The following is a 144179-nucleotide window of genomic DNA, read 5'->3' on the forward strand; positions in this document are numbered from 1 at the left end:
ATAATAGCAAATGAAGAAACAGACAAAGGATTAATCTCAAAAATATACAAGCAACTCCTGAAGCTCAATTCCAGAAAAATAAATGACCCAATCAAAAAATGGGCCAAAGAACTAAACAGACATTTCTCCAAAGAAGACATACAGATGGCTAACAAACACATGAAAAGGTGCTCAACATCACTCATTATTAGAGAAATGCAAATCAAAACCACAATGAGGTACCATTACACGCCAGTCAGGATGGCTGCTATCCAAAAGACTACAAGCAATAAATGCTGGAGAGGGTGTGGAGAAAAGGGAACCCTCTTACACTGTTGGTGGGAATGCAAACTAGTACAGCCACTATGGAAAACAATGTGGAGATTCCTTAAAAAACTGGAAATAGAACTGCCATATGACCCAGCAATCCCACTTTTGGGCATACACACTGAGGAAACCAGATCTGAAAGAGACACGTGCACCCCAATGTTCATTGCAGCACTGTTTATAATAGCCAGGACATGGAAGCAACCTAGATGCCCATCAGCAGATGAATGGATAAGGAAGCTGTGGTACATATACACCATGGAATATTACTCAGCTGTCAAAAAGAATTCATTTGAATCAGTCCTAATGAGATGGATGAAACTGGAGCCCATTATACAGAGTGAAGTAAGCCAGAAAGATAAAGAACATTACAGCATACTAACACATATATATGGAATTTAGAAAGATGGTAATGATAACCCTATATGCAAAACAGAAAAAGAGACACAGAAATACAGAACAGACTTTTGAACTCTGTGGGAGAATGTGAGGGTGGGATGTTTCAAAAGAACAGCATGTATACTATCTATGGTGAAACAGATCACCAGCCCAGGTGGGATGCATGAGACAAGTGCTCGGGCCTGGTGCACTGGGAAGACCCAGAGGAGTCGGGTGAAGAGGGAGGTGGGAGGGGGGATCGGGATGGGGAATAAGTGTAAATCTATGGCTGATTCATATCAATGTATGACAAAACCCACTGAAATGTTGTGAAGTAATTAGCCTCCAACTAAAAAAAAATTAAAAAAAAAAAAAAAAAAAAAAAAAAGAATAAAAACCAAACAAACCATTTTCAGTCTACGCAAACTGAGATATATAGAATTTGACTAGAATGGATTTGAAGCAGTGGTCAATGGTTTAATGTGTGAATGTATGACCAATTTCAAAATTTTAATAAAAACTCTTATGCTAGAAGAAGTCTACTGGAAACCCTCTGTATATTAGCTATGTTAAGCCTGTTTAGTTTTTGAGATAAAAGGGGTTACCTTAGGTTCTAAGTAGGAACTATGGAACATTGTGACATGCCTTATAAGAAACAAACCAAAACAAAAAGTCAAATTTTGAATATGGCATCAGTCTCAAATGAAGACTTTTTTTTCCCCTAATACATTTCCTTAGACAATAGGAATTGGACTTAGGAGTAACTAGACTAGGAATGGGCTTTAAGGGGATACTGCCCTCAAATAAATAATCCACCCTTAAGATATCCCTAGAGTCTACCACACTGAAGGCTTTAGCTATTTTAATGCAATTATTCCATCAGAGGGCTCATGACTTAACTTGCTTCCAATAAAATCCTAGCTAAATCGATAGAAACATCATCTAACATAGGGACTTGGAATGTATAGAAGGAGAGAGGATGCAATGAATACTGGTAATGGGGAAATGAGAGGGTGCCAGGCTGGCCCTGTCACACTTTTCTAGAATTAACTACACATGTGCATGAATAACTCGGTGTACCTAGGATGGAGAGCTTTGTGGCCTCCTTAGATACGGAAGTCCTCTTGAGGATCTAAGGGATCATCTCCATGTCACCTCAACTTGCAGTATAATAAAAAAAGAAAGTATCCTGCTAAAATTTTTATTTAACTAGCTTCAATTCACAATAGTGTTAAGTTTAGCAGATCCTTGTGACACCTGCTCTGCCTTTGCCAAATTTTAATTACATGCAGCTCTGCTCAGTGAAAGACAAGTATTTTTCTGCATTTGGTGGTGGGAGAAACACTGACTGCCTGGGGACTAGAGTGAGCTCAGCAAACATATATCTTTGCTTCTTAAAAAATGCTAGCGGAAAGTCACCAATAAAAAGCAGCATACAAAACAGAAACAAAACAGAGATATAATCTCTTAAAGAAGTGTGGCATGAAATATTTGCTGAAATTCAAATACTTCTCTTCTTCATCTGTACTAGGTTAATTTCCTTTGAGCAGAAAAAGATGCTACTCTGTTAGTGAAATTTATTTAATGTGACATATTACATCTTTTGGGGAACAGTAGAAAAGGAACTTAAAGCATTCTTAGGTCATTACCACTGGCTGTGCAATCCTGAAGCCCTGGCAGAATGAGAGTGAATCTCCAAAAGAAAATAGAAATAAAGGATTGTAGGTCAAAGTTTTAATGGAACAAATCCTGAATCTGAGTACTTAAAAATTGAATGACATGCAGTTTCATTTAGTTTTAGTTCAAAAGGAAACAAAAATTTTATAGTCATTTTAGCAGTTACCTTTATTATGTAGTTTTCTTTTTTGTGTATAAGGATAATAAACTAGAAGATGGTAGGTTGTTTCTCTAACAAAAATGCCATTTAAAATAAATCTTGTATCAGAAGAAGTAGACAAGTTTAAACAGCACTTCTCCTCTCCCTAGGAAGGCAGTAAATAATAAAGCTTCAGAAGATTTGAGAAGAGAATGTGCTTTGGAGGAGGAACTGGTTAATCTATGTCTTTTAATTTGTTACTCCTTATTTTCCTATTGTAAACAGTAGTGAAAATAATTTTAACAGGGGGCTCTGAACATGCATTTCTGATTATGGAAACTGCATTGTACTCCACAGTTAGACTGGGGGGTTAAAGATCCAAGAAATACTGTGGCTGGTGGCAGCCTTAAAAAATAAAATAAAATGGGATACTGGCAGAGCATGTATATGAGAAGCATAGTGCAAGACCATTGTTGAGTGATGGGGCCGATGACAACCTGGGGAGTGAAATGTATGTTTGAAGGCAGTCAAATTCAGATCCTTAAGAAAATAATGTATTGGCCAAACAAGTGAATCTGTGGGCTAATGACCACCAACAGTTGCTGTTTCACCTGTGCCCTGGGACCTGACAAATAAATAAATGAATAAATGTTTCATTTATAAAAAGGACTTTGAAAATCCTATGCAGGGCAGGAATGTGACCCTGAATTTTAACTTTAGGAGGCTCCTGAGTAGTTCTCTATTATGAGTTGGCAAAGGTTTCATAAAGGAGTTGACATTTAACTTAGAAATTGAGGGATGTCTTTTTACAGATAATGAATTGGATTTTGAATCAGGGCTTGAGTAAAGGCAAAGAGGCAAGGAATATGTTTCAGTTCAGTTCAGTTCAGTTGCTCAGTCGTGTCTGACTCTTTGTGACCCCATGAATCACAGCACGCCAGGCCTCCCTGTCCATCACCAACTCCTGGAGTCCACCCAAACCCATGTCCATTGAGTCAGTGATGCCATCCAACCATCCCATCCTCTGTTGTCCCCTTCTCCTCCTGCCCTCAATCTTTCCCAGCATCAGGGTCTTTTCCAATGAGTCAGCTCTTCGCATCAGGTGGCCGAAGTATTGGAGTTTCAGCTTCAACATCAATCCTTCAAATGAATATCCAGGACTGATTTCCATTAGGATGGACTGGTTGGATCTCCTTGCAGTCCAAGGGACTCTCAAGAGTCTTCTCCAACACCACAGTTCAAAAGCATCAATTCTTCGGCGCTAAGCTTAAATTATAGTCTAACTCTCACGTTCATACATGACTACTGGAAAAAACGTAGTCTATATGTTTAGGAAACAGCAAATAGTTTGGTGCAACAATGGCGATAAAAGAGGCTGTGAATATAGGTTGGGGCATTGTGAAAAAATTGAACGCCATGTTAAGATGTTAAGATGATATGTAGCCAAGTGGGAAGATTTATCAGATGGATTCTCAACCACCCATCCATCAGAATGAGTATCTGTGGGGGAAAAAAATTTCTGGAACATTTGACGGGCAGTGGATTCTAAGGTCTACTGTCCTTCCAAACATTGTTAATCAATTATACTCCAATATAAAACAAAACATTAAAAAATCAAGATAGGAAATAAAGTAACTGTAACATAAGGATCATAAAAAAAAAAAAAGTATCAGAGTGAAGAGAACACTTTTATATTATCTACTTCAGCTTCCTTTTATTTCACTGATGGGGAAACCAGGATTAGGGAAGTGATATAGTATGATTAAGGTTACACAGATATAAGAGCTAGAATATTCTTTCTACTATCCCAAACTATCTCATTAAGTTTCAGGTCAATTTCTCTTTGTATGGTTCTTACATTTTGCTTTTATTTTTGCTGATCTGCGAATTGTTGGAGTTAGGCAAGGCTGCATATCACTTCCAAAGAGCTATGAGATTTTCTGCCAGTGAAATCAATAGTACTTGATACTCTGCAGGCTCCAGATGTGAAGAAAGATTCTTTCATGGGATTCTGGCTAGCCTCTGCTATTTTAGGTGAGCTGTGCAAATAATTTGAAATGCATTGTAAATTAACTGTGGCATGTCTGTTACCACAGTCTTGGGCATGTTGATTTACAAGTAGTCATTCTCTTCTCAGTGCTGATTCATTTTCTAATCATGAGTTGTCTCCCCAATTTGCATCTAGGCAAGACTGACCTTATTCAAATGTAGAAGAGATAGATGTTTATGTGATGTGATTTGAAGTCTAATCCCTATGTAAAGTTTCTAATTCACATGCTTAGGCTCATTCTTTAGGGATTTGCTTTAGGCATATACATTTTAATAATGTCATATCTTCATTATTGATTATAGCTCATATCACTAGAAAATGACCCTCCTTATCTCCTTTAATACATTTTGCTCTAAATTTTACTTTTATTATATTCATAATGCCATTCCTAACACTTTACTTTTGAGTTTGATTAATGTATCTTTGCAACATATGAATTTTAAGTGTTTTTAGACATTCTGTTTCTTAGAGAGATCACACATTAACCAGGTAGCATATTTAGTGAAGATGCATTTATCTAATTTACCCATTGTATTAGTGTTGTATTGCTACATTAAAAATATCATAAATATTATAGTTGAAGTAAGTAAGTGAAGTCGCTCAGTCGTGTCCGACTCTTTGCGACCCCGTAAACTGTAGCCCACCAGGCTTCTCCATCCATGGGATTCTCCAGGCAAGAATACTGGGGTGGGTTGCCATTTCCTTCTCCATTATAATTGAAAGCAGCACACAAATTTATTAGCTCATAGTTCTATAGGTCAGAAGTTCAGCAAAGCTCAACCTATTCTCTGCTGAGGGCCTCACAAGACTAAAATCCAAGTGTCTGCTGGGTTGAGTTCTTATCTGGATGTTCTGGGGAAAAGTCTACTTCCAGGGTTTTTCCAAGTTGTTGGTCACATTCATTTTCCTTCAGTTGTAGGACTGAGGTCCCCATTCTCTTTCCAGTTGTCAATTGGGATCCTCTGTTAGTGCCTGAAAGTTCACGTTTCTTCTCCATAACCCCTTCGATCTTGAACCCAACAATGGCCAAGTCCTTCTCCTGGTTCAAAGTCCACATACTTTTCTCTTACTCTCCTGCTGTCAGCTGGAGAAAGTTCTCAGCTTTTTTTTTTTTAATTTTTATTTTTTAAATTTTTTTCATTTATTTTTATTAGTTGGAGGCTAATTACTTTACAGTATTGTAGTGGCTTTTGTCATACATTGACATGAATCAGCCATGGATTTACATGTATTCCCCATCCCGATCCCCCCTCCCACCTCCCTCTCCACCCGATTCCTCTGGGTCTTCCCAGTGCACCAGGCCCGAGCACTTGTCTCATGCATCCAGCCTGGACTGGTGATCTGTTTCACCTTAGATAATATACATGTTTTGATGCTGTTCTCTCGAAATATCCCACCCTCGCCTTCTCCCACAGAGTCCAAAATTCTGTTCTGTACATCTGTGTCTCTTTTTCTCTTTTGCATATAGGGTTATCATTACCATCTTTCTAAATTCCATATATATGCGTTAGTATACTGTATTGGTCTTTATCTTTCTGGCTTACTTCACTCTGTATAATGGGCTCCAGTTTCATCCATCTCACCCTAGTTAAACTTAAAAGCTTTTGCACAACAAAGGAAACTATAAGCAAGGTGAAAAGTTCTCAGCTTTTAAGAGTGCCTATGATTAGGATAGGCCCATTCAGATAGTATCAACTTTTTAAGAAGTAAGGCTCCTGCTAAAAGAATGTGGAATTCTCTATATATTGTAGGGGATAGGAATTATGAATATTCCTGGGATGAAACAGGACAACAAGCAGGGATGGTGGTGAGGGAGAGAGAGCAACATGAGGACACAGTGTGGTTGTCAGGCAGAGAGAATGAAGGGTGAAGGGAAGCAAGTTGGAAAGTATGTAGGGGAAGAGCTTCTACTTTCCACTTTTGTTTTCTGCCCTGGTCCAGAGGACAATGTAAACTTGCCTCAAAACCCCAGAGCACCTCATATGGGTGATCCTTTCTTCAGACATGCATTCAAATTGCTATGGAAAGACTGGTACTATTTTTCCCTATAGAATCTTACAGTGCCTTTTAACCACTGCTAGGAAGAAGTAGAAGAGATGGTCATTCTTCCAGCTTCATGTAATAATAGAGGTAGATCTTCAAAGTAATACTAGCATCATTTATTGTCATGGCAAGTTCCATTAGGCAAAATACATGTAATTAGATGGCAGCAAAGATCCCAAAGCAGTTTAGCTATTGTGAGCATGTTGTTGTTCAGTAGCTAAGTTGTGTCTGACTCTTTGCAACCCCATGGACTGCAGCACACCAGGTTTCCTGTCCTTCACTATCTCCTGGAGTTTGCTCATACTCATGTCCATTGAGTCAGTGATGCCAAATAGGGTAATTGCAAAAGTACCCTCAAACTTCTTGACAATAACTTCAAACTATTAGGGTGATGTGTAGACATTAGAGAAGCAGCAGCAGACTGATGGACTTGGTGTCCAGCAATTGAGGATGGGGCAGTCATCTTTAAAACAGTATCAGAATTCCCCCAAACAGAGTCTTCAACTAAAAGTGAAATGGAAGATTTATATTCATCTTCCAAATTGGATTGGACATCCTTCATTTGTCTCCTCAGCTCTATAATTTATAAGCAGTAATGACATCATCTTTGAATCATAACAGTTAATAGGAAAAAATTGTCAAAGAAAAAAGAGGGTTTATTTTTTTAGTGGAAATGGGTTATATAATCCAAGATTAAATTGGACTGTGTCCTATGACTTTGGTATCTTCAATCCTGTCATTTACTAAATACCTTCAGAGTTGAATCAATTGATGTAGCTTCCAGTATGCCATGAATAAAGTGATTTAGTCATATCCCATAGATATGACTTCTTTTTCTGTTTTCGGTTTTTACTTGCCTCCAAGTAACATCATTCCAGTAAATGCTGAGGTGTTTGTTTTTACCAACATTATTTTCTGTGGAGTTTCATTGTTTATGGATATGAAAAATCAGAGTGTGCAGTAACTATAAATAGGAAGGTGTCTTTCTGTGAATAAAGACAGCAATATAAATTTGAACTCTGACCTTCAGATTTTAAAACTTTTCTCTGATGCCTTGCTAAATTATTTTTTGTTCTTAAAAAGAGAAAAAGGGGGTTAAGTTATTATAAAATGCTTTACTATTTAGGCCATATTGAAGTGACATTTTATGACTTTTAGGAGTGGCAGTAAACCACATTTCACTGATCTTATTTTATAAGTCACAATGCATTTTTAAAGATGGGATACCAATTCATTCTACTGAGTGTAGTTGGTTCTGTAGATGATAAATATCACACAGGAGAGAGCAGGTTTTATAACTATAAAACCGTTCTCACCTTGTTTCAGGAGAATTAAAGAATAAATAACTCATGAAAAAGTAAAACCAGGAGGGTGTATGTTTGTATTCTGTGTGAGATTAAAAGCACCTAGCTTTAACTATAATATCGTAGTAGCAATCAAGTAACTTATTACCTATTTTTCCATGCAATCAAAGTAAATTCTCCAAAATATGCTTCCCTTTCTATATTCTTCATTTTTTATTACTTCCTCTTTGACTAGGACTTATTTGCTATAAGTGCATAGTGGTTAAGTGGTATGTGGACTACTTTCATGGACTAGAAATGTGCTATATATGCTCCCTAAAGGAGGTTCACATATCACTTAACCACTTTCAAGAAAAGCTTCAAAATATTATCTAGACAACCATCCTGTTATCAGGGTAATCTTCTGTACTTTCTCAGATACTTGTCTGTCACCTTGACTTTAGAATTATCCCCAATAAATCCTTGTGTTCTAAATTCCACACACAAAATTTCATTGGGGCAAAATGAAACATACAATCATTTGCCCATTTTACATATACTGGGCTTGATCCTTTATTATGCCTGAATTAAGGAGAGGGAGGGTGCCTTTTAAGGCACTCATGATAACCCAAACTCAGGCAGCACAACTTTCAGGACAAACAAGCACAGGTCACTAAGAATACTATTTTTGCCCCTGACTAGGCATACAATGTTGGCTTCCCTGGTGGCTCAGACAGTAAAGAATCCACCTGCAATGCAGGAGACCTGGGTTTGATCCCTGGGTTGGAAAGATCCCCTGGAGGAGGGCATGGCAACCCACTCTAGTATTCTTCCCTGGAGAATCCCCATGGACAAAGGAGGCTGGTGGGCTACAGCCCATGGAGTCACAAAGAATTTGACACAACTAAGCAATTAAACACAGCACAGCACAGGCATAAGATGTATCATTTCTTTTTGTAGTTAATTCCATTAAACCCCTGGTGTTATTGTTAGGCCTGGTCCATATAGGTCAGGTGTGTATAATTGTACTTATTGGGAGTATAGGCCCTTGTTATCTTTTCCCTTAGTCATACAGTGGAGATCTGAATGCACTTTTATAAAAAATTGTGTCCCTGTTATTGGGGATAGGGCAGAGATTTATCCCCATAAGGGAATATTTCAAATGCAGATACCCTTTTTGATATAATGGATATGTGACTCACTCATGTAAAAATTTGTATTCATTTGGAACTGAGATGCAGTTTCTACCTGTATCAGAGCATAGGAAAGCCCTCAAATCTATTTCACAAGATGCAAGAATGGTAAATATTAACTAATATGGAAAGAAACACATCTTCATGACAATAATTCCAATGTGCAAAAAACCCTGAGAAGTAATGTTAAATCACCTAATGGAATATAGCTGAAGTAAGGCATAGAGTTTTTGTTTCACCACCATTGTATCAAGTTTTCATGGATGGTTTTCAAAAAAATGAATGAAAATGAACCATTCACATTTTAAGGCTTATACATGATGTATTTGTAAATGACATCAAATCATTACATTATACAGACTAGGACTACAAATTAAGCTTTGGGAGAAATAAACAGAACATTTCTGCAGGAACTGATATTAGTTTTCACCCCCTATAAACTGATAAAGTAAGTAAAAAGAAGTAGTAATTGGAAGAATGGCAAGACTTTTATTAAACATAAGAAAAAAAGTAAAATACATATTTCTCAAGGGCTATCCCATGTTTATCCATGGAGAATTTGTGTGATAGATACTTGTAATTCACAAACCTTAGGCCTTGGTTAAAGTATCACTCCTCTTCTCCGATAGTAATTGCCATGAATTCATCTCCAAGAAAGTGCAAAGAAAGTTGGATTCAGACCAGGGCAAGGAAGGTGTCTGACCTCCAGCAAGTAGTCATGCTGTTGAAAACATTGCTAGGAAGTGGACACATTAGTCCAAGTATAGGAGACCAGACTAAGATAAAAAGCTAAAGAAAATTTCCTATCTTCCAAAGCCAAATTTCCATCAGAGTAAGGAGTTTGCTTAGGTGAATTGTCTTCAAGCAAAGATTAGGATCAAATTGTTAGAAAACAGTGGTAGGTGTGATTGAGACTTTAGCAACAGCGAAATGTAATAAAATGATTGGGAACTTGAAGAAGATCTATGCACATAGTAGAATACAAACTGAACCATTTAACTGAATGCTGGTTTCTTCTTGGTCTAATGCAATGAACTGCTGCAGATTGAGGGCAAAAATGGGGGAAATTATATATATATATACAAAAATGAATCCTATTATTTACAAGTAAAACCTTTAGGAAAAAGAAAGGTGAGATAAACCAGGTATAGCTTAATTTAAAAGGAAACCATCATCAAAGAACATGTGAAAGTTTACATTCTTGTGGATTTTATTAAAGACGTAGGATCTTATCCTTGATTTGGGAGCCTGATCTCAAGCAACTCCAAAGCTAAGAAGGCAATGTCAAAGGCATACTAACAAATGAACATATTGATAAATTTCATATACCTGTTTAATTTGTTTACTTCCCACAGTAGAAGTACATCTTATTTTCCACTCACATAACTCTGTAGCTCATTCCTAACAGATTACCTAGGTTGAATCCACCCAGCTTACCCCTTATGAATATGACTGCCCCTACCTACCCCCACACCACCCTCCCCCCATTAAAAGCACCTTGGGCAAACACTGCATGAAGTAAAATCTTTAATAATTTAGATGTCCTTATAACAGGAAATGGATGGGAAATGTTAAGAGGAAGAACTATGTATTTGAAGAGAATAAAATTAGTATGGTGTATAAATGGGGTACAGAGGGAGACTTAAGAAGACAGAAAAGATGTAAGAGGAGCAATAAGGATAGAGTCAAAGGAATATAACAGCAATTCTAGCTTGTCTTCTCTGTTCTATTTTCCCGAGGGTACTTTCTCTATATCAGTCTATATCCTGAGGGCTTAGTTTTCCTTTTTCTCTTTAGCACAAACTCTTAGGTGAAAGAGAAGTCGATCTACCTGATATTTATGTAAACATTGCCTAGATTCATTATGATCAAAGGGCTCCAATACACCTATTAAAGCAGTAATTTTCAACTGTGGCTCCTCAAAGAAGCACATGTTAGGAGATTTTACATCTGCCTATGCCTATTCCCAATAAGAGTGTATATGTGTTTGTGTCTGTGACTGTGTCTGTGTCTGTGTGTGTGCTCAGTTGCTCTTTGCAACCCCATGGACTATATAGCCTGCCAGGCTCCTCTATCCATGAACTCTTCTAGGCAAGAATACTGGAGTGGGTTGCCATTTCCTACTCCAAGGGATCTTCCTGACCCAGGGATTCATCTCACATCTCTTGCATCTCCTGGACTGGCAGGTGGATTCTTTACCACATCACTTTGCCAACAAAGGTCTGTCTAGACAAAGCTATGCTTTTTCCAGTGGTCATTTACAGATGTGAAGGCTGGACCATAAAGAAGGCGGAGCATTGAAGAACTGATGCTTTTGAACTGTGGTGCTGGAGAAAATTCTTGAGCGTCTCTTGGATAACAATATCAAACCAGTCAATTCTAAAGGAAATCAACTTCGAATATTCATTGGAAGAAATGAAACTAAAGTTGAAGCTCCAGTACTTTGGCCACCTGATAGGAAGAGCCAACTCATTGGAAAAGACCCTGATGCTGGGAAAGATTGAGGGCATGAGGAGAAGGAGGCAACAGAGAATGAGATGGTTGGATGGCATCATCAATTCAATGGACATGAGTTTGAGCGAACTCCAGGAAACAGTGAAGGACAGGGAAGCCTGGAGTGTTGCAGTCCATGGGGTCACAAGGAGTTGGACATGACTGAGCTACTGAACAAAAACAACAGCACCTGGGAGCCCCCAGTACAACAGAGTCTCTATTAATTGAGTGGAGCTTAGGGACTGGTATTTTTTTAAAGTTCTTTAGGTATAACTAATGGAGAGCTAGTGTTATAAACCATTGCTAACTCATTCGTTCTAAAAATTTTATGCAGAAATAATTCTCTGGGGAGCTAGTTAAAAAGGTAGATGTCTAAGCCCCAGAATTTTACATTTAATTGGTATGAGAAAGGGCCTAGGACTTCACATTTTAAAAAGGACACTACATAATGATCAAGCGATCAATCCAAGAGGAAGACATAACAATTGTATATTGCTATGTTCCCAACATAGGGCACCTCAATACATAAGACAAACACTAACAGACACAAAAGGGGAAATTGACAGTAACACAATAATAGTAGGAAACTTTAATATCCCACTCACGCCAATGGACAGATCATCAAAACAGAAAATTAAAAAGGAAGCACAAGTCTTAAATGATACATTAGGTGAAATGGATCTCATTGATACTTTCAAGACATTCCATCTAAATGCAGAAAAATACACCTTCTTCTCAAGTGCACATGGAACATTCTCCAGGATAGACCACAACCTGGGTCACAAATCAAACCTCAGTAAATTTAATAAAATTGAAACCATATCAAGCATTTTCTCTGACCACAACACTATGAGACTAGATATCAATTAACAAGGAACACACTGTAAGAAACACAAACACATTGAGATTAACCAACACCTTTCTAAATAACCAACAGGTTACTGAAGAAATCAAAAGGGAAATCAATAAATTTCTAGAAATAAATGACAATGGAAACATGACAACTTTAAACCTATGAGATGCAGCAAAAGCAGTTCTAAGAGGGAAGTTTATACTAATACAATCCTACCTCAAGAAACAAGAAAACAATCGAGCAGACAACCTAACTTTACACCTAAAACAACTGGAAAAAGAGGAATAAAACACCCCAAAATTAGTAGAGGGAAAGAAATCCTAAAGATCTGAGCAGAAATATAGGAGGAAAAAAAGAAAGAAACAATAGTAAAGATTAATAAAACTAAAAGCTGGTCCTTTGAGGAGACAAACTAAATTGACAAACCCTAAGCCAGACTCATTAAGAAAAAAGAGAGGAATCAAATAAACAAAATTAGAAATGAAAAAGGAGAGGTTACAACAGACAATGCAGAAATACAAAGGATTATAAGAGACGATTATGAACAACTATACGGCAATAAAATGGATAACTTGGAAAAAATGGGCAGATTCTTAGAAAAGTTCAATCTTCCAAGACTGAACCAGGAAGAAGTAGAAATTATGAACAACCCAATTACATGCACTGAAATTGAAGCTGTGATCAGAAATCTCCCATAAAAAAGCCCAGGACCAGGTGGCTTCACAGGAGAATTCTATCAAACATTTAGACAAGAGCTAATGCCTATCCTTCTAAAACTCTTTCAAAATATTGCAGAAGAAGGAACACTTCCAAATTTATTCTATGAGGCTACCATCACCTTGATACCAAAACCAGACAAAGAAAACGCACACACAAAAGAAAATTACAGGCCAATATCACTGATGAACATAGATGCAAAAATCCTCAGCAAAATTTTAGCACACAGAATTCAGCAACACATCAAAAAGCTCATACACCGTGACCAAGTTGGGTTTATTCTAGGGATGTAAGGGTTCTTCAATATACAGAAATCAATCAATGTGAAACACCATATTACAAAATTGAAAGATATAAATCATATGATCATCTCAATAGATGCAGAGAAAGCCTTTGATAAAATTTAGCACCCATTTATGATTAAAACTCTCCAAAAAAATGGGTATAGAAGGAACCTACCTCAACATAGTAAAGGCCATATATGATAAGCCCACAGCAAACATTATCAATGGTGAAAAGCTGAGAACATTCCCCCTAAGGTCAGGAACAAGACAAGGGTGTTCACTTTCACCACCATTATTCAACATAGTTCTGGAAGTCCTAGCTATAGCAATTAGGGAAGAAAAAGACATAAAATGAATCCAGATTGGAAAAGAAGTAAATCTCTCACTGCTTGCAGATAACATGACACTGGACTTAGAAAACCCTAAAGATAGTATCAGAAAATTACTAGAGATAATCAGTGAATTTAGCAAAGTTGCAGGATACAAAATCAATGCACAGAAATCACTTGCATTTCTAAATACTAATAATGAAAACTCAGAAAGAGAAATTAAGGTATCAATCCCATTCACCATTGCAACAAAAAGAATTAAATATCTAGGAATAAACTTACCTAAGGAGACAAAAGAACTGTACACAGAAAATTATAAGACACTAATGAAAGAAATCAAAGATAACATAAACAGGTGGAGAGATATTCCATGTTCCTGGGTAGGAAGAATCAATATTTTGAAAATGACTCTACTACAAATGCAATCTATAGATTCAATGCAATCCTTATCAAATTACCAATATTTTCACAGAACTAGAGCAAAAATATTTCACAATTCATATGGAAACATAAAAGACCCCAAATAGCCAAAGCAGTCTTGATAAAGAAGAATGGAGCTGGAGGAATCAACCTTCCTGACTTCAGGTTATACTATAAAACTACAGTCACCAAAACAGTATGGTACTGGCACAAAAACAGAAATATAGACCAACGGAACAAGATAGAAAGCCCAGAAATAACCCGTGCACCTACAAGTCCCTTATTTTTGACAAAGGAGGCAAGAATATACAATGGGACAAAGACAGCCTCTTCAATAAATGCTGCTGGGAAAACTGGACAGCTCCATGAAAAGAATGAAATTAGAACACTTCCTAACACTATACACCTAGATAAGCTCAAAATGGGTTAAATACATAATTGTAAGACCAGAAACTAAAACTGTTAGAGGAAACATCAGCTGAACACTCGATGACATAAATCAAAGCAAGATCCTCTATGACCCACCTCCTAGAGTAACGGAAATAAAAACAAACATAAACAAATGGGACCTAATGAAAGTTCAAAGCTTTTGCACAGCAAAGGAAACTATAAGCAAGGTGAAAGTCAACCCTCAGAATCGGAGAAAATGATAACAAATGAAACAACTGACAAAGGATTAATTTACAAAATATACAATCAGCTCATATAACTTAATACCAGGAAAACAAACAACCCAATCAAAAAGTGGGGAAAAGACCTAAACAGGCATTTCTCCAAAGAAGACATACAGATGGCTAACAAGCACATGAAAAGATGCTCAACTTTGCTCACTATTAGAAAAATGCAAATCAAAACTACAATGAGTTATCACCTCACACTGGTCAGAATGGCCCTCATCAAAATGTCTACAAACAATAAATGCTGGAGAGGGTGTGGAGAAAAGGGAAAACTCTTACACTGTTGGTGGGAATGTAAATTGATACAGCCACTATGGAAGCTGGTGTGGAGATTCCTTGGAAACTAGAAATGAAAGCACCATATGACCCAGCAATCCCACTCCTAGGCATATACCTTGAGGAAACCAAAATTGAAAGAGACACATGTATCTGTTTGTTTGTTGCAGCACTATTTACAGTATGTAAATCTCATGTAAACAACCTAGATGTCCATTGACAGATGAATGGATAAAGAAGTTGTGATACATATATAATGGAATATTACTCAGCCATAAAAAGGAACGCCTTTGAGTCAGTTTTAATGAGGTGGATGAACCTAGAACATTAGGTTCATTATAGAGAGTGAAGTGAGTCAGAAAGAGAAAGTTAAATACCATATTCTAACACATATATACAGAATCTAGAAAAATGGTACTAAAGAATTTATTTACAGGGCAACAGTGGAGAAACAGACATAGAGAATAGACTTATGAACATGGGAAGAGGGGAGGAGAGGGTGAGATGTATGGAAAGAGTAACATGGAATCTTACATTACCATATGTAAAATAGATAGCCAATGGGAATGTGCTGTATGGCTCAGGAAACTCAAACAGGGGCTCTGTATCAACCTAGAGGGGTGGGATGGGGAGAGGGATGGGAGGGAGGTTCAAAAGGGAGGGGATATATGTATACCTATGGCTGATTCATGTTGAGGTTTGACAGAAAACAGAAAAATTCTATAAAGCAATTTCCATTCAATAAAAAAATCAATTAAAAATAATATAAAAAAACTCTCAAGAACAGGAGGCTAAAAATTCCTCAAAATGAATTTCAAAAAGCATTATTCAAAGGCCAGCTGAATCATAGCTGGATGAAAAATGTTAAACATGTATATAATTCTCTAATGTGGCATTATTACCTTTGGGAATTTTTTTTTTTTTGACTGTATATAACATGTTACTATATTCTTTAAATTTTGTAATGTTGGAAGATGACCTGTTGTGTGAAAACTGAGAAAATTCCCTTTGATGATTTGTATTACTGATGCTTTTCATTTCATAAGTACTTAAATTTGGGGAAGATGTAATTTTCTTTATATAAAAATATATGTTAACAATTTAAAGCAGTAGGAGTTAAAAACTGCACTTCATTTCCGAGGAAGGTTTTTCTGCTTCACTGATTATCAAAGGGTAGGTCCCTAATAATAACTACTGGTCATAGAATAGACCCAACCTTGAGTCTTTTCCCATTCAGCAACACCAATGCATTTCATATATGATCTCCAGATTTTATGGGCTGAGATGATTGAACCAGTGACACTCGCTACTATTATCTAGATACTGTATCTACTGGAAAGACAATATTAAGCTTGAAAAGTATGTTATCTAAACTTGAATTCGCATGCTCTGATGTGAAATACAGAATGTCAATCACCCAGGTCGTATTGTTTAGGTGATTGACACCTTTGCAGTTGATTAAGCTCTCAGTTCAGTTCAGTCACTCAGTCGTGTCCGACTCTTTGCGACCCCACCGAATCTCAGCACGCCAGGCCTCCCTGTCCATCACCAACTCCCAGAGTTTACTAAACTCATGTCCATCGAGTCGGTGATGCCATCCAGCCATCTCATCCTCTATCGTCCCCTTCTCCTCCTGCCCCCAAACCCTCCCAGCATCAGGGCCTTTTCCAATGAGTCAACACTTCGCATGAGGCGGCCAAAGTATAGGAGTTTCAGCTTCAGCATCAGCCCTTCCAATGAACACCCAGGACTGATCTCCTATAACCTAAGGTTAGTCATATAATCATATAATTAGCGTTTCTAATATTTTCCACTGGCATCCCTTAGGCTGTCCGTTATATGGTTTGTCTATCCTCTTAACCCAAAGCACCTTCTATAAAGTAACTATAAGAGAAAAAAATAAACTTTTTGCATATATAAATGACATGTGATATATATTATAATGAATTTAAGCGGTTAGTCTGTTGGCTTCCACACCTTTTCTACCTGTAAATGTCTCACAGATGTCTTAAAGGGTTATGGACATTCAAGGATTCCTAAGCATCAGATGTATTGTGATTTTAATGGGATGCTGTTAGAGAATTTATATTCCATATAACATGATTAAAACCCCCTTCCTTTGTTTGGGCTTAGGGAAAGTAAAAATCAAAGTTAGATTCCTTTTGATGACTCTTGTATTGAATATATTGAAACCAACTGCTAGATGCACTTTGCAATATGACCCTGAATGTGCAGCCACTAGTTTCTTCTTGTACAATCTGGTTTGATTTCAGAGCAGAGTTACACATGGAAAGAGTTGGCTACTGTCTCACTCTGGCACAATTACAAATTCAGTAACTTTAACATAATGAGTGTTTTGTTTTTGTTTGATTTTTTACACTTAATTAATTTAATTCTGTGAAAAGATTCACATGGCTCAACAATGAACAACTATAAACAGAGTGAAAAGTCTCCTGTTAACTCCTGTACCTAGGTCCTACCTCACATTTTACATTTAACTGTTCCTCATTTGTTTATTCTGTATTTTTCCATGCCACTATTCATTGGCTCAGTTTCTGCACTTCTTTTCTGTTGCCTTGATCTGTATATCAATTCATGCAACTACAAGACTGTGTTTTACTTTAGGGCTTTATATTAAATTTTAATACTTAGAAGGGTTGATTTCTCCTGCTTGCCCTTCTGTTTTCAATTTTTCATGATTATTTTTTGCTTATTTTTCCATATGAACTCAAGAATCAGCATGTCTAGTTAAAAAACCTGTTGGTATTTTAAGTGGTTTACATATTTATAAGTTGATTTAGGGAACACTGACATTTTGATGATATTGTCGTTGTCTAGAGAAGCATGCTAAAGTCTCTGGATGATAGATTTGCTAATAATACTAAAGGGCAAGTGAAATAAAATTTCCAAATTTCTGGCTTAGGTTTCTGGGTGGATGTGGACTTGCAACCAAACAAGTTACAGAGTATAAAATAAGTTGAAATCAACACTTTGTATGTATGTTACATGTGTATGTTGGAGAGGGGAAAAAGTGAAGTACTAAATTCTCTCAGTTTTTACTTTTATTTGAAAATAATTTCAAACACTGAGACAAGTTATAAGAATATCCCTATCAAGCTACCAACGGTATTTTTCACAGAACTAGACCAAAGAATTTCACAATTTGTATGGAAATACAAAAAACCTCGAATAGCCAAAGTAATCTTGAGAAAGAAGAACGGAACTGGAGGAATCAACCTGCCTGACTTCAGACTCTACTACAAAGCCACAGTCATCAAGACAGTGTGGTACTGGCACAAAGACAGAAATATAGACCAATGGAACAGAATAGAAAGCCCAGAGATAAATCCACGAACCTATGGACACCTTATCTTTGACAAAGGAGGCAAGGATATACAATGGAAAAAAGACAACCTCTTTAACAAGTGGTGCTGGGAAAACTGGTCAACCACTTGTAAAAGAATGAAACTAGAACACTTTCTAACACCATACACAAAAATAAACTCAAAATGGATTAAAGATCTAAATGTAAGACCAGAAACTATAAAACTCCTAGAGGAGAACATAGCCAAAACACTCTCTGACATAAATCACAGCAAGATCCTCTATGACCCACCTCCCAGAATATTGGAAATAAAAGCAAAACTAAACAAATGGGATCTAATGAAACTTAAAAGCTTTTGCACTACAAAGGAAACTATAAGTAAGGTGAAAAGACAGCCCTCAGATTGGGAGAAAATAATAGCAAATGAAGAAACAGACAAAGGATTAATCTCAAAAATATACAAGCAACTCCTGCAGCTCAATTCCAGAAAAATAAATGACCCAATCAAAAAATGGGCCAGAGAACTAAACAGACATTTCTCCAAAGAAGACATACAGATGGCTAACAAACACATGAAAAGGTGCTCAACATCACTCATTATTAGAGAAATGCAAATCAAAACCACAATGAGGTACCATTACACACCAGTCAGGATGGCTGCTATCCAAAAGTCTACAAGCAATAAATGCTGGAGAGGCTGTGGAGAAAAGGGAACCCTCTTACACTGTTGGTGGCAATGCAAACTAGTACAGCCACTGTGGAAAACAGTGTGGAGATTCCTTAAAAAACTGGAAATAGAACTGCCATATGACCCAGCAATACCCCTTCTGGGCATACACACTGAGGAAACCAGATCTGAAAGAGACACGTGCACCCCAATGTTCATTGCAGCACTGTTTATAATAGCCAGGACATGAAAGCAACCTAGATGCCCATCAGCAGATGAATGGATAAGGAAGCTGTGGTACATATACACCATGGAATATTACTCAGCCGTCAAAGAGAATTCATTTGAACCAGTCCTAATGAGATGGATGAAACTGGAGCCCCTTATACAGAGTGAAGTAAGCCAGAAAGATAAAGAACATTACAGCATACTAACACATATATATGGAATTTAGAAAGATGGTAATGATAACCCTATATGCAAAACAGAAAAAGAGACACAGAAATACAGAACAGACTTTTGAACTCTGTGGGAGAAGGTGAGGGTGGGATGTTTCAAAAGAACAGCATGTATACTATCTATGGTGAAACAGATCACCAGCCCAGGTGGGATGCATGAGACAAGTGCTCGGGCCTGGTACACTGGGAAGACCCAGAGGAATCGGGTGGAGAGGGAGGTGGGAGGGGGGATCGGGATGGGGAATAAGTGTAAATCTATGGCTGATTCATATCAATGTATGACAAAACCCACTGAAATGTTGTGAAGTAATTAGCCTCCAACTAATAAAAAAAATTAAAAAAAATTAAAAAAAAAAAGAATAGTATAATGAATACCTGCATCTCCTTTACTGAATTTGACTATTAACAGTTTGACTCATTTGCTTTGCCTCATTTGCTTCCCCTACTCTCTCTCTCTCATGCACATGCACACACACACACACACACACACACACACATACACACACACTTTTTCTGAACCACTGAAAGTAAATACTTCAGTCTGCATTGTAAGAACCACTGTAAGAATGAGGATGTCCATCTGTGTTCTGAATTTTTTCAGTTTACCCAATCATGCATTTTTAGTTGAGAATAATTCCTCAGCTTTTCTTTGTCTTTTAAGATGTTTACAGCTTTGAAGAAGACAGGGCTTTAAAAATAGCAATAGTCACTTTGAGTTTACATCTTGTTTCCTGATGATTAGATTCAGATTATACAACCTGGGGTTAAATGCTACATAAGTGATGTGTCCTTCTTAGAGTGTGACATCCCTAGACATACAATGTACCTCTGCGCATTAATGGTGTTGTTAATTTTATCATTTAGACAAAGTGTTGCTAATTTCTCAATGGTATACTTCTTTTTTTTTTTTTTTGCAAATAATAGGTAATCTGTGGGAAGACATTTTAAGACTGTAAAAATGTTCTACTCCTGCCTGATCATGTTGGCTCTTTCAGATTTAGTATTCACTGATAATCTTTGTATGTATCAATCTTTACTATGACAGCTGCAAATGATTATTTTTCTGGCTGTAGCAATCCCTATAACTTTGTCATGGATTATCCCACTCTTCATCTGTTTATGTATTTATTTAGCTATTTATTATTATGATAATGGATAATTATTTCTTCAGTGATTTGTAATCCAGTGATGAGTTTACTCTAGTCATAATGTCAGGATGCCCATGTGGCCGTGTTTTCTCTCCAGTTAAATTATAATCTTCCCAACAATGGGAACTGTACTTCTGTCTCCTTCCTATTAACTTTCTTTCTTCACCCCCGCCCCACCCCCCACACAATCTCCTAGTCCAGAACTGTTTAGAGAAGTCATTTACTAATGACTAAATAACTGACCAAATGTCTTGAGGGTGTTGGCAAGGACATTTGTAGCTTCAAGCCACAGGCATGGTGCAGGATCTCTCTGTGAATCACTGTAGTTACCACCAAATAAAATATTGGAAGTTTAAAATGGAGCCCTGTGATAACTGTTTGGGATAGTTTATTTTTCCATATGAACTCAAGAATCAGCATCAGAATAGTTTAATTGAGAAGCAATCTTTTAAAGTATACTTCAAAGGCTATCTTTATATGAGATCCAGACTATAGCATGTAACTAATTGTGCATTTCCTTAAAACCTCAAAATTGAATCTTAGTTCATATTATGTATGAAATGTCACATGGCTAAGTTTGATTGCAATTTTGTTTACTAATCTAGTGTCTAATGCTTCTTGTATTGCAATAAAGTTTTTTAATGTAAAACGTCCTCCGATTCTCATTTCCCATCTGAATCTCCCTGGTTTGTTTCTGCAGAGTACTCTCTAAAGCAAGAGAAACAAATAATACTTTTCCTGGTAACCTCAAAGTGTATATAAGACTTTGGATATAGCATATTGTCTGTGGATTTAAAACAAGTCTATCTTTTCAATTCATTTTCAAGAACATGAGTTTTTCCCATATTATAGACATTACTTCCACAGGCTATTGAAAGTTCAGAAGTCTTTTAGGAAAATTTGTGTTTGTGAATATGTATATACAAACACACATCTTTCTGTGCCCTGCCATATATCTGTTCACATAGGATACACACAGATATGTTTTTTCCCTCCATCTACTTCATTTGTTATTTCCAAGGTGACTCAGTGGCAGAAGGAGTACTTCAGCTTCAATAAGTGTCCCCTGCCTTTTTCCTTTTTGGTTATAGCATCTCCCTCTTCTATCCTACCATAGCTTGTGGAGGAAGGTGTTTTCTCTGAAGACATTAGCTGTTGGTAGTTGTTGTTTTAAGAGACTTCTGAGTCCATGTTCAGGAATTTTAATTCACTCTGTCCCTATCTTCTAAAACTAGCCTCTCCTGATATTTTTTTTTTTTTTTGTGTGTGTGTGTGTACTGTATTTCACCAAGGAAACTTCATCTAATCTAATTTTTGCTGCAAACTTCAGATTTGGAATAAAGTTTTTTATACATACATACATGCACATGTGCACACACAAGTGGAGGTAGTTTTAAAGGAAGTCACTGGCCAAAAGAAAAAAAAAAAAGTTCTCTAGTTTTGGGTGCAGCTTGGTATAATTTGGCCTTGGAGTACAGAATGAAGCAGGGCAAAGGCTAATAGAGTTTTGCCAAGAGAACTCACTGATCATAGCAAAGCAAACACCCTCTTCCAACAACACAAGAGAAGACTCTACACATGGACATTACCATATGGTCAACACCAAAATCATATTGATTATATTCTTTGCAGCCAAAGATGGAGAAGCTCTACACAGTAAGCAAAAATAAGACTGGGAGCTGACTGTGGCTCAGATCATGGAATCCTTACTGCCAAATTCAGACTGAAATTGAAGAAAGTGGGGAAAACCACTAGACCATTCAGGTATGACCTAAATAAAACTCCTTATGTCTATACAGTGGAAGTGAGAAGTAGATTTAAGGGACTAGATCTGATAGACAGAGTGCCTGATGAACTCTGTCCATGGAGGTTCATGACATTGTACAGGGATAGGGATCAAGACCATCCCCAAGAAAAAGAAATGCAAAAAAAGCAAAATGGCTATCTGAGGAGGTCTTACAAATAGCTGTGAAAAGAAGAGAAGCAAAAAACAAAGGAGAAAAGGAAAGCTATACCCATTTGAATGCAGTGTTCCAAAGAATAGCAAGAGATAAGAAAGCCTTCCTCAGCGATCAGTGCAAAGAAATAGAGGAAAACAATAGAATGGGAAATACTAGAGATCTCTTCAAGAAAATTAGAGATACCAAGGGAACACTTCATGCAAAGATGGGCTCAGTAAAGGACAAAAATGGTATGGACCTAACAGAAGCAAAATATATGAAGAAGAGGTGGCAATAATACACAGAAGAACTGAACAAAAGATTTTCATGACCCAAATAATCATGATGGTGCGATCACTCATCTACAGCCAGACATTTTGGAATGTGAAGTCAAATGGACCTTAGGAACCATCACTACAAACAAAGCTAGTGGAGGTGATGGAATTCCAGTTGAGCTATTTCAAATCCTGAAAGATGATGCTGTGAAAGTGCTGCACTCAATATGCCAGCAAATTTGGAAAACTCAGCAGTGGCCACAGGACTGGAAAAGGTCCATTTTCATTCCAATCCCTAAGAAAGGCAATCCCAAAGAATGCTCAAACTACCACACAATTTCACTCATCTCACACGCTAGCAAAGTAATGCTTAATATTCTCCAAGTCAGGCTTCAGCAATATGTGAACCGTGAACTTCCAGATGTTCAAGCTGGTTTTAGAAAAGGCAGAGGAACCAGAGATCAAATTGCCAACATTTGCTGGATCATTAAAAAAGCAAGAGAGTTCCAGAAAAACATCTATTTCTGCTTTATTGACTATGGCAAAGCCTTTGACTGTGTGGATCACAACAAACTGGAAAAGTCTGAAGGAGATGGGAATACCAAACCAACTGATATGCCTCTTGAGAAACCCGTATGCAGGCCAGGAAGCAACAGTTACAACTGAACATGGAACAACAAACTGGTTCCAAATAAGAAAAGGAGTACGTCAAGGTTGTATATTGTCACCCTGCTTATTTAACTTCTATGCAGAGTACATAATGAGAAACGCTGGGCTGGGGGAAGTACAAGCTGGAATCAAGATTGCCGGGAGAAATATCAGTAACCTCAGATATGCAGATAACACCACTCTTATGGTAGAAAGTGAAGAAGAACTAAAGAGCCTCTTGATGAAAGTGAAAGAAGAGAGTGAAAAAGTAGGCTTAAAGTTCAACATTCAGAAAACGAAGATCATGGCATCCAGTCCCACCACTTTATGGTAAATAGATGGGGAAACATTGGAAACAGTGGCTGACCTTATTTTTTGGGGCTCCAAAATCACTGCAGATGGTGATTGCAGCCATGAAATTTATGACCAACCTAGACAATATATTAAAAAAAAAACATAGACATTACTTTGTCAATGAAGGTCTTTCTAGTTAAGTCTATGGTTTTTCCAGTAGTCATGTATGGATGTGAGAGTTGGATTATAAAGAAAGCTGAGCATCGAAGAATTGATGCTCTTGAACTGTGGTGTTGGAGAAGACTCTTGAGAGTCCCTTGGACTACAAGGAGATCCAACCAGTCCATCCTAAAGGGGATCAGTCCTGGGTGTTCATTAGAATGATTGATGTTGAAGCTGAAACTCCAATACTTTGGCCACCTGATGCAAAGAGCTGACTCATTGGAAAAGACCCTGATTCTGGGAAAGATTGAGGGCAGGAGGAGAAGGAGACGACAGAGTATGAGATGGTTGGATGGCATCAACTCAATGGACATGAGTTTGGGTGGACTCCGGGAGTTGGTGATAGACAGGGAGGCCTTGCGTGCTGCAGTTCATGGGGTCGCAAAGAGTCAGACATGCCTGAGCAATTGAACTGAACTGAGTTGAACTGATATAAGCACAGATTAATGTGATTTAAGAGTCATCTCTTTATACATAGGTGGGGATACCAGCTAGTAATAACATATAAGCTGGTATAGTTTGTGATGACGTTATTATTCTAGACAGTTTTTTAACATCGTTACTTTAAAGTATAGCCAAAATGTAAAGATAATCCAATGAAGAGGCTAGCATATCAGAATTAGGAATGTTTCCTCAGTGCAATATCAAGAAATGAGTTCAACGTGCTGTCTCCCTCTAACTTTGCACAAATTTGCTCTCCATTTTCCATTTATATTTTGGGAATATTTGAAAATATTATTTGATGAAATTTTAAAGATGAAGGTTCCTAATACCAGACAAAAGGATTAGTCTCTTTAAACCTAATTTTGGTGCTCTGCCCTCCCCTCTGTTTTTTTTTTTTTTCTTTGTACCAAAGCAACGTGTTTTTTTTTGTTTTGTTTTGTTTTTTTATATTTTTGGTCAGTTGAATATTCAGGATGAAGCATCAAAAGTATCATCTTTTTTTCTTGAAACTTAGTTCTTTTTTATGGGCTTCCCTGGTGGCTCAGCTGGTAAAGAATCTGCCTGCAATGCGGGAGAACTGGGTTCGGTCTCTGGGTTGAGAAGGTCCCCTGGAGAAGGGAACGGCTACCCACTTCAGTACTCTGGCCTGGAGAATTCCATGGGGTCACAAAGAGTCAGACACGACTAAGTGACTTTCACTTTAATTCTTTTTATAGAAAAATTTACTTTCTTGGCAGTTTCACAATTTGAAAATATATCCTTTATCTACATTTCAGAGTGGTCTCTTGCTCCCCAATTTATTTTTACTTTTGTTACCACTGCCATCTCACCTCCTGTCCTAACCACTTTATATTTAATCTATATGTTTCTGGACTTCCTTGGTGGCTCAGATGGTTAAGCATCTGCCTACAATGTGGGAGACTCGGGTTTAGTCCCTGGGTCTGGAAGATCTCCTGCAGAAGGAAATGGCAACCTACTCCAGTATTCTTGCCTGGAAAATCCCATGGACAGAAGAGCCTGGTAGGCTACAGTCCATGGGGTCGCAAAGAGTCAGACACGACTGAGCAACTTCACTTACCCTTATACATTTCTGGACCTTATGTTTACCTGACTACTGTTTTCTTAGAAAACCTTGAAAGTGTTAGTCTGACTAAGTTTGCACGTGATGTTATGCTGAGAGAGTAAATGTCATTCAGGAAGAAGCATACAAGCCCTGGGGAATTAGAAACAGCTGCATTCATAGCCAGAGTCTGCCACTGACTACATGTGGGTTTATACACCAATAACTGTGGCTTCCTCATTTACATAATGTAAAAATTATTTCATCTATTTCTTCAAATAGTCATTGTGTAGGTTAAATTAAATAAAATAACAGATATAAACATCTAGTTCAGGTCTGGCAAATAGGTGGTACTTGGAATATGGTAGTTACTATTATTGCCATTGTGTTTTGTTTGGGGTGGGGGTTCTTCTTTGTTGTTGTTTTAGATTGAGAGACCAGGAAGAGCTAAGCAGCCTGCTCTACTGATTGATATAAGAAGTTGGAAATAGATTTCAATATTATCCTTGATTGCCTCCAAGGGCTAGGAAAGTTACTCAAATTTTCTCTATATATATATGGAAGAAATAAATCATCTATGTACGGAATAGTGATGACTATTAGCTGATTAGTTTTCTCCAAAGATGTTGACCATATAGAAATCTGTAAGTACTAGGTAGTAGTGATGGTTATTTATTGTTTTCAAATGAAACCTTTATTATGGTTTTAATGAATCAGTTTAGAAGTCCTATATGTTCATGTGACTGTATAAATGCAATTACAAAAGTGAATTTCAGCTGAGAAATCTTGGAGACAGCTACCATGTGTCTTTTCCCTATAAGCAATATCTGCTTATGGTTTTATTTTTTGTAGGTGCCTTTTAGCACTTCTGTGACAACCCTTCCCCCAGGCAAATCAGGGAGTATCAAAGAACAGTGGGGGCTATTAAAAATGGTATGCTGGAACATCATTTTGATTTCCCTTAAGGAACCATTTTGACATTTTATCAGACTGTGTCTAGTAGTCCACAGAGCTTTTACTTATATATAAGGCTCAAAATCCATAAACGTCAATTGTGTTTTTTGTTACATTTGCATTTATATATAACCTTTGACATATTTTATATCATAGTTCTTTTGCAGACCAGTGAATTATATAGTTTTATGGCAAGGACTATGGCTAGCAAAATTGACAGCTATTACTTATGAAAGTCCCCCTTTTACATATTTCTGTATGTGAGAAAGAATGTTGCGGATTATGGAAAAGTGTAAATGGAGAGGAATTAATTAACACCTACCAGTTACTGTCTTTCAAGTGAGTACAGTGATTGTAAAACATATTACACTGAATAAGTGGATATTAAGGGATTTTTATCAGCTCAGGAAACCAACTACATTCATCACAAGTATCATCACATCAGAGCTCTTTTCCATAGTATGAGGATAGGCTTTGGCTAGGACATATTTTTAGAGGTGGCAAACATTTATTTACACGTGTTCTTGGACTCTTGGCTATAGAAGAATGTTTTAAAGCTATGTACCACTAAAAAGGACTCCAAACAATCATTAACATAAATTATAGAATCTTGTCTGCACTTCAGGGCTAGTTTCCTACCAGACCATTGGGAAGATTTGCCATGTATTTGTAAGACTACAGATTGTAGAATTAGCAAGTGAGAAATCTAATGGATTGGGGAAAGGGAAAAAAAAAAATATATATATATATATATATATATATATATATATATATATAATTTACAGAAAATGTCATTTATTCCATAAATTAGAAATTTTACTATTTTCTAAACTCAATTTCTTCTCCAAGGTCCATCTTTTAAAAAAGAAAATATTTCATGCCTTACAATACTAATGTATCATAGTGTGTTAATTAGCAGAAACCCTGCTAGTTTACACAGTGGGGGAGGGGTTCTCCTCTGCTTCTCTGAAAAGAGATGTTTGATTTTTCATATAACTGAAATTCAATCAAAATATGCTTCAAGGACTACTATAAAATTTTTAAACTGATGCTGTCTTACATAATTGAGGATCTTTAGGGTATATATGAAATAAAAACTGACTGGTTCATGTGAATATTAACACTATAATCATAAAGCCCTAGAGTTGAATGTGGTCTTCATAAAACACTTATCACAGAATTAAGAATCTGAGGGTTAAAATGTTTTTGCCATAAACTGAATGTGTTCCCCTTCAAATTCATTTGTTGAAACTTGATCCTCAGTGTTGATGGAATCTGAAGGTGGGGACTTTAGGAGATGATTAGGTCATGGGTACAGAGACCTCAGGAGTGGGAGCCCTCTCCTTTATAAAAGAGACCTAACAAAGATCCCTTAAGCCTTCTACCTTGTGAGAAGAGTTAAAAGAGAGTCAGCTTTGAACCAGGAAGCCATTGCCAGACACCAAATCTGCCAACATCTTGATCTTGGACTTCTATTTAATGTCTTCATTGGTCTTATATATGGTTCATCATTACCATCTATGTGAGGAGCTTTACAAAACAGATTCCTGGTTCCAAAACAAACCTACTCAGTAAAAATTTCCAGGAGTTGTAGAGTGCAGGTAATTTTTTCCAGTGCCTTTAAGGAATTTTAATGACAAACCAAGTTTGAAAACCATGAATTTAGGCCAAAGACAGTGGAGTTTATCTCTAACTGTACTCCAAAATGGGAATTCCACTAAGTCCATAGATAATATGTATCTGGAATTAGTTACACATTTATGACATAATTTTAAAATGTATTTTTCCTGCAAGACAAAACTAATAGCCTCTAGTGACACACCTGAGAAACAGCCATTCAGCTTTGCTTATTTTTCTTTAGAAGGTACTAAAAATATTAAAGGGTTGTATTTAATTATCCCTCAGGCACATTTTCTCTATAATAAACCAGTCCCCTTAAAATTTTTTCTTATAGGTCCAATTTTTTAACTCTTTAATAGCATTTGCTTTTCTCAAAAATCTAGTTTCTTCAAATATGGAGATATAAACACCAGTAGCGTACAAACTTTGAGAAGAATAAAGTTAACTAATAACTAGTCTTACTAGAATATTCATTTCTAATGTCAGATAATTAAAATTGGCAGTTTCAATTTGGGTCAGCCATTAGGGCTTATAAGTATCATTATATAAGCATTTCTACAGAGTTTACAAGCTGAAATCAAGATTGCTGGGGAAAATATCAATAACCTCAGATATGCAGATGACACCATGCTTATGACAGAAAGCTAAGAGGAACTAAGAGCCTCTTGGTGAAAGTGAAAGAGGAGAGTGAAAAAGCTGGCTTAAAACTTAACATTCAAAAGACTAAGATCACGGCATCCAGTCCCATCACTTCATGGTAAATAGATGGGGAAATCATGGAAACAGTGAAAGACTTTGTTTCCTTGGGCTCCAAAATCACTGCAGATGGTGACTGCAGCTATGAAATTAAAAGATGCTTGCTCCTTGGAAGAAAAGATATGATCAACCTAAACAGCATATTAAAAAAAGCAGAGGCATTACTTTACCAACAAAGGTCCATCTAGTCAAAGCTATCATTTATCCAGTAGTTATGTACGGATGTGAGAGTTGGACTATAAAGAAAGCTGAGCACTGAAGAATTGATACTTTTGAACTGTGGTGTTGGAGAGGACCCTTGAGAGTTCCTTGGACTGCAAGGAAATCAAACCAGTCCATTCTAAAGGAAATCAGTCCTTAATATTCATTGGACAGACTGATGCTGAAGCTGAAACTCCAATTCTTTGGCCACCTGATGTGAAGAACTGACTCATTAGAAAAGACCCTGATGCTGGGAAAGATTGAGGGCAGGAGGAGAAGGGGATGACAGAGGATGAGATGGTTGGATGGCATCACTGACGTGATGGACATGAGTTTGAGCAAGCAGGTAATTGGTGATGGACAGGGAAGCCTGGCATGCTGCAGCCATGGGGTCACAAAGAGTAGGACACGACTGATCGACTGAACTAAACTGACAGTCAATCCAGACCCAATGAAAATATGACTTAGCCATTACCTAAGAATAGCAATAAACTCTTGAACTGGGGCTTTCACATCATATATTTTTAGATAGCATCTAAATGCATACATATACATAAACACATATATTGCTGTCTGAGGGTTAATTGGGGTCACTGTGATCAGAAACAGTTGTTTTTGACATAACTGCCAAATAATTGCATAACCTAGTTTCTAACAACTAAAATAACATCCTGGAACTAAGCATGAACTGCACCCCCCCATTAAAAAATAATAAATTTATGCTAATTTGCTGAGCTTATATAATATACTGAAATCTGAACCAATCCATACTTTTTTCTACTGAGATTTTTAACCTAAATTAACAAATGAACCAGCTGGAACTGGAAATAAAAATTATATAACTTCTAAAAATGAAATATCAATGCAGGGCAAAACTGAAATATCAAAACATCTGCTACACTGATTCTGAATTGGTTGAAACTTTAGTTTAATTTTTTAGTTCAAACAACCAAATGTGGATATAGCTATATTTTGTCTGGTTCGATAGACAAGTTAATTCTCAGAGGGACCAGGAAAAAAAGCTCTTAATCAAAAATCACGTAGCTTCATTGAGTTAACTCTGGTAAATTAAAGCTGGTTCCTCCTGAACATTTCCTGTTGGAACAATATGTATATTTGTCCTTGGTCTTGAATATATACAGAGAGACATTCATGATTTCAAATATTATAAAATACCAATTAGTTTTATGAATTTTTAAAATTAATCTACCCAGGAATTCTCTTTTATTTTGTGTCAACACAACATGCCTGATTTTATAGATTTTTCTAAAAAGCATTATGTGGAAAAATATTTCAGTTAATTCAGTTGGTTGATCTTGAATTTTCAAACTGCAGTTTGGTATTTGGTATAACTTTTAATACCAAAGGGCAGTAAGCATCAAAATCACCATTGCAAGCCTATTCTGGTGTGTGTGTGTGTATAACACCTGATTTTGGTACAGTTATTTCAATATTTCAAAGCAGTTTCACATCTATTATTCCATTTAATCTCCATCTCCATTTATTTAACAAAGTGTAATTATTACATAGTACATATTTGAAATTTTTCCACCATCAAAGTGATAGCACTTGCTTAGATATTTAAATAAACATTTCCTACTAAAAATGAAATAATTACCTCATATTTTCTTTATGTTGCCTCCTCCTGTTTCTTTCTCTTATTCATGATGGTGTATCTGCTCCTGGGTTTTGCTCCTGTGTTATTATGCAGTATTTGTTTTTAAGTTCCTACTTTGTGCAAGAGGTATTGTTTGCTTTTGCTATAGAGCTATCTAGCTTGCTACAGGTTAAGGAAAAAACAAGAGTGCAATATATTTGGCCTCAGGATATTTGTGTTCTAATAGGAAAGTAAAGGCATTATGATTCTTTCTAAGTAAAATTGACTTCTTCCTCACCTTTTAAATTTAGTCCCACCAGAATCTTGGTTTCATGTCTGTCTTTCCTTCTTGACAATTAATTACCTGAAGGCAGAATTGAGTCTTATTGATTTTCGAATCCTAGTGTGGAGCTCAGTGTTACTCATGTACTAGAAGTTTGCTGTTTTATGTCACTCCCTGTTTTAAATCCTTTAATTTCTCATTGACTTAAAGGTAGAATTCAGTCCCTCAGCATACAAACTGCTAAGTCACTTCAGTCGTGTCCGACTCTGTGCGACCCCATAGACAGCAGCCCACCAGGCTCCCTCGTCTCTGGGATTCTCCAGGCAAGAACACTGGAATGGGTTGCCATTTCCTTCTCCAATGCAAAGTGAAAAGTGAAAGTGAAGTCGCTCAGTCGTGTCCAACTCTTAGCGACCCCGTGGACTGCAGCCTATCAGGTCCCTCCGTCCATGGGAATTTTCCAGGTGAGAGTACTGGAGTGGGGTGCCATTGCCTTCTCTGAGCATACACGCTAGGCCTTTTGTAATTTAAGCCACTAGTTACATGTATTGAGCACTTGAAGTATGGCTAGTCTGAACTGAGATGTGCTGTAAAATACACATTAGATTTCGATAACTCAGTACCAAAACTATGCTGTAAAAGGTCTCATGAATAATTACCTTGAAAAAAAATTTCATCTTTTTTTGCTTTTAAAAATACAACGGAAAGTGAAAGTGAAGTCGCTCAATCGTGTCCAACTCTGCGATAAATTACATATGTAGCTTACCTTTGATACTGGTGAACATGCTCAAGCCCCTGCCCACCCCCTTTCCCTTATTTTCCACATGAACTTTGTTTCTACCCTTAAAAAATGTTTTTGCCCTCTTCCAAAAGTGTGTGCTAAGTTCCTACTTTGATTCCTTTGCGTGTCTTCTTGGTATTCTCTCTCGTCTTAGTACATTGGCAAAGGCCTACCCACTGCACTCCACCTTGGACCACTCTGAAGACCTCTTTTAGATGCCCTGTGTCTGTAATACCACATCATCCTTCACAAAGCCTTATCTAGGACTTACCACACTGTATTGTGTTTCTTGTTTGCTTCTGCTTCTTTTAAGCCGGGGGCTGCTTCTCTGAATTTCCTACTTTGTACATCTTTCTGGCTTAGAATAATTCTTAATGTTTGTTGAATGAATGCAAGAAATGCCTGGTTGAATAGCCAGTCTAAAGAGAAACTTTAAGGTCTGAATGTAGATGATAGCTCTTACTCCAACCAACCACCCTAGACGAAAAAACAAAAAACAAACAAACAAAAAACCCCCACATTCCCCCCATCCCCCTTGCTGGGAAAACAAAAACAAAACAAACAAACCAAAAAACAACAAAAACAGGAAACAAGCCAGTATCAAGTTGCATATAAAACCAGTAAACATTTATTTTTGAGAAAACAACTTTCATAAAATAAAAGTCTCAAATCCTTGTGTTATCTTCTTGTCACTCACTACATTGTCAAAAGGTTATGGGGCGGGGGGGAAACTAGTTCTTAAAAGCAGCTGAAAATAGAGAAAGTTAGTAACAACGTCCTAGTAAACTCAGTAAATTCAGTCATTCCTTATTTCAGTAACGTAACATTTCATTCGAGGACAGGGTGGCTCTGAGGTGGCTTCTTTCTTCATCTTCAGAAAGGCTGGCAAAGTCCCTGGAAACCATTACCAGCTGGCAAAGTCCTTGGAATCTATTACCGTAAGGAGCTGCTTCATTTATTTGTGCATTGCAATTAGTAAACAGAGCTCTGAACCCTTGAAGCCCATAGTTATAGCCAACAGAACAATCTCCACCATAGGTATTAAAACTTGACTGATCATTGTAGTCATTGTGGAATTGCCATACATTTGATCAGGAAAATTAAACCCTTCATTACTGGCTTAGAAGGAAACAGGTAGAAACACGGTAGGAGGGTTTCTGCTGCTGGCGTCTCCAACTGCCACCCCATAAACACTTGGATTTGCACCAAAGATATTTGGGTTTGCCCCGCCAGACATCTGGTTTGCATTGAAAAGCCTCAGGTTTGTTCCTCGGAGGAAAGGCGTCGGGCTTGCGCTGCAAGGCATCAGGTTTGATCTGCAAGGCATGGGGTTTGTGTCACATGGCATCGGGTTTGGGCTTCAAGGAATCAGGTTTGCCTGGGAGCCTATATCTCTCCAGGGGTTACCTTGCCTGGCAAATGGAATCTCTCTTACTCCCCTAGGTTGTGACTTCGTACATTCTTTCAGGAGTGCAATTTTAATTTCACGCTGCCCAAAGCCAATCAGGTGGTATCTGGTTTCTAACAGCTTCCTCACGTTTTTCATCAGTGTACGTGATAAAACAGAAAGCTTGTCTTTGGTTTGTTCTTGGACACAGTGGAAGCTCAATATTATGAATCATGCCCCAAAATACTCTCTGACTTTTTTCTTCAGGTGTTCGAGGATTCAACGCCCCCCACAAAATTTTTTTCTTGAGGGGAATTACGAGTCCAAGGCTTTAGCCCTTTTAAGATTGATCACTTTGTCATCCAGTTTGTGCTTTTTAACTTGGAGCACGTTTTCAATGGCGGCCTTATTTTTGAAAAGCACAAAGGCAAAGACTCTGGAAAGTCCAGTGTCTGGATGGGTTTTAAGAGTAAAGTCTATGATCTCACCAAATTGGGTCAAGTTTGGAGAATAGCTTGCTTAGTGATATTAAACATTTTACGGGCATCGTTCTGATTCTTGGTGACTTTGACTTAGGATCCCTCAAGGAACTGTTTCTCATTGATTTTGCTAATCATGAGGCTCATGGCATCTCTGAAGAGAGGCTGGCGGTGGCAGAGCTGTGTCCCTGACTAAAAGCTGACTGAGGCTCAACTGACAGAGAAGGGGAATATGGGAATTGGTGGGAAGATGATGAAACAGGGATGTGGTGATGCGAGATCTTGGGAGTGAGTGGTTTGAACTTTGAAATGAGCTCTGAGGAGAGTGCCTGGTTGTACGTAAGAGTGAGAGGGATTTGCCTGGCGGAATTTGGTTTGCTTTGGGCATGTGGAGTTTCTGTCCTTAAGACAAAAAATAATAACCCAATAAAAAAGAAAGTTTATCAGGAGCCACAGTGACTCCTCATCTTGTTCTCTTCAGATGGCATCTCTTAAGTTTTGTTAAAACTTGTTAGTTTTTTCAAGATGAAGCCTGCGCCTCTCAATGACCACTTGATCATTGCTCTCCTTCCCCTCCTCTTTCTGTCTGCGGCAATATTTGGGGTCAGGGATGGGAATGGAGGTGAGGCAGGTAGACTGGAAAGTAGACTACAGGGAAAGCACAATGCCTGCAGGTTATGCTGAAAAGTGAAAGTGAAAGGCGCCCAGTCGTGTCCGACTCTGTGACCCATGTATAGTCCATGGAATTCTCCAGGCCAGAATACTGGAGTAGGTAGTTGTTCCCTTTGCCAGGGGATCTTCCTAACCCTGGGATCGAACCCCAGGTCTCCAGCATTGCTGGTGGATTCTTTATCAGATAAGCCACCAGGGAAGCCCAAGAATACTGAAGTGGGTAGCCTATCCCTTCTCCAGCAGATCTTCCTGACCCAGGAATCAAACCGGGGTCTCCTGCATTGCAGGCGGATTCTTTACCAGCTGAGCTCAGGGAAGCACAGGTTATGCTGAAGGGATCTAAAAATCACATTAAAAAAAAAAAAAAAAAAGCTTTGTTTTGATGTAATTTACATACCATTGGATTCACCGTTCTGACCTCTTTAGTATATTTGTGTAGTTGTGCAGATCATTACCACTAGCTAATTTTAGAAACTGTTTATACCCTGAGAAGAAATTCTGTACCCCATTAATTAGTCACTCCTCATTTTCCCCTCAACCCTCCCAAATCATACAGTTATGACCTTTTGTGTCTGGTTTCTTTCACTTAGCCCAGTGTTTTCAAGGGTCATCCATGTCGGGGCATGTTTCAGTATTTTAATCTTTTTCATGGCTGAATAATATTACATTGCATGGATATATATTTTGTTTATCTCTCTAGAATAATATTTGAAAGCATTGGTATTGTTATATTATTCCATATCTGCATCAAGGTTAAAATAAGTATAAGGTGTTTTTCTGTTGGTCATTTGCATTTCTGATTTCTAGCATGGTGAGTCAGTGTAGATAAATTCATCACAACTGTCTAGATAACTGAATATTGAGTATTAACTTTTCCTTCCATTTGAAGACAAAAACTTAATATTTTGAATGCTTAGTTTAGCTACTTTTTCCCTTATGTTGCCTATCAAAAATACTGGAGTGGGTAGCCATTCCGTTCTCCAGGGGAGCTTCCTGACTCAGGGATTAAACCCAGGTCTCCTGCATTGCAGATAGATCCTTTACTATCTGAGCCACCAGGGAAGACCTGCCTATCCAATATAATTGAGTAACTTGTGTTTGTCTTCTTTCAAATATTTGATTTTTTGAGGGGAGGGTTTTTAAATTCCTCCATGGCACCACACCACAGATTCTGTCTCTACATACTTGTTCTCAGTTAATTTCTGCAATTACTTATTTAAAAAAAAAATCATATTGTTAATAATAATACCTGCTTGTTTCTCTCTGCAAATATGTGTATTTGCCATCATTTGGAGATAAGAGAAAGGGAACTGTATTTTAAAAACTCCCTCTATGAAATTAAACCATAGTGAAAATGAATTATTTCACAACAAAGGTAAAACTTAAAACTCTAGGGGAAAAAAAAAATCCCTGGCTCACACTTTAATTATAAACTATTTGAAGCCCCAGCTGCTCCCACATCTCAGATATTCCACACACCTGTGCTTTTGTTCATTCTGAACATTCTTCCTCAAATGCCTTTCTTTTCTCCTCAGCCAACCACTCTATCCCCATCCTGCAGGCCTAATCTTTATAGCTTCCCTCTGTGAACCTCTTACAACCCTCTTTTACATTTTCATCAAGGTGCATATATATGTGTCTGTTTGTGATCTTCTCATAGACACAGTGCTATACTTAACCTAAAGGTTTCAACACAAAGCATAATATATATAATATCTGGCACAGCTTGTGTGTGTGTGTGTGTGTGTGTGTGTGTGCTTAAGGAACTCACTAAATGCTTGTTGAAATAAACAAAACATTAGAATTCTGAGGACTGCATTTTTAATAAATACTTGGTTTAACTGGCCTCTGGGAGGATGAACCTGTTGTAGATTACTTCCTGAATGCTTATTTGCCACAGTTTTGGAGATCTGCTTCCCTGGTAGCTCAGCTGGTAAAGAATCTGCCTGCAGTGCAGGAGACCCCAGTTTGATTACTGGGTCGGGAAGATCTGCTGGAGAAGAGATAGGCTACCCACTCCAGTATTCTCAGGCTTCCCTGGTGGCTCAGCTGGTAAAGAATCCACCTGCAATGTGGGAGACCTGGGTTTGATCCCAGGGTTAGGAAGATCCCCTGGAGAAGGAAACGGCTACCCACTCCAGTATTCTGGCCTAGAGAATTCCATGGATTGTATAGTCTGTGGGATCACAAAGAGTCGGACACAACCGAGCGACTTTCAGTTTTCCTTTGGAGATCTGACCTATCTTCTCATGGAAGAGGCTGTGCTATTAAAATTTTCTTATTTTGGGGTCATTTGTAAACCAATTGAAATAACCACAAAGAAGCCAAAGCCCCATTTAGCTCCTGCTTTCACTTGAATGATAATCTTAGGGACATTTTACCCTCTGTGTTTCTAAATTAATGAGGCACACTGATGGTTTATTTACCTGTGGCTATTTTTCTAATTAGGCTATGGCTGATGTCATAGTTTTGACCCCTTTGTGGGCTGGTTAGCTTTATTCAATTACATGGCTACAGGCTGCACTCATGACCCTAGTTCTTGGCCTTGCAAATGCTTGTTCTTGGGGATACTGGGTTGGAGGGCTACATGTAAATGAACCAGTGAAAAGACAGTCCTCATTTCTGGATACACAATTCAAAGCATTTAACCTACTGATCTTGGGTCAATAGTGTCATCTTGGTTCCCAAAAGACAACACATCATTACTGTGATTACTTCTGAGGCAGTAAAAAATAATATTTTTAAAAAGATTGTATCTACTCCTTGTCCCCTAATGAAAATGATTATGCTCACTGAGGTACTCTCCTCCCACACAACATGATCCATGATCTTTAACTGTCTAAAATGCTTTAAAATGACTCCTTTCCACTGCCATGCCTAAAGAAATTAAAATCTATACTGTTTAGCTTTAGTTTCCCATGGCAATGATGCCACACAACTTAATATATTTTAGGTACTGAAATATTGGCATCAGATTCCTAATGTTAACTTTCCTTATGAGCAGTACAGTATCCATAATTCTGACTAGTAATTTATTCTTATTCCACATTAAATCAAAATAAGTATATTGGAGAATTGAAGGAACTGGAGATTTCTTTGTCAGGAAGTGAATAAATGAATGAATAAATGTTAGGCATACAGACAGTCATCAAAGGTATTTTTACAAACGTGGACTGTTTGTAAAAGCAAACAACATAAATCAAAAAACAAGTGACACAGAAGCTAGAGATATAAAGTCAGGATTTGCTGCTTTGAAGGTAGGGGGACCAAGTGCTATAACACATGCAGACTTTCATAATATTTGTATTTTTGGGAGCATGGGACACCCGACTTAGGTTTACTGAGATCTAGACCATGCCTGCAGTATTTATAGCTCTTAATTTGATCATCCCTTAGACCTTAGTATCTCATTTATAATTGTTGGAGAATGGGGGAAAAATGAAAGAACTGTGACATGTACCTTTAGAGTTAATCTGCCTCTGTTCTCATGGGACTCAACCTTGGCAGAAGGATGCTGTGGGACCCATAAATCAGGAAGGTATCCTGATTTGATATGCTGGCATAGACCTGTCTCTGTGGTAATATGTTCTTTAATGCTCTGTTGAATCTGTTCTCTTTAGTGAAATGAAAATGCATGTGTTTGACATACTTGGTCTAGTTGGTTTTTTGATAAAGTGAGATTTCCCTTATTCTTTTTCCTCTTCATTTTCCACAGAGACTGCCGGTGCCCGTTACTTCAATTAAGTTGAGAGGGCTAGCAGATAGTTTGAAAAATGATCATTTAGGATATACTGTTCTCTACTAACTTTGAGTACATCGAAATAGTGATCCAGCTAAATGTAGTCCACTGGACATAGAATAAAGTTAATTTGACATCAAAAGTTTTTAATAACTGAATCCAGCTTCCAGACTTTTAACTACATGAGAGCTATTTAAAAAGAACTTTTTGCCATCTGCATAAGAAGAGACAAACGTGTCAGGTTGTAGGAAGACTGCATAAACATGGCAGTTTCAAGAACTGCTTGACATGGCATGTGTAGGTATTAAAATATGCCTTTCTCTTGATAATACCACTTAAACAGGCAGTTCAATCATGCAAATCTCAGATATACATATTTAAAGTTTTTTTAAAAGAAGGAGGATTGGTAGAGAGGAAGATTCATCCTCTATCACCATGCACTGAACAACATGCAGTATATAGTAAAGGGGAGTCTACTGAGATGCCCTCTGTGTCTCCTGGTCTTTCTTAGGAGAATTCTGAGAGCCTCAAAGACTTCCTGGTTGCAGGTTTGAGTTGGATCTACCACAGAAAGAATGAGAGTCCACTCCCCAAACACCTATACATAACCTGAAGAATACTGGAACAATAGCATATGACCTTGTATTTCTTTTTTCCTCTTAACCTTCCAATTAGCCAGTGCCATGTCAAAGAAAAGGAGTACCTTAGGGATGTACAGATAAAAATATTCCAAAATTGTTTTTTTTTTTTTTTTTTGATGTAGGTCAGAGCTGCCCATACCTCTTGAGTTGAATTAAAATCTTTGAAGCTTGTAGCTTATTTTGATATTTTGCTTCATTGAATTATAATCAATACTAATTGAAGTTGTATTGAGAATCATCTGACAGAGATGGACAAAGGAAGGCTAATGCTGCTCCAGTGAAACTCTTGAGTCAGGTTCTAAGACAAGGGAGGGTTTAGGTATATCTAGAAGTAGAGGAATCAGAGATAAGAAGAAAAATACAAACTCACATGGATGTCTTCTGGACCAAAAAGAAAAAGATGAGCACTGTGTTGGTTAGTGAGAAATGGAATATGGTGAATCAGTAGTCAGTTGTAAACTAATTTTAGACTTTTCATTGTTTCCTTCAGCAGTGATTTGCTTCTGTACAGAAGTATTATCTGCTTTAAGTGACAGTAGCTAAAGAATCCAAATACCAAGGATTTATGTCCATCTAGTTGCTTTTTGCTTTTTCTTTGTTCATGTAAATGGCAGGCTTTAGTATCTTGAACCATATAGTTCCCAGTACTTTTGTGAATGTGAGGAGTGATAATCCTTAACCGGCAGTTCTTTATTTATTTATTCTATCTGCCAATGTCCATTTTAGTCTTTTGCCAGTGCAGACTCTCTGCCTGCAATCAACTACACGGATTTGTTTTACTTTGTTTTTTCCAACCTCTAGTAATCAAGGCTTCATTTTATCCCCTGACAATATAATATCCGAATTATCTGTGCCTTCTCTCTGTAGATATTGCTTCCTAATAGATTGTCTGTTTCAGCCTTAATAAGCATTTCTAGGCTTGTCAGAGAGGAAACTTAAGAAAGAGGGTAGCACTTGTATAAATTCAATGTTTTCAAACAGTCAGCCAAAACATGTAATGAACATTAGACAGAGAAAGGGGAATAATGGTATCTCAGGCAGAGAAAGCAGTATGCACAAAGATTAAATGTGTTCTTTGAGCAACAGTAGTGTAGCTGGGGAACTGTTTATATGGAAACATGATAGGAGATGAGGCTGGAAATATGGGCCCCTTTTGAGTATGTAATAAATATTTTTGAACCTTTATGTGTCAGGCACTATACACAGATTTGTCTGTACAAGGATGAATAGAGTATTTTTATGAACTAACAGTAAGATGGTGATAGGTTTTGTGATGCAAGCTCTATTATAATGTAAATACAGTCAGAGGTAAACAAAGGCTGTTTAGGCAGTTGAAGAGGTGAGTACCAAGCTTAGCCTGGATGCAGGCAGGGGTAAAATATCATGAAGAAAGAAAACAAAATGAAAAAAAAAAAAAAAGAAAACAAAATGAGGAGCCAAGGGAGTCCAGCACTAAATCCTGAGATGTTCCAGCATTTAAAGACCAGGAAGTTTCACAGTCTATGGAGTTTATGGCAATTTAAAGTTGAAAACTATTTGGTGTTTAGAATGCCTTAGAAAAGTGCTTTCTCTCGAAGATTCAGAAAGTGATTAAACTACAGTCCTCATATTCAGTTGATTTCCCTTACAGAGAATGATATATTGGCATAACAACCTATGTGTATCTTTGTGGTCACATATGAATGAGCCAAAAGTATATGGTAGCACTTGAATTCACAGTCATTTATTTAAAAAGACAACACCAAAAACAGGAGTACTAAAAGAAAATTTTGTTATATTAAACTTCATCAAAATTAAAACTTTTGCATTTCAAAAGACACCATTGAGAAAACAAGAAGGATGATCACAAACTGGGAGAAAATATTTTCAAATAATATAACATCCAGTAGTGAACTTGCAGTCAGAATACATGAAGAATATTTACTGTTTAATTATAAGAAAGCAAGTAACCCAATTAAAAATGAGGAAAGATATGAATAGCAATTTCATCAAAAAATATATTGAAATGGTCAATAAGCACAGGCAAAGATGCATAACATGATTATGACATTAATCATGAGGGGAATGCACATTAAAGCCACAATAGAGTATTACTTCAAACCCACCTGAATAGCTATAATAAACATACATATATAATCATATGTGTTGGTGAGAATATGGAGAAATGAGACTTTTCATATATTAATAATGGGTATGTAAAATTCAAGATGCTTTAGAAAAGTTTGATGTTTCTTCCAAAGATTAACATATATTCACACTATTACCTAGCAAATCCACCCCTAGGATCTACCCAAGAAAAATGAAAGCCTGTGTCTTGTACACAAATATTTATAGCTGAATTCTTCATAATAGCTCAAAAGTGAGAAAAATGTCTATCAACTTGTGAATATAAACAAATGGTGTATATCCGTGTGTGTGTGTGTGTGTGTGCGCAGATGGATGGAATTCCCAAAAATTCTCTAGGCTATCTTAGAAAACATCTCAAAATATCTCAAGTTTGATTTGTGCAGGAATGTTAGCATTTATATTCTGGAATGTTTCCTGGTACAACTAGAAAACTGCAATGGAAATTTGTGTTGACACTTCTATATTTAAAATGGATAGCCAATAAGGCCCTACTATATAGCACAGGAAATTTTGCTCAATGTTATGTGGCAGCCTGGATAGGAGGGGAGTTTTGGGGAGAATGGATACATACATATGTATGACTGAGTCCCTTTGCTGTCCACCTGAAACTATTACAGCATTGTTAATCAGCTATACGCCAATATAAAATAGAAAGTTTTTTTTTTTTTTTTAATGTGTTGAAATGCAAGGATTGTGACGTTTTAAAGTACTGATCTCTACGTATGCTGTGAGTTGACTGGTTGACTTTTTTTTAAATAACAACTTAATTACATACAGAAAAGTATACAATGCCCATAATATGTGTATAGGCTCTATTTTGACAAACTGAACATCTGATTTTTTAATTACAAATCTCAGGTAAAAGATGAATTTAGAAATATTCAGTAAGCACCAAAAAGAAAAAAATAAAATAAAACAAAACTTAATTTAAATATTATAAAATAATTATGACATTTTGTTACTCTGAAGACTATTATATTCTTTCACCACACTAATGTCAATCACATTCAGTCTTCCAAGATAGAGTTTCTGAATCAGTCCACAATGGTGATGCATTTTTCTTACTTTATTGTATCATTTTTACACAAGAGCACACCCGGCAGCAGTAAAATCCTCTTAGAGGATTTGTGAACACTTAAAGATTTTCTCTAAGAATATATATAGAAAACAAATTTCTTCAAACAGTTATAAGTTCAAAAATTGTCACCTATGGCAATATAAAGCAAGAAACAAATGCCTTAGTTTAGTTTTCTATTAGAGCAATATGTGTAAAATAATACCTAAAATGGCTGCCAAATAATTTATTGAATTACCTGCTGCTTCTCATTTTGTTTTCTGAGGTTCCATAGTAAACCTTATGCTGCTGCTGCTGCTACTGCTAAGTCGCTTCAGTCATGTCCGACTCTGTGTGACCCCATAGATGGCAGGCCACAAGGCTCTGTCATCCCTTGGATTCTCCATGCAAGAACACTGGAGTGGGTTGCCATTTCCTTCTCCAATGCATGAAAGTGAAAAGTGAAGGTGAAGTCACTCAGTCCTGTCTGACTCTTCGCGACCCCTCGTGTCTGACTCTTCGCTACCCCATGGACCCCTACCAGACTCCTCCGTCCATGGGATTTTCCAGGCAAGAATACTGGAGTGGGTTGCCAAATCTTCTGAAGACTCTCAAAAGAGAAACCATTCCACTTCCCAATGTCTAAGGAAGTGAGTAGAAACAGACAGAAGGCTGATTTTTCTACACTTAAGGTAGAGGGGAGAAATTTCCTGGATCAGGTTTCTATCTTGGTTTGTTGAATTAGCTATCTGCTAGATGATTCATCTATATTCCAAGAGAATCTCAAAAAATGTTTTTATCTATAGTGGACAGTCTGGAAAGCAAGGAAGGGAGGGAGGGATGAAGAAAAGTTATACAGTTATATATGGTTATCAGTTCAGTTCAGTTGTTCAGTCGTGTCTGACTTTTTCCAACCACATGGACTGCAGCACATTGGGTTTCCCTGTCCCTCACCATCTCCTGGAGCTTGCTCAAAATCATGCCCATCGAGTTGGTGATACCATCAAGCCATCTCATCCTCTGTTGTCTCCTTCTCTTCCTGCCTTGAATCTTTCTCAGCATCAGGGCCTTTTCCAATGAGTCAGTTCTTCGACTCAAGTGGCCACAGTATTGGAGCTTCAGCTTCAGCACCAGTCCTTCCAATCAATATTCAGGACTGATTTCCTTTAAGATAGACTGGTTGGATCTCCTTGCAGTTCAAGGTCAAGGGCCTTTTCCAACACTATCATTTGAAAGCATCAGTTCTCCAGTGCTCAGCTTTCTTTATGGTCCTACTCTCACATCCGTACATGACCACTGGATAAACGATAGCTTTGACTAGATGGACCTTTGTCAGCAAAGTAACGTCTCTGGTTTTAAATATGCTGTCAAGGTTCGTCATAACTTTTCTTCCAATGAGAAAGTGTCTATTAATTTCATGGCTGCAATCACCATCCACAGTGATTTTGGAGCCCAAGAAAATAAAGTCTGTCCCTGTTTCCATTGTTTCCCCATCTATTTGCCATGAAGTGATGGAATAAGATGCCATCATCTTTCTTTTTTAAATTCTAAGTTTTAAGATAGCCTTTTCACTCTCCTCTTTCAGTTTCATCAAGAGGTTGTTTTTTATTTTTTAATTAAATGATTTATTTTCATTGGAGGCTAATTACTTTAAAATGTTGTAGTGGTTTTTGCCACATTGACATGAATCAGCCATGGGTGTACATGTGTCCCCCATCCTGAACCGCCCTCCCACCTCCCTCCCTATCCCATCCCTCAGGGTCATTCCAGTTCACCAGTCCAGAGTGCCCTGTCTCATGCATTGAGCCTGGATTGATGATCTATTTCACATATGGTAATATACATGTTTCAATGCTGTAATGCTATTCTCTCAAATAATACCACCCTCGTCTTCTCCCACAGAGTCCAAAAGTCTGTTCTTTACATCTGTGTCTCTTTTGCTGTCTCGCACATAGGGTCATCATTACCATCTTTCTAAATTCCATATATATGCATTAATATACTGTATTGGTGTTTTTCTGTCTGGCTTCACTCTGTATAATAGGCTCCAGTTTCATCCACCTCATTAGGACTGCATTCTGTTTGATAGCTGAGTAATATTCCATTGTGTATATTGACCAAAGCATTCTTATTCATTTGTCTCCCAGTGGACATCTAGGTTGCTTCCATGTCCTGGCTATTGTAAACAGTGCTGCGATGAACACCAGGGTACATGTCTCTTTCAATTCTGGTTTCCTCAGTGTGTATGCCCAGCAGTGGGATTGCTGGATCATATGGCAGTTCTATTTCCAGTTTTTTTTTTTTTTTTTTTTTTTTTTTTTTTTTTTTTTTTTAGGAATCTCCACACTGTTCTCCATAGTGGCTGTTCTAGTTTGCATTCTCACCAACAGTGTAAGAGGGTTCCTTTTTCTCCACACCCTCTCTAGCATTTATTGTTTGTAGACTTTTTGAGAGCAGCCATTCTGATGGCATGAGATGGTACCTCACTGTGGTTTGGATTTGCATTTCTCTGATAACGAGTGATGTTGAGCATCTTTTAATGTGGTTGTTAGCCATCTGTATGTCTTCTTTGCAGAAATGTCTGTTTAGTTCTTTGGCCTATGTTTTCCTCTTGGAGTTTTATATTTTCTGGTCTTACATATAGATCTTTATTCCATTTTGAGTTTATTTTTGTGTTTGGTGTTAGAAAGTGTTCGAGTTTCATTTTTTTTACAAGTGGTTAACAAGTTTTCCCAGCACCACTTGGTTAAAGAGATTGTCTTCTCTCCATTGTATATACCTGCCTCCTTTTTCAAAGATAAGTTGTCCATAGGTGCGTGGATTTATCTCTGGGCTTTCTATTTTGCTCCAATGATCTATGTTTCTGTCTTTGTGCCAGTACCATACTGTCTTGATAACTGTAGCTTTGTAGTAGAGACTGAAGTCAGGCAGATTGATTCCTCCAGTTCCATTCTTCTTTCTCAAGATTGCTTTGCCTATTCTATTTTTTTTTTTATTTCCATACAAATTGTGAAATTATTTGTTCTAGTTCTGTAAAAAATACTGTTGGTAGCTTGATAGGGATTGCATTGAATCTATAGATTGCTTTGGATAGTATACTCATTTTCACTATATTGATTGTTCCAATCCATGAACATGGTATATTTCCCCATTTATTTTTGTCAGCTTTGATTTCTTTTGTCAGTGCTTTATAGTTTTCTATATACAGGTATTTTGTTTCTTTAGGTAGATTTATTCCAAGTATTTCATTATTTTCTTGCAATGGTGAATGGAATTATTTCCTTAATTTCTCTTTCTGTTTTCTCAGTGTACAGGAATGTAAGGGATTTCTGTGTGTTAATTTTATATCCTAAAACTTTACTCTATTCATTGATTGTCTCTAATAATTTTCTGGTGGAGTCTTTAGGGTTTTCTATGTAGAGGATCATGTCCTCTGCAAACAGTGAGAGTTTACTTCTTCTTTTCCAATCTGGATTCCATTTATTTCTTTTTCTTCTCTGATTGCTGTGGCTATAACTTCCAAAGCTATGTTGAATAGTAGTGGTGAAAGTGGGCATCCTTATGCTGTTCTTGACTTTAGAGGAAATGCTTTAAATTTTTCACCATTGAGAATAATATTTGCTGTGGGTTTTTCATATATAGCTTTTATTATGTTTAGGTATGTTCCTTCTATGCCTACTTTCTAGAGGGTTTTTATCATAAATGGATGTTGAATTTTGTCAAAGTATTCCTCTGTGTCAGTTGCGATAAACATATGGTTTTTATATTTCAATTTGTTAATGTGGTGTATTGCATTGATTATTTTGTGGATATTGAGAATCCTTGCATCCCTGGGATAAAGCCCACTTGGTCATGATGTATGATCTTTTCAATATGTTGTTGGATTCTGTTTGCTAGAATTTTGTTAAGGATTTTTGCATCTATGTTCATCAGTGATATTGGCCTGTAGTTTTCTTTCTTTTTTTGTGGTATCTTTGTCTGTTTTTGGTATTAGGGTGATGGTGGCCTTAAAGAATGAGTTAGGAAGCTTACCTTCCTCTGCAGTTTTCTGGAAGAATTTGAGTAGGATAGGTATTAGTTCTTCTCTAAATTTTTGGTAGAACTCAGTTGTGAAGCTCTCTGGTTCTGGGCTTTTGTTTGCTGGAAGATTTCTCATTACAGTTTCGATTTCCGTGCTTGTGATGGGTTTGTTAAAATATTCTCTTTCTTCCTGGTTCAGTTTTTGGAGTTGTACTTTCCTAAGAATTTGTCCATTTCTTCCAAGTTGTCCATTTTATTGGCATATAGTTGCTGATAGTAGTCTCTTATGATCCTTTGTATTTCTGTGTTGTCTGTTGTGATTTCTCCATTTTCATTTCTAAGTTTTTTGATTTGATTCTTCTCCCTTTGTTTCTTGATGAGTCTGACTAATTGTTTGTCAATTTTATTTATTTTCTCAAAGAACCAGCTTTTAGCTTTGTTGATTTTTGCTATGGTCTCCTTTGCTTCTTTTGCATTTATTTCTGCTCTATTTTTTATTATTTCTTTCCTTTTACTAACCCTGAGGTGCTTAGTTTCTTCTTTTTCTAGTGGTTTTAGGTGTAGAGTTAGGTTATTTATTTGATTTCTCTCCTGTTTCTTGAGGGAGGCTTGTATTGCTATGAACCTTCCCCTATCACTGCTTTTACTGAATCCCATAGGTTTTGAGTTGTTGTGTTTTCATTTTCATTTGTTTCTATGCATACTTTGATTTCTTTTTCGATTTTTTCTGTGATTTGTTGGTTATTCAGAATGTGTTGTTTAGCCTCCATATGCTTGCATGAACAAACAAAATTCATGTGTTTACTGTCAGCTGCCTGCCTCTCTGCCTCCAGCAGGGGGATGGGCCAGTCTGCAGCCAGCTAGCTCTCCTTGGGTATTTTCTGAATCATTTGTTCTGTGAGCAGGCCTGGCAGTGCCTTAGGTTAGAGCCTTTCATGGGAAAGTTCTCTCTCTTTCCTCTTTTCTTTCTTTCTCTCTCTCTCTCTCTCTGGCTATCCCATGGTTTGGATTTCCATCTCACCTTAGCTCCCTCAGATTGCCCTCAGGGCATTCAGGCCAGGTCCTTACCCTAAGCAATGCAGCCGTTGCCTCCCTGTTCAGCCCCCACTTGCTGGTGGTGGATACGAGCGTCTGGGCTACTTCCCTGCTGGGAGTTGTAATTAGGCGAGTAATCTGTGGGTTTTATTTATTAATTTTTTCCTCCTGGGTATATTGCCTTCTGAAATTCCAAAATTCCCCACAAACCCGCTGGTGAGAGGGTTCCTTGTGTTTGGAAACTTCTTTTTTATGACTCCCTCCCCAGGATGGGTCTCCATCCCTAACTCTTTCATCTCTCTTTTTGTCTTTTATATGTTGTCCTACCTCCTTTTGAAGACAATGGGTTGCCTTTCTGGGTGCCTGATGTCCTCTGCCAGAGTTCAGAAGCTGTTTTGTGGAAGTTGCTCAGCATTCAAATGATCTTTTGATGAATTTGTGGGGGAGAACATGGTCTCCCCGTTCTATTCACTGCCCCCTCTGTCTATTTTATTTATCTTCTCAAAGAACCAGCTTTTTTTGTTGTTGTTGATTTTTGCTATAGGCTACTTTGTTTCATTTTCATTTATTTCTGCCCTAATTTTTATGGTTTTTTTTCCTTCTACTAACCCTGGGGTTCTTCATTTCTCCTTTTTCTAGTTGCTTTAGGTGTAGAGTTAGGTCATTTATTTGATTTTTCTCTTGTTTCTTGAGGAAAGCTTGTATTGCTATAAACCTTCCCCTTAGCACTGCTTTTACTGAATCCCATAGGTTTTGGGTTTTCGTGTTTTCATTTTCATTCATTGTTATGCATATTTTGATTCACTTCTTTTATTACTTCTGTGATTTCTTGGTTATTCAGAATGTGTTGTTTAGCCTCCATATGTTTGTATTTTAATAGTTTTTTTCCTGTAGTTGACATCTGATCTTACTGCATTGTGATCAGAAAAGATGCTTGAGATGATTTCATTTTTTTTTTTTTTTTTTTTTTTTTTTTACTTTACCATGGCTAGATTTATGGCCCAAGACGTGATCTATCTTGGAGAATGTTCCGTGTGCACTTGAGAAAAAGGTGAAAATCATTGTTTTAGGGTGAAATGTCCTATAGATACCGATTAGGTCTAACTGGTCCATTTTATCATTTAAAGTTTGTGTTTCCTTGTTAACTTTCTTTTTAGTTGATCTATCCATAGGTGTGAGTGCGGTATTAAAGTTTCCCACTCTTATTGTGTTATTGTTAATTTCCCCTTTCATATTTGTTAACATTTGGCTTACATATTGCAGTGCTCCTATGTTGGGTGAACATATATTTATAACTGTTATATCTCCCTCTTAGATGGATCCTTTGATCATTAGGTAGTGTCCTTCTTTGTCTCTTTTCACAGCCTTTATTTCAAAGTCTATTTTATCTGATATGAGTATTGCTACTCCTGCTTTCTTTTGGTCTCTATTTGCAGGAATTATCTTTTTCCAGCCCTTCACTTTCAGTCTGTATGTGTCCATAAGTTTGAGGTGGATCTCTTGCAGACAGCATATATAGGGGTCTTGTTTTTGTATCCATTCAGCCAGTATCTTTTGGTTGGGACATTCAACCCATTTACATTTAAAGTAACTATTGATAAGTATGATCCTGCTGCTATTTACTTTGTTGTTTTGGGTTCGAGTTTATGCACCTTTTCTGTGTTTCCTGTCTAGAGAAGATCCTTTAGCATTTGTTGAAGAGCTGGTTTGGTGGTGCTGAATTCTCTCAGCTTTTGCTTCTCTGTAAAACTTTTGATTTCTCCCTCATATTTGAATGAGATCCTCGCTGGATATCATAATCTGGGTTGTAGGCTTTTCTCTTTCACGACTTTAAGTATGTCCTGCCATTCCCTTCTAGCCTGAGGAGTTTCTAGTGAAAGATCAGCTGTTATCCTTATGGGGATCCCCTTGTGTGTTATTTGTTGCTTTTCCCTTGCTGCTTTTAATATGCTCTTTGTATTTGATCTTTGTGAATTTGATTAATATGTGCCCTGGGGTGTTTCACCTTGGGTTTATCCTGATTTGGCCCCTCTGGGTTTTTTGGACTTGGGTCACTATTTTCTTCCCCACTTTAGGAAAGTTTTCAACTATTATCTCCTCAAGTATTTTCTCATGGCCTTCCTTTGGTCTTCTTCTTCTGGGACTCCTATGATTTGAATGTTGGGGCATTTAGCATTGTGCCAGAGGTCTCTGAAGTTGTCCTCATTTCTTTTAATTCTTTTTTTCTTTTTTCCTCTCTACTTCATTTATTTCCACCATTATATCTTCCACCGTACTTATCTTATCTGCTGCCTCAGTTATTTTACTGTTGGTTCCCTCCAGAGTGCTTTTGATCTCAGTTATTGCATTATTCATTAATGAATGACTCTTTTATTTCTTCTAGGTCTTCATTAAACTTTTCTTGCATCTTCTCAATCCTTGTCTCCAGACTATTTATCTGTAACTCCATTTTGTTTTCAAGATTTTGAATCATCTTTACTATCATTATTCTGAATTCTTTTTCAGGTAGACTCCTTATCTCCTCCTCTTTTGTTTTGTCTGGTGGGCATTTATCATGTTCCTTTACCTGCTGAATATTTCTCTGCCTTTTCATTTTGTTTAGATTGCTGTGTTTGGGGTGGCCTTTCTCTATTCTGGGAGTTTGTGGTTCCTCTTTATTGTGGAGGTTCCTCCCTGTGGGTGTGGTTGGACTAGTGGCTTGTCAAGGTTTCCTGGTTAGGGAAGCTTGTGTCAGTGTTCTGGTGTGTGGGGCTGAATCTTTTCTCTCTGGAGTTCAATGAAGTGTCCAGTAGTGAGTTTAGTGGTGTCTGCTGGTTTTGTGTGACTTTGGGCAGAGTGTATTTTAATGCTCAGGGCTATGTTCCTGTGTTGCTGGAGAATCAGTGTGGTATGTTTTGATCAAGAACTTGTTGACTGTTGGGTGGAGCTTGGTTTCAGTGCAGGTATGGGGGCTTTTGGATGAGCTCTTGTTGATTAATGTTCCCTGAACTCAGGAGTTCTCTGGTGTTCTCAAGTTTTGGATTTAAGCTTCCTGCCTCTGGCTTTCAGTCTTATTCTTACAGTAGCTTCAAGACTTCTCCATCCATACAGCACTGATGATAAAACATCTAGGTAATGGTGAACAGATTATCCCAAATGAGGAACACTTAGAGAGGTTCACAGAGTTGCATGGAGAAGAGAAGAGGGATGAGGGAGATAGGGGTGAACAGGAGGGCAACAGGGGAAATCAAAAGGGGAGAGAGCAATCTAGACTAATAAATTCCCTATATGCTCTTCACAGTCTGGAACACCCAGAGAGGTTCACAGAGTTCCATAGAGAAGAGAAGAGGGAGAAGGGAGATAGAGATGACCAGGAGGAGAAGAGGGGGAGTCAAAAGGGGAGAGACCAATCTAGCCAGTAATCAATTCCCTAAGTGTTCTCCACAGCCCAGAACACCCAGCAAGATTCATAGAGTTAAGAAGAAAGGAGAAAGATGAGGGAGGAGACAGAGGTGATCTGGGGAGAGAAAAGGGATAGTCAAAAAGGGAGTGAGCAGTCAAGCCAGTAATCACACACCTAAGTAAAAATGGGTACTGAAGATTAGGTTCTTAAAGGTACAAAAGTGATAACAAATACCAAAAGGCAAAGATTAAAAATATAGAGTAGAGTTTAGACTCTGAAAAATGCAATATTAAAAGTACAAAGCAAAATTTAAAAATTAAAAATATATATGTGAAATCTGCCTTAAAAATATTTTTTCAAGGTAATAGTAGGTTATAAAAGTGAAAATTAAAGGGGTAATAAGAACTGAAAAATAACAAAAAAAAAAAAAAAGAAAAAGATAATAGTAAAAATATGTCTATGAATTTCTCTGGAGCTGTTGTGGGCAGTGTGGGGTCAGTTCAGTTTCAGATAGTTCCTTGTTCCAGCTTACACTTCTTCTCAAGGTCTATAGGCCCCTTCCAATGCTAAGTCAATGCTAACTACAGGGTTTTAATCTGTTGCACCTGTCACTTCCAGAGTGACTCCCTCTTCTTTGTTTATTTTGGTTTCCTCTGTTTGCAAGTCTCTTCAGTGTCTATGTTTCACCCTAACACAAGGGGGTGAAGGTGGTCACTTATTTAGGCTCACTTGTTCAGTTGTGCTGTGGGGAGGGAGGAACACTACAAACAATATCACTGGTATGTGTGGGGAGTGCTTGCAGTGTATGGACCACACCGGATTTGCCCCAACTCACAGAGAATGTGCTTTCCCTGTCTACAGTGCTCAGGCTCCAGGTTGCTCTGCAGGGGAACTGTCTAAAGTGGGCCCTGGGTATGTGCACGTCCCAGGTCTAAGCTGATCAGGTTCAGGTTATCCGGTACTCCACAATGGCACAGACTCGTTTGGGCCTTTGTTTTGTGCCCTTCCCAGATCCAAGGAGCTCAGGTGAACAGTTGCTTGGCAAGCACACTATCCCAGGTGTGCGGGTCATCTTATCACCTCTCTGGTCCCAGCCGCTCGGTTTCCTGGGTGTACTGCAAGAGCACGGTCTCAGGTGTGCCATGTGTCTCCTCTGGAGGGCTGATTTCAGGCTGTGACCCTCCTGGCATTTGTCAACCATCCAGGATCCCAGGAAAACTTTGTTAGCAACTGAGAGCCTGCTCAGTTTGGCAGAGGATGCCATCTCTGGGGCCAAGATTGCCTCTCATCTTCCGACTTTGGGTGTCACCCGTCTGCCTCTCTACCTCCAGCAGGGGAATGGGCTGGTCAGCAGCCAGCTAGCTCTCTTTGAGTATTCACTCAATCTTTTCTTCTGTGAGCCGGCCAACCTGTGCCTTTTAGAACTTCTCTCAGGAAAGTTCTCTCTCTCTCCCCACCCCCCTTTTTTTCTCTCTCTCTTGCTATCCCACAGTTTGGGTTACTATCTCACGTTAGCTCCTTCAGATTGTCCTTAGAGCATTCAGGCCTGGTCCCTAAGCATGCAACCCACGCCTCACGACAGATGTGAATGCCTGGCCTATTTATCCGCTCGGAATTGTGGTTAAGGCATATATTCTGTGTTTTTTTTTTTTTTTTCCCCCCTCTCCCAGTTATGTTGCTCTCTGAGATTCCAGAACTCCCCACAAACCCGCTGGTGAGAGGGTTTCCTGGTGTTTTGAAACTTCTCCTTCTTCACGACTCCCTCCCCAAGATGGGTCTCTGTCCCTAACTCTTTTGTCTCTCTTTTTGTCTTTTATATTTTGTCCTACCTCCTTTCAAAGACAATGGGCTGCCTTTCTGGGTGCCTGGTGTCCTCCACCAGTGTTCAGAAGTTGTTTTCTGGAAGTTGCTCAGCGTTCAAATGGCCTTTCGATGAATTTGTGGGGGAGAAAGTGGTCTCTGCCATCTTAGGACTCCGCCCCTGAGAGCCTCTTTAGTTCCTCTTCACTTTCTGCCATAAGGGTGGTGTCATTTGCATATCTGAGGTTGTTGATATTTCTCCCAGCAATCTTGATTCTGGGTTGTGCTTCATTCAGAACGGCATTTCGCATGATATACTCTGCATACAAGGTAAATAAGCAGGGTGACAATATACAGCCTTGACGTATTCTTCTCCAATTTCAAATCAGCCCATTGTTCTATGTCCGGTTCTAACTGTTGCTTCTTGACCTGTATACAGGTTTCTCAGGAAGCAGGTAAGGTGGTCTGGTATTCCCATCTATTTAAGAATTTTCAACAGTTTGTGGTGATCCACACAGTCAAAGGCTTTGGCATAATCAATAAAGCAGAAATAGATATTTTTCTGGAACTCTCTTGCTTTTTTGATGATCCAGTGGATGTTGGAAATTTGATCTCTGGTTCCACTGCCTTTTCTAAATCCAGCTTGAACATCTGGAAGTCCATGGTTCATGCATTGTTGAATCCTGGCTAGGATAATTTTTATCATTACCTTGCTAGCATGTGAGATGAGTGCAATCCTGTGGTAGTTTGGGCATTCTTTTCCCAAGGCTACCATATGACCCAGCAATACCACTTCTTGGCATATACCCTGAAGAAATAAAAACTGAAACAAGACACATGTACCCCAATGTTCATTACAGCACTATTTACAATAACTAAGACATGGAAGCAACCTAGATGCCCATCAACAGATGAATGGATAAATAAGCTGTGGTACATATATACTGTGGCATTCTACTCAGCCATAAAAAGGAACACGTTTGAGTCAGTTCCAATGAGGTAGAGGAACCTAGATCCTATTATATAGAGTGAAGTAAGTCAGAAAGAAAAAAATGAATATCATATATCAACACATATATATGGATTCTAGAAGGATGATGCTGATGAACCTGTTTGCAGAGCAGCAATGGAGACAGATATGGAGAACAGACTTATGGACAAAGGTAGGGGGGAAGAGAGAAGGGATGAAATGAATGGAGAGAGTAGCATGGTAGTATATACAATACCACATGTAAATAGATGGCCAATGGTAATTTGCTGTATAATTCAGGTAACTCAAACTGGGACTCTGTAATAACCTAGCAGGGTAGGAATGGGCAGGAGCTGAGAGGGAGATTCAACAAGGAGGGGACAGATGTACACTTATGGCTAATTCATGCTGATGTATGATAGAAATCAAACAAATATTGTAAAGCAATCATCAATTAAAAAATAAACATTAAAAAAAAAAAAAAGGCCGAGGGCTGAAGAATTTATACTTTTTAACTGTGGTGCTGGAGAAGACTCTTGAGAGTCCCTTGGACTGCAAGGAGATCAAACCAGTCAATCCTAGAGGAAATCGACCCTGAATATTCATTGGAAGGACTGATTCCGAAGACAAAGCTCCAACACTTTGGCCACCTGATATGAAGAGCCTACTCACTGGAGAAGACCCTGATGCTGGGAAAGACTGAAGGCAAAAGAAGAGGGTGGCAGAGGATGAGATGGTTAGATAGCATCAACTGAGTCAATGGACATGAATTTGAGCAAACTCCAGGAGACAGAGAAAACAGAGGAACCTGGCATGTTGCAATCCATGGGGTCACACAGAGTCAGATATGATTTAGTGAATGAACAACAACAACAGGTCCAAGGTGGAGCCACATCTCTTCAGGACATTAAACCAAGATTTAATTGCTGTTTCAACTTCTCCTAGGAAAAGAGAATCTGACATTTTTAGGTTGGCACTAGGGAGTAACATTGCTTGAACCAATATTTCTTTTACTTTCCTAATAACCTCTTTGTCTCACCCTGTTTCTAGAAAATCCTTCCATTTTGTCCACCTTCTTAGAGCATCCTTCTATTTACTACATGGATGCTGCCCAATCCATGAATCATTGAACAGAATCACTTAGATCTTCAAGTTCACTTGAATGTTGTTCTTGAACATGGCTAATGTATTAAGATAGAGAAAATAGGCTGTAGAGTGAGGATGGATGTACTGCAGGAAACATTGATACTCCAAAGGCCTCCTCTGACCCACCTTCCCTTAAACTGATAGACATTGAATACAGGTGTAGGGACACAGGAGAGCCACTTGAACTCTCATCTATAAATGGCTGTAAGCTCTAGAAAACATTATTAATGAACTGGACACTTCACTTATGTTTTTTCACTGAAAATGGGTAAAGCAAAGACAAAGCAGAGTGGCTTTTGCAAAGTGGCTCCATGGAAAGTAAAATTGCCATTAGTAAACCTACCATGCATTCCAGAAAATCTTCTACAACTCACTTTTTCTACATAAATTCCAGACAAAGGACAGGTAGAACATCCGAAGTGAATTGAGTATTAGCTTTGAAATTAGCAGTATACCAACTTAGAATGCTCAGCCTCAATTTCACTGATGCCTTTAAAAATAAACTTGCAAGATACTTTTAGCTGAAACTTATAAACTATTTTTACAGTCAATCTCTTGCCAAGAAAAAACTCATGTATTAATAATATTTTGGATCTTTTACCATCCTAAGTCAGCATGCAATTTACCTTTTCTTGGCCTGAGTTATATGTCTTTAGTTTGCATACAGCAGTTTTTGGCCCACTTGTCACTGCATGTAACACTGAGTGACTGAACTGAACTGAACTGATAATACAATCTAGAGGCAAACTGAAAAAGTAGAAAGAGCTTTGAAAATGACACCTGAATTCCAAGGCAAACCTCATGGGATTACTGTAGATCCTACTGAAGCCTTTAGCTGAGTCTCCAATGATCCCATTAGGGTGAAAGTTAGAAGCAATTTTAAAGCTACCAATTGATAGTTGTCACAGAGCAGTCCCCCCATTATCCAGGTTTTATTTTCGTCATATTGTCTGCAAGAGTGTAGAAAAAGTGGTTTGGAGGACCGTTCTCATCTTGGTACTTTCAGGTCAGTTTTGCATTCTGGACAGATGGATAATTATTTAATTCTTAAAGATGTTGGATGAAATTGAGTGTGGTAAACCATTCTGAGTTTTAGTAATAGCTAGGCACTGCTTCTCATTGTTATGATTTTTAGGTCCCTGACATATAAGGACCATTTTTATCCTCCACTAAACTGGAGCCACACAGCCACAATTACAATAGTCACTCAGGCCAAAAATGTGCTTTTACTTGAATTATGGAGCCAATTACACCTACTCCTAGAGTGGCAGATAACTGAAAAGTGTAAGAGCTTGATTACAGCAAAGCTCTGCAGTTCTTCGTCTTCATTTTCTTCCAGGATATGTTTTCTTGATTTTTACAAGACAAGAAAACAGAATATTCCAGAACCTCAGTATTGTGAGGACAATAGAGGGTTTATATACAAACTGCGAACAACAAAGAGTCATGAGAGAAACAGAAGAGAGGAGAGGAACAACAGTTTGGAAGACGTGTCATCCTATTTTAATCTCTTGGAAATTGTGTGATATTATACTCTACTTGTGAAATCTACTACTGTGTTGAGGATGAAAAGAGATAATCCACAAGGAGGAGAGGAGGGGGAAAAGATTTGTGTTATTAATGGTTTAAATGCATCATGGTCTCTGTTTAAATACAATCCTGATGAATTGTTCTTAAAAATGGTATTGATCTAGGTAATCAATCTTGGAGCTTTTGTCAAAAAGGATTTTTTCACCAAAACTACAGTATTGATTACTTGCATCAAAGCAAGCTTAAAAAAAGATAGAAATGCATTGAAGTCAAAGCTATTGCTGATGCACCTAAAAATAGCCAAGTTGCACATCGACCCCCATTAAAAAAAAAAAAAAAAGTGATTCCAATAACAATCACTAGCAGTTCTTTGCTTCATCCTCTATCTGTCCTCGGACAAATACTGTTAATCTTGTAGCCTCCTGCTACCTACCCCTCACTTTAACAAGCCAAGTTGCACTAACTGAGCTTTAGCCTTGCCAAACAAAGGCAAGAACAACAAAATTATAAAGGTGTTTAACAGTTAAAATAAAGGCTTCACTAGCTAACTCCAGGATCAGTAAAGCTAATCTGAGTGAAGTCTTGCAGTTTCAAAATCTCGAGTGATTCCTGTATTAGCATTAAACCCCAGAGAAGCAGAGAAAACACTGAAATCCTGCACACTATAGTCAGTCATCTGAAAGATTTATTTGGTAGGTTAAGGATGAACTTAGCAATCCTGGTGGGCCTGTATTTTTGATAGTTAATGCATTACAGATTCTCTACTTACATGCCTTGTGGTGCAAAAGAGTGTACTCATCAGCTGTAAAAGGATTATTGCTATTTATATTAATAAGTCAAATCACTGCCCTAACCTTAAAACAGGGAAGTACATCTAGGTACTGGGCCATTGTGGAGATTCCAGGAAGAAAGATTCAATTGAGATAATCCCAGTCAGTCACCTGGGAGGAGGCACTACACAGACACGAGACCATATATTCTCCAAGGGATCACCTTCCAGTTCTATGTCATGCGGCAGGAGCAGCAATAGCATTGTCCTTCAGTGCCTTCTTTAGGCCAAAAAACTCTATCAGAGACCTACAGTAACAGCCAAAATATAAAGTCCAGGGATAGCAGTATCTTTAAAGAATGAGTAAGTTTATAACCATATGCTGCTATATCATGAAAAGAAATAATAAAATGACATAAAAATATTCATGTTGAGAATCAATAAAGTCATAATTGTATCTTGACTCTTCTTTTAAGAGACAAGCAATATTGTCTCACACAAAGAACATATTAAGTAAATGGTTAGATATTTCCAACTAGATCAGAAAAAGATGTTATTCTTAGACAAAAAAAAAAAAAAAAGATAAAATAGAATGTCATTCTAAGGCTGCTCCATAAAGGACATACTTTTAAATGACTAGACCATGAGAGGATAGAGTATGGAATGGGAGAAAAAGTAATTTACATTGGAGTAATCTGGCAACCACTACTGCTATCGAGTGATCTAGGTGATTACCAGTGACAAGTCATGTTCATTGCATATACCCACGATCTGATGTCTGATGAAAATGACACTTTACCTCTGTTGTTTTTTCTCCCAAGAGCCCATAGCACCATTCTAGCCATTAGAAAAAATCAGAAACATCCCTACTGAGGGATGTTTCACAGAATACGGACCAGTAATCTTCAAAACTTTCAACGTTATCAAAAACAAGGAAAGTCTGAGAAACTATCACTGCCCAGAAGAGACTAGATGACATGACAAGTAAATGTAACAGAGAAAACATATTAAGGATAAACGAGTGAAACCTGAAGAAACTGTGGAGTTTAGTTAATCATAATGTACAGATGGTTCTTTATTTTTGACAAAATACCACAGTACTATTAGGGGATTTGAGAGGTGGGTGTTTGGAAACTTCCTACTGTCTTAGCATTTTTTCTGGAAACCTACTACTCTAATTTTTTTTTAAATTTATTTAAAAAATAAAACCAACTAAATCTGTCTTAAAAAAAAAAAAAAAAAAAAAAACTATGAAATCTTCTTAACATTTTTCCATACTACCTTTTCTGAATCAAAACATGTTTGAAGAAACACCTTTAAAGTTACTTGTTATCAACTTTTACATTCTAGAATCCAGATTTTTTTTTCTGTGACTAGATATTAGAGTATGAAAAGACAAAAAGATAAGACACTGAAAGATGAACTCCCCAGGTCAGTAGGTGCCCAATGTGCTACTGGAGATCAGTGGAGAAATACGTCAAGAAAGGATGAACTGGCTAGGCCAAAATGAAAATGCCACTCAGCTGTGGATGTGTCTGGTGGTAAAAGTAATGTCTGATGCTGTAAAGAACAGTTTTGCATAGGAACCTGGAATGTTAGGTCCATGAATCAAGGTAAAAAGGAAGTGGTCAAAGAAGAGATGGCAAGAGTGAACATTGGCATTTTAGGAATTAGTGACCTAAAACAGACCGGAATGGGTGAATTTAATTCAGATAACCATTGCATCTACTACTGTGGACAGGAATCCCTTGGAAGAAATGGAGTAGCTGTCACAGTTAACAAGAGAATCTGAAATGTAGTACTTTCGTGCAATCTCAAAAACAACAGACTGATTTCAGTTCATTTCCATGGCAAACCATTATTAAATATCATAATAATCCAAGTTTATGCCCCAATCACTAATGCCAAAGAAGTTGAAGTTGAATAGTTCTGTGAAGACCTACAAAACATTCTAGAACAAACAACAAAAAAGATGTCCTTTTTATCACAGGGACTGGAATGCAAAAGTAGGAAGTGAAGAGATACCTGGAGTAACAGGCAAGTTTGGCCTTGGAGTACAAAATGAAGCAGAGCAAAGGCTAACAGAGCTTTGCCAAGAGAATGCACTGGTCATAGCAAACACCCTCTCCCAACAACACAAGAGATGACTCTATACATGAACACCACCAGATGGTCAGTACTGAAATCAGATTGATTGCATTCTTTGCAGCTGAAGATGGAAAAGCTATGTACAGTCAGCAAAATCAAGACCAGGAGCTGACTGTGCCTCCGATCATGAAATCCTTGTTGTGAAATTCAGACTTAAATTGAAAAAAGTAGAGAAAACCACTAGACCATTCAGATATGATCTAAATCAAATCCCTTATGATTATGCAGTTGAAGTGACAAATAGATTCAAGAGATTAGATCTGATAGACAGAGTGCCCGAAGAACTATGGACGGAGGTTCGTAACATTGTGCAGGAGACCATGATCAAAACCATCCCCAAGAAAAGAAAATGCAAAAAGGCAAAATGGTTTCCTGAGGAAGCCCTACAAATAGCTGAGAAAAGAAGAGAAACTAAAGGCAAAGAAGAAAAGGAAATATACACCCATCTCAATGGAGAGTTCCAACGTATAGGAAGGAGAGAGAAGATAGCTTTCCTAAGTGGTCAATGCAAAGAAATAGAGGAAAACAATAGAATGGGAAAGACTAGAGATCTCTGCAAGAAAATTAGAGATACCAAAGGATCATTTCATGCAAATATGGGCACAATAAAGGAAAGAAACATTATGGAGCTAACAGAAGCAGAAGATATTAAGAAGAGGTGGCAAGAACTATACAAAACACTGAAGAACTATACAAAAAAGATCTTAATGACTCAGATAACCATGATGGTGTGATCACTCTCCTAGAGCCAGACATCCTGGAGTGTGAAGTCAAGTGGACCTTAGGAAGCATCACTATATACAAAGCTACTGGAGGTAATGAAATTCCAGTTGAGTTATTTCAAATCCTAAGAAATGATTCTGTGAAAGAGCTGTACTCAATATGCCAGCAAATTTGGAAAACTCAGCATTGGCTACAGGACTGGAAAAGGCCAGTTTTCATTCCAATCCCAAAGAAAGGCAATGCCAAAGAATGTTCAAACTACTGCACCATTTACTCTTCTCACATGCTAGCAATGTAATGCTCAAAATTCTCCAAGCTAGGCTTCACTAATACATGAGCCAAGAAATTCCAGATGTTCAATCTGGATTTAGAAAAGGCAGATAAACCAGAGGTCATATTGCCAACATTGACTGGATCATAGAAAAAGCAAGAGAATTCCAGAAAAAGATCAACTTCTGCTTCATTGACTATGTTAAACCCTTTGTGTGCATTGCAACAAACCATGGAAAATTATTTTAAAAATGGGAATACCAAACCACCTTACCTGCCTCCTGATAAATCTGTATGCAGGTCAAAAAGCAACAGTTAGAACTGGACATGGAACAATGGGCTGATTCCCAAATTGGGAAAGGAGTAGGTCAAGGTTGTATACTGTAACCCTGCTTATTTAATCTATATGCAGAGTACATCATGTGAAATGTTGGGTTGGATGAAGCACGAGCTGGAATCAAGATTGCTGGGAGAAATATAAATAACCTCAGATATGCAGATGACACCACCTTTAAGGCAGAAAGCAAAGCGGAACTGAAAAGTCTGTTGATGAAAGTGAAAGAGGAGAGTGGAAAAACAGGCTTAAAACTCAACATTCAAAAAAAAACTAAAATCATGGCATCCGGTCGCATCACTTCATGGCAAATAGGTGGGAAAACAACCAAAACAGTGAGAGACTTTATTTTCTTGGGCTCCATAGTTTTTGATGATGAGGAATGGGATCTGAAACTGACTGTTAATGGCCTATGGGGCAATGAGATGCACAGGAGAGGTACCCTCAGAACACTTTGAGTTCACTTGTTCTTCTCTTTGTTACCAAGGGTCATAGGTAACTCACTCCTGGATTTGAGCTTCATTCACCTTTGTACAGCTCTCTGAGCCAAACAAACCTTATTTTAAAAATACTGTTCCCAGAAAGGTTATCATTCCCCGAAAAGCTTCTGGGATGCTTATACTGAGAGTCCATGATGGGTGACAACACACACAAGGGCACTCACAAAGCCTTGTGGTAAGTTCACAGCTTAAAGTGTTGAGGAAAATAAATTTGGGAAAATAAATGAAGACAAAAGATTCAGAATGTTCTGGCCTCAAAATCACAATCTGAGGTCGCATAGGTCACACTATGAAAAAGCTATCAAGGGTGTCTCTCTCTACAGTCAACCCTCAGTACCTGTGGGGGATTGGTTCTAAGATCCCTTGCAGATGCCAAAATCAATGGATCTTCAAGTCCCTTCTATAAAATGTCATCATACATTTTGGCCCTCTGTATCTGTGGGCTCCACAGCCACGGATACGGAGGGCCAACTATATGAAGAAATCTAGTGAAGGGAATCATAGATCTATTGCTAATGGAAATCTTGGAAACCAAAGATGTGAAAATAGTAGACATGGGTCGAACACTTAAAAGCTGTTACAGTACTCATCACTTAACTGTAAGACTTCCATGTTAGGATAAGTTGGTCACCAAACAGGTTATATTGACACTAGGTCACCCACCAGCCTCAAGAAAGTTTCTGTGCAATGAGGTATGCTGTAGAACACCACAAAATCTTCAAACCAGAAGCACATACCTTTTAGGAATTAATTTGGCTCCAAGAAACCCATGGCTTAACTGAAGAAGAGGGATCCTCAAGTTTCAAAGAATAAAGTACATCCCCTTATGACACAACTGCTTATTTTATATCTAAGAACTGTGGTCCCAGAAGCTGTATATATCTATAAAATAGCAAAATCTTACAAACCCTAGAATTACAATGACCTTTATGGGGAACATTCAAATTAGATAAGGTCATTCAAAAAGTGCATTTGAAAGCAAGGGCTTCCAAATCAACAAACACAATAGGATAACTATTTTAATAGGCAGGCTGAAGAGTTCAACAGTCTTCAAATTTCCATGATAGTCCACTGCAAAAGGTTAATGAAAAATTAAAGACACAAGAGGTACCTAAAACAAAAGACTGTAAGGCTGCCATGATTTGTACTATTCCCCTCTAGTCTCCTTTACTTCAGTATTCATTCTACTAATCCTCTATCTGAATTGTCTTTTCATTGTGAAGAGATCACAGGCTGTAAACAAAAGTCCACCAAATTAGTGGTCTTTCAACTTCAACAGCTCCAAGGCCAGAAGTCTAAAATACTGTGAGCTTCCCCTGTTGGACGATTCAAGAGATGGGAATACCAGACCACCTTACCTGCCTCCTGAGAAACCTGTATGCAGGTCAAGAAGCAACAGTTAGAACCGGACATAGAACAATGGGCTGATTCAAAATTGGAAAAGGAATGCATCAAGGCTCTATATTATCACCCTGCTTATTTACCTTGTATGCAGAGTACATCATGTGAAATGCCATTCTGGATGAAGCACAACCCAGAATCAAGATTGCTGGGAGAAATATCAACAAGCTCAGGTATGCAGATGACATCACCCTTATGGCAGAAAGTGAAGAGGAACTAAAGAACCTCTTGATGAAAGTGAAAGAGGAGAGTGAAAAACCTGGCTTAAAACTTAACATCCAGAAAACAAAGATCATGGCAACTGGTTCCATCACTTTGGAGAAGGCAATGGCAACCCACTCCAGTACTCTTGCCTGGAAAATCCCATGGATGGAGGAGCCTGGTAGGCTGCAGTCCACGGGGTCGTGAAGAGTCGGACACGACTGTGCAACTTCACTTTCACTTTTCACTTTCATGCATTGGAGAAGGAAATGGCAACCCATTCCATTGTTCTTGCCTGGAGAACCCCAGGGACGGGAGAGCCTGGTGGGATGCCGTCTATGGGGTCGCACAGAATCGGATACGACTGAAGTGACTTAGCAGCATGTACGGATGTGAGAGTTGGGCCAAAAGAAAAGCTGAGCACCAAAGAATTGATGCTTTCAAATTGTGGTGTTGGAAAAGACCCTTGACCTTGGACTGCAAGGGGATCAAACCAATCAATCCTAAAGGAAATCAGTCCTGAATATTGATTGGAAGGACCGATGTTGAAGCTGAAGCTCCAATACTGTGGTCACTTGATTAGAAGAACTGACTCACTGGAAAAGATCCCGATGCTGAGAAAGGTTGAAGGCAGGAGGAGAAGGGAAAGACAGAGAATGAGATGGTTTAATGGCATCACCGACTTAGCAGACATGAGTTTGAACAAACTTCAGGAGATGGTGAAGCTTGGTGCGTTGCAATCCATGAGGTCACAAAGATTCAGACATGACTGAGTGACCAAACAACAGCAACAAATCAAAGCACTGGCCCCGTTATTGGTGTCTCATTTGCAATCCTCTGAGACATTAGAAAAAAAGGTTGTCCTTAAAAGTTTTTTTTTTTTTTTTTTTTTTTTTTAATCCATCTACACCAAATTGAATGTCCCCATACCTAATCCCCGGATATGCCCTTTCACATATAGGACTCAGAGGAATTCTTCAGTAAACTGCTACCCATCATTCACTTAAACAGCCAAGGGGAAACTAAAATTAAAAATAGTGGAAAATTTTGCCAAATTCTGGTAGACACCAGGGCTACAGCTTCTACTTTAACCCCTACTGGCTCTGGAGACTGCAGAGGGCATCCTGGGAAAACTGGCAGAAGCCAGCCAAAGGTAAGAATTCTTTTCAGTTTCAGATCTCCTGAATCTGTCTGTAGTAACTGGTCAAGAAAGGAAGATAAAATTTCCTGTTGTTTTTTCCTTTCCAAATATAAAATTTTGTGAATTTGATTTTGGGGTGCCCATTGGTTATCAACCCTTTCTCTTCCAGGGATAACTATTTTGTTTGTCTCATTTTGTGTCCTGAGAATTTGGCTTGGCTTTCTGCCTGCTGGGGGCATACAGGTTGTTGGTTCATTGTGGCATGTGGTATCTAGTTACCTGACAAGGAATCAAACCTGGGCCCCCTGCAATGGGAGCATGGAGCCTTAGCCACTGGACTAATAGGGAAGTCCGTTTGTTCTTGCATATGCAGGCAATTCAACTGACAAGTTACCATACAGAAATTGGGTTGCATTCCATTTTCAGCTAGGAATCAGCTAACTGATTCCAGCTCACAGGGATATTGTTTAAGTCTTTCTTTCTTTCAGCTATCTTTGGGAATGGCTCTGAATCTTTGGAGGGTTATATCTTTTGTGTCTTCTTTGAGGATGTCAATTTCATCCATGGTGTAATTCAGTACTGCCAGGAATATTTACTGTTTGTACCAACTAAAGCCAAACAAGAAATATGAAAGGATTTTTTTTTTCCAAGTAGCTCTGTGGTCAGAAGTTGGACAGATTGTAAGCTGATATTCAGAGCCTGATGGGAATTTTTTTAGCCTTCTCCCATAAGCTTAATGAAACTATGTACCCAGACAGAAAGAAAAACATTCCAAAGATTAATAGCTCTAAATCTTGAACATAGGAATCTTCTGATTTCTATCTTAGTTCAAGAATTATCTGATATAAAGAAACAAGTTAAAGATAATGAAGTTGGATGGGTGGGTCAATGCCTTAATATCATTCAGGTTACAGCCCACTTTTTTGAGGAATTAAAAACTATCCTACCAATTGAGGACAACTTGCCTCAAAAATTGAGTCTTCACAAAAACAGAAAAAGGCCACATATTATTTTACCAATCCCCAAAGTTCCCCTATTTATCTCAAAAGTCTATGTCTATTGTAAAAATTCTGGCCTTAGGAAACGAAAGTCCTTCTTGGAGGAATTTGCATTTTTTCTATGTACTTTTAAGATGTAAATGTTCTACCTGGTCTTTTTTAGTAATCAAGGTAATTCTTTTCAAAAAGAAACAAAAATAAAAGGGAAAGGCTCTTCAGAAACTAGATGAATAAAAAAAAATCTTCTCTACAAATATTAACAAAATGTGTAAGTCATTTAAACAGGTGATCTTATCCCTTCTATCAGAAATCACATTTTGCAACCAACTGTTCTTTTATAAACTAGAGAACTTTCCATTATTATACCCATCTCATGGCTAAGTTTTTATTCACAGTTTTTCTTTTTTTAAGAATTTGCATATTGTTTTCCATAGTGACTATATCATTTTATATTCCTACAAACAGTGCAATAATTTGTTTTCTTCACATTTTCTCCACATCCTCTCCAGCATTTATTGTTTGTAGATTTTTTTATGACAGTCATTCTTACTGATGTGCGGTGATACCTCATTGTATTAAAGTTTTGATTTGCATTTCTCTAATAATGAGCCATAAGAAAGGCAGAGCTTCGGAGAACTGATGCCTTCAAACTATGGTACTGGAGAAGACTCCTGAGAGTCCCTTGGACAGAAAGATCAAACCAGTCAGTCTTTAGGGAAATCAACCTTGAATACTGAATCTGAAACTCCAGTATTTTGGTTATCTGATGTGAACAGTTGACTCATTGGAAAAGTCCCTGATGCTGGGAAACATTGAGGACAGAAGAAGAGGGCAACAGAAGATGAGATGGCTGGATGCCATCACTGATGCAGTGGACATGAACTTGGGCAAACTTTGATTGGGTTGTTCATTTTTCTGATATTGATCTGTATAAGCTGCTTATATATTTTGGAGATTAATTCTTTATCAGTTGCTTTGTTTGTAATTATTTTCTCCTATTTTGAGAGTTGTCTTTTCACCTTATCAGTTCCTTTGCTGTGAAAAAGCTTTTAACTTTAATTAGGTCCCATATGTTTATTTTTGTTTTTATTTCCATTACTCTAGGAGGTGGGTCAAAGAGGATCTTGTTGTTACTTGTGTCAAAGAGTGCTCTGACTTTGTTTTCCTATAATAATTTTATACTGTCTGGCCTTACATTTAGATCTTTAATTCATTTCAACTTTATTTTTGTGTATGGTACTAGGAAGTGTTCTAATTTCATTCTCTTACATTCAGCTGTCCAGTTTTCTCAGCACCACTTATTGAAGAGGTTGTCTTTTCTCTGTTGTATGTTCTTGCTTCATTTGTCAAAGACAAGGTACCAATGGGTGTGTGAGTTTATCTCTGGGCTTTCTATCTTGTTTCATTGATCTGTGTTTCTGTTTTTGTGCCATACCATACTGTCTTGATAGTCTGACGTCAGGAAGGTTGATTCCTCCAGCTTTGTATTTCTTCCTCAAGGTTGCTTTGTCTATTCGGGGTCTTTTGTGTTTTCATGTAAATTGTGACTTTTTTGTTATAGTTCTTTGAAAAATGCCATTGGTAATTTGATAGGGATTGCATTGAGTCTATAGATTGCTTTGGGTGAAAGTGAAAGTGTTATTCAGTCAGTTGTGTGGACTATAACCCGCCAGGCTCTTCTGTCCATTGAATTCTCCAGGCAAGAATACTGGAATGGGTAGCCATTCCCTTCTTCAGGGGATCTTCCCAACCCAAGATTGAACCTGGGACTCCTGTATTACAGGCGGACTCTTTACTGTCTGGGCCACCACATTGAATCTGTAAATTGCTTTAGATAATATAGTCATTTCCATAATACTGATTCTTCCAATCAAGCAGAATGGTATATCTCTCCATGTGTATGCATCATCTTTGATTTCTTTCTTCAGTGTCTTATAGTTTTCTGCATACAGGTCCTTTGTCTCCTTTGGTAGACTTCTTCATAGGTATTTTATTTTTTTTTTCTTGCAATGGTGAATGGAATTGTTTCCTTAATTTCTCTTTCTGATTTTTTGTTATTAGTGTATAAGGATCCCAGAGATTTCGGTGTATTAATTTTGTATCCTGACTCTACTAATATCATTGATTAGGTCTAATAATTTTCTGGTGGCATCTCTAAGGTTTTCTATGTGTAGTATCATGTCACCTCCAATCAGTGAGAGTTTTCCATCTTCTTTTCTGATCTAAATTACTTTTATTTATTTATTTTTTTCTTCTCTGATTGCCATTGCTAGGACCTCCAGAACTATATTAAATAATATTAGCAAGAATGGGCACCCTTGTCTTGCTCCTGATCTTAGAGGAAATGCTTTAGGTTTTTTGCTATTGAGAATAATGCTTGTGGCGTATTTGTCATGCATGGCCTTTATTATGTTGAGGTAGTTTCCTTCTATACCCACTTATTGTAGTTTGTTTTTTTTTTTTATCATAAATGGGTATTGAATTTTGTTGAAAGTTTTTCTGCATCTATTGAAATTATCATGCTTTTTAAAAATCTTTCAGTTTATTAATATGGCGTATCACATTGATTGATTTGCATATATTGAAAAATCCTTACACCACTGGGATAAATCCCACTTGATCATGGTGTATGATCCTTTTAATTTGTTCTTAGATTGTGTCTGCTAGTATTTTGTTGAGGATTTCTGAATCTATGTTCATCAGTAATATAGGCCTGTAAATTTCTCTTTTTGTGCTATATTTGCTGGTTTTCATATCAGGTTAATGATGGCTTTGTAGAATGAATTTGGGAGTGTTCCTCCCTCTGCAGTTTTTTTGGAAGAGTTCAAGAGTGTTAGCTCTTCTCTAAACATTTGATAGAATTCACCTATGAAGCCATCTGGCCCCGGGATTTTATTTGTTGGAAGATTTTTGATCACAGTTTCATTTCTAATGCTTGTGATTCACCTGTTCACATTTTCTATTTCTTCCTTGTTCAGGCTTGGAAAGTTTTACTTTTATAAGAATTTGTCCATTTCTTCCAGGTTGTCCATTTTATTGAACTCATCACTTTCACTGCAGAGACTGAGGACTGACTTCCAGTCAGGGAGCCAAGACTCCACAAGCTGGTTATTATGACAATAAATGGAATAAAACAAAACAATAATACAGGAAAAAAAATGAAACAGAGACAAATGGTAAAAGCAAAATAAGTCTAATAAAAACAAAAACAAAGGAACACACACACACAAGAAACCAAAATCAAAGAAAACAAATTACAAGAGAACAACCCAGTGAACAAAAGAAACCAAAATGAAATCAATCAATTAAAACATAACTAAGTAAAATACAAACCAGAAAGTAAAACAAAAGCAGAGTGCCAACTGAGGAATAAAACAAATAAAATAAGACAAACAGACAAAAATGATAAAAGAAATAAAAATAGGAAAGCAAAGTTGGAATTACATGATAAAAAGCTATATATATATATATGTATATGTTAAATGTTAAAACAACCACCACAACAAAATGAATCCAAAAAAGAGACACAGAACAGTATAAATCCAAAAGAGAAGAAATATATAAAAGAAATAAAAAGTATTATTAAAAAAAAAAACCCAAAAGCCTGAATAGTAATAGCAATAATAAAAACAACAACCACAACAGAGAAAAAAGAAAGCCAGAACCCACAATAGGACAAATCAAAACATAAAAATAATAATAAATGCTTTCCTAGGGTCTTAGCTGTCAGTATTCTTGTCCTTGCTGTGAGCCACAGCCCACCTCCACTTCCCTAGGGGGCCCTTCAGTGCTGGGAAGAGCTGGTTTCTAGATCTGCTGAGGGGACAGTTCAGACTCTAATCTGGCCCTCCTCCCACATGTGCTTGCCTTCTGCCTCCACAGTTGCCAGAGCTAGAGAATTTTCCTTTGTGGGAACTTTCATTGTCCTTTTACATATTCCATAGACACAGTCTATCTAGTTGATGGTGCTGACTTAATCTGTAACTTGTGTAGCTAATGGAAAGGTTTTTGATCCTCTTCCTTACCCACTTTGCCCCTGGAGTTCAACTGTGGTTTTATCCCCACTTCTGCATGTGGACCATCCATAGGAGTTTGCTGAAGGATTTGGGTCTGCTGTAGAGAGTGAGGACAGGGTGTGAGATGGTGCAGCTGCTTGGATTGCAGGGACTCTGGAGGCACCATGTGCACAGGGAAGCTGGCAGCTATGGGTGTAAGAGATATGGCTTATAATAGAAGACTTTTCTAGCCTCTGCAGCAGGCACTCAAAGGGCTGCCCTGGATGGTCCTTCTTTATTGCTTGGCCCAGCAGGCACTTACTAGACAGCCCTAGCTGATCCTTTTCTATTCTTCAGTGTAACAGGCACTCAAAGGGCAGCTCAAGCTGCTCCTTCTGTATTGATCAGCTGCTGATGCTGGCATGTGGTGAGAGAGAGGCTACAGTGGTGGCTCCACCCCGTTTGTGTGACTCAGCAGTAACACCCTGTTTCTGATGGCCACCTGGTTTTTCTCCAAAGGCATTCCTGGTGCAGATTTCCTCCCTCCATCCCCTCAGTTGTCTCCCTGCCATCAACAGCAGTCCTTTCTCTGAGATTGGTCTCCAATCCCCATTCTCCAGCTGCCAGCAGCCATGCACACCAGTGGACCCACACCCCAATTCAGGGTATGTAGGGCCATGGCACCAATTGTTTATGTGGTTCTCATTCCCCTCAGACGGTCACAGATCAGCTTCTTTACCCTCCAACATCCTCAATTCTTCCCCTCTGTCCCAACCGATTTCCCTGGATGCAAGAATCTCTCCCCTGCTTCAGCCCTCCTACCCTGAAGTGCAGGTTTGGTCCTTCTTGCTCTCCTCCTTCTCCCTTCTTTCTTTCATCCTACCCAGTCACCTGATCTGCCTTCTGAGAAATCTGTATGTAGGTCAAGAAGCAACAGTTAGAACTGAACATGGGATAACAGACTGGTTCCAAATTGGGAAATGAGTATGTCAAAGCTATATATTGTCATCCCATGTATTTAACATAAATGCAGAGTACATCACACGAAATGCCAGGCTAGGTGAAGCAAAAGCTGGAATCAAGATTGCCGGGAGAAATATCAATAACCTCAGATACACAAATGTCACCACCCTTATGCCAGAAAGCAAAGAAGAACCAAAGAGCCTCTTGATGAAGATCAAAGAGGAGAGTGAAAACATTGGCTTAAAACTCAACATTCAGTATGCTGTAATGTTCTTTATCTTTCTGGCTTACTTCACTCTGTATAATGGGCTCCAGTTTCATCCATCTCATTAGGACTGATTCAAATGAATTCTTTTTAATGGCTGAGTAATATTCCATGGTGTATACATACCACAGCTTCTTTATCCATTCATCTGCTGATGGGCATCTAGGTTGCTTCCATGTCCTGGCTATTATAAACAGTGCTGCGATGAACATTGGGGTGCACGTGTCTCTTTCAGATCTGGTTTCCTCAGTGTGTATGCCCAGAAGTGGGATTGCTGGGTCATATGGCAGTTCTATTTCCAGGCAAACTGGATTTTTTGTTTTAAAATAATGGTTTCTATTTCCAGTTTTTTAAGAAATCTCTACACTGTTCTCCATAGTGGCTGTACTAGTTTGCATTCCCACCAACAGTGAACATTACAGCATACTAACACATATATATGGAATTTAGAAAGATGGTAACGATAACCCTATATGCAAAACAGAAAAAGAGACACAGAAATACAGAACAGACTTTTGAACTCTGTGGGAGAAGGTGAGGGTGGGATGTTTCAAAAGAACAGCATGTATACTATCTATGGTGAAACAGATCACCAGCCCAGGTGGGATGCATGAGACAAGTGCTCGGGCCTGGTGCACTGGGAAGACCCAGAGGAATCAGGTGGAGAGGGAGGTGGGAGGGGGGATCGGGATGGCGAATACGTGTAAATCTATGGCTGATTCATATCAATGTATGACAAAACCCACTGAAATGTTGTGAAGTAATTAGCCTCCAACTAATAAAAAAAAAAATAAAAAATAAAAAACAAACAAACAAAAAAAAACCTCAACATTCAGAAAACTAAGATCATGGCATCCAGTCCCATCACTTCATGACAAATAGACAGGGAAACAATGGAAACAGTGACATACTTTATTTATTTGGGCTCCGAAATCACTGTAGATGGTGACTGCAGCCATGAAATTAAAAGATGATTGCTCCTTGGAAGAAAAGCTATGACCAACCTAGACAGCATATTAAAAAACAAAGACATTACCAACAAGTCCGTCTAGTCAAAGCTATGGCTTTTCCAGTAGTCATGTATGGATGTGAGAGTTGCACTATAAAGAAAGCTGAGCACCGAAGAATTAATGCTTTTGAAATATGGTGTTGGAGAAGACCCTTGAGAGTCCTTTGGATTGCAAGGAGAACCAACCAATCCATCCTAAAGGAAATCAGTCTTGAATATTCATTGGAAGGACTGATGCTGAAGCGAAACTCCAATACTTTGGCCACCTGATGTGAAGAACCGATTCATTTGAAAAGACCCTGATGCTAGGAAAGATTGAAGGTGGGAGGAGAAAGGGATGACAGAGGATGAGATATTTGGGTGGCATTACCGATATGATGGACATGAGTTTGAGTAGGCTCTGGGAGTTGGTGACGGACAGGGAAGCCTGGTGTGCTCCAGTCCATGGGGTCTCAAGGAGTCGGACACGACTGAGCGACTGAACTGAACTGAATCCAGTTATGCGTGGATATGGTCAAGGACTCCTGCTAGTGTTCAGCCGGTGTTCTGTGAGAAGTGTTGCATCTGTGTTTGTATTCTTGGTGCATTCATAGAGAGAGATGCACTCCATAACCCCCTACTCCTCTGCCATCTTGAAAATTCACGACTAAAGTTATAAAATAAAAGTTATAAGGTCTGTGTGTCTGTCTCTATGTTTATCTGCATATATATGTTATAGATGTGTGATATCATTTTACCTTTGGATAGTGTCACCAAATTAAATTGTACAAAGTTCTATTTAACTAGCCTTAAGAAAACTAAACATTTTATAAAGCAATCATACCTTCAGAAATATAAAATTAACTCAAATATTTTTTTAAGTTCACATGATGGAGGATAATATTCAGTAAATAAAACTAGTTGAAGTTTCTTGGTTTAATTAAAACAGGCATATATTTAGATCTGTCAAAATAAAATATAATGCAGACAAACAATATTATTCTACCTAATTTTACTAAAAGTCAAATAAGATATTACAGAGATAATTTTTATAGAAATTGTCAACAAGAAAGATAACCTAAGATGATGATTAGCTGCTGAATGTCTCATGAAGTTTTCATAAGTAATCTAACATAATTGTTAGGAACAAGTAAATTAAATAGATATAAAGTAAAAGCTAATAAGTAACTTTTCAACAATAATTATGCTTTATGGTATTTCTACCTAAAAATAGTTTCCAAAGTCTTGAAACCTTAGTTTTATAAGTTAAAAGATGGATATTCATAGACTATCTAGATCTTTTCTAAGTAAAATAAAATACTGAAACAATTACTGAATTCAGGTTCATTGGCTTTTGGCTTCATTTCACAAAGGAACTAAAGTCGTTTGGCTCTATTAGCAATGTTTTGTGCCACACTGAAAGATTTACTATAAGGGAGGATATATTTCTGAAATTATGAAATGTATTTATACATTTGCCAATCCACAGAGTGCTGGTGTAACAGTCAGATTACCATTGCCTACTTCTTAGTTTTCACTAGGAATTAAGGATACTTAAAAAAATCTCATTGAAGATTTTTGGAAATGGAATCTTAGGGAAGGAATTTTATATGTGTTCATACTGGCTAAGAAAGGAATGGATTTATTCAAGCTTTTAAAAATGAGTTTTAATATCAAAAGTACATTGGTGCAAAATTAGAATTTGGTTTTCTGTCTGTTAAAAGGATAGCATTTTCTTAGAATGTTGGTGTACTCTTAATAAGAAATTTTAAACAAAGTTTTCTTTATTTTTTAAGTAGTCTGCCTATAATTTAGCCGCTGACACTGTTGCCAAATTACAAGGTGCCTAAACTAGGATTGTGTATTTCAAAACTGAAGAAGGCTCCACCTGACATCTGGTCCTGTGTAAACGCCAGAGACCGCAAAATCAAATTGGCCAGGAGGAGAAGTGGTTGACACTGAGATACACTGCTTCTTCCCAAGATGTCAGACCAAGAACATTTCTTTCTATTCTTCCTTGCCTCTCTGACCATCCTTTTCCTAATTCTTAAACCATGAAAGTATTTATGATTATTTAACCTATCTTTTCCTTTGTTCTGGTCTGAACAGATAATGCCATTTTCCCCATTTCTCAGACCATTGCAAAAGAGGGTAATTCAAACTCTAACTGACTGTTAAATTTGCTAAGATGCTGCTGGTCCTGTAGGTCTTTCTGCCCATTGCAAACATATCCCTGATTTCTAATGCCTGAGTTTCTCTAAAACAACTTCCTTGGATAAACACTTCTGGGGAAGGGGAGACACAATTATATGAAATACATAAAGAGACCAACTGACTTAAAGAAGTATCACCCTCTTTGGGTTTATTTCTTGACTTGATTCTAACTGGTTTGAGTCATGAGGATCCTGGCCCAGGAACACTCACAATTATTACTGCCTCCCTAATTCTTTTCATTCTCTCAAAATTTATAAATGCATGTGGGCAGCCATTGATCAGCCAACATATGGTTTCTCTCTGACTGGAACAACAAAAGGAAACAGAAGAATGTAATCAGCTCCAAGAATAGGACCCTACACCTCCTCTTGTGAATATTACACTGATACATGGAGAGGTAATGGCAACTGAGAGTCATGCAAAGACCAATTTCTTCCTTCCAATTTTACTGAGGTATAATTGACATACAGGACTGTATAAGTTTAAGGTATAAAGCATAATAATTTGGCTTATATCCATCATGAAATTATTTTTAATAAGCATCCATCATCTCATACAGATGCAAAATTAAAGAAAAAGGAAACAAGTATATTCCTTGTAATGAGAACTCTTAGGATTTATTCTCTTAACAACTTTCATATGTAACAGGTGAAGTGAAAGTTGCTCAGTCCTGTCCGACTCTTTACGACCTCAGTTCATGGAATTCTCCAGGCCAGAATACTGGAGTGGGTAGCTGTTCCTTTCTTCAGGGGATCTTCCCAAAACAGGGATCAAACCCAGGTCTCCCACATTGCAGGCAGATTCTTTAACAGCTGAACCACAAGGGAAGCCCTTCATATGTAGCAAACAGCAGTGTTAATTTTATTTATCATGTTGAACATTACATTCCTAGCATTTATCTTGTAACTGGAAGTTTGTACCATTTGGCTGCCTTTATCTAACTCCCCTTCCCCCAGCTCCACCTTTGGTAATGATAAATCTGATCTATTTTTATAGGAGTTTGTTTATGAAGTATAATTGGTGTATAACACTGTGTTAATCCTGTTACACTACATAGTGACTCAACATTTCTATACTTTTCAAAATAATAACTGTGCTAAATCTAGTTATAACATATCACCATACAAAGATAGGACTTCCCTGGTGGCTCAGACTGTAAAGAATCCACCTGCATTGCAGGAGACCCAGGTTCTATCCCTGGGCTGGGAAGATCCTCTGGAAAAGGGAATGGCTACCCTCTCCAGTATTCTTGCCCAGAGAATCCCATGGACAGAGGAGCCTAGTGGGCTACAGCACATGGGGTAGCAAAGAGTTAGACACAACCAAGTGACTAAAACACATATTTCCCATACTCTACATTTCATACACATGACATATACTTTGCAACTGGAAGTTTGTATCTCTTAATCTCCCTATTTCTCTCCTATCTCCACACCACTCCCCTCTGGCAAAAACCTGTTTCTTCTCTGAAGCTATAACTCACTTTCTGTTTTATTGTTCGTTTGTACTGTTTTCTAGATTCCACATATAAGTGAAATCATATAATATTTGTCTTTCTTTGAATGACATCTAATTTAGCATAATACCATATAGGCCCATCTATGTTACCACAAATGGTAGGATGTCATCTTTTTATGGCTGAATACTATTCCACTGTGTGCCTCTGTGTGTGTGTATGTTTGTGTGTGTATACATACATACATACCACATCTTTATTCATTCATCTATTCATGATCACTTAAGTTTCTTTTATATATTGACTATTGTAAATAATGCTGTGATGAACATAGAGATGTATGTACCTTTACAAAGTGTTTTCTTTTCTTTTTTTTTTTCATTTATTTTCATTAGTTGGAGGCTAATTACAATATTGCAGTGGGTTTTGTCATACATTGACATGAATCAGCCATGGATTTACATGTATTCCCCATCCCGATCCCCCCTCCCACCTCCCTCTCTACCCGCTCCCTCTGGGTCTTCCCAGTGCACCAGGCCCGAGCACTTGTCTCATGCATCCAACCTAGGCTGGTGATCTGTTTCACCCTAGATAATATACATGTTTCAATGCTGTTCTCTCGAAACATCCCACCCTCGCCTTCTCCCACAGAGTCCAAAATTCTGTTCTGTACATCTGTGTCTCTTTTTCTGTTTTGCATATAGGGTTATCATTACCATCTTTCTAAATCCCATATATATGTGTTAGTATGCTGTAATGTTCTTTATCCTTATCTTTTGTACCTTTCTTTTGTTCTCATTTTTCCTTGGATAAATACCAAGAAATGGAGTTGCTTGATCATATAGTAGTTCTATTTTTAATTTTTTGAGCAATCTCCATACTGTTTTCCATACTGGCTCCACCAATTTACATTCCCACCAACAGTGAATGAGGGTTCCCATTTCTTCAAATCCTCACAAGCACTTATTGTTTGTTGTTCTTTTGGATAATAGCCTTTCTCGCAAGTGTGAGGTGACATCTTATTGTGGTTTTCATTTGCATTTCCCTGATGTTGACCATCTTTTCAGGTACCTGTTGGTCATCTGTATGTCTTCTTTGGAAAAATGCCTTTTCAGATCCTCTGCCCATTTTTTAATCAGATTTTTGTTTTTAAATGTTGAGTTGTATGAGTTCTCTGTATATTTTGTATACTAATCTTTGTCAGATACATTGTTTGTAAATACCTTCTTCCATTTAATAGTGACTGTTTCATTTTGTTAATAGTTTCCTTTGGTGTGTGAAAGTTTTTAGCTTGATGTAGTCCCATGTGTTTATTTTTGCTTTTGGTTCCCTTGCCTAAAGAAACATAGCCCCAAAATATTAAGAAGACTGATGTTAAAGAGTGTTCTGCCTATGCTTTCTTCTAGAAGTTTTATGATTTCTGATATAAGATTTAAGTTTTTAACCCATTTTGAGCTATTTTTGTATATGGTCTGAGAGAGTAGTCCAGTTTGTATTCTTTTGCATACAAATTTCCCAACACCATTTATTGAAGATACTATCTTTTCCTCATTGTAGATTAAGACACTTTTGTCATAGATCAATTACCCAAATAAGTGTGGGTGCATTTCTAGGTTCTCTATTCTGTTCCATTGATCTATATGTCTGTTTTTGTGCCAGTAACATACTGTTTTGACTAGTGTAACTTTGTAGTATAGTTTGAAATGAGGGTACATGATACCCCTAGCTTTGTTCTTCTTTCTCAAGTTTCCTTTGGCTATTCAGGGTCTTTTGTGCTTCCATACAAATTATAGTATCATTCTAGTTTTGTGAAAAAAGTGCCATTGGTATTCTGATAAATATTGCATTGAATCTGTAGATTGTCTTGGGTAGTACGTTCATTTTAACAATATTAATTCTTCTAATCCATCAACAAGGTATGTCTTTCCATGTTTTAGTATCTTTAGTTTTTTTCATCAGTATCTTGTAGTTTTCTGAGTACAATCTTCCTTAGTTATATTATTTCAAGATATTTTATTATTTTGATGTGATTGTAAATAAGATTGTTCTTTCTTTTTTCACATGTAAGATATATCCTTATTTGCTTCCTTTTAAGTTATAGTTGATTTACAATATTATATTGATGTTGTTCTGAGTCAGACCTGCCTATGAGTGTTTGCAGGTCTCTTGAAGAGGCATGGGTCAAGAGTGGCCTGCCACAGGGATAGGGGCACTGGCATCAGCATTCCTGAGAGGTGGGCCATGTGGCATAAGTCCTCTTGGAGGAGGTCACCATTAGCTCTACCAAAGAGCCTGTAGCCCTCCCATAGAGCTGCTGGTAGGCAACCCACAAATGAAGAACAATTATATCAGAGAAGTCCTTGCACTGTTGAGAACGTTCTAGGCTCCACATCAGACTTCCCAACCTAAGGATCTGGCAAAGGAACTGGGAATCCCCAGGGAATCTGACTTTGAAGGTCAGAGGGATTTGATTACAGAGCTTCCACAGGGCTGGAGGAAACAGAGAGTTTTGGAGGGCACAAACAAAACCTTGTGTGCACCAGAACCCAGGGGAAAGGAGCAGTGACTCCACAAGAGACTGAGCCAGACCTGCCTGTGAGTGTTTGGGAGTCTTGTGGAGGCATGGGTCAACAGTGGCCCACTGTAGGGTCAGGGGTACTGGCAGCAGCAGTCCTAAGAGACATGGTGTGTTGGCATAAGTCCTCTTGGAGGAGGTCACCACTAGCCCTACCATAGATCCTTAGTTATACCACAGAGACTGCAGGCTCCAGGACTGGGCTGCCTCAGGCCAAACAACTAAGAGTGAGGAAGCATAGTCCCACCCATCAGCAGAAAATTGGATTAAATATTTACTGAGCATGGCTTTGCCCACCAGAGCAAGACTTAGTTTTCCCCACAGCCAGTCCCTCCCATCAGGAAGCTTGTACAAGCCTCTTACTCTCATTCATCAGAAGGCAGACAGAAGTAAGAACTGTAATCCCATGGCCTCCAGAACGAAAACCACAATCACAGAAAACTAACCAAAATGATCACATGGATCACAGCCTTGTGTAACTCAATGAAACTATGAGTCATGCTGTGCAGGGCCATCCAAGATGGACAGGTCATACTGGAGAGTTCTAACAAAAGGTGATCCACTGCAGAAGGGAATGGCAAACCACTTCAGTATTCTGCCTTGAAAATCCCACAAACAGTATGAAAATGCAAAAAGATATGATACAATATTATATTAGTTTCAAGTATAAAGCATAATGATTCAATATTTTCATAGGTTATACTCTTGTTAAATTATTTACAAGACAATGACTATATTTACCTGTGTCATATAATGCATCCTAGTTGCTTTTCTATTTTACACATAGTAGTTGTATATATTAATCCCATTCCCCTGTTTTCCCCCTCACCCCTCTCCAATCCCCACTGGTAATTACTTTGTTCTCTGTATCGTAAGTCTCTTTCATACTCTTTCAGTTTTCTTATATACATTCATTTGTTTTAATTTTGAAGGTCTACATATAAATAATACTATGGAGTATTTCTCTTTCTCTGCCTGTATTATTTCACTAAGTATAGTAATCACTACATCCATCCACATTGTTGCAAGTGGCAGGATTTTATTCTTTTTTATGGCTGAGTAATATTCCTCTGTGTTTGTGTGTGTGTTTATATACACCACTTCTTTATCCATTCACCTGTTGATGGACATTCAGGTTGTTTCCACGTCTTGGTTATAATAAATAATGATACTAGGATCATGGATAGGGCATATCTATGCCCCTGAGATTGTGATTATGTTCTCATCAGATATATACCCAGAAGTGGAAATACTAGTTCATATAGTAGCTATACTTTTAATTTTTTGAAGAATATCCACGGTGGCTGCACCAACTTGCATTCCTGCCAACATTGTGCAAGGATTCCTTCTTCTCCACATCATTTGATATCTGTAGCCAACATTTGTTATTTGCTCCCCTGATGGCTCAGATGGTAAAGAATCCACCTGCAATGCGGGAGACCTGAGTTCAATCCCTGGGTTGGGAAGATTCTCTGGAGGAGTGCATGGCAACCCACTCCAGTATTCTTGTCTGGAGAATCCCCATTGACAGAGGAGTCTGGCGGGCTACAGTCCATGGGGTCACAAAAGAGTTGGACATAACTGAGCGACTAAGCACAGCACATTTGTTATTTGCAATTTTTTGATGATAACTATTTGGACAGGTGTGAGGTGATATTTTTGTTGTTTTTATTTTCATTTCTCTGCTAACTAGTGGTGTTTAATACCTTTTCATGTGCCTTTTAGCCATCTATATGTCTTGGAAAAATGTCTATTCAGGTCTTCTGTTCATTTTTTGATTGGGTTATTTGGAGTTTTTTGATACTGAGTTTTATTAGCTATTTATATATTTTTCATATTAACCTCTTCTGTGTCATATCATTTGCAAATATTTTATCCCAATCAGTAGGTTGTGTTTTCATTTTGTCAATGGTTTCCTTTGCTTTGCAAGCTCTTTTAAGTTGAATTGGGTCTCATTTGTTTACCTTTACCTTAAGAGACAGATTCCAAAAATATTGCTACAATTTATATGAAAGATTGAAGATATTTCATATAAAGATATGAAAGATATATTTATATGAAAGACATATATATTATATGAAGATCCTGCCTCTGTTCTCTTCTAAGAGTTTTATGGTTTCAGACCTTATTTTAAGTCTTTAAAGCATTGTTAGCTATTTTTATATAGTGGGTGGGGAAATGTTCTATCATTGCTTTACATGTACCTGTCCAGTTTTTCCATCACCTAAATGAAGAAGCTGTCTTTTTCCCACTGTACAGTCTTACTTACTTTGTTATAGATTAATCGACCATAGGTGTGTGTATTTTTTTCTAGGCTTTCTATTCTGTTCCACTGATACATGTGTTTGTTTTTGTGCCAGTGCCAAAATGTTTTGATTATTGTAGCTTTGTAGTATAGCTTGAAATAAAGAAGCATAATACCTCCAACTTTGTTCATTTTCCTCAAGATTGCTTTTAGAATTCAGGGTCTTTTGTAGTTCCATATAAATTGTAGAGTTATTCTAGTTCTGTGAAAAATTGCATGGGTATTTTGACTGGGATTGCATTAAGTCTGTATTCACTTTGGGTAGTATGGACTTTATAACAACATCAATTCTTCCACTCTGAAAATGTGGAATATCTTTCCATTTCTTTGTGTCACCTTTAGTTTCCTTCATAAACATTGTATACTTTTCAGAGTGCAGGTCTTTCATTTCCTTGGCTGAATTTACTTCTAGATATACATATTTTTATATGATTTTAAATGGGATCATGTTTTTTCTTTCTCTTACTAATAGTTCATTATTAGCAATAATTTACTGCCTTACTGTATATTTACCTTTACCAGAGATCTTTTGGGCTTCCTGGGTGGTGCTACTGATAAAGAACTTGCCTGTAAATGCAAGAGACATAAAAGATGCAGGTTCAATCCTTGGGTCAGGAAGATTCCCTGGATAAGGGTATGGCAACCCACTCAAGTATTCTTATCTGGAGAATCCCATGGACAGAGGAGCCAAAGGGCTACAGTTCATAGGGTCTCATAAGGTTGGACATGACTGAAGTGACTTAGCACAGCACAGCATAGAGATATTTTTCCCTTGTAATTTTCATATATGTAGTGGTGATCTTTTATTTATCTCTTAGGTTCTCTTAAAGCTTCTTATAAAGTTGGTTTGGTAGTGCTGATCTCTTTCTGGTTCTGCTTTTCTGTAAAACTTTTCATTTCTCTATCAAATCTGAATGAAAGCCTTTCCTGGTAGAGTAATCTTGGTTGTAGGTTTTTCCCTTTTATCACTTCAAACATATCATACCACTCCCTACTGGCCTATAGAGTCAGCTAATAGCCTTACAGAAGTTCACTTATATATAACTTGTTGTTTTTCCCTTGTTTCTTTTAATGTTATCTCTTTATCCTTAATTTTTACTATTTTAATTATGTTGTGTCTTGGTGTGGTCCTCTTTGGGTTGATCCTGTTTGGGATTCTCTGTGTTTCTAGACCTGGATATCTTTTTCCTTTTTCAGGTTAGGAACATATAAACTACTATGTTTTCAAATATGTTCTTTTTCTTTCTCTCTTCTCTGGTATCCTATAATGTGAATGTTAATATTCTTGATGTTGTCCTAGAGTTCTCTTGCACTATTCTCTCTCTCTCTCTTTTTTCTGTTCAATTTCAGTGATTTCCACTACTCTGTCTTCCAGCTTGCTGACCTGTTCCTCTGTATTCTCTTATCTACTGTTGATCCCTTCTGGTGTATTTTTATTTCAGGTATTATATTCTTCATCTCTGTTTGTTCTTCTTTATACTTTCTGTTTGTTAAAAGCTTCCAAATTCTCACTCTGTTCATTGAATCTTTACTCAAGTTCTTTGAACATCTTTGCAGTCATTACCTTGAGTATTTTAATGGATAGATCACTTGTCTCTGATTTAGTTCTTCTTTGGGGTTTTATCTTGTTGTTTCATTTGGACCACATTCATCTATCACATCATTTTGTCTAATTTGATGTTTTTATTTTTACATATGTAGTAGGTTATGTTCCTGACCTTGAACTAATGGCTTTTATATGAGACATCCTTTTTTTTTTAATTTTGATATTATATATTTATGTCATCTGCTTTTGAACTTTATTTACATAGAAAAAATCACACAGTGTGTACTTGGCTTTTTTTTTTATTCAGCTTTATGCTTATGAAATACATCCATGTTGCTCCAATAGCCATATTTTATTTATTTTCATTGTCATAGGGTGTAGTCTTCCACAGTATGAATTTATCACAATAAATTAATCCACTTGATTGAAGATATACATTTTTGATATTTCTAATTGGGGCTATTACAGAGAGTAATAGACATTCTTGTAGACATCTTTTGGGAGCATAAGCATGCATTTCTCTTAAGGAAACAACTGTGAGTGCAATTGCTAGGTCATAGGTTTTATCTTTGGTTCATACTGCGATCAGTCTTCCAAAATGGACTTTATTAGGTTCTAATTCCTTGGCAGTGTATGAAACGTCTAGTCGATCCACATATTCATCAATACTTTACATATTGTCTTTCTACTTTGATTTAGCTGTTCTGGGACTGTATAGTGGTTGTCATACTGTGGTATTAATTTTCATATTCTGTATGCACTTTTTCATGTGTTTATCAGCATTTGGATATTCTTGTCTGTGAAGGATCTGTTCAAGTCTTTCCCCAGTTTATAAAACGTCTGTCATTTGCTTATTGATTTTTATCATCTTGTCATCCAAATCTATTAGGTTCTTGAATCTGGGAAGTATGTGGCAAAATCTTGTACAGAGTGGGAATTCTAGTAATTAAATCTATTTGGTTTCTGGAATTCAAAATAAGAATGTAGATAATGAAGGATACCTGAAGCTACTGTAGATGTGTTTCTGCTGATTCTGGCTTCTGGTGTCTCATTTCCTGATGAGCTCGTTAGTATGTTAACCGCTCATATTTCTGAGGCTCTCTGTTGCCTAGGATGATGAAGCCTTCCTCCAGAGAGGATCTGTATTTGGGCCGGGCACTTAGAGTCAGTCCAGGAACTCTTTAGACCAGTTTACAGCATGACGCTTTTTGGAACAAACCAGGAAAGGTGAATCAGGTTACATACTCACAATTTCTGCAAGCATTTTTTTTTTTAAACTAATTTATATGTTTTAATTGGGGGCTAATTACTTTACAATACTGTGGTGGTTTTCCCCATATATTGACATGAATCAGCCGTGGGTGTACATGTGTCCCCCTGTCATAAAACCCCCTCCCACCTCCCTCCCCATCCCATCCCTCTGTGTCATCTCAGTTCACTGGCTTTGAGCACCCTGTTCATTCATCAAAAGTAGACTGGTGATCTGTTTCAAAAATGGTAATCTAGATGTTTCAACGCTATTCTCTCAAATCATCCCACCCTTGCCTTCACCCACAGAGTCCAAAAATTTGTTCTTTATATCTGTGTCTCTTTTGCTGTCTTGAACATAGGGTCATCGTTACCATCTTTCTAAATTTCATATGTATGCATTAATATACTGTATTCGTGTTTTTCTTTCTGACTTACTTCACTCTGTATAATAGGCTCCAGTTTCATCCACCTCATTAGAACTGACTCAAATGTGTTCTTTTTAATAGCTGAGTAATATTCTATTGTGTATATATGCCACCACTTTCTTATCTATTCATCTGCCAATGAACATCTAGGTTGCTTCCATGTCCTGGCTCTTGTAAACAGTGCTGTAGTGAATATTGGGGTACACGTGTCTCTTTCAATTCTGGTTTCCTCAGTGTGTATGCCCAGCAGTAGGATTGCTGGGCCATATGGCAGTTCTATTTCCAGTTTTTTAAGGAATCTCCACGTTGTTCTGTAAGGTATAGTTCAGGTGAGGCAGAAAAGGAAAGACGACCTCAACAGAAGTAGGTTACATTTATTCAGGCAAGGAAGGGCGACAGTCAGCCTAACGACCAGGCTGAGCACCGAGAGGGATCAGGGAGGCTTCATACTTATAGGGAGGTTTGTGGAAGTGATAAGGGAAACGTTAATCAGGCAGGATATTTTGAGTATTCTTTTGTTGAGATGGAATTTGTAGTTGGGCAGGGGGTGATAAGTCTTCTGGGCAGGTGTAGGGGGTGAAAGGTTTCTGGACAGGGGTTGATAAGTCCCAGATAGATGCAACCGGCCTGGAGCATCAGGGTGGAACTAAAGTTCTGTTTTGTTTTCTCCGAAGTTAGATGATTCAGCAAGGGACCTTTGAGACTGTTGTTCTCTTTTCTATGCCCAAAAGACTCCTTCATTCCAGACCCTGAAATCATAAAAAAAAAAAAAAAAAAAAAAAAAAAATGGGGAAAAAGGCACTGTATCTCTCTGGCTACTTTCTGCTGGATAAGGGTGATGGTTTTGGGTTTGGAATAGAGGATCATCCTAGGGCCCAGGGTCTCCTTTTTCTGAGCTTGGGGTGAGGCTCTCAAGAAGAAGAATGGTCTTGACCTGATCTCAAGAGGTGGCTCGAATCAGTTCTTGGAGAAACCTTTGAAAGAGATTGAAGAGACAGGGTCCAAATAAGAGGAATAGAATGATAAGTACCAATGGTCTCAGAAAAGGGAGCAACCAAGGGAGGATCTGTCGGAACAGGTTTTGGGGAGTATAAAGGTTTTGTAACTCTTTTCTGCAGCGTTCAATTCTGTCTCTAAGTTCTTTGACTCTGCCCTGGACTATGCCCACTTCATTAACAAAATAGCAGCAGTCCTCTCCTAGGAAAAGGCAGGTCCCTCCCTTTTCTGCAGTGAGAAGGTCCATGGCTCGCCTATTTTGTAGGACCACAGAAGCTAATGAGTTAATTTGTCTTTGGATTGAAACGATGGACTCCACTACCTGCTCCATGTCCTCATTAAGTTCTTGGGACAGCTTGTAGTAGAAATGGGCAGAGGTCAAGATGCCTCCAATCCCAGAGCCTAGGGCTGCTGCTATGCCAGTCCCAATCAGGAGGGAGGCTGTGGCAATTTGTCTTTTCTTATGGGAAAGTTCCCCTTGGGGGTAGACTATTTGTTCTATCTCTTCTTCTTTGAGGAATTTTAGGCCTGGGGTCAGGAAGACCAAGATGCAGGATCCAGGGGGGTCTAAGGGGAGGCAGGAATATGCATAGGACCCGCAGAGAATGAAGATTCCCGGATTGGTACAATTATTTGTGCTGTTCCAGAGAACCCAAGTGGAACAGAAGGAGGGAGCAGAGTTTGTAAGACAAGTGTAGTTGAGACTAGAGTAGTTAATACAGGTTAGGTTTGAAGAGGCTGAGAGTAGGACATTGTCAGAGACTGGCCCAATGAGTTATGTAGTTTTCTGTTGGGAAGGGGAGGTATAGTTGCCCTGTAACAGCCAGGTTGAAAGTAAGGGAATTGCTATGTGAGGTGAGGGAGACAGTGACATGCATATCCAACGCTGGGATGTGTGTTGTGTGTACTGGAAGAATTGGAAGGAAGAATTGAGAAGGAGAGTAAGGTGTTGGTTGCCAGAGGGAGATTTTAGGAAAGGCCGTAACTGGGAAAGGAGGTCTAGGCATTTATAAGGCTAAGGGGTTGCCTGTAACTGGGAAATTATGTTCTTTTTGACTTGTTCTTGTTCCTTTTCCCGATTTTGATCTAGTACCCCGTCCCCGTCTGAGTACTCCCAGTGGGTAATGGGATAGAAACATATGTTTTTTCCATTTGGCTTATGGCAGATACTCACGAAACTCCCTCTCCTTTGTACTTTAACAGTGAGTAGGGATTTGGACTTCCCACCCCCGAGATTCATGGTGCATGGTTTTGGAGCTGTATTATAACATGAGGAATGTACATAGGAATAAATGTCTGAGCAGGGGCAGGGAGTAGCCAGAAGGCTGGGGAGTGCAGCAAGGATAAAGAACAGAGGAGTCATGGGGCTGTTAGTTAGGCAGTGCAGAGGAAATAGCACCCTAGGAGCAGAACACAACTAGCAACACAAGTGATACCCACAGAAAGATGAAGGATAGGTGGCCAGTCTTGAGGGGAGACAGTTACTAGGCCTATAGCAAGGATTAAGATTAAGAGTACAGTTATAGTTAGACAGGGAGAGGCTAGTCAGGGCGAGGGGCAGAAGGCCCCAAGTTGGTGGTTGTTTGAATCTGAGGAGGAACAGTGCTCATTAGGATGTAGAATGATGTAGAGAATGAGAGTAAAGAAATCAATTTCATCTGGAGTCAGGTTGTAGAAGGTTCCCTGGAGCCACAGTTGAGACACCAGTGTAGTCAGGTCTTTGAAGGAGGTTCCTGTCAGGCTGCTGGTCCAGAGGTCTTGTAGTAGTTGGGTCAGGAACAGTTGTAGGTTGAAGAGAGTCCAGGTCATTCAGTGTCCTCTCGGATGGTTGACAGGTTGTCGCTGGATGAATTTTAAGGAGGTGGGTCCTGTGAGGGAGATGTGATAGGTGTAATTTAAGGAGGGCAACGCAGGATTCTAGGTGACCCGTTTTAGGCAAGAGAGGTGTACCCAGGAGGTGACCTTCTTGAGTTTAGCTGCAGTTGGGGTAAGGAGGATGATTTTGAATGGTCCCTGCCACTTTGGGGTTAGGTCACCCTGGGGACTATCAGACAGATAGACCATGTCCCCAATTGGTAAAGGGGGCAGGGAGGCTTGGGGGTCAGGGGCAGGCAAGTTGTGGTTGATGTATTTCCAGAGGGCATTGCTGAGTTCTGCCAGCAGAGGGGAGTGTAGGAAGCTTGGTATGGGAGGAGGTTCAGCGGGGAGTCCAGGAGGGAGCATGGGCTTTCCATACATCACCTCAAGGCGGCTCAGCCCCAGGAGCTTTCTGTGCAAGCCCGTATTCTGAGGAGAACAAATGGCAAAAGTTTAGACCAGTCCAGATGTACCTCGAGGGTTAGTTTGGTAAGGGTTTCTTTGATTATTCTATTCATTCTTTCTACCTTTACTGAGGACTGGGAACGGTATGCAATGTGAAATTTCCAGGGTATCTGTAAGAATTGGACAAGTTGTTGGGTGACCTTGGATGTAAATTCCAGGCCATTATCAGACTGTAGGGATGAAGGCAGGCCAAACCTGGGGATAATTTCTGTGAGGAGGATTTGGGCCATGGTGTGGGCTCTTTTGTTTTTAGTGGGAAACGCTTCTACCCATCCTAAAAAGGTGTCCGCAAGACTAGAAGGTATCTGACTCTCCAGACTCGGGGCATATGAGTAAAGTCTATCTGCCAACCCTGTGCTGGGAGGCTGCCTCGCATTTGGGTTGGAAAGGATGTCGGTTTAAGGTTGGAATTGGGGTTAGTATGTTGACATGTTTGACAGGAGCAGGTAAGGTTATCTAAATATTGTTGGTCAGCATTGGATATGGGGAAGTGGTTATGGAGGAACTGTTGGAGTGTCTTGGATGAGGGATGAAAAAGTGAGTGTAGATAAGAGAGGATTTCTCTGGTGGTGGGAGGGTCGGGTGGAGTCAGAGCTAAGATAACAGGGGACTGGAGGGATGGATGGGACAGTGCTATCTCCTTTGCATTCTGGTCTGCAGCATTGTTGTAGGCTGATATGAGATTTCCCTTTTGATGTCCCCTAGAGTGGAGGATGGTGGCTTTGTTTGGTAAAAGTGCTGCCTCTAGAAGTTTGTGGATCATGTCTGAATTAATAATGGGGGATCCCTTTTGGGTTAGGAAACCTCTTTCTCTCCATATTAGGATGTTTGAGTGAAGTATGTTATAGGCATATTTGGAGTCTGTGTGGATGTTAACCCTTAGATTTTTAGCCAGAGTTAAGGCTCTGGTGAGAGCTATCAGTTCTGCCTGTTGGGGGGTGGTGTGAGGTGGCTGTGGTGAAGCTTCAGTTGTCTGGGTTCTGTGATTCTGATGAAGGTCCCCCTGGATGATGGCATATCCTGCTGCAAAGGGTGGGGATTTTTGACAGCTGCCATCAATGAACCAGTGTGGGGTGTCTGGGTCTAGGATGGCTGATCTGTTACATGCTGGAAGGGTTTTTGGGTGAGATCTACTGTTAGGCTGCAGCTATGTAGGAGGGGTCTGTTGTAGAGGACATGGGTAATAAGCTGGCGGGGTTAAGGGGAGAGCAGGGGGAGAATGAGAGCTGAGGGTCGAGGAGAAAGGCATGTAGGACCTGTACCCTGGAAGGGGGAAGGGAGAGGAAAGCCCGATGTGATAGTAAGTCTTGGAAGGTGTGCGGAGAACAGACTGCTAAAGGGGCATGTCTAGAGAGTTTATTTGCTTTGGGTACGAGAGCTGCAATAGCAGCCATGGCCTGTATGCAGGGAGACCACCCCTTGGTCACCACGTCCAGCTGTTTTGATAGATAGGCTATGGGAGCCCAGGTGTCTCCAGCCCGCTGACATAGAAGCCCCAGGGCCTGTCTTTGGTTGGAATGTGCAAAGAGAAAGAATAGTCTGGTGTGATCTGGAAGGTGGAGAGTTGGCACTCGGAGGAGGCTCTGGGTGAGCTGGCGAAGAGGATTGGCCAGCGAGGAGGGATTAAAGAGGGGCTCATCCAGACATCCTTTAGCTGCCTCATAGAGCGGCTTTGCAATGAGGGAGAATTTGGGGATCCAGATACGGAAACAAATGTAGGAGGCCAAGGATAGACAGGAGTTCCTTTTTTGTTTTTGGAAGTGGACAGTTAATTAAGGCCTGGGTTCTATCTGGGGGAATAGTTCTTTGTTGATGGGATATGGACAGCCTCAGGTGGGTGACTGTTGTCTGGACTATTTAGGCCTTAGATTGGGATACCCTATAACCCCAGGATCCCAGGGCCTCAAGGAGTTTGGCAGTATGTTGGAGGCAGAGTTTTCGGGTTGGGCTACAAAGGAGGAGGTCATCTACACATGGGAGGAGATGACTCGGGGCTAGGTCGAGTGTCTGTAGGTCCTTTTGTAAAGCCTGTCTAAAAAAGTGGGGACTGTCTCTGAACCCCTGGGGGAGGACTGTTCATATTAGCTGTTGGGAAACATGAGTCTCAGGGACTTGCCAGGTGAAGGTGAAAAGGGGTCGGGAGAGGGGGCGGAGGAGGATGCTGAAAAAAGCATCTTTGAGATATAATACTGTGAAGTGGGTTGCAGTCAGGTGTATGGTAGACAGAAAGGTGTAAGGGTTAGGGACTACTGGGAATGTCGGCATAATAGCCTCATTGATTTTTCTCAGGTCCTGGACCAGTCTTCAAGAGTTTGGTCCCTTTCTTACTGCCAGAATAGGGGTGTTGTGTGGTGAATGGGTAGGAATTAGGATAGAGGCTTGAAGAAGATGGTCTATGATAGGCTTAAGTCCCTTGTGGGCCTTCGGGGTGATGGAGTACTGTTGTTAGGTGATTATAGTTGAGGGATCTTTTAGGATAATGTGGACTGGGGGATGACATTTGGCTATGGATGGGTGATCAGTGTCCCAGACTTGGGGGTCTAAGGCAGGTAGATCCAAGGGAAGGTCAGGGGTGAGGGACAGGGACTGTCCAGGTGCCATCTGCAGGCAGAATATAGAGACTGTATCTAGGTGGTGTATGGTAATAAAGACCCCCAATTTGGATAATAAATCTCTCCCTAGGAGTGCCATTGGGCACTCAGGCATTATGAGGAATGAGTGTATAAGGGTCGATTTTCCAAATTGACAGCATAATGGAGGGCTGATTTTTGGCCTTAGGGGAACTCCAGAGACCCCCTTGATTGTGAGTTCTGAGTCTTGAGTTCGGCTAGAGTAGGAAGTTAAGAGAAAGAAAGTGGCTCCAGTGTCTACTATAAAATAGGTCTTTTTTTCTGGCTGCTACCCCGCCTACCTTAAGTTCCGAGCTCATGTTCAGGACACAGGCCAGGGGACTGGAACTCAGGCCTCATCATTGAAACAACTCTCATAGAGTTGGACTGGCATTCTGGGGAGAAGTGGGGATCTCCTCAGATGTGCCAGGGTGTCCCTGTGGACATTCCATTCTCCAGGTCTGGGAGGTGGGGACCTCCCCAGGGGTGCCAGGGCGTCCCTGGGGACAGTCCATCTTCCAGTGTCCCCATTGGCCACAAGTTGGGCATGCTTTTGTGGGGGGCCACAGGTTTGGGCATGCCTTTGCCCAGTGTCCTGACTGGTTGCATTGGAAGTAGGGTCCGGGGGGGGGAATCTTAAGCCTCGTTCTGGGATGACTTGGGTCAGGCTGATCTCTTCCCTTAATTGCTGCTGCCAAAAAAGCGTGTTTAGCTTTTTTCTCATGTTCTTTTTCTCTCTTAGCCTCTTCTTCTCTATTATTGAACACCTTGAAGGCTACTTCTAGAAGGTCTCTTTGGGGGGGGGCCTCAGGGCCCTTTTCTAGTTGTCAAAGCTTGCGTCTGATGTCAGGGGCAGATTGGCTGATGAACTCAATGTAAACGTAGAGTAACCCAGCAGGGGTAGTGATATATAGGTTGGTATACTTCTGGACTGCCTCTGTGAGGTGTGACAAGAATAAGGCTGGATATTCATCTGCCCCTTGGGTAATTTCTCTGACTTTATCATAATTGACATGGATATGAGTATTTTTCTGCATTCCTTCCAGAATGCAGGTGATCATATGATTGAGTCTCCTGAAACCTGGGTCACCGGCTGGTAAGTCCTGTGGGGATCTAACTGAGGCACCTCCTCATCAGCAACTGGGCTGATGTCCCAGTCTTGGTTATGTAAATGATCAGCATGGGATTTTGCTGCTTGCCAGATATGGTCTTTTTCATCTGGGGTGAGAGTGGCATTTAGGATATAATATACATCACTCCAGGAGCCAAGATGGCGGAGGAATAGGATGGGGAGACCGCTTTCTCCCCTACAAATTCATCTAAAGAACATTTGAACTCTGAGCAAACTCCACAAAACAACTTCTGATCACTCGCAGAGAACATCAGGCACCCAGAAAAACAGCTCATCGTCTTTGAAAGGAGGTAGGACAAAATATAAAAGATAAAAAGAGAGACAAAAGAGCCAGGGACAGAGACCCGTCCCAGGAAGGGAGTCATAATAGAGGAAGTTTCCAAACACCAGGAAACCCTCTCACTAGCGGGTCTGGGGGAAGTTTTCGAATCTTGGAGGGCAACCTAACTGGGAGGAAAAATAAATAAAACCCTCAGATTACATGCCTAAAGGAAACTCCCAGCAGAAAAGTACCCCAGATGCCCACATCCGCCACCAGCAAGTGGAGGCAGAACAGAGAGGAGCGGGTGGCATTGCTTAGGGTAAGGACCAGGCCCGAATGCCCTGAGGGCAATCAGAGGGAGCTAACTTGAGATAGCAACTTAAACTGGGGGATAGCAAGAGAGAGAGAGAAAATTAACTGGCCCGAACACACTGCCGTCCATTCGCAGAACAAAGGGACTGAGCAATTCCGGAGAAGAGCTAGCCGGCTGTGGACTGGCCCATCCCCGCTGGAGGCAGGAGACAGGGGGAAGGGGAAAGGGGCAAACTCGGCCCCAGAGATGGCACCCCCTACCAAATTGAAAACAGGCTTCCAGTTTCTTTTTTTCTTTTTCTTTTTTTTTTTTTATTAGTTGGAGGCTAATTACTTCACAACATTTCAGTGGGTTTTGTCATACATTGACATGAATCAGCCATGGAGTTACATGTATAAATCCAAGGCTTCCAGTTTCGAACCAAAGACTTCCTGAGATTCTGGATGGTCGACATCCCCCGGGAGGGTCGCAGCTAGAGGCCAGCTCCCAAGAATAGACACAAGGTGCACGTACCCAACTGGCGCACGAGGAAACTGAGGCTGGGACCGAGGAGGGGAGAAGGCGCACCTCACCAGGGAAGAGTGCGCCCATCAAGCTCCTGGCTGCCTGAGCTGCTCGGGCCGGGAAAGGCACAAAATGCAAGCCCAACCCAGTCCGTGCTTTTCTGGAATAACCAAAAACCGGAACCGCACACCACGCAGGGTCCGCTCCATATAGAGCAGCCGGGAGCCTGAGCAGTGTAGACAGGGAAAGCACACACCCATGAGCGGGGCAAACCCAGTGTGGCTGGAACAGTGTGAGTGCTACCCACACACACCAGTGATATCTGTCTGCAGCGCCCCTCCATCCCCACAGCACGACTGAACAAGTGAACTTAAACAAGAGAACACCTCTGCCCGCCTGTGTTAGGGTGGAAATTAGACACTGAAGAGACTGGCAAAGAGAAGCCACATAAACGAAGGGAACCACTTCAGAAGGGACCAGTGCAACAGATTAAAATCCCTGTAGATAACACTGACTACACCAGAAGGGGCCTATAGATATCGAGAAGTGTAAGCTGGAACGAGGAGCTATCTGAAACTGAATCAAACCCAAACTGACCACAAAAGCTCCAGAGAAATTCTTAGATATATTTTTACTTTTTTTTTTAATTAAATTTTTTTTTCTTTTCTTTTCTTTTTTAATTTTTCCTCTTTTGTTTTCTTTTAAAATTCACTATCACTTTCCCATTACTCCTTAACTTTCATTTTCATTTTCATATATTTTTACTATTTTTTTTTAATCAGGAACATTTTTTTTTTCTTGTTCTATTTTTTTCTCTTATTTTCTGTTAAAGTCCTCGATTACTCCTCTATTACTCCTTAATTCATTTGAATTTCACTATAACCTTTCAAAAAAAGAAAAAAAGGAGAAGCCATATTTTTAAACTGATCTTCGTATATATTTATAAAATTTTTTGTGTTTTTGTTTTTAATATTGTACTTTTAAGAGTCTAACCTCTACCCTAGATTTTTAATCTTTGTTTTTAAGTATTTGATATCAATTTTGGACATTTAAGAATCCAATATTCAGTACCCATTTTTACTCAGAAATGTGTTGATTACTCTCTCCCACTATTGACTCTCCATTTTCTACCTCAGAACACCTCTTTTTCCTCCCTTCCCCTTCTCTTCCCAATCCAATTCTGTGAATCTCTGTGGGTATCTGGGCTATGGAGAACACTTTGGGAACAGAGAACTGCATAGATCTGTCTCTCTCCTCTTGAGTCCCCCTTTTTCTCCTCCTGCACATTTCTATCTCCCTCCTCCCTCTCCTCTTCTTCATGTAACTCTGTGAACCTCTCTGGGTGTCCCTCACGGTAGAGAATCTTTTCACCATTAACTTAGAAGTTTTATTATCAGTGCTGTATAGTTGGAGAAGTCTTGAGACTACTTGAAGAATAAAACTGAAATCCAGAGGCAGGAGACTTAAGCCCAAAACATGAGAACACCAGAAAACTCCTGACTACACAGAACATTAGGTAATAAGAGACCATTCAAAAGCCTCCATACCTACACTGAAACCAACCACCACCCAAGAGCCAATAAGTTCCAGAGCAAAACATACCATGCAAATTCCCCAGCAACTCAGGAACATAGCCATGAGGGTCAACATACAGGCTGCCCAAAGTCACACCTAACACATAGACCCTTCTCAAAACTCATTAATGGAAACTCCATTGCACTCCAGAGAGAAGAAATCCAGTTCCACGCACCAGAACACCGACGCAAGCTTCCCTAACCAGGAAACCTTGACAAGCCAATCGTCCAACCCCACTCACTGGGTGAAACCTCCACATTAAAAAGGAACCATAGACCACCAGAATACAGAAAGTCCACTCCAGACACAGCAATCTAAACAAGATGAAAAGGCAGAGAAATTCCCAACAGGTAAAGGAACATGAAAAATGCCCACCAAGTCAAACAAAAGAGGAGGAGATAGGGAGTCTACCTGAAAAAGAATTTAGAATAATGATAATAAAAATGATCCAAAATCTTGAAAACAAAATGGAGTTACAGATAAATAGCCTGGAGACAAAGATTGAAAAGATACAAGAAATGTTTAATAAAGACCTAGAAGAAATAAAAAAGAGTCAATTAAAAATGAATAATGCAATGAATGAGATCAAAAACACTTTGGAGGGAACCAACAGTAAAATAATGGAGACAGAAGATAGGATGAGTGAGGTAGAAGATAAAATGGTGGAAGTAAATGAAGCAGAGAGGAAAAAAAGAAAAAAGAATTAAAAGAAATGAGGACAACCTCAGGGACCTCTGGGACAATGTGAAACACCCCAACATTCGAATCATAGGGGTCCCAGAAGAAGAAGACAAAAAGAAAGGCTATGAGAAAATACTCGAGGAGATAATAGCTGAAAACTTCCCTAAAATGGGGAAGGAAATAGCCACCCAAGTCCAAGAAACCCAGAGAGTCCCAAGTAGGATAAACCCAAGTCAAAACACCCCAAGACACATATTAATCAAATGAACAAAGATCAAACACAAAGAACAAATATTAAAAGCAGCAAGGGAGAAACAACAAATAGCACCCAAAGGGATTCCCATAAGGATAACAGCTGATCTATAAATAGAAACCCTTCAGGCCAGAAGGGAATGGCAGGACATACTTCAAGTAATGAAAGAGAATAACCTACAACCTAGATTACTGTACCCAGCAATGATGTCATTCAGATATGAAGGAGAATTCAAAGCTTTACAGACAAGCAAAAGCTGAGAGAATTCAGCACCACCAAACCAGCTCTTCAACAAATGCTAAAGGATCTTCTCTAGACAGGAAACACAGAAAAGTTGTATAAAAGCGAACCCCCCCCCCCAAAAAAAAAAAAACAACAAAACAAAACAAAACAAAACAAAAAAAGCGAACCCAAAACAACAAAGTAAATGGCAACGGGACCATACCTATCAATAATTACCTTAAATGTAAATGAGTTGAATGCCCCAACCAAAAGACGAAGACTGGCTGAATGGATACAAAAACAAGACCCGTATATATGCTGTCTACAAGAGACCCACCTCAAAACAAGGGACACATACAGACTGAAAGCGAAGGGCTGGAAAAAAATATTTCACACAAACGGAGACCAAAAGAAAGCAGGAGTTACAATACTCATATCAGATAAAATAGACTTTAAAATAAAGGCTATGAAAAGAGACAAAGAAGGACACTACATAATGATCAAAGGATCAATCCAAGAAGAAGATATAACAATTATAAATATATATGCACCCAACATAGGAGCACCATAATATGTAAGGCAAACACTAATGACTATGAAAGAGGAAATTAATAGTAACACAATAATAGTGGGAGACTTTAATACCCCACTCACAACTATGGATAGATCAACTAAACAGAAAATTAACAAGGAAACACAAACCTTAAATGACACAATGGACCAGCTAGACCTAATTGATATCTATAGGACATTTCACCCCAAAACAATCAACTTCACCTTTTTCTCAAGTGCACATGGAACCTTCTCCAGAATAGATCACATCCTGGGCCATAAATCTAGCCTTGGTAAATTCAAAAAAAATGAGGAGGAGGAGCCAAGATGGTGGAGGAGTAGGACGGGGAGACCACTTTCTCTCCTACAAATTCATCAAAAGAATAACTGAATGCAGAGCAAACCCCACAAAACAACTTCTGATCGCTACCTGAGGTCATCAGGCGCCCAGAAAAGCAGACCATTGCCTTCGAAAGGAGGTAGGACAAAATATAAAAGATAAAAAGTGAGACAAAAGAGCTAAGGACGGAGACCCGTCCCGGGAAGGGAGTCTTAGGCGGCCTTGCTTGGGCTAGGGTCCGGGCCTGAGTGCCCTGAGGACAATCGGAGGGAGCTTCTGTGAGGTGCCAACTTGAACTGTGGGAGACCAAAAGAGAGAAAATTAACCGGCCGGAACACACTGCCGGCCGTTCGCAGAACAAAGGGACGGAGAAAGTCCCAAGAAGAGGTCGCAGGCTGCGGACCCGCCCAGCCCCGCCGGAGGCAGGAGGCAGGGGGGAGGGGAAGGTCGCGGCGAGACACAGGGCGCAGGCACCCGACCGGTGCGGGCGGGGACTGGGGCTGGGGACGCAGAGGGCGGAAGGCGCGCGCACCCGACTGGCGTCAGCGGAAACTGAGACTGGGTCCGCGGAAGGGAGTGAGTGTGCCACACCTGGGGATAGTGCGCCCATCAAGCCCCTCGCTGCCTGGACCGCTCTGACGGGGAAGGCACAGAGAGCAGGCGCAGCTTTTCCTTCCGCGCTTTTGTGTAACACCCGAGGGCTGGAACCTAGCGCAGCGCGGGGCGCGCTCCATATAGAACAGCCGGGAGCCTGAGCAGCGGCAGACAGAGAAAGCAGCGTCAGCCCCTCCCGGCAGCGCCAGTCCGCCCCCGCAGGGCCAGCCCCTCCCCGCAGCATCAGCCCCGCCCCGCAGCGCCAGCCCATCCCCGCAGCGTCAGCCCCTCCCAGCAGCGCAACGGAACTAGCTAACTGAATAAGAGCCCACCTCCGCCCGCCTGTGTCAGGGCGGAAATGAGGCTTTGAAGAGACCGGCAAACAGAAGCCAAATAAACAAAGGGAACCGCTTCAGAAGGGACTGGTGCAACAGATTAAAATCCCTGTAGAAAACACCGACTTCACCGGAAGGGCCCTGTAGATATCGAGAAGTGTAAGCTGGAATGAGGAGCTATCTGAAACTGAGCCGAACCCACACTGACCACAGCAGCTCCAGAGAAACTCCTAGATATATTTTTACTTTTTTTTTTCTAAGTAAGAAAAAAAAAAATTTTTTTTTCTTTTTATATTTTTTCTTTTTTATTTTTTCTCTTTTATTTTCCTTTAAAATTCCCTATTACTCCCCCATTACTCCTTAACTTTCATTTACATAGATTTTTACGATTTTTTTAATTAGGGGAAAAAAATTTTTTTTTCTTTCTTTCTTTTTTTTTTTTTTGTTTTTTTTTTCTTTTTCTTTTTTTTCTTTTTTCTTTTTTTTCCTTTCCGTTTTCTCTTTTATTTTCTATTTTTCTTTTTCTCTTATTTCTTTTAAAGTCCTCTAGTACTCCTCTACTACTCTTCATTTTCATTTTCACTACACTATAACCTTACCAAAAAAAAAAAAAAAAAAGAGAGAAGCCCTATCTTTAAACCGAAGATTATTCTCTCCCAATCTTGACTCTCTGTTTTCTACCTCAGAACACCTCTATTTCCTCCTTTCCCCTTCTCTTCCCAATCCAATTCTGTGAATCCTTGTAGGTGTCTGAGATACGGAGAACACTGGGAACAGACAGCTGCGTAGATCTGTCTCTCTCCTCTTGAGTCCCCCTTTTTCTCCTCCTGCTCATCTCTATCTCCCTCCTCCCTTTTCTCCTGTTCATGTAACTCTGTGAACCTCTCTGGGTGTCCCTAACAGGGGAGAATCTTTTCGCCATTAACCTAGAAGTTTTATTATCAGTGCTGTATAGTTGGAGAAGTCCTGAGACTACAGGAAGAATAAAACTGAAATCCAGAGGCAGGAAACTTAAGCCCAAAACCTGAGAACACCAGAAAACTCCTGACTACATGGAACTTTAAGCAATAAGTGACCGTCCAAAAGCCTCCATACCTACACTGAAACCAACCACCACCCAAGAGCCAGTAAGTTTTAGAGCAAGACATACCACGCAAATTCTCCAGCAACACAGGAACATAGCCCCAAATGTCAACATACAGACTGCCCAAGGTGACACCTAACACATAGACCCATCTCAAAACTCATTACTGGGCACTCCATTGCTCTCCAAAAAGAAGAAATCAAGTTCCACGCACCAGTACACTGACACAAGCTTCCCTAACCGGGAAACCTTGACAAGCCAATCGTCTAACCCCACCCACTGGGTAAATCCTCCACAATAAAAAGGAACCACAGACCTCCAGAATACAGAAAGTCCACTCCAGACACAGCAATCTAAACAAGATGAAAAGGCAAAGAAGTACCCAACAGGTAAAGGAACATGAAAAATGCCCACCAAGTCAAACAAAAGAGGAGGAGATAGGGAATCTACCTGAAAAAGAATTTAGAATAATGATAATAAAAATGATCCAAAATCTTGAAAACAAAATGGAGTTACAGATAAATAGCCTGGAGACAAAGATTGAAAAGATACAAGAATTGTTTAATAAAGACCTAGAAGAAATAAAAAAGAGTCAATTAAAAATGAACAATGCAATGAATGAGATCAAAAACACTTTGGAGGGAACCAAGAGTAGAATAACGGAGGCAGAAGAGAGGATAAGTGAGGTAGAAGATAAAATTGTGGAAATAAATGAAGCAGAGAGGAAAAAAGCAAAAAGGATCAAAAGAAATGAGGACAACCTCAGGGACCTCTGGGACACTGTGAAACGCCCCAACATTCGAATCATAGGAGTTCCAGAAGAAGAAGACAAAAAGAAAGGCCATGAGAAAATACTCGAGGAGATAATAGCTGAAAACTTCCCTAAAATGGGGAAGGAAATAGCCACTCAAATCCAAGAAACCCAGAGAGTCCCAAGTAGGATAAACCCAAGGCGAAACACCCCAAGACACATATTAATCAAACTAACAAAGATCAAACACAAAGAACAAATATTAAAAGCAGCAAGGGAAAAACAACAAATAACACACAAAGGGATTCCCATAAAGATAACAGCTGACCTATCAATAGAAACCCTCCAGGCCAGAAGGGAATGGCAGGACGTCCTGAAAGTAATGAAAGAGAATAACCTACAACCTAGATTACTGTATCCAGCAAGGATCTCATTCAGATATGAAGGAGAACTCAAAAGCTTTACAGATAAGCAAAAGCTGAGAGAATTCAGCACCACCAAACCAGCTCTTCAACAAATGCTAAAGGATCTTCTCTAGACAGGAAATGCAGGAAGGTTGTATAAACGTGAACCCAAAACAACAAAGTAAATGGCAACGGGACCACACCTATCAATAATTACCTTAAATGTAAATGGGTTGAATGCCCCAACCAAAAGACAAAGATTGGCTGAATGGATACAAAAACAAGACCCCCATATATGCTGTCTACAAGAGACCCACCTCAAAACAAGAGACACATACAGACTAAAAGTGAAGGGATGGAAAAAAATATTTCATGCAAATGGAGACCAAAAGAAAGCAGGAGTCGCAATACTCATATCAGATAAAATAGACTTTCAAATAAAGGATGTGAAAAGAGACAAAGAAGGACACTACATAATGATCAAAGGATCAATCCAAGAAGAAGATATAACAATTATAAATATATATGCACCCAACATAGGAGCACCGCAATATGTACGGCAAACACTAACGAGTATGAAAGAGGAAATTAATAGTAACACAATAATAGTGGGAGACTTTAATACCCCACTCACAACTATGGATAGATCAACTAAACAGAAAATTAACAAGGAAACACAAACTTTAAATGACACAATGGACCAGCTAGACCTAATTGATATCTATAGGACATTTCACCCCAAAACAATCAACTTCACCTTTTTCTCAAGTGCACACGGAACCTTCTCCAGAATAGATCACATCCTGGGCCATAAATCTAGTCTTGGAAAATTCAAAAAAATTGAAATCATTCCAGTCATCTTTTCTGACCACAGTGCAGTAAGATTAGATCTCAATTACAGGAAAAAAAATTGTTAAAAATTCAAACACCTGGAGGCTAAATAACACGCTTCTGAATAACCAACAAATCATAGAAGAAATCAAAAAAGAAATCAAAATATGTATAGAAATGAATGAAAATGAAAACACAACAACCCAAAACCTATGGGACACTGTAAAAGCAGTGCTAAGGGGAAGGTTCATAGCATTATAGGCTTACATCAAGAAACAAGAAAAAAGCCAAATAAATAACCTAACTCTACACCTAAAGCAATTAGAGAAGGAAGAAATGAAGAACCCCAGAGTTAGCAGAAGGAAAGAAATCTTAAAAATTAAGGCAGAAATAAATGCAATAGAAACTAAAGAGACCATAGCAAAAATCAACAAAGCTAAAAGCTGGTTTTTTGAAAAAATAAACAAAATTGACAAACCATTAGCAAGACTCATTAAGAAACAAAGAGAGAAGAACCAAATTAACAAAATTAGAAATGAAAATGGAGAGATCACAACAGACAACACTGAAATACAAAGGATCATAAGAGACTACTACCAGCAGCTCTATGCCAATAAAATGGACAACTTGGATGAAATGGACAAATTCTTAGAAAAGTATAACTTTCCAAAACTGAACCAGGAAGAAATAGAAGATCTTAACAGACCCATCACAAGCAAGGAAATCGAAACTCTAATAAGAAATTTTCTAGGAAACAAAAGCCCAGGACTAGATGGCTTCACAGCTGAATTCTACCAAAAATTTAGAGAAGAGCTAACACCTATTTACTCAAACTCTTCCAGAAAATTGCAGAAGAAGGTAAACTTCCAAACTCATTCTATGAGGCCACCATCACCCCAATTCCAAAACCAGACAAAGATGCCACAAAGAAAACGACAGGCCAATAACACTGATGAACATAGATGCAAAAATCCTTAACAAAATTCTAGCAAACAGAATCCAACAACATCTTAAAAAAATCATCCATCATGACCAAGTGGGCTTTATCCCAGGAATGCAAGGATTCTTTAATATCCGCAAATCAATCAATGTCAAACACCACATTAACAAATTGAAAGATAAAAACCATATGATTATATCAATAGATGCAGAAAAAAGCCTTTGACAAAATTCAACATCCTTTTATGATTAAAACATTCCAGAAAGCAGCAATAGAAGGAACATACGTCAACATAATAAAAGCTGTATATGACAAACCCACAGCAAGCATTACCCTCAATGGTGAAAAATTGAAAGCATTTCCCTTAAAATTAGGAAGAAGACAATGGTGCCCACACTAACCGCTACTATTCAACATAGTTTTGGAAGTTTTGGCCACAGCAATCAGAGCAGAAAAAGAAGTTAAAGGAATCCAGATAGGAAAAGAAGAAGTGAAAATCTCGCTGTTTGCAGATGACATGATCCTCTACATAGAAAACCCTAAAGATTCTACCAGAAAATTACTACAGCTAATCAATGAATGTAGTAAAGTTGCAGGATATAAAATTAACACACAGAAATCCCTTGCATTCCTATACACTAACAATGAGAAAACAGAAAGAGAAATTAAGGAAACAATATCATTCACCATTGCAACAAAAAGAACAAATTACTTAGGAGTATATCTACCTAAAGAAACTAAAGACCTATGCATAGAAAACTATAAAACACTGATCAAAGAAATCAAAGAGGACACAAACAGTGGAGAAATATACAGTGCTCATGGATTGGAAGAATCAATATTGTCAAAATGGCCATACTACCCAAAGCAATCTATAGATTCAATGTAATCCCTATCAAGCTCCCAATGGTATTTTTCACAGAACGAGAACAAATAATTTCACAATTTGTATGGAAATACAAAAATCCTCGAATAGCCAAAGTAATCTGGAGAAAGATAAATGGAACTGGAGGAATCAACCTGCCTGACTTCAGACTATACTACAAAGCCACAGTCATCAAGACAGTATGGTACTGGCACAAAGACAGAAATATAGATCAATGGAACAGAATAGAAAGCCCAGAGATAAATCCACGAACCTATGGACACCTTATCTTTGACAAAGGAGGCAAGGATATACAATGGAAAAAAGACAACCTCTTTAACAAGTGGTGCTGGGAAAACTGGTCAACCACTTGTAAAAGAATGAAACTAGAACACTTTCTAACACCATACACAAAAATAAACTCAAAATGGATTAAAGATCTAAATGTAAGACCAGAAACTATAAAACTCCTAGAGGAGAACATAGGCAAAACACTCTCTGACATGAATCACAGCAGGATCCCCTATGACCCACCTCCCAGAATATTGGAAATAAAAGCAAAACTAAACAAATGGGATCTAATGAAACTTAAAAGCTTTTGCACAACAAAGGAAACTATAAGCAAGGTGAAAAGACAGCCCTCAGATTGGGAGAACATAATAGCAAATGAAGCAACACACAAGGGATTAATCTCAAAAATATATAAGCATCTCCTGCAGCTCAATTCCAGAAAAATAAATGACCCAATCAAAAAATGGGCCAAAGAACTAAACAGACATTTCTCCAAAGAAGACATACAGATTGCTAACAAACACATGAAAAGATGCTCAACATCACTCATTATCAGAGAAATGCAAATCAAAACCACAATGAGGTACCATTACACGCCAGTCAAGATGGCCGCTATCCAAAAGACTACAAGCAATAAATGCTGGAGAGGGTGTGGAGAAAAGGGAACCCTCTTACACTGTTGGTGGCAATGCAAACTAGTACAGCCGCTATGGAAAACAGTGTGGAGATTTCTTAAAAAACTGGAATTAGAACTTCCATATGACCCAGCAATCCCACCTCTGTGCATACACACTGAGGAAACCAGATCTGAAAGAGACACATGCACCCCAATGTTCATCACAGCACTGTTTATAATAGCCAGGACATGGAAGCAACCTAGATGCCCATCAGCAGATGAACGGGTAAGGAAGCTGTGGTACATATACACCATGGAATATTACTCAGCCATTAAAAAGAATTCATTTGAATCAGTTCTAATGAGATGGATGAAACTGGAGCCCATCATACAGAGTGAAGTAAGCCAGAAAGATAAAGACCAATACAGTATACTAATGCATATATGTGGAATTTAGAAAGATGGTAGCAATAACCCTATATGCAAAACTGAAAAAGAGACACAGATGTACAGAACAGACTTTTGGACTCTGTGGGAGAAGGCGAGGGTGGGATGTTTCAGGAGAACAGCAATGAAACATGTATATTATCTGGGGTGAAACATATCACCAGCCCAGGCTGGATGCATGAGACAAGTGCTCGGGCCTGGTGCACTGGGAAGACCCAAAGGAATCGGTTGGAGAGGGAGGTGGGAGGGGGGATCAGGATGGGGAATACATGGAAATTCATGGCTGATTCATGTCAGTGTATGACAAAAAACACTACAATATTGTAAAATAGTAAGTCTCTAACTTATAAAAATAAATGGAAAAAAAATACCAACAGTAGAAAAAAAAATATATATATATATATATACATCACTCCATGTGAGGTTATAGGCCTGTGAGTGTCTCAGGAATTCTTTTCTGTATCTGGTAGGATTTTCAGAAAATGATTCTAACTTTTCTTCTATCTGGCTCATATCTGACAATGAAAATGGCACATGAACTCAGGTGGGGCCCTCTAGTCCTGCCACCTCTCTAAGGGGAAACATATGTTGGGTACATGACTGTGTGGCAGGGCACAAGGAAGGGGGAGGGGGAATCAGGGAGATGGGGTAGTGGGGCCGAGGGGGAATCAGGAGAGCTTTCGGTGCCAGTAGGTGAGTTGGATGAAGGGGAAGGAGAGGGTTGGCGGGGTGGTGGGTAGGGAGGGCGCTCGTCCACAGGGCTGAACTCCGGGGGTGCAGAAGGTTGCAGTCTGCGGTTAGTTGAGGAAGAAGAGCCCTTTGGTTTGGGAGGCAAGGTGCATAGAAGGACCTTGTGGGTGGAACAGGCCTGGCATAGGGAGGGCCTGCTCTGAAGGGCCCAGAAGGCTTGGGCATAGGGGATCTCCAGCCACTTGCCATTCTGTTTAAGGACGTCAGTGAGATTTTGGAGAATGTTAAAGTCACATATGCTGACTTCAGGCCAGCGGTCTTGATTGTCTAACTGTTATTGAGGCCAAATCTTTGTACAGAGTTGTTTTAGGTGGTTAGCTTTGAATTCAGTGATTGAGAGTGGTTTGAGATTTTTGAGAACATAGGTCAGAGGGGAGTCTTTTGGGACAGATTGGCCAGGCCCCATAATTGAAAGGCAAGCAGAGGCTCCTATTGAGAACTCGAGTGGTCACCAGTAGTCGCAATAGGAGTTATGAGAAGAGAGCTCTGTGTCGAGGTGGAGTGTCCCCCACCGTCGTCTACAGAGTGACCCTGGGCCGGGGGTTCCCCAGGACCTGGAGAAGACGGAGTTCTAGGGTGCCTCTAGAACTCCGTCTGGATCAGATCTTACCTTAATCTAGGGGCTGGCTTGAGTGGAGTGTTGCATGTAGAGTGGTCGAATGGCAAGAGGTCCCTATTCTGGAGGTCGTGAGAAAGAGAGAGAAAAGGGGGTAAAGCTGAGGCCTGGGGGTACGCAAAGCATCAATAAAGCCTTAGCACAAGGCTTGCACTGCTCATGAAGGCACTAGGCGTCCACAAGGGGAACTTAAGAGCCCTGGCAGAAAATTTCAAGCTCCCAGACTCTGGGGAAAAGGGGAAAACAATGAGAGGGAGGGAGAGTGAGAGAGTGAGAGAGAGTGAGATGAGTGCCTCGCCCCCTCCCAGGTTTCGGCACCAAGAATGTAAGGTATAGTTCGGGCGAGGCAGAAAAGGAAAGACGACCTCAACAGAAATAGGTTACATTTATTCAGGCAAGGAGGGGCGACAGTCAGCCTAACAACCAGACTGAGCACTGAGAGGGATCAGGGAGGCTTCATACTTATAGGGAGGTTTGTGGAAGCGATAAGGGAAATGTTAATCAGGAGGGATATTTTGAGCATTCTTTTATTGAGATGACATTTGTAGTTGGGCAGGGGGTGATAAGTCTTCTGGGCAGGTGTAGGGGGTGGAAGGTTTCTGGACAGGGGTTGATAAGTCCCAGATAGATGCAACTGGCCTGGAGCATCAGGGTGGAACTAAAGTTCTGTTTTGTTTTCTCTGAAGTTAGATGATTCAGCAAGGGACCTTTGAGACTGTTGTTTTCTTTTCTAGGCCCAAAAGACTCCTTCATGTTCTCCATAGTGGCTGCATTAGTTTGCATTCCCACCAACAGTGTAAGAGGGTTCCCTTTTCTCTGCACCCTCTCCAGCATTTATTGTTTGTAGAATTTTTGATGGCAGCCATTCTGACCAGTGTGAGATTGTACCTCATTGTGGTTTTGATTTGCATTTCTCTGATAATGAATGATGTTGAGCATCTTTTCATGTGTTTGTTAGCCATCTGTATGTCTTCTTTCGAGAAATGTCTGTTTAGTTCTCTGGCCCATTTTTTGATTGGGTCATTTATTTTTCTGGTATTGAGCTGCATGAGCTGCTTGCATATTTTGGAGATTAATTCTTTGTCCATTGTTTCATTTGCCATTATTTTCTCCCATTCTGAAGGCTGCCTTTTCACCTTGCTTATAGTTTCCTTCATTGTGCAAAAGTGGTTAAGTTTAATTAGGCTCCATCTGTTTAGTTTTGCTTTTATTCCCATTACTCTGAAAGGTGCGTCATAGAGGATTCTGCTGTGATTTATGTCAGTGAGTGGTCTGCCTCTGTTTTCCTCTAAGAGCTTTATAGTTTCTGGTCTTACATTTAGATCTTTAATGCATTTTGTGTTTATTTTTGTGTATCATATTAGAAAGTGTTCTAGTTTCATTCTTTTACAAGTGGTTAACCTGTTTTCCCAGCACCACTTGTTAAAGAGATTGTCTTTCCTCCATTGTATATTCTTGCCTCCTTTGTCAAAGATAAGGTGTCCGTAAGTACGTGGATTTATCTCTGGGCTTTCTATTTTGTTCCATTGATCTATATTTCTGTCTTTGTGCCAGTAGCATACTGTCTTGATGACTGTAGCTTTGTAGTACAGCCTGAAGTCAGGCAGGTTCATTCCTTCGGTTCCATTCTTCTTTCTCAAGATTGCTTTGGGTATTTGAGGCTTTCTGTGTTTCTATACAAATTTTGAAATTATTTTTTTTTTAGTTCTCTGAAAAGTACTGTTGGTAGCTTGATAGGGATTGCATTGGATCTATAGATTGCTTTGGGTAGTATACTCATTTTCACTATATTGATTCTTCCAATCCATGAACATGCTATGTTTCTCCATCTTTTTGTGTCATCTTTGATTTCTTTCATCAGTTTTATAGTTTTATATATATAGGTCTTTTGTTTCTTTAGGTAAATTTATTCCTAAGTATTTCATTCTTTTCATTACAATGGTGAATGTGATTGTTTCCTTCATTTCTCTTTCTGTTTTCTCATTGTTAGTGTATAGGAATTCAAGGGATTTCTCTGTATTAATTTTATATCCTGCAACTTTACTACATTCATTGACTGGCTCTATTAATTTTCTGTTGGTGTCTTCAGAGTTTTCTATGTAGGGGATCATGTCATCTGCAAACAGTGAGAGTTTTACTTCTTTTCCAATCTGGATTCTGTTTTTTTTTTTTTTTCCCCCCCTCTGATTACTGTGGTTAAGACTTCCAAAACTATGTTGAATAGTATTGGTGAGAGTGGGGACCCTTGTCTTCTTTCTGACTTTAGAGGAAATGCTTTCAATTTTTTGCCATTGAGGATAATGTTTGCTGTAGGTTTATTGTAGATGGCTTTTATTATGTTGAGGCATGTTCCTTCTATGCCTGCTTTCTGGAGATTTTTTTTTAATAAATGGATGTTGAATTTTGTCAAAGGCTTTCTCTGCATCTATTAAGATAATCATATGGCTTTTATCTTGCAATTTTTTAATGTGGTGTATTGCATTGATTGACTTGCACGTATTGAAGAATCTTTGCATCTCCGGGATAAAGCCTGCTTGGTCATGATGTATGATCTTTTTAGTATGTTATTGGATTCTGTTTGCTAGAATTTTGTTGAGAATTTTTGCATCTATATTAATCAGTAATATTGGCCTGTAGTTTTCTTGTTTTGTGGCCTTTGTATGGTTTTGGTATTAGGGTGATGGTGGCCTCATAGAATGAGCTTTGGAATTTTCTGCAATTTTCTGGAAGAGTTTGAGCAGGATAGGTGTTAGCTCTTTAAATTTTTGGTAGAATTCACCTCTGAAGCCATCTGGCCCTGGGCTTTTGTTTACTGGAAGATTATTTTTATTACAGTTTCAATTTCCATGCTTGTGATGGGTCTTTTAAGATTTTCTATTTCTTCCTGTTCAGTTTTGGAAGGTTATACTTTTCTAAGAATTGGTCCATCTCTTCCAAATTGCCCATTTTATTGGCATATAGTTGCTGATTGTAGTCTCTTATGATCCTTTGTATTTCTGTGTTGTCTGTTGTAGCATCCATTTTCATTTCTAATTTTATCGATTTGATTCTTCTTCCCCCTTTTTTTTTCTTGATGAGTCTGGTTAATGGTTTGTCTTTTTTATTTATCTTATCAAAGTACCAAGTTTTAGTTTTGTTGAATTTTGCTATATTCTCCTCTGTTTCTTTTCATTTAGTTCTGCTCTGATTTTTATGATTTGTTTTCTTCTACTAATTTAGGGGCTCTTCATTTCTTCTTTTTCTAGTTGCCTTAGGTGTAAAGTTGGTTATCTATTTGATATTTCTCTTGTTTCTTGAGGTAAGTTTGTATTGCTATGATCTTATATGTTCTATCCCTCTGATCCCCAGGAGTATATGTTCTAAGGGTGACACCTATGTGGGATTTGTGGGTCCTTGTGTTGTTGTGGGCTCACTACTTCGGGCAGTTTGATAGATGTGAATGTTCCCTGTCGAGTTTGTTGCCGGGTCTTGCCTTGCATGGAGGCTGCTGATATCTCATAAGTGGGACCTGGCCATGCAGTAGCTGGCTGTGGAGTCCCTGGGGATAAGGTCCTAAATCTAGTGTTGATCTGCTGGTATATGGGACAAGTTTCTGACATTGCTAGCTAGAGTGTCTGATATATCTCAGAGCTGGTCCCCTACCCTGGGGGCCCTTGGGGCTAGTGCTCACCTATAGGTGGGCAGAGCTAGGGCCCTGGATGAAGGGCCTTGCATAAAGGGCCCTGTGGGATGCAAAATTTGTGTTGGTCTACTTGGGAATGGGTCTAGTTTCTGCCACTGCTGGGTGCAGGGCACATAGTGTTCCAGAGATAATGTTCATGTGCTGGTTTATAAGGCCTGTGCTCAAGGCGTCCAGGAGCTGATGCCTGCCTGCTGTTGGGTGGGTTGGGTCCCAACACGACACAGTTCACGGCTGTACTCATCCTGGGGCTGGTGTACAAAGCCATGTCCTGGGCCCTCTGTAGACTGGACTGGGTCCCAGGGTGGCTATTGGCTCAGGAGTTCTTAAAGCAGCTGGCTTCACCTGAAGCCATTTGCTTCACCTGAGGCTTCCTAGTATTAGTTCCCACAGGCTAGTGTACACAGCCAGGTCCCAGAGCTCATAAGATAGAAGGAGGATTCCACAGTGCCGTTTACCAACATTAGTGTCCTCTTGGTAGTATGAGCTCTCAAAAATGGTTGCTTCCATTGTCTATGTCCCTAGCATGAAATCTAGTTTCTTGATTCTCTCCCAGTTCAGCAGATGGGTCTGACTAAGCTCCTTGCAAATTGTTGCTTCTGCCTTTGCTCCAGGAACTTGTGAAATTTCGTGTGCTCCCTTTAAGAGTTGAGTCTCTATTTCCTACAGTCTCCTGGGTCTCCTGAATATAAGTTCCACTGGCCTTCAAAGCCAAATGTCCTGGGGTCTTGTCCTCCTTGTGCAGTACCTCCCCAGGCTCAGGAGCCCAATGTGAGGCTCAGACCACCCACTCTTTAGGGAGAACCCCTGCAATTGTAATTATCTTCCTGTTTGTGTGTTTCCTACTCCAGGGTATGTATGAGTCTTTACTGTGACTCTGTCACTTCTACCAGTCTCATTGTGGTTTCTTACTTATGTCTTTTTCTGTGGAAGGTCTTTTCTTCTCATCTTCCAGTCTTTCTCATCAATAGTTTCTCTGCTAGTAGTTGTAATTTTGGTGCCTGTGGGAGGCGGTGAACTTCTCCTATTCTCTTATCTTGGCCACTACTCTTAAACTAATACTTTTCATCAAAACTTTTGAATGGTCAAGAGGATGATCAAAAGGAGGAAATAAGGATTGTTGAAATAAATTTCTAGGCTCAAGCTGGAACCACTCCTGCTTGGGATTCCACATCAGGAAAATGAAAGTTTGATAACTTATAGAAGTAAATGCTCTGCTTGACCAGAAATGCAACATATGCAGTCAACTAAACCCCCAATGCCAAGTTAAATCTGAGGCTTCTCACCACAAAAAGGTTGACTATGTGGTGTCAACTAAAGATGCACAACTTAAGAGTTTTGAGTTGTGTTTTATTTGGGGAAAAATGAGGACTGCAGTCCAGGAGACAGCACCTCAGTTAGTTCTGAGAGACTGCTCCAAAGAAATAGTAGGGGAAGGTCAACATATAAGATTTTGGTAAAGGGAGAGTTCAGTGCAATTAAGCACTTACTAGCAGAGGTTTTCTGCTAGTTTTGAGGAGCTGATGTTATTATGAAACGCTTTAGTGCTTTTCTAGATATGAAGAGATGCAAGGATTGGGATCATGAAATCAGTTCCTGAGAATAACTAACTATCCAAAGACATGTTCCGCCAGACTCCCTGGAGCACAGGGTGCCTCATTCCACCCTGAACTCCCTCAAGGGCTGTTGAAGGTCAACAGCTGCAGCATAGGGTTCATTCTCTGCAGAGGTAGATGACAAATGCCCTTGTTGTTGTTGTTGAGTCACTGGGAAATGGTCTTGGCAAGGGCCAGTTTGTAGTTGACAGTGGCCCCAGCCAATTAGATATTTTCTACCTGTCTCTCCCTAGTTCTTTATTAGTTATTCTATAAAACTTTACAGCAGCATTGTGTTTGACTACTTTGTATATATTCACATTTTCAACTAGTCTTGTATCATGTGAATATACCTCTTCAGAGAATAATTTCATAGCTTTTTATTTACTTTGCCCATAGTCACAAAGTTCAACTGATTTGTTATTAAGATTACAGAGCTATATATGTAGTTTAACTTTCTTTTCTCCTAGTTTGACCCTGAATATTTTTAATAAAAAGTAGTAAAAAAATCAATAAAGGTATCAAAACATGTTTTTTCCTATTGAAAAAGGAGAAAAATGAGAGAAGAAAAAAATATATATATACACACACACACATAAATACACATTATTTTAACAAAGGCATTTAGTACATAGACAGGTATATAGATAGATATGGATAGATCTATCATTATATAGGCAGGTAGTAGGTAGACAGATTGGTAGAGATATAAATATGTATTAATAGTATAATAATATATAGTAATATATTATTTATATATTAATATGTATTAATAGTATAATAATATATAGTAATATATTATTTATATATTAATATAAATAATATTAATAGTATAATAATATAAATATGTATTAATTTGCTATCTACTTATCTTTACCCATCTATCAGTCATCTATCCCAAAATCTAATGAGGTAGTTTGGTTATAATTTTAGGACCTTGTCCTGAGATGAATCTTATGAAGGATGAAAAACACATTTATAATTTTATTCCCGAGATGACTAGGTAGACTCTCTTGCCTTTTCAGTTCAGTTTCTCATATCCTTATTTCCAAAATTAAAACAGGAAAAAAAAGTATATCATCTATAAGGAGCTTAACCCACATGAATGAAAATATGTATAATGTACACACATACTTACCTTATCCCAGACTAGCTCTTCTGAGGAGAAAGAAAAAGTCTCTAGAAAACAATGTTCCTTTTAAGGTTCAGAGATTTACTTACTAGGTTTAATGGATTGTCTTCTTTTTTTTTTTTAACAGACTACTGAGTGACCTGTTTCACAGTTTGTAAATGTAGTCATTCTTCTCCACTGTTGTGTCTTTTGCATCTAGAGGAGTACCTGGAATGTGGGAGACACTCAATAAACAATTGTTCAGTGAATGAATAAATGCTGAACTTATTTAAAAGATAGCAAATGCTGGCATAAGTTTGTTGATCTATTTATTTACAGAACCAATTTACCATCCAAGAACTTAGAATGTTTCATTTCAGATCTCTTTTCAGAGGGGAAAAAAAAAAAAAAAAACTATTCTTACTATATTTGCCTTAGGAAATACCTAAATTGTGATAGTTGAAAGCAATTATGAGCACATTCTATTTCTCAATTCCATCTCTCAAAATTAGCTATTCATATATCATTATCCTAAACTTTTCTGCAATGTCAGAAAAATTGCCTCTCCAAAAAGTAAGAAAGTCTCTTTAAAATATTTTTTAATTGTTGTAGGTAAACCAATTATAGTCACCATGAACTATGATTAGGTTATATACTTTATTTGGGACCATTTAACTAAAATAGTTACTACTTAGTTACTAGTTACTAAGTTACTAATTGCTAGTTACTAAGTAATTACTAATAATAACTAATAGTTATTAATAGTAGTTATTAAGCAATTACTAATAGTAACTAATAGTTACTTAGTAACTAAGTAATAACTACTACTACTAACTAGTAGGCCTTTTCTGTCTGTGATTCCCCCAGTTGAACCCTATAGAGATAAAAGAAAGTGAGAAGTAGAGTTGTGCAATTATACCTATTATTTTTATTACCCAAATCCATGCATCCCTAAATATAAGCAGACTAGGAATCATGTTTTTTGTTTATTTTGTTTTGTATTAGGCTTTCGATAAGATCTCCAATTCCCAAAACCAGCTACATATGTCATAGCCTATACTGGGTCTCTAGGGAGCTCTAGCTTAAAATAAGAGTGCACTCAAAGAAATGAAACATATTAAGCTCTCATCCTTTAAGGTTCAAACTTGAAATGTTTATCAGACACATTCTCCTATATGTCAAGACTTTTAGGCAGGCCAGGTAAAGTTTTAATGAAAACTTTGTAAAAGTTTCAGAATAGAAAATGCTTCTAGAAATGTCTTGGGAAGCCTGGAGCAGCATTAACGGATTGTGCATGTGTTGGGCAGCAGCAACCAGGAAAAGGGGAAGGGTTTGTATAACAAATTATGAGGGTTAGGAAGACCAGCTTAGTCGCCTTTTACAATTTTGCCTGGCATTTATCCCTGGTTTGTCTTCAAATATTAATTGGTAGCTCTGTGATTGAAAATTAGAATGAAATGGGGGGGGGAGGGAAATTTTCTAAAGAAAATATTTGGTTTTGAAAATTAAAGAGATTTCCCTGTGGCTTGAACAGATCTCACTTCCTCATATTCAAATAGCTGTCAGAGATTTTACGGCAAATTTTAAGGGGAACCAAAAAACACTCAAACTCTAGAAACATTTCACAGATTAGAAATAATTGTAGTCATAACTAGGTCATTTAACTTACTTGATGTTTATGATTTTATTACTTTATGGGAAAAAATAAATCAGTTCCTTTTGTCATCTTCTGTAACACAGAATCTAGGGAAGTGTTCATCAAGGAACTATTAATTTTATTTTCTGTTTATATCTGCTCACTGAACCTATGGCATGACCACATTTCCATCACTGTCCTGATTTAAAAACATCATTACCCTCTCTTCAACAAGTAAGAGGTATCTTTATTTGCAAGCATATATTTTAAATTTCTAAAGAATACTTTATTCAACTGTTCCTTAGGAAGTAATATTTGCGTGTAGTTGTAGTTTCAACCAGCACTTTCTAATTAGGGTGATGATTATTTCCAAATTTGATGCCCAGTACTTCTCCAGCTCAATTTTTATCCTCTCCCATGTCTCCTACCCTGCCGTCAAAGCTTATTTTATAAATGATAGATTTCTTTTATACTGTATTATACTTTTAGTTGTTCATATGGTTCCTCAACACTCAGTTCCCAGTCGTGTCCGACTCTTTGTGACCCCATGAAATGTAGCCCACCAGGCTCCTCTGTCCATGGGATTCTCCAGGCAAGAACACTGGAGTGGGTTGCTATTTCCTTCTCCAGGGTTTCTTCCGACCCAGGGAGTGAACCCAGGTCTCCTGCAAGGCAGGCAGATTCTTGCTGTTAGAGCCAGCAGGGAAGGGGCTGCAATCACTTTGTACAGGCTAATGTTAGGATCATTCTTACATGTCAGAGCCCAGATGTTGAGGTCTGCCCCACAAAACTATGATACACTGATCTAAAAATGTCTGTTTTGAATTGAAATTATTTTAAGTGACTCAGTTCGGTTTAGTCACTCTGTCATGTATTACTTTTTGTGACCCCATGGACTGCAGCATGCCAGGCTTCCCTGTCCATCACCAACTCCTGGAACCTACTCACACTCATGTCCATCGAGTCAATGATGCCATCCAACCATCTCATCCTCTGTCATCCCTTTCTCCTCCTGCCTTCAATCTTTCATAGCATCAGGGTATTTGCCAATGAGTCGGTTCTTTGCATCAGGTGGTCAAACTATTGGCATTTCAACATCAGCATCAGTCCTTCCAATGAATATTCAAGACTGATTTCTTTTAGGATTGACTGGTTTGATCTCCATGCAGTCGAAGGGACTCTCAAGAGTCTTCTCCAACACCACAGTTCAAAAGCATAAATTCTTCAGTGCTAAGCTTTCTTTATAGTCCAACTTTCACATCCATATATGACTACTGGAAAAACCATAGCTTTGACTAGACTGACCTTTGATGACAAAGTAATGTCTCTGCTTTTTAATATGCTGTCTATGTTGGTCATAGCTTTTCTTCCAAGGAGCAAGTGTCTTTTTATTTCATGGCTGCAGTCACCATCTGCAGTGATTTTGGAGCCCCCCAAAATAAAGTCTATCACTGTTTCCCCACCTATTTGCCATGAAATTATGGGACCAGATGCCATGATCTTAGTTTTATGAATGTTGAATTTTAAGCCAACTTTTTCACTCTCCTCTTTCACCTTCATCAAGATGCTCTTTAGTTCTTCTTTGCTTTCTGGCATAAGGGTAGTATCATCTGCATGTATGAGGTTATTGATATTTCTCCTGGGATCTTGATTTCAGCTTGTGCGTCATCCAGCCTGGTTTTTCACATGATGTACTGTGATATAAGTTAAATAAGCAGGGTGGCAATATAGAGCCTTGACATACTCCTTTCCTGATTTGGAACCAGTCTGTTGTTCAATGTCCAGGTCTAACTGTTGCTTCTTGGCCTGTGTAAAAATTTATCAGGAAGCAGGTTAGGTGGTCTGGTATTCCCATCTCTTGAGGAATTTTCCGGTTTGTTTTGATCCACACAGTCAAAGGCTTTGATGTAGTCACTTTGGCATAAGTGACTACATACTCTAATAAATTTTAATCCCCTTAAGAATTATATATCTCTTTTATTTTTGTATTTTCTTTGCTTCCTAGGATAACACATTAAACATTTTAGTTAGCTTGATATTTACAGGATGAAAACATGGATAGCATGCATCATTTCAGACCAATATACTGAAATCAGTTGTAATCCTATAATTTGCAATGAACAATCTCAAAATAAAATTAAGAGAACAATTTCATTTAAATATAGCATTAAAGCAAATGAAATAAATAGGAATAGATTAAAATAGCATCAAAGCAAATGAAATAATTAGGAATAAATTAAAATAGCATCAAAGCAAATGAAATAATTAGGAATAAATTTAATGAATGAATGTAAAATTTATAGTCTGAAAACTGAAAAAATTGTTGAGAGAAATTAAAGATCTAAGTAAATAAAACAACACTTTATGTTCATGGATTAGAACATTCATAATACTAAGATGGCAACATTTCTCAAAATAAACTACAGATATAACTCAATCCCTATCAGAATCCCAGTTGACTGCAAAATTGGCAACCTGATTGCAAAATTCATACAGAGTTTTAATGGACCAATAATAGCCAAAGCAATCTTGACAACGAGGAGTAGGAGGATTCAAAGTTCTTGATTTCAAAAGTAACTGCAAAGAAATTGTAAACATGACTATGACACTAGCACAAGGATATACATATCGATCAATGAAATAGAATCAAGTCCAAAAGTAAATCCATACATCTATGATCAACTGATCTTCTGTAAGTGTGCCAAGACCACTCAATGGGGGAAAGGATAGTCTTTTCAACAAATGGTGCTGAGACAACAATATCCATGTGCAAATGAATGAAGTTGGACCCCTACTTCATGCTACATATAAAAATCAATTTGAAATGGATCAAAGATCTAAATGTAAAAGCTAAAATCATAAAACTCTTAGAAAACTATTTTTATGGCCCTGCATTTGGCAAAGGATTCTTAGCTATGACACCAAAAGCATGGGCTACAATGATACAAAACTAAATCTATTAAATTTCATCAAAATAAAAACTTATGGGCTTCAAAGGATATCATCAAGAAAGTGAAAAGACAACCCACAGAATAGCACAAGCTATCTGCAAATCACATATGTGTAAAAGGATCGGTATCTAGAATATATAACAAACACTAACTCATTAATAAAAATACAACAGAATTTAAAAATGAGGAAAGGATATGAATATACATTTCTCCAAGGAAGATGGACAATAAACACATGGAAAATCCTTAACCCCATTAGTTATTGGGGGAATGCAAACCAAAATCACACTGAGTTATCACTTTACACTTTACACTAGGATAGCTACTATTTAAAAAGTCAGATTATAACAAATGTTGTCAAGGATGTAGAGAAACTACAACCCTCATATGCTGCTATTGGGAATGTAACATGGGGTAGCCATCTTAGAAAAGTCTGATTGGTCTTCAAATGATTAAACATAGAGTTACCATATTACTAAGCAATTCCACTCCTAGGTATATATCACAAAGAAATGAAAACATATATCCATAAAACTTGTAGATAATTGTTTTTAGCAGCATTATTCATCATAGCCAAAAGATAGAAACAATTCAAATGTTCATCAACTGATGAATGGATAAAATGTAGTATATCCATATAGTGAAGTATTATTTAGCCCTAAAAATGAATGAAATACTGATATATGGTGTTACATGGATGGACCTTGAAAGCATTATGCTGAATAAAAGAAGCTAGTCACAAGAGACCACATTATTATGCTATATTAATATTATTCTTGTGGAGATCCAGAAGAGAAAAATGTATAGAAACAGAAAATTAAAACAACAACAACAACAACAAAACAACAACAACAACAACAACAAAAACAGTGGTAACAGTAAAAAAGAAAAATACTGGTTGCTTAGTTAGGTATGGGGTGCTTCCCTGGTGACTCAGATGGTAAAGTATCTGCCTGCAATGCAGGAGACCCAGCTTTGAACCCTGGGTCATGAAGATCCCTGAAGAAGGGAATGGCTACCCACTCCAGTATTCTTGCCTGGAGAATCCCATGGACAGAAGAGCCTGACAGGCTATAATCCATGGGGTCACAAAGATTCAGACATGAGCAACGAACACTTTCTTTCTTCTTTAATTAGGTATGGGAGAGGAATGGGAAGTAGACACTGATAGTTAAAGGTTCAGGGTTTCATTTTAAATCGATGAAAATGTTTTAAAACCAACTGTGGTGAGGAACCTCCCTGGTGGCCTAGAGGCTAGGACTCTGGGCTTTCACTGCTGTGGCTTGGATTCAAACCCTGATCAGGGAAGATCTTGCCAGCTGTGCCATGTGGCCAAAGCAATAAAATAAAATTAAGTGTGATAATAGTTACACATAGGCAAGTCTATGCTAAAAACCATTGGACCATATACTTTAAAAGGGTGAATTTATGGTGTATGAATTATATCTTAATAAAGCTGTTAAAATATGGTAATTTGTCTTAAGCTAAATTTCTTATCATATCATCTGCTACTAAAATAAATTGTTACTGAATACCATTAATAAAAGTATAATTATCAGAAAATACTGTTTGAAAGGGAAGTCGTATTGCCAATCCAGTTCTGCATGTTTGGGCTTAAAAGAACTTACTAATATTCTCAAACTTAAAATAATTCATGGACTTTCCTTTTGTTCTCTTTGGAGAAAGATTTCCATTGGAATTGGAAGAAATTTATACTTTTTTTTTTTCACAGTTTTCTGGTACAACAGGTTTTCTTAACCAGAATCCATAAGTCACAGAGTGTCTGTGAACATCCCTGAACCTGTAGAAAAACTGTCTACTTGCATTTTGCAGGGGAGATAGTTCTTGTTTTTTAGCTCCCGCAAGTGGCCTATGATCTCTCCTTGCCCCCTCTAAAAGGCTAAAAAGCATTAAATAAGGGAATATGAAAGCATTATCCCAGGAAGCCCTTCTAGGTGTTTCTAATTTTAGGGCTAAAGAATACCAGACTCAAAAAAAAAAAAAAAAAAGAATACCAGACTCTTAGTTTAAAGAATGGAAATGAAAATTTAATGTGGTTATTATATAGAGATGAGAAAATAACAATGGTATCTACATTTCTTGTATAAATCTGTTTGAATTTCATCTTATATAGTGTTTGTATAGAACACATAGAGATATGTGTGTGTTTAGTGCATAATACATTTTAAAGCCTTTATAATGTTTTAATATTTTGTTTCAGTTCAGTGTGATTGTTATAAATCTCAAAATTCTCTGTTGAAAGAAGTTATTATATTCTAATGGAAAATGTCTATATTTTAAAAAATATTTCCTAGGTTCTAAGTAGAATGAAAGCATTTTTGAACGTTTTTAGAGTATGAGGGTAAGAATTTCCTTTGTGATTTACAATGGTATTAAGCATGCAAAGAGTCAGACACGACTTAGCTACTGAACAACAATAACAAAAACATGCTGAGTCTGATCTTACCGGCCGCAATCACTTTTCACACTTGAGACATAACCGTGGCAGGACTGTCATGGAGAGTTCTAAACACACCTAACCTTTGGAGAGAGTTGCTAACCCAGTGATCCACAAATTTCATTGTGCATAAGAGCTATTTGCAATAACGGGGGAGACGTGCTTGTGAGAGGTGGCTGAAGGAGGTTAAAAATTACAGATTTCTGCCCTTCCCACAAGTATTCATTAGCTTTGTCATGGATCCTAAGAATCTGAATTTTTATGCTTCTTCAGGTGATTCTAATGAAGCTGATGCTGACTGTGTTTGACGCACACTGTTCTAACCACTACCACTACTTGATTCAAACAGCATAGTTACATGAAATGAAAGAAAAATAATTAGAATTATAGCCAATCCCTCAAATCAGTTCATCTTTCTACTACCTCCCTTTTACCTCAAAGCTCAACTTCCTAAACTGTGATTTTTTTAAGACAGTTTTTTTTTTCTTCTTCCCTAAGAATGTTGTTTTAACCCTATGAAAAATGGTTTTGATGAGATGTGGATATGTTATCCATGTGAATCTTCCAATGTAGCATGACTCCCTATAATACTTAAATGATATAATAAAACCTTAAATTCAGTTCACTGCCTCATCCATCTTTATAATAGAAATCGGCTTATATCCTATTCTATTAACATAAACTTTGCTTACAGGCTGATTACCAGTGTGGAATGCCAATTCCTGTACCACAACAATTAATAGTCTTGTGATCTACCATAAATATGGAGAATTAGGAATCTTTCTTCAGCAACACTAAAATGCAAACTAAGGTAAGAAATTTTCTAGTCATAATTCTGATGATAAGTTGACTTTAGTCAGGTCATCTGACAGATGGCCATATGGTCCTGACATTTTCAAGCCTATTGTAGCTCCCGCTATGTGCTTGGAAATGGTTACATGTGCTTAACTCACAACAGTGTGATTTAGATATCCTTATTTTCATCACTGAGCATATAAGGGAACTGAGGCAGAGAGAATCCAATTTACCCAGTGATGAACTTTTAGAACCTGGATTCATAACCTGGCAGTCCAAATACAGCTCCTCATCACTACACCATATCACCTTTCAGGACAGATTGTTTTAAGGAAACAATTACCTGAATGTTGGTTTTCTGTCTTTTCTATGAATTGGGTTAAGTAGCATTAAATGGTTTTCAGGGCACCAGGGATGACCCTTGCTTAGACCCTGGGTAGCGACAGGCCCACAGCTAATGACAAAGGCTTAATCTTTAGTCAGTGCACCCAGAAAGAACTCAAGCTTATATGACTGACAACAGATAGACTCAAAAGTCAGGGTTCTGATCTTAGTTAGGTCCCAGAGGGTATCAGTAATGTCTCAAGGTTACCAGATCACTTATAAGTACCAAAAGGAAAAATAATTATCAACCATTAGGGAGTCTCATATCAAAGGTCAATAACAGATATTAACCATGGAGAGATTATCTTAATGAGTCTCACTTCTAAAAAATATCAGGTTCATCAGTTCAGCTCAGTCGCTGAGTCGTGTCCGACTCTTCGCGACCCCATGAATCACAGCACGCCAGGTCTCCCAGTCCATCACCAACACCCGGAGTTTACGCAAACTCATGTCCATTGAGTCGGTGATATGATCCAGCCATCTCATCCTCTGTCGTCCCCTTCTCTTCCAGCCCCCAATCCCTCCCGGTATCAGGGTCTTTTCCAATGAGTCAAATCTTCGCATGAGGTGGCCAAAGGATTGGAGTTTCAGCTTTAGCATCAGTCCCTCCAATGAACACCCAGGACTGATCTCCTTCAGGATGGACTGGTTGGATCTCCTTGCAGTCCAAGGGACTCTCAAGAGTCTTCTCCAACACCACAGTTCAAAAGCATCAAGTTTTCGGTGCTCAGCTTTCTTCACAGTTCAACTCTCACATCTATACATGACCACTGGAAAAACCATAGCCTTGACTAGACAGATCTTTGTTGGCAAAGTAATGTCTCTGCTTTTTAACATGCTATCTCCTTCCAAGGAGTAAGCGTCTTTTAATTTCATGGCTGCAGTCACCATCTGCAGTGATTTTGGAGCCCCCCAAAATAAAGTCTGACACTGTTTCCACTGTCTCCCCATCTATTTCCCATGAGGTGATGGGACCAGATGCCATGATCTTAGTTTTCTGAATGTTGAGCTTTAAGCCAACTTTTTCACTCTCCTCTTTCACTTTCATCAATAGGCTTTTTAGTTCCTCTTCACTTTCTGCCATAAGGGTGGTGTCATCTGCATATCTGAGGTTATTGATATTTCTCCGGCAATCTTGATTCCAGCTTGTGCTTCTTCCAGCCAAGCGTTTCTCATGATGTACTCTGCATATAAGTTAAATAAGCAGGGTGACAATATACAGCCTTGACATACTCCTTTTCCTATTTGGAACCAGTCTGTTGTTCCATGTCCAGTTCTAACTGTTGCTTCCTTATCTGCATATAGGTTTCTCAAGAGGTGGGTCTGGTGCTCTGGTATTCCCATCTCTTTCAGAATTTTCCACACTTTATTGTGATCCACACAGTTGAAGGCTTTGGCGTAGTCAATAAAGCAGAAATAGATGTTTTTCTGGAACTCTCTAGCTTTTTCGATGATCCAGCAGATGTCGACAATTTGATCTCAGGTTCTGCTGCCTTTTCTGAAACCAGCTTGAAGATCTGGAAGTTCACGGTTCACGTATTGCTGAAGCCTGGCTTGCAGAATTTTAAGCATTACTTTACTAGTGTGTGAGATGAGTGCAACTGTGTGGTAGTTTCAGCATTCTTTGGGATTGCCTTTCTTAGGGATTGGAATGAAAACTCGCCTTTTCCAGTCCTGTGGCCACTGCTGAGTTTTTCAAATTTGCTGGCATATTGATTGCAGCACTTTCGCAGCATCATCTTTCAGGATTTGAAATAGCTCAACTGGAATTCCATTACCTCCACTAGCTTTGTTTTAGTGATGCTTTCTAAGGCCCACTTGACTTCACATTCCAGGATGTCTGGCCCTAGGTGAGTGACCACACCATCGTGATTATCTGGGTCATGAAGATCTTTTTTGTACAGTTCTTCTGTGTATTCTTACCACCTCTTCTTAATATCTTCTGCTTCTGTTAGGTCCATACCATTTCTGTCCTTTATCGAACCCATCTTTGCATGAAATGTTCCCTTGGTATCTCTGATTTTCTTGAAGACATCTCTAGTCTTTCCCATTCTGTTGTTTTCCTCTATTTCTTTGCACTGATCACTGAGGAAGACTTTCTTATCTCTTCTGGCTATTCTTTGGAACTCTGCATTGAAATGGGAATATCTTTCCTTTTCTCCTTTGCTTTTCACTTCTCTTCTTTTCACAGCTATTTGTAAGGCCTCCTCAGACAGCCATTTTGCCTTTTTGCATTTCTTTTCCCTGGGGATGGTCTTGATCCCTGTCTACTGTACAGTGTCACGAACCTCCGTCCATCGTTTATCAGGCTCTCTGTCTATCAGATCTAGTCCCTTAAATCTATTTCTCACTTCCACTGTATGGTCATAAGGGATTTGATTTAGGTTATACCTGAATGGTCTAGTGGTTATCCCTACTTTCATCAGTTTAAGTCAGAATTTGGCAATAAGGAGTTCATGATCTGAGCCACAGTCTGCTCCTGGTCTTGGTTTTGCTGACTGTATAGAGCTTCTCCATCTTTGACTGCAAAGAATATAATCAATCTGACTTTGGTGTTGACCACCTGGTGATGTCCATGTGCAGAGTCTTCTCTTATATTGTTGGAAGAGGGTGTTTGCTATGACCAGTACATTCTATTGGCAAAACTCTATTAGCCTTTGCCCTCCTTCATTCTGTACTCCAAAGCCAAATTTTCCTGTTACTCCAGGTGTTTCTTGATTTCCTACTTTTGCATTCTAGTCTCCTATAAGGAAAAAGACATATTTTTTGGGTGTTAGTTCTTAAAGATCTTGTAGGTCTTCATAGAATCGTTCAACTTCAGCTTCTTCAGTGTTACTGGTTGGGGCATAGGCTTGGATTACCATGATATTGAATTGTTTGCCTTGGAAACGAACAGAGATCATTCTGTCATTTTTGAGATTGCATCCAAGTACTGCATTTCGGGCTCTTTTGTTGACCATGATGGCTACTCCATTTCTTCTTTTTTTTTAATATTTTTTTTCTCATTTATTTTTATTAGTTGGAGGCTAATTACTTCACAACATTGCAGTGGGTTTTGTCATACATTGATATGAATCAGCCATGGAGTTACATGTGTTCCCCATCCCGATCCCTCCTCCCACCTCCCTCTCCACCTGATTCCTCTGGGTCTTCCCAGTGCACCAGGCCCGAGCACTTGTCTCATGCATCTCACCTGGGCTGGTGATCTGTTTCCCTATAGATAATATACATGCTGTTCTCTCAAAACATCCCACCCTCGCCTTCTCCCACAGAGTCCAAAAGTCTGTTCTGTACATCTGTGTCTCTTTTTCTGTTTTGTGTATAGGGTTATCGTTACCATCTTTCTAAATTTCATATATATGTGTTAGTATGCTGTAATGATCTTTATCTTTCGGGCTTACTTCACCCTGTATAATGGGCTCCAGTTTCATCCATCTCATTAGAACTGATTCAAATGAATTCTTTTTAATGGCTGAGTAATATTCCATGGTGTATATGTACCACAGCTTCCTTACCCGTTCATCTGCTGATGGGCATCTAGGTTGCTTCCATGTCCTGGCTATTATAAACAGTGCTGCAATGAACATTGGGGTGCACGTGTCTCTTTCAGATCTGGTTTCCTCGGTGTGTATGCCCAGAAGTGGGATTGCTGGGTCATATGGCAGTTCTATTTCCAGTTTTTTAAGGAATCTCCACACTGTTTTCCATAGTGGCTGTACTAGTTTGCATTCCCACCAACAGTGTAAGAGGGTTCCCTTTTCTCCACACCCTCTCCAGCATTTATTGCTTGTAGACTTTTGGATAGCAGCCATCCTGACTGGCGTGTAATGGTACCTCATTGTGGTTTTGATTTGTATTTCTCTGATAAGGAGTGATGTTGAGCATCTTTTCATGTGTTTGTTAGCCATCTGTATGTCTTCTTTGGAGAAATGTCTGTTTAGTTCTTTGGCCCATTTTTTGATTGGGTCATTTATTTTTCTGGAATTGAGCTGCAGGAGATGCTTATATATTTTTGAGATTAATCCTTTGTCTGTTTCTTCATTTGCTATTATGTTCTCCCAATCTGAGGGCTGTCTTTTCACCTTGCTTATAGTTTCCTTTGTTGTGCAAAAGCTTTTAAGTTTAGTTAGGTCCCATTTGTTTATTTTTGCTTTTATTTCCAATATTCTGGGAGGTGGGTCATAGGGGATCCTGCTGTGATTTATGTCGGAGAGTGTTTTGCCTATGTTCTCCTCTAGGGGTTTTATAGTTTCTGGTCTTACATTTAGATCTTTAATCCATTTTGAGTTTATTTTTGTGTATGGTGTTAGAAAGTGTTCTAGTTTCATTCTCTTATAAGTGGTTGACCAGTTTTCCCAGCACCACTTGTTAAAGAGGTTGTCTTTTTTCCATTGTATATCCTTGCCTCCTTTGTCAAAGATAAGGTGTCCATAGGTATGTGGATTTATCTCTGGGCTTTCTATTCTGTTCCATTGATCTATATTTCTGTCTTTGTGCTAGTACCATAATGTCTTGATGACTGTGGCTTTGTATTAGGGTCTGAAGTCAGGCAGGTTGATTCCTCCAGTTCCATTCTTCTTTCTCAAGATTACTTTGGCTATTTGAGGTTTTTTGTATTTCCATACAAATTGTGAAATATGGAAATACTCCATTTCTTCTAAGGGATTCCTGCCCACAGTAGTAGATATAATGGTCATCAGAGTTAAATTCACCCATTTCAGTCCATTTTAATTTGCTGACTCCATTGGCTCATAGATGTACATTATTAAAAGAAAATTTCTTATATTTTAAAAATAGGTGAAATCACTTTCATTTGGAGTTTCATATTCACTTATCCAGATAATTGAGGTCTTAATTAGCCATGAAACTAAAATTATTGACCATCTTCAGTTAGAGTTCAGTACTATTTACAGAAATAAATGACAACAAGTTCTTAATTATGCAGTTCCAATTTTAAATTGTACTTTCATGACTGTTAATAGTTCTATATTCTTAAATAGGAACTCACAATTCAGAAAACTGTTTCAATACAAAATAAACTCTTTTAGATGTGGTCCTAAGATGGCAGAGGAATAGGAATGGGAGACCACTTTCTCCCCCACAAATTCATCAAAAGAACATTTGAACGCTGAGTAAATTCCACAAAACAACTTCTGAATGCTGGCAGAGGACATCAGGTACCCAGAAAGGCAGCCCATTGTCTTCTAAAGAAGGTAGGAGAAAATATAAAAGAAAAAGAGAGACAAAAGAGGTAGGAGACCACTTCCGGGAAGGGAGTCTTAAAAGAGGAGAAGTTTCCAAACACCAGGAAACACTCTCAACAGTGAGTTTGTGGGGAGTTTTGGAATCTCAGAGGGCAACATAACTGGGAGGAAAAATAAATAAATAAATAAATAAATAAATAAATAAATAAAACCCCACAGATTACGTTCCTAATGGCAACTCCCAGCTCTTGCATCTACCACTAGCAAGCGGGGGCTGAATAGGGAGGTGTGGGCTGCATTGCCTACGGTAAGGACAGGTCCTGAATGCCCTGAGGGCAATCTGAGGGTACTAAGGTGAGAGAGCAACCCGAACTGTGGGATAGATAGAGCGAGAAAAAAAAAAAAAAAGAGGAAAGAGAGAATTATCCCGCAGAAAGCCCTAACCTAAGACACTGCCAAGATGACTCACAGAACAAAGGACTGAGGAAATAACAGAGGAGAGCTAGCCAGGGGTGGACAAGCTCATCCCCACCCCACTCCAGAGACAGGGAGGCAGGTGGTGGGGGCAGCCAGAGCTGGAAAGGGGCAATCTTGGCCCCAGAGTGGCATCCGTAACCATACTGCAAGCAGGCTCCCAGTAGCTAACCAAGACTCCATGGGATTCTAGACGGTTGACTTCTGCTGGGAGGGTCACAGCCAGAGATCAGCTCCCTAGAAGAGACACAAAGCACACCTGAGATGGGCACAGCTGCTGCCAGCCAGGAAACTGAGTGGCTGGGGCCAGGGAGGTGATAAGATGCAGCCTCCACCTGTGGAGACTGCGCTCACCAAGAGCCTGGTTGCTGGAGCTGCTCGGACCTAGGAAGGACACAAAATGCAGGCCTGACCAAGTGTGCACCTTTGTGGAGTACCCAAGAACCTGAACCTGAGTGTCTTAGACCTGGGAAGTTGACATAACCCAGGGCCCGCCTCAGACAGTTCCTGGCAGAGCAACCTAGAGCCTGAGAAGTGCAGACTGGGGAAGTGCACGTGCCGTGAGTGGGGGCAAACCCAGTGTGGGCAAGACACTGCGAGAGCTCCCCACACATGCCAGTGATATTTGTTTGCAGTGTTCTTCCCTCCCCACAGCATGACTGAACAAGTGAGCCTAAATAAGTGACCACCTTTGCCTCCTTGTGTCAGGGAGGAAATTAGACACTGAAGAGCCCAGCAAACAGAAGCTAAAATAAACAGAGGGAACCACTTTGGAAGTGACAGGTGCAATAGATTAAACCCTGTAGTTAGCACTGACTACATTGGAAGGGGCCTATAGATCTTGAGAAGTATAAGCTGGATCAAGGAACTAACTGAAACTGAACTGACCCCACACTATTCACAACAGTTCCAGAGAAATTCATAGATATATTTTCACTATTACCATTTAAAATCATTTTTAATTAAAAAAACATTTTAAGTCCTCTATTCCTCCTTTAATTATCATTTCTATAACCTACTATTACATTGCAACAAAAGACCCTATTTGTAAAGCAAACTTCATATATATATATATATATATATATATATATAATTTTTGTGACTTTGTTTTGTTTTTTGATATTGTATTTTTGAGAGTCTAACATCTATTCTAGATTTTTAATCTTTGCTTTTTGGTATTTGCTATCAATTTTGTACCTTAAAGAACCCAATCTTCAGTACCCATTTTTACTTGGGAGTGTGATTACTGGCTTGATTGCTCTCTGCTCCTTTTGACTCTCCTTTTTCTCCACCAGGTCACCTCTATCGCATCCCTCCCCCTTCCTTCTCTACCCAACTCTGTGAATCTCTTTCTGTGTTCCAGGCTGTACAGAAGACTTAGGGAACTGATTACTGGCTGGGTCTGTCTCTCTTCTTTATATTCCCCCTTTGCTCCTCTGTCTGGTCACCTCTGTCTCATTCCTCCCTCTTCTCTGTTTAACTGCATGAACCTCTGTGGTGGGTCCAGACTGCAGAGGGCACGTAAGAAATTGATTACTGGCTAGCTTGCTGTCTCCCCTTTTGATTTCCCCTCTTCTTCTCCTGGCCACCTCTATCTCCCTACTCCCTCTTCTCTTCTCCACGTAACTCTGTGAACCTCTCTGGGTGTCCCTCACTGTGGAGAAGCTTTTCATCATTAACCTAGATGTTTTATCATCTATGCTGCATAGATGGAGAAGTCTTGAGGCTACTGTAAGAAAAAAACAGAAAACCAGAGGCAGGAGGCTTAAGTCCAAAACCTGAGAACCCCAGAAAACTCCTGAGTTTAGGGAACATTAATCAATAAGAGCTCATCCAAAACCCTCCATACCTACACTGAAACCAAACACCACCCAATAACCAACAAGTTCCAGAGCAAGACATACCACACAAACTCTGCAGCAAAGCAGGAACATAGCCCAGAGCTTCAATATACAGGCTGCCCAAAGTCACACCAAACACATAGACATCTCAAAATTCACTACTGGACACTTCATTGTACTCCAGAGAGAAGAAATCTAGCTCCACACACTAAAACACGGACTCAAGCTTTCCTAACCAGGAAGCCTTGACAAGCCACCCATCCAACCCCACCCACAGTGAGGAACCACCACAATAAAGAGGAACCACACACTGCCATAATACAGAAAGTTCACCCCAAACACAGCAATATAAACAAGATGAAAAGGAAGAGAGATACTCAGCAGGTAAATAAACATGATAAACCCAGAAAACCAAACAAAAGAGGAAGAGACAGAGAGTCTGAAAAATAATTCAGAATAATGATAGTAAAAAAGATCCAAAATCTTGAAAACAAAATGGAGCTACAGAGAAATAGCCTGGAGACAAGATTTAAGAAGATGCAAGAAATGTTTAACAAGGTCCTAGAAGAAATAAAAAAAGTCAATCAATAATGAATAATGCAATAAATGAGATCAAAAACAGTTTGTAGGGAACTAAGAGTAGAATAACAGATGCAGAAGATAGGATAAGTGAGGTAGAAGATAGATTGGTGGAAATAAATGAAGCAGAGAGGAGAAAAAGAAAAAAGAAATGAGGACAATCTCAGAGTCCTCTGGGAGAATGTTTGTCCAGAAGACCAAAAGAAACACCATGAGAAAATACTTGAGCAGATAATAGTTGGAAACTTTCCTAAAATGGGGAAGGAAATAGTAACCCAAGTCCAAGAAACCCAGAGCGTCGCAAACAGGATAATCCCAAGGCAAAGCACCACAAGACACATGTTAATCAAATTAACAAAAATCAAAAACAAAGTACAGATATTAAAAGCAGCAAAGCAAAAGCAACAAATAACACACAAGGGGATTCCCATAAGGATAACAGCTGATCTTTCAATAGAAACTCTTCAAGCCAGAAGGGAATGGCAGGGCATACTTAAAGTGATGCAAGAGAGAAACCTACAATCCAGATTACTGTACTCAGCAAGGATCTCATTCAAATATGAAGGAGAAATCAAAAGCTTTACAGACAAGCAAAAGCTGAGAGAATTCAGCACCACCAAACCAGCTCTTCAACAAATGCCAAAGGATCTTCTCTAAACAGGAAACACAGAAACGGTGCATAAACTTGAACACAAAACAACAAAGTAAATGGCAATGGGACCATACCTATCAATAATTACCTTAAATGTAAATGGGTCGAATGACCCAATCAAAAGACAAAGACTGGCTAAATGGATACAAAAAGAGACCCCTATATATGCTGTCTAAAAGAGACCGTCCTCAAAACAAGGGACACATATAGACTGAAAGTGAAGGGCTGGAAAAATACATTCAATGCAGATAGAGACCAAAAGAAAGCAGGAGTAGCAATACTCAATTCAGGTAAAATAGACTTTGAAATAAAGGCTGAGAAAAGAGACAAATAAGGACACTACATGATGATCAAAGGATCAATCCAAGAAGAAGGTATAACAATTATAAATATATATGCACCCAACATAGGAGCAGCACAATATGTAAGGCAAATGCTAAGAAATATCAAAGGGGAAATTAACAATAACACAATAATTGTGGGAGACTTTAATACTCCACTCACACCTATGGATAGATCAACTAAACAGAAAATTAACAAGGAAACACAAACTTTAAATGATACAATGGGCCAGCTAGGCCTAACTGATATCTATAGGACATTTCATCCCAAAACAATGATTTTCACCTTTTTCTCAAGTGTGCACGAAACCTTCTCCAGAATAGATCACATCCCGGGCCATAAATCTAGCCTTGGTAAATTCAAAAAAATTGAAATCATTCCAATCGTCTTTTCTGACCACAATGCAGTATGATTAGATGTCAGTTACAGGAGAAAAACTATTAAAAATCCCAACATATGGAGGCTGAACAACACGCTTCTGTGCAATCAACAAGTCACAGAAGAAATCAAAAAAGAAATAAAAATATGCATTAAAACGAATGAAAATTAAAACTCAACCACCCAAAACCTATGGGAAACTATAAAATCAGTGCTAAGGGGAAGGTTCATAGCAATACAGGCTGACCTCAAGAAACAAGAAAAAAGTCAAATAAATAAACTAACTTACCCCTAAAGCAACTAGAAAAGGAAGAAATGAAGAACTGCAGGGTTAGTAGAAGGAAAGAAATCTTAAAAATAAGAGCATAAATACATGCAAAAGAAGCAAAAGAGACCATAGCAAAACTCAAAAAAGCTAAAAGCTAATTATTCGAGAAGAAAAATAAAATTGACAAACCATTAGCTAGATTCAACAAGAAACAAAGGGAGAAGAATCAAATCAACAAAATTAGAAATGTAAATGGAGAAATCACAACAGACAACACAGAAATACAAAGGATCAAAAGAGATTGCTATCAGCAACTATATGCCAATAAAATGGACAACTTGGAAAAAATAGACAAATGCTTAGAAAACTATAATTTTCCAAAACTGAACCAGGAAGAAATGGAAAATCTTAACAGAACCATCACAAGCACAGAAATCACAACTGTAATCAAAATCTTCCAGCAAACAAAGCCCAGGACCAGGCGGCTTCACAGCTGACTTCTACCAAATATTTAAAGAGCTAACACTTATCCTATTCAAACTCTTCCAGAAAATTGCAGAGGAAGGTAAACTCCCAAACTTATTTATGAGACCACCATCACCCTAATACCAAAACCAGACGAAGATGCCACACACAAAAAAAACTATAGGCCTATATCACCGATGAACATAAATGCAAAAATCCTTAGCAAAATTCTAGCAAAAAGAATCCAACTACGTATTAAAAAGATCATACATCATGACCAAGTGGACTTTATTGCTGGGATGCAAGGATTCTTCAATATCCACAAATCAATCAATGTGATACACCACATTAACAAATTGAAAGATAAAAACCATACGGTTATCTCAATAGATGCAGAGGAAACCTTTGTCAAAATTTAACATCTATTTATGATAAAAACCCTCTAGAAAGCAGGAATAGAAGGAACATACCTCAACATAATAAAAGCTATAAATGACCAACACACAGATAACATTATGCTCAATGGTGAAAAGCTTGAAGAATTTCCCCTAAAGTCAGGAACAAGACAAGTGTGCCCATTCTATTCAACATAGTTTTGGAAGCTTTGGTCAAAGCAATCAGAGCAGGAAAAAAAATATAAGGAATCCAGATTGGAAACGAAGAAGTAGACCTCTCACTGTTTGCAGATGACACAATCCTCTACATAGAAAACCCTAAAGACTCCACCAGAAAATTACTAGAGCTAAACAATGAATATAGTAAAGTTGCAGGATATAAAATTAACACAAAGAAATCCCTTGCATTGCTATACACTAACAATGAGAAAACAGAAAGAGAAATTATGGAAACAATTCCATTCACCACTGCAATGAAAATAATAAAATACTTAGGAATAAATTTACCTACACAGAAACCAACCACCAACCAAGAGCCAATAAGTTTCAGAGCAAGACAAACCACGCAAATTCTCCAGCAATGCAGGAACACAGTGCTGAGCGTCAACATACAGGCTGCCCAAAGTCATACCTAACACATAGACCCATCTGAAAACTCACTACTGGACACTCCATTGCACTCCAGAGAGAAGAAATCCAGTTCCACGCACCAGAACACCGACGCAAGCTTCCCTAACCAGGAAACCTTGACAAGCCAATCGTCCAACCCCACTCACTGGGTGAAACCTCCACAATAAAAAGGAACCACAGACCACCAGGATACAGAAAGTCCACTCCAGACACAACAATCTAAACAAGATCAAAAGGTAGAGAAATACCCAACAGGTAAAGGAACATGAAAAACGCCCACCAAGTCAAACAAAAGAGGAGGAGATAGGGAATCTACCTGAAAAAGAATTTAGAATAATGATAATAAAAATGATCCAAAATCTTGAAAACAAAATGGAGTTACAGATAAATAGCCTGGAGACAAAGATTGAGAATATGCAAAAAAAGGTTTAATAAGGACCTAGAAGAAATAAAAAAAGAGTCAATTAAAAATGAATAATGCAATAAATGAGATCAAAAACACTCTGGAGGGAACCAAGAGTAGAATAAAGGAGACAGAAGATAGGATAAGTGAGGTAGAAGATAAAATGGTGGAAATAAATGAAGCAGAGAGGAAAAAAGAAAAAGAATCAAAAGAAATGAGGACAACCTCAGGGACCTCTGGGACAATGTGAAACGCCCCAACATTCGAAACATAGGCGTCCCAGAAGAAGAAGACAAAAAGAAAGGCCATGAGAAAATACTCGAGGAGATAATAGCTGAAAACTTCCCTAAAATGGGGAAGGAAATAGTCACACAGGTCCAAGAAACTTAGAGAGTCCCAAACAGGATAAACCCAAGGCGAAACACTCCAAGACACATATTGATCAAATTAACAAAGATCAAACACAAAGAACAAATATGAAAAGCAGAAAGGGAGAAACAACAAATAACACACAAAGGGATTCCCTTAAGGATAACAGCTGATCTACCAATAGAAACCCTTCAGGCCAGAAGGGAATGGCAGGACATACTTCAAGTAATGAAAGAAAATAACCTACAACCTAGATTACTGTACCCAGCAAGGATCTCATTCAGATATGAAGGAGAATTCAAAAGCTTTACAGACAAGCAAAAGCTGAGAGAATTCAGCACCACCAAACTAGCTCTTCAACAAATGCTGAAGGATCTTCTCTAGACAGGAAACAAGGAAAGGTTGTATAAACGTGAACCCAAAACAACAAAGCAAATGGCAACGGGACCATACCTATCAATAATTACCTTAAATGTAAAAGAGTTGAGTGCCTCAACCAAAAGACAAAGACTGGCTGAATGGATACAAAAACAAGACCCATATATATGCTGTCTACGAGAGACCCACCTCAAAACAAGGGACACATATAGACTGAAAGTGAAGGGCTGGAAAAAAAAAATATTTCACACAAATGGAGACCAAAAGAAAGCAGGAGTCACAATACTCATATCAGATAAAATAGACTTTAAAATAAAGGCTGTGAAAAGAGACAAAGAAGGGCATTACATAATGATCAAAGGATCAATCCAAGAAGAAGATATAACAATTATAAATATACATGCACCCAAGATAGGAGCTTCGCAATATGCAAGGCAAACGCTAACGAGTATGAAAGAGGAAATTAATAGTAACACAATAATAGTGGGAGACTTTAATACCCCACTCAAAACTATGGATAGATCAACTAAACAGAAAATTAACAAGGAAACACAAACTTTAAATGATACAATGGACCAGCTAGATCTAATTGATATCTATAGGACATTTCACCCCAAAACAATCAACTTTACCTTTTTCTCAAGTGCACATGGGACTTTCTCCAGAATAGATCACATCCTGGGCTATAAATCTAGTCTTTGTAAATTCAAAAAAAAAAAAAAAAAAAATGAAATCATCCCAGTCATCTTTTCTGACCACAGTGCAGTAAGATTAGATCTCAATTACAGGAAAAAAAAATATATTAAAAATTCAAACATATGGAGGCTAAATAACATGCTTCTGAATAATGAATAAATCATAGAAGAAATCAAAAAAGAAATCAAAATATGCATAGAAACGAATGAAAATAAAAACACAACAACCCAAAACCTATGGGACACTGTAAAAGCAGTGCTAAGGGGAACGTTCATAGCATTACAGGCTTACCTCAAGAAAGAAGAGAAAAGTCAAATAAATAACTTAACTCTACACCTAAAGCAACTAGAGAAGGAAGAAATGAAGAACCCCAGCATTAGTAGAGGAAATAAATCTTAAAAATTAGGGCAGAAATAAATGCAAAAAAAAAAAAAAAAGACATCATAGAAAAAAATCAACAAATCTAAAAGCTGGTTTTTTGAAAAAAATAAACAAATTTGACAGACCGTCAGCAAGACTCATTAAAAAACAAAGGAAGAAGAACCAAATTAACAAAATTAGAAATAAAAATGGAGAGATCACAACAGACAACACTGAAATACAAAGGATCATAAGAGACTACTACCAGCAGCTCTATGCCAATAAAATGGACAACTTGGAAGAAATGGACAAATTCTTAGAAAAGTATAACTTTCTAAAACTGAACCAGGAAGAAGTAGAAGATCGTAACAGACCCATCACAAGCAAGGGAATCGAAACTGTAATCAGAAATCTTCAAGCAAACAAAAGCCCAGGACCAGATGGCTTCACAGCTGAATTCTACCAAAAATATAGAGAAGAGCTAACAGCTATTTACTCAAACTCTTACAGAAAATTGCAGAAGGTAAACTTCCAAACTCATTCTATGAGGCCACCATCACCCTATTCCAAAACCAGACAAAGATGCCACAAAAAAAGAAAATGACAGGCCAATATCACTGATGAACATAGTTGCAAAAATCCTTAACAAAATTCTAGTAAGCAGAATCCAGCAACATATTAAAAAAAATCATCCATCATGACCAAGTGGGCTTTATCCCGGGAGTGCAAGGATTCTTTAATATCCGCAAATCAACCAATGTGACACACCACATTAATAAATTGAAAGATAAATCCATATGATTATCTCAATAGATACAGAAAAAGCCTTTGACAAAACTTAACATCCTTTTATGATTAAAACTCTCCAGAAAGCAGGAATAGAAGGAACATACCTCAACATAATAAAAGCTATATATGACAAACCCACAGCAAGCATTACCCTTAATGGTGAAAAATTGAAAGCATTTCTCCTAAAATTAGGAATAAGACAAGGGTGCCCACTCTCACCACTACTATTCAACATAGTTTTGGAAGTTTTGGCCACAGCAAACAGAGCAGAAAAAGAAGTAAAAGGAATCCAGATAGGAAAAGAAGAAGTGAAACTCTCGCTGTTTGCAGGTGACATGATCCTCTACATAGAAAACCCTAAAGATTCTACCAGAAAATTACTACAGCTAATCAACGAGTATAGTAAAGTTGCAGGATATAAAATTAACACACAGAAATCCCTTGCATTCCTATACACCAACCATGAGAAAACAGAAAGAGAAATTAAGGAAACAATATCATTCACCATTGCAACAACAAGAATAAAATACTTAGGAGTATATCTACCTAAAGAAACAAAAGACCTATACATAGAAAACTATAAAACACTGATGAAAGAAATCAAAGAGGACAAAAATAGATGGAGAAATATACCGTGCTCATGGATTGGAAGAATCAATATTGTCAAAATGGCTATACTACCCAAAGCAATCTATAGATTCAATGCAATCCCTATCAAGCTGCCAACGGTATTTTTCACAGAACTAGACCAAAGAATTTCACAATTTGTATGGAAATACAAAAATCCTCGAATAGCCAAAGTAATCTTGAGAAAGAAGAGTGGAACTGGAGGAATCAACCTGCCTGACTTCAGGCTCAACTACAAAGATACAGTCATCAAGACAGTATGGTACTGGCACAAAGACAGAAATATAGATCAATGGAGTAAAATAGAATGTCCAGTGATAAATCCATGCACCTCTGGACACCTTATCTTTGACAAAGGAGGCAAGGATATACAATGGAGAAAAGAAAATCTCTTTAACCAGTGGTGCTTGGAAAACTGTTCAACCACTTGTAAAAGAATGAAACTAGAGTACTTTCTAACACCAGACACAGAAATACTCAAAATGGATTAAAGGTCTAAATGTAAGACTGGAAACTATAAAACTCCTAGAGGAAATATAGGCAAAACACTTTCCGACAAAAATCACGGCGGGATCCTCTAAGATCCACCTCCCAGAGTAATGGAAATAAAAGCAAAAATAAACAAATTAGACCTAATTAAACTTAAAAGTTTTTGCACAATGAAGGAAACTATAAGCAAGGTGAAAAGCCATCCATCAGAATGGAAGAAAATAATAGTAAACGAAGCAACTCACAGATAATTAATCTCAAAAATATACAAGCAACTCCTACAGTGGAAGTGAGAAATAGAATTGAGTAACTAGATCTGATAGAGTGTCTGATGAACTATAGACAGAGATTTGTTGCTTTATACAGGAGACAGGAATCAAGACCATCCCCAAGAAAAAGAAATGCAAAAAAGCAAAATGCCTATCTGGGGAGGCCTTACATATAGCTGTCAAAGGAAGGGAAGTGAAAAGCAAAGGAGATAAGGAGATATACCCATTTGAATGCAGAGTTCCAGAGACTAGCAAGGAGAGATAAGAAAGCCTTCCTCAGTGATCAACACAAAGAAATAGAGGAAAACAATAAAATGGGAAACACTAGAGGTCTCAGGAAAATTTGAGATATCAAGGGAGCATTTCATGCAAACATGGGCTCAATAAAGGACAGAAATGTTATGACCTAATTGAAGCAGAAGATATTAAGAAGAGATGGCAAGAATACACAGAAGAACTGTAAAATAAAGATCTTCACGACCCAGATAATCACGATGGTGTGATCATTCACCTAGAGCCAGACATCCTGGAATGTGAAGTCAAGTGGACCTTAGGAAGCATCACTCTGAACAAAACTAGTGGAGGTGATGGAATTTCAGTTGAGCTATTTCAAATCCTGAAGGATGATGCTTTGAAACTGCTGCACTCAATATGCCAGCAAATTTGGAAAACTTAGCAGTGGCCACAGGACTGGAAAATTTCAGCATCCATTCTAATTCCAAAGAAAGGTAATGCCGAAGAACACTCAACCTACCACACAATTGCACTCATCACACACGCTAGTAAAGCAATGCTTAAAATTCTCCAAGCCAGGCTTCAGCAATACATGAACTGTGAAGTTCCAGATGTTCAAGCTGGTTTTAGAAAAGACAGAGGAATAGGAGATCAAATTGCCAACATCTCCTGGATCATCGAAAAAGCAAGAGAGTTCCAGAAAAACATCTACTTCAGCTTTATTGATTGTGGCAAATCCTTTGACTGTGTGGATCACAGCAAACTGTGGGAAATTCTGAAAGTGATGGGAATAACAGACCATCTGACCTGCCTCTTGAGAAACCTATATGCAGGTCAGGAAACAATAGTTAGAACTGGACATGGAACAACAGACTAGTTCCAAATAGGAAAAGGAGTATGTCAAAGCTGTATATTGTCACCCTGCATATTTAACTTATATGCAGAGTACAGCATGAGAAACCCTCTACTGGAGGAAGCACAAGCTGGAATCAAGATTGCCAGGAGAAATATCAATAACCTCAGATATGCAGATGACACCACCCTGATGGCAGAAGGTGAAGAAAAACTAAAGAACCCCTTGGTGAAAGTGAAAGAGGAGAGTGAAAAAGTTGGCTTAAAGCTCAACAATCAGAAAAGTAAGATCATGGCATCCGGTCGCATCTCTTCATGGCAAGTAAATGGGGAAACAGTGAAACAGTGGCTGACCTTATTTTTCTGGGCTACAAATCACTTCAGATGGTGATTGCAGCCATGAAATTAAAAGACACTTACTCTTACTTCTTGGAAGGAAACTTATGAATAATCTAGACAGTATATGCAAAAGCAGACACATTACTTTGTCAACAAAGGTCTGTCTAGTCAAGGCTATGGTTTTTCCAGTAGTCATTTATGGATGTGAAATTTGGAGTATAAAGAAAGCTGAGTGCCGAAGAATTGATCCTTTTGAGCTGTGGTGTTGGAAAAGACTCTTGAGAGTCCCTTAGACTGCAAGAAGATCCAACCAGCCCATCTTAAAGAAGATCAGTCCTGTGTGTACATTGGAAGGACTGATGTTGAAGCTAAAACTCGAATACTTTGGCCCACCTGATGCGAAGAGCTGACTCATTGGAAAAGACCCTGCTGCTGAGAAAGATTGAGGGCAAGAGGAGAAGGGGATGACAGAGTATGAGATGGTTGGATGGCATCACTGACTCAATGGACATGGGTTTGGGTGAACTCCGGGAGTTGGTGATGGACAGGGAGGCCTGGCATGCTGCATGGGGTCACAAAGAGCCAGACACAACTGAGCGACTGAACTGAACCTGTAGCTCAGTTCTAGAAAAATAAACGACCCAATCAAAAAATGGGACAAAGAACTAAACAGACATTTCTCCAAAGAAGACATATAGATGACTTACAAACACAGGGAAGGATGCTCAACATCACTCATTATGACAGAAATGCAAATGAAAATCACAATGTTTTATCATCTCACACTGGTCAGAATGGCTGCTATCCAAAGTCTACAAACAATAAATGCTGGAAAGGGTGTGGAGAAAAGGGAACCCTCTTACACTGTTGGTGGGAATGCAAACCAAAATAGCCACGGTGGAGAACAGTGTGGAGATTTCTTAAAAAACTGGAAATAGAACTGCCATATGATCCAGCAATCCCACTGCTGGACATACACACTGAGGAAACCAGAATTGAAAGAGACACGTGTACCCCAATGTTCATCACAGCACTGTTTATAATAGCCAGGAAATGGAAGCAACCAAGATGTTCATCAGCAGAAAAATGGATAAGAAAGCTGTGGTACATATACACTATGGAATATTACCCAGACATTAAAAAGAATACATTTGCATCAGTTCTAATGAGGTGGATAAAACTGGAGCCTATTAGACAGAGTGAAGTAAGCCAGAAAGAAAAATGCCAATACAGTATACTAATGCATATATACAGAATTTAGAAAGATGATAATGATAACCCTGTATGAGAGACAGCAAAAGAGACACAGATGTATAGAACAGTCTTTTGGACTCTGTGGGAGTAGGTGAGGGTGGGATGATTTGATAGAATAGCATTGAAACATGTATATTATCATATGTGTAACAGATTGCCAGTCCAGGTTCAATGCATGAGACAGGGCGCTCAAGGGCTGGTGCACTGGAATGACCCTGAGGGATGGGATGGGGGTTCAGGATGGGGAACACATGTACAACCGTGGCAGATTCATGTCAATGTATGGCAAAATCACTACAATATTGTAAAGCAATTAGTCTGCAATTAAAATAAATAAATTAAAAATATATTTCAGAAGAGAAAAAAAATAACAAAATAAATTCTTCTCGAACTGACTCTACATTGCAATGACCAAGCAGATTTAATTATTTACCAGGTTACTATAACCACATGTGAATTCTATAGAACTTGTATTCATTAAATTTCTAGGAAATTACTTCTATTTTCAACAAATTCTGAAGCTGAGTCAGTAGCTTTTTTTCTTCCTAAAATCTTGTAGATTCTAATACCTTACAAGGTTCTCAGTGTCAGATCTTACAAGCTTAACATTCTAGCACACAAGGCCATGAAATTAATATTGAAGAAAAAGAAAGGCCAGATGAATGTTGCACTTCAATTATTTGTGGCATCATAGTTTTGTGACATGCAGGATGACCCATGAAAAACAGAGGAATGATGGCACTAACAATGAAAGCTAATTAAATAATCAGTAAAATCTGACCAATATGATCTCATTAATATAAAAACATGCAAGATAAAAAATCCAGTATAGTGATCAACAACATCAGTGTCTGACTGGGCAATATTTAACAATTTATATCTTGTAAATAATTCTAATGAAACTCCTTCGTCCATGGAATTTTCCAGGTAAGAATGCTAGAGTGGCTAACTATTCCCTTCTCCAGGAGATCTTGCCTGACCCCAGGGTTGAACCTGGGTCTCCCTGCATTACAGGCAGATTCTTTAGCATCTGAGCTAAGAGAGAAGTCCTATAAATAATTCTAATGAAGCTTAATGCTATTATGTCTTGTACCCTATCTGTCAAACTAAAGCCTCTATTTGCACCCTGAGTCTTCTATTTAATTTTAATTAGCTTTCACAGAGTAAATTTAGGATAAATATATTCTAATAATTGTATAATTTCTAAATGAATTAATGCAGATTCATATGAAAGAGATTAATTCCAGAATAGTGTCTGTGATTTCTCTTATATTCAATGTCCAAAACTAGACCATGTTTTTTTCTTTGACCAAGTGAATTTTTATCAGAAAAGTTTACAATCAGTTCATGATTTATATTGAACAAGTGTATCTATTATTATAATATGTAAACACCAACTATAAAACCCCAAATTACATATTTATCAACTATCTATTAATCTATCTCTCATATCTAAGTTTACTTTTGTCTGCAGTAATGCTACCTTCTGACAAGGCAAAGAAATATTTTCAGGTCCTTCTCCATATAATATGGCCACAGAAAACACACCAAAAGATTTGCCTTGTCACTGTAGTTATCTTAAATTAAAATAAAACAAAAAAATAAATAATTTTTGAAAATCCTTAATTGGCAGAAATTTCAAACATAAAGTGTTTTTGCATTCTAAACCATTGCTTTATATGTTTGTCAAATTCTCATCTCTTCAGTATATTCTTATTTAGTATTCGCTTTTGTTTTCTACAGTAGCTTAGCTTAGAACATACAGATATCTCACTAATTTAAAGGTAAATTCAAAATAAAAAATCGTATCTAAGTCAAAATGATTTTACCTTTTACAGTAAGAGAGTTCATTTCATTTCAGTTCAGTTGCTCAGTCATGTCCGATTCTTCACGACCCTATGAACTGCAGCACGGCAGGCCTCCCTGTCCATCACTAACTCCTGGAGTCCACCCAAACCCATGTCCATTTTGTCAGTGATGCCATCAAACCATCTCATCCTCCATTGTCCCCTTCTCCTCCTGCCCTCAATCTTTCCCAGCATCAGGGTCTTTTCAAATCAGTCAGTTCTTTGCATCAGGTGGCCAAAGTATTGCAGTTTCAGCTTCAACATCAGTCCTACCAATGAACACCCAGGACTGATCTTCTTTGGGATGGACTGGTTGGATCTCCTTGCAGTCCAAGGGACTCTCAAGAGTCTTCTCCAACACCACAGTTCAAAAACATCAACTCTTCGGCACTCAGATTTCTTTATATTCCAACTCTCACATCCATACCTGACCCCTGGAAAAACCACAGCCTTGACTAGATGGACCTTTGTTGACAAAGTAATGTGTCTGCTTTTTAATATGCTGTCTAGGTTGATCATAACTTTCCTTCCAAGGAGTAAGCGTTTTGTTGTTGTTGTTGTTGTTGTTGTTGTTTGTTTGTTTGTTTAATTTAATGGCTGCAATCACCATTTGCAGTGATTTTGGAGCCCAGAAAAATAAAGTCAGCCACTGTTTCCACTGTTTCCCCATCTATTCACCATGAGGTGATGGGACCAGATGCCATGATCTTAATTTTCTGAATGTTGAGATTTTAGCCAACTTTTTCACTCTCCTCTTTCACTTTTATCAAGAGAATCTTTAGTACTTCACTTTCTGCCATAACGGTGGTATCATCTGCATATCATCATCAAAATCAATTTCCCAACTTGAATTAAAAACCTATCAAATAGCTGACAGGCTTGGTTCTTCATCCCTTTGTATCCAATGTATTTTTTAAAAAAGTCTTCTTGAAAAATGCTACTCTATAGTACTTTGCTTTAATGTTAATATTAAAAATGCAATTTAAATACACTCTGTTAAAAAGACAGAATAAAAATGAATGATTACAAATAACTCTACATCAGAAACTTCATTTGTCAGCTATTAAAATGAAGAAAAAAGACTCCTAAAATGACCAAAATATTTAATTGCTATTTTATTTCCTAACTTTATTATTTGATGTTTTTGAGTATAATAGACTTACAATGTATTAACTAAAATTAACAAGTTTATATGTTTTTTAGAAACATTTCAAGAAATACAATCATGTAATATATGGTTACACAAGCTTATTCAGCATTCACATTAACTTGTGCTAATTTAAACATCAGATAAGTACAACTAGGAAAAACAAATCACACTTTCAAAGACTTAACACATAATAGCTGGTATAATTTTTAATTTCGCTGTATATATTAGCAGAGTTTTCGTAGGATTTGTAAACTTTTGTTTTACAGGTACCCTCCAGTCCATTCTAAAGGAGATCAGTCATGGGTGTTCATTGGAAGGACTGATGCTAAAGCTGAAACTCCAATCCTTTGGCCACCTCATGCGAAGAGTTGACTCATTGGAAAAGACCCTGATGCTGGGAGGGATTGGGGGCAGGAAGAGAAGGGGATGACAGAGGATGAGATGGCTGGATGGCACCACTGGCTCGATGGACATGAGTTTGGGTAAATTACGGGAGTTGGTGGTGGACACGGAGGCCTGGCATGCTGCGATTCATGGGGTCGCAAAGAGTCGGACATGACTGAGTGACTGAACTGAACTGAGTATAATCAGATTCCTTTCATCAGTTGCTTCTAAGAGACTGGGTCAAGGTCTAGGGGCACAAAGGAAGAACTCTTCCAGAGATGGTCTGAGAAGGAGCCTGATAAAGTTTTTCTGTCAACTTACACATTGCAGGACATTACAGGACAAAACTTATATACCTCACTGGTGTAAATCATCTACGCCAGACAACAGCTGAACAGCTCAACTTCTGAAAATCAAGTGGACATAATAAGGCCACCAGCTAAGATGAGTGTATAGATCCTTCTGTAAGATTTCTTTAGCATCTGAATTTATATAAAATTGCCATGGTCAGACAGAATTCATCTCATCTTGGAGGAGGAATATTCCAAGTCTGTGAACTGTGCCACTGGAAAGTGAAAAGCTCCTCCCTGTACTGAACTGGTTCCTAAGAACTAAGAGTGCTCTTGGAAGTGAGAGAAAAAGAGACATGGGTTCTCAACAAATTTCACTGAGAATAGTGGAACTCTTTACAGTGTGGGATAGACTAGTATCAATTCAGTCAGTTCAGTTCAGTCATTCAGTCGTGCCCGACTCTTTGCGACCCCATGAATCACAGCACGCCAGGCCTCCCTGTCCATCACCAACTACCAGAGTTTAAACAAACCCATCTCCATAGAGTCGGTGATGCCATCCAGCCATCTCATCCTGTCGTCCCCTTCTCCTCCTGCCCCCAATCCTTCCCAGAATTAGGATCTTTTCCAATGAGTCAACACTTCACATGAGGTGGCCAAAGTATTGGAGTTTCAGCTTCAACATCAGTCCTTCCAATGAACACCCAGGACTGATCTCCTTTAGGATGGACTGGTTGGATGTCCTTGCAGTCCAAGGGACTCTCAAGAGTCTTCTCCAACACCACAGTTCAAAAGCATCAATTCTTCGGTGCTCAGCTTTCTTCACCAACCAACTCTCATATCCATACATGACTACTGGAAAAACCATTGCCTTGACTAGACGGACCTTTGTTGGCAAAGTAATGTCTCTGCTTTTAAATATGCTGTCTAGGTTGGTCATAACTTTCCTTCCAAGGAGTAAGTGTATTTTAATTTCATGGCTGCAATCATCATCTGCAGTGATTTTGGAGCCCCCCAAAATAAAGTCAGCTACTGTTTCCACTGTTTCCCTGTTTATTTCCCATGAAGTGATGGGACCAGATGCCATGATCTTAGTTTTCTGAATGTTGAGCTTTAAGCCAATTTTTTCACTCTCCTCCTTCACTTTCATCAAGATGCTTTTTAGTTCCTCTTCACTTTCTGCCATACAGGTGGTGTCGTATGCATATCTGAGGTTACTGATATTTCTCCTGGCAATCTTGATTCCAGCTTGTGCTTCTTCCAGCCCAGCGTTTCTCATGATGTACTCTGCATATAAGTTAAATAAGCAGGGTGAGAGTATACAGCCTTGACATACTCCTTTTCCTATTTGGAACCAGTCTGTTGTTCCATGTCCAGTTCTAACTGTTTCTTCCTGACCTGCATACAGGTTTCTCAAGAGGCAGGTCAGATGGTCTGATATTCCCATCTCTTGAAGAATTTCCCACAGTTTGTTGTGATCCACACAGTCAAAGGCTTTGCCATATTCAATAAAGCAGAAATAGATTTTTTTCTGGAACTCTCTTGTTTTCTTGATGATCCAACAGATGTTGGCAATTTGATCCCTGGTTCCTCTGTCTTTTCTAAAACCAGCTTGAACATCTGGAAGTTCACAGTTCACATATTCCTGAAGCCTGTCTTGGAGAACTTTGAGCATTACTTTACTAGTGTGTGAGATGAGTGCAGTTGTGCGGTAGTTTGATCATTCTTTGGGATTGTCTTTCTTTGGGATTGGAATGAAAACTGACCATTTCCAATCCTGTGGCCACTACTGAGTTTTCCATATTTGCTGGCATATTGAGTGCAACATCTTCACAGCATCATCGTTCAGGATTTGAAATAGCTCAACTGGAATTCCCTCACCTCCGATAACTTTGTTCGTAGTGATGCTTTCTAAGGCCCAGTTGACTTCACATTCCAGGATGTCTGGCTCTAGGTGAATGATCACACCATCATGATTATCTGAGTCGTGAAGATATTTTTTGTACAGTTCTTCTGTTTATTCTTGCCACCTCTTCTTAATATCTTCTGCTTCTGTTAGGTCCATACCATTTCTGTCCTTTATCGAGCCCATCTTTACATGAAATGTTCCCTTGATATCTCTAATTTTCTTGAAGAGATCTCTAGTCTTTCCTATTCTGTTGTTTTTCTCTGTTTCTTTGCACTGATCACTGAGGAAAGCTTTTTTAATCTCCCCTTGCTATTCTCTGGAACTCTGCATTCAGATGTTTATATCTTTCTTTTTCTCCTTTACCCACAGCTTCTCTTTTCACAGAAATTTGTAAGGCCTCCTCAGACAGCCGTTTTGCTTTTTTGCATTTATTTTCCATGGGAATGGTCTTGATTCTTGTCTACTGTATAATGTCATGAATCTCCATCCATAGTTCATCAGGCACTCTGTCTACCAGACGTAGTCCTTAAATCTACTTCTCACTTCCGCTATATAATCGTAAGGGATTTGATTTAGGTCATACCTGCATGGACTAGTGGTTTTCCCTACTTTCTTCAATTTAAGTCTGAATATTTATACTGTTGCTAAAATTAATCCCGTTTAATAATATCCTACCTAATTATTTCTCTTCACTCTTCCTGTTTAATGTCAATAGCTTTATTTACCATTTAACATGCTGAGAATTTACAGTTAAAATTGTTAACTAAGACATTATTATTTTGTGGTAACTTGTTCTTCCATTTCTGTTACTCTATTTTCCTGAATATAGAGGCTGCAAACTAGGGGATAAGTAAAGACAAAGCATATTTTCTCAGACTTAAATCTTAATTGTAAAATTACTTTTGTAATTAGGATTGTTGCTTCTTGTTAACTGATTCTACCATGTTGCCACAAAAATGCCTTTGGACAAGTGGTGTTGTAAAGAGCCATGTCTCCCTACTCTGGCTCTAGGTCACTGCTTACTCCAGGCTATACTTGTTCAAAATGATTATTCAGAAGCTGACCTAGATTAGATATTTACAGCTAGTTTTTGCCATTAGTGTCACCACTCAATTACAGGACTTAGCCTCCTTTTTCCATTGAGTGAGCTCCCTCAAATTTTATAAGGTGGACACATGAGAAGGCCTTTCACCCCATCCACCAAGGCCCTTCACTGGTTAGGAAAAATATATATCAATCCAAACTGGTTACTTTTAATGCTGTAGTATATTTTATTTTGTCCAGGACTACTAAAGCCTTAGATCAGAGGCTTGGTGGTTATATTAAAATGGCATCTGAAAGAGAAATAACTTTAACTACTTCTTCAGCTCCTTTATTGGATGATTCTGTTCTTTAGGGTTCTATCATGGAGTACACAGACTTAGTGCCAATAAACAATTTTATTTCTGAGGAATCTTTCATGGAGAACACAGATTACTTTTAGCTAGCCCTGTTATTCTGCTATTCAGTTTGTTCCAGCTAAAATTATGACCTCTTTCTATAGTCGTAAGTCTAAACTTAGGTTTCTAAATACTGAGTTAAAAATGCAATCCTAGCATAGTCCCTAGAACTCTATTTAAAAGGTATAATCACGGTGCTGTCTTAAATAATTGTAGGAACTTATGATGTAAAAGTGAAAAGGACTATGATTTTGCCAACTGTTTTAATGTTGTTCTTAGAGCTTTCCAAACTACTTTAGTAAGTATAATTTTCTCTGAGTTATTTTAGGTCCTAATAGATGGTTTGTGTACATCACCTTTACATATATTTGTTTTTGTTGTTCGGTTGTGCTAAGTCGTGTCTGACACTTTACAACCCAATGGACTGTCACATAATTTTATATATATATATATATATATATATATATATATATATATAATTTCCACTCTTTTTAAGATTATTTTCCCATATAGGCCTTTACAGGGTATTGAGTTGAATTCCCTGTGCTATACAGCAGATTCTTATTAGTTATTTATTTTATATATATTAGTGTGTGTCTGAAACTCCAATACTTTGGCCACCTGATGCGAAGAGCTGACTCATTGTAAAAGACCCCAATGCTGGGAAAGATTAAGGGCAGGAGGAGAAGGGGAAGAGAGGATTAGATGGTTGGATGGTATCACCAACACAATGGACATAGGTTTGGGTGGACTCCAGGAGTTGGTGTTGGACAGGGAGGCCTGGTGTGCTGTGGTTCATGGGGTCGCAAAGAGTCGGACACGACTGAGCGACTGAACTGAACTGAACTGAGTGTGTGTATGAAAAGAATACTATTTCTGATACTTACAAAAATGTAGAGGTTTGTTTTTTGTTCTTTGTTTTCTTTTACCTACTGTTTGGAGAAAAAATAAACTTCCCCCATTTGTATTGCAGTGTATTTACCCTCAACAATTCAACTGTTTAGGTACAATTTTCCAGAAAGTTTTTCAGAATTTTATTTTAACCTCATGGGAGAAGTTTCTTTTCTTTTCTTTTTTCTTTTTTTTTCTCATTTATTTTTTATTAGTTGGAGGCTAATTACTTCACAGTATTGTAGTGGTTTTTGCCATACATTGACATGAATCAGCCATGGATTTGCATGTGTTCCCCATCCTGAAACCCCCTCCCACCTCCCTTCCCATCCCATTGCTCTGGGTCATCCCAGGGCACTAGCCCTGAACACTTGTTTCATGCATCCTACCTGGGCTGGCGATCTGTTTCACACTTGATAATATACATGTTTCAATGCTATTCTCTCAGATCATCCCACCCTCGCCTTCTCCCATAGAGTCCCAAAGTCTGTTCTATACATCTGTGTCTCTTTTTCTATCTTGCATATAGGGCTATCATAACCATCTTTCTAAATTCCGTATATATGTGTTAGTAAACTATATTGGTGTTTATCTGTCTGGCTTACTTCACTCTGTACAATGGGCTCCAGTTTCATCCATCTCATTAGAACTGATTCAAATGTATTCTTTTTAATGGCTGGGTAATATTTCATTGTGTATATGTACCACAGCTTCCTTATCCATTCATCTCCTGATGGGCATCTAGGTTGCTTCCATGTCCTGGTTACTATAAACAGTGCTGAGATGAACATTGGGGTGCACGTGTCTCTTTCAGATCTGGTTTCCTCGGTGTGTATGCCCAGGAGTG

The sequence above is a fragment of the Cervus elaphus genome, chromosome X, assembly GCF_910594005.1.
Source record: "Cervus elaphus chromosome X, mCerEla1.1, whole genome shotgun sequence".
In the NCBI taxonomy this organism is placed as follows: Eukaryota; Metazoa; Chordata; class Mammalia; order Artiodactyla; family Cervidae; genus Cervus; species Cervus elaphus.